Below are 144,179 nucleotides of genomic sequence, written 5' to 3' on the forward strand. Positions count from 1 at the left end.
GGTTCGAGAAAGTCTCTCACAAAATTGGTCAAAAGCATAAACACTGTGTGACTCACTTATGTGCTTTATGATGTCATAATAAGCGACTTGTGTTTAAACAGATAGAATTGGCCGTTTTATCACCTTGGCTAAAATACTAGTTTGCGTGTATCTAAGCAATTAGCGGATGCAGCATTTGATTCTTCAAAAGAATTCTAGATATAAAAGAAGCTTTATAGTACAATTATTGGAATTTGCTTGCACTGCAGGTTCCACATAGTTTAATAAAAGTTATCTGCGTTTCTTACAGATTAAAAGACAGTTACGGTAACTTAGACTTGTACCGTTAACCCTACTGGGCGATGGCCTAGTTTTATTATTACGTGGGGCTCCCCTTCATCAATCTTCAGCGTACTAGTTTGACTGCACTGATGAATATAGCATTGATCTAGCGATGCGAAACCCAGGATGCTTGAATCACTCAGACACTCACGATGGCTGACTACAGCTAATTGATAGAACCCTTAGAATATAGATAGGCTATGTCAGCGATAACAATCTGTATAAGAGACTGCAAGCATTGGTTATGTTCAGTATCCGGGTTTATGCTCCAATGTGGTTCGCAATAAAATCACACTCATCTTGCAAAGATGGAGCTAGACACATTCACCAAATGATAACCACATCACGATATCTTAGCCAGAAGCACAAGAAAATTATTGACCCAGTTATGCACCGCAACTCATACTCTGCTCATCCGAAAGATATAATTTTGGCTATGATAACTTACCATCGACCACATATTCGAGAAATAGGCCTGCGTAGAGTGATGAAAGCTAGAGCTGCAAAACCCAGCGGAAAAATAAGAAAATTTAAAGTTCCTGCAAAGCTTAATTTTCTTCTTCGTTGTATGAGACATTAGCTCTTGTTTGACAAGCTTCGTTTCGCATACGTACTTTGTATAATTTCGTATGTTACTGACGGGGGGGACCACGTGAAGGTGCTTAATTTTGATGCACTGAAATACTTCAAATTGATTAACCAGACAGAAATTCCTATCATGGAGCTTCCTGTAATTAAAACAATGACGGATGCTGAGCTCCGGCAATTCATCATGATAGATGCGACTCCCACTCTCATTTTTCCCAAACTTCCATGTCACACGCAGGCTGTTGAAAGGCTTGTGAAGCTGGTTACCAACGCATCTAAAGCAATTTGTGGATCAAAATATCGAGACGGCTTCATTCGTGCCCGAGTTGCCTGTCGTCAGTTAATGCCAACATTTGAGTCTAAAGTCTAAACGTGACTTTACTCACTTCAATTTGTAACTGTTTATTATATTGCTTGCAGTCTTTGTATGCATGTGCGCATAAATTAATAAGAAGTGACTTTGCGAGTAGGCCACCTGTTAATCCTATCATACAAATTTTAAGCTTGTGAGTCTATACTCGGCCGGCCATGTTATGGTGAATGGCGTTTACCTGTTGGTCGCTAGTGGTCCATCCGCCAAGTCACTTTAAAATTAATTTGCTGAAAGAGGGTAAAGTCAAAGCTCTTAATACACACATTTTCATTGCATTTGGTGTCATATTAGAACCTTTTGCCATGTCTTCATAGCGAGTTAAAATCGAAAAAAAAATTGCCATGCAGTTCTTGTGTGTAAAAGTGCCTAAATTTGTATGTCGCGGGGGGAGATCAAAAACTTGTTCAAACCTTCAATTTTTTACATTGTGTTTTGGTGATATATTGGCAACTTTTGCCATATCTAGCTAATTAAAATTGAGACAATTTTTTTTTTTGCAATTTTTGATCCAACCTACTCTACAGCATGTTTCACCCTAACAGAGTGAAAAGAGGATCATCAGAAGGTCTTTGTTCAAATAGAATAATAATAATTTTTTCAAATAAATAATTCAAATAAAATAGAATAATAATAATTTCTATTTGAATAGGGACCTTATGATTATCCCTCCTTTAGGGTGAAACAGGCTTTAGAAGTTTTAGACCAGTGGTTCTCAACCGGGGGTCCGCAAAAGTTTCCGAGTTTTCAACATGACGGATAAATTAAGAAATTTAAAAATTGTTTGTGCTTTGTTTATGTATTAGCCTACAGTGATTTTTAAACTGTAAGTCGCAACGCACTGGTGCGTCGTTTGAAATTGCAAAGGACATTGCACAAAGGTTTGGTTTCTTAACTAAAATATCATATAAATTACTTAAACTCTTTAATAAGGCTATGTTGGTTATGTTCAACTTAATTCTTTTGAGACAGCAGATTGTTGATCAATGATTAATTTAGAAATACAAACGTTAGTCAGCAGTCTATCACCACTCACAGGTTTGCAATGACTGTGATCATAACGAATTAATATTGATTTCAAATGAAAAAAGGGAGAAATTCTTTGTAACAGTCGCAAATATTCTATTAACTTTTAATAAAAGTTATAGAAAAACATCAAATGAGCATATAGCTTACCGATGTTTGATCCTGTGTGCCAACATATAGCTCATAAGTCATAACATAATTTCGTCAATCTCGTCAATCGTCAAGTGCGTTCCGAATTCAGCAAATTCTTTTAAGTGTGTTGCTTTGAAACTTATGTAACATATGATTCCATAAGGAAACGCGATATACCAAAATTTCAAATTTTTAGGGGTCCGTGACCGCTTCGAAGACACCAAAAGGGGTCCACTAAGACAAAAAGGTTGAGAACCACTGTTTTAGACAGTAGTAACTGTATTTTTTAACTATATTTAAAGTGCCCCTGACAGGTTGGACCCAAGTATAGTAACTTTTCTAAGTATTTGCTAGCGCAGAATTATGCTTAGCAAACTTTTTAATCTTAACCTCGAAGCTTGACTGGTTAGCGCAAAATTTATACAAAACGACTGCTTTGCAGCGCCACCACTGGCAAAACTCCATATTTCACTGCTCTGGGACGACTTTGGTGGTGTTACGTCATACTGGGTGGGCGTCGTTAGCGACGGATAAAACAAATGCTTTCTAGATGTAATTGATGGATCACAGTTTGGTCGGAGTTGGTACAATCGGTTGCTTTTTTCAAAGATTTATTGTTTTTGCAGTTTAATAAAACTGTACTGGATACATTCCTACAAAACCTAAAATATACTTGAAGTGAAACATGAAGAAACCGTGCGAATCATCATTCATATTTAATTCATCACTATTCATAAACAAATAAAAAAAATTTCTCATAATGTGCCTTCAGTTGGCCATTGAAATCCGGTGTAACAGCCATCTGGACTTGGAAAATTGTTTCGAATTTGCCAAACAGTGGATGACGGCAGCACAATCCGATTGTTGCTTCCGAGAGCATCATCTTGTAGTATCCACTCCAATACATGCCTGTAAGCGACTAATTACTGATACTGCCTGCAAGGAAATAAAATCACTTCTTTTAGTGTGCATTCTTTAGCGTTTAGAGAATTTTTAGCCTAATGTAACATCCTTACTCTTTTAATAGGTCTCCGTTTTCTCCTTTCGGTTTATTGCTTTTTCTCCAGTTCTTCCTGCTCCTCACAAAAAAAGTCCCCAGAACTGCAGGATGTAAGTGTGCCTCAAAATCGGTCAAATTGGTAACACAGCTAGATGCGTCTTTCTTCAAAAGTTCTTTTGTCTATGGCACTTCATGGCAACATACACATTCATTGGGCTGGGGCATAGACTCGCACTTGTGGCAAACGCACCACCTAGAGTTCCCAGCACACTACGCATTGCTGGGAAAATCCAAATTTGGTTGGTTGTGTTAACAAAATAATCTCCATTGAAGTGAAGAGAACATATACGACTAGTTTTGTATGGCCCATCCCACTTTCGAACATTTGAAGAAAACTTTGACTATTTTCTTCTCAGCACCTTGTTTTGTTTGAAAGCGCAAAAAAATAGCACACGTCTTTGTCACGACACTGTCACATAAACAGCAATTTGCCGGCATTACCTCAACCATAAATTAAGGGTACTATTTGTGAGATATTGCTGTTACACTGCAAATGGCTATAGCCAGGCCCAGATTAGGACAAATTAAAAATTATCAAAATTGTAGCCCTACAAGAGTTTAGAAAACCTGCAATTTTAATTGAATTGAGATCTTGTTTGATAAAAATAAACTCAATCTATTTGATCTAAACGTGATAGTAATAATAAGTTGACTTTGTTATTTCGGTAATTCTCATTTTGCACATTCTTTAGACCAACAGAGCCCCACACATTGACGTTTTCCAGTAGTTGTACCATACCTTACCAACTCACCTCAGAGAAAGAAAGTATCCTTCTCACCCATGGTGACGTCACAGCGGTGTTGCCGTTTTTATTTTCGCAATTGAATGAGTGCTGGATTTGCCGAAAGTGAACGAAAGTTTACAAGCGTGTAACTTAGTAACCTGTTGTGAAGAAAGGGGCGTTCTTCCCGGCTATCAGCACAAGGCTATCAGCCTCATGGGCGAAACACGTGTCTATCGCTGTCAATTTTTGCTACAAATTGGCTGCCAAGAAACACTTAGTAGCCTGTTGATATTTTTTACGATTTGCTGGTCAGGGAAGTTTGTTAGTGTCATCTCTTTGGTATCTTAGGTAAATTTAGCAAATTTATTTTCCTGTCAGAGGCACTTTAATGTAAGTTTTTATATGAATCCTTCATTACAAAAGCAAACCTTAGTGCCGTTTCAACGATGCACCAAGGGCGGCGCAATGCACAGTTTGAAAATCACTGTAATACACAAATACAATCAAAATCATTTTTTAAATGTTTTAGCCTAATTTAGCAATCATGCTGCAGTTTTAAAAAACTTTTGGACTCCTTGGCAATGCTACTCACTACTCAGACCCTTTGGCGGTCCATGGACCTCCGATTCAGAACCGATGCTCCACAAGTACATGAAATTGCCAGGAATAATTTGTAAAGCTTTCTCAGTCTGAGGATAACAATTCAAAGCCAAACATTTCATAAAATGTAGTTTGTAATATGTACATCCAAAAGTATTTTAACCAGAGAGAATTTTTATTAAAAAGGATATATTTACTGCAGGAATTTTTATAGAAATGCCATGGCTTTTTCAGGTTGTATTTCATTAATATTAACTAATAACAACAGTGATAATGTTTCAGGCAAGAATTATGATTATTTTTTTTAATCATTTGGCTTGGGACATTCTTGTTCATACATTATTAACAAATCATCTATCTGTCCCTTTTTAATAAATAAGACAAAGCTGAACAAGATGCTCACTTATTTACCAGGTTCAACAAATGTAAGTTGATTTGTTCTCTTGTTCAAGTTTGCACTTTATGATGGTATAGACTTGTATACATGACCTGAAGTTTGGCCTGAATGGTTCGTGATTGTGACATGATATCAGCACCACATTATTGCATTTAACAAGCACACTATAACATTTGCGATTGTTGCTTCTACCTTTTTGTAGACCTCAACTTTGTTTGACTTGCATTGTTTTTTGTTGTGATAGTAAGAAATAACTATATGAAGTGTTTTTCAAGCGATTCTATTGCTTTGAAATACATTAATTTTTCTATAAATTTTGCGGTAACATTATTTGTTAGAAAAATACTTGATTATTGTTAGTTTTGCTTAGAAATAAATGTATTAATGGGTGACAAAGTTATAACTTATCTGGTAACGTCGCCGTTAGATTACTTAACCTACTTAACTGTAAAAGATAAATTGCAGATAAAGTGGAGAAGAAGCATGTATTTTTCAGAAAAGCAAAGTAATTATCAGTTAATTGTTTGTTGATCAAAAACAAATCACAAAGATGACATAAAATAAAATTGCATAATATGCAATGGTAGTAGAGCGTAGTCTCGCACCTCATCTCCACACACACATTAACAAACGAACATATTTTCTGTTTAATATAACATTTTGTGTGAAAAGCATTGCCCTACCTGCCAAGCGGATACAATCTGCAGACTTTACTAGAAATAGCACCTAAATGAACGGGCGCCATTATATTATAATGTTTTAGTTTGGATTTTGAAGCACAATGAATAAGTTGCAGCTATGGTATGATACAGTTTTTTTTCTTTTGTTGGAAGATGCGAATCGTCATTTAATTTGATTGTTGCCTTCCTGGTCGGGTCTTACTGTCATAGGCTTTCTATCATAAATATCGGGTCTTACTATCGTAAATCGAATCATGGCACAAAGATCTATCAACAGTCATCATTTGCTAACGTTAAATCTTACTGGTTGGTTTTTGAACAAAATAAGCTTGTATAATAATTTCATTTCAATTACTTTTGCGCCGTTTAGGCTAGATACTCATACAGACAATGTAAAGTATAAAGAATATCAATTAAGAAGAAACATGTTTCTCTGCAGCCGACTTGAAGAAACATAACCAAAAGTAATAGGTTACTTCTGGAACATTTGAACGCAAACTAAAGGTACAGTACCGGTAATGTTTCCAAAGCTAACATGGCATGCCAAGAGAGAGAGAGAGAAACCTTTTATTTCGTCTGTTGCGACAATAGTAAGGTACAATTATAAACAATACGAATAAAATAGTATCATAGCTATCTAAATACCACAACAGACAGGAAGCAGCGAAAGACTATATCAGTCATCGAGTCAGCTGCTTCCCAGTTCTTAATGTGACAAATGTCAAGCATCGGCAAATTACGTTGAAACAAGATAGGCTGATGTTCAGTAGCCTAATATTAATGAAAGAAAAAAAAAATCATGTGCTGCTGCGATCCTTAAGTGAAGTCCTGTGGTTTTATTCAAATATAAACTTTATTCCGGGTGATTAAAAATAGGAAAAACTTTTGAAATCAATAAATTCTTGTAGCAAGGGCGTTTGAACTTCAGTGCAAAAAATACCTTTTTGGCATTATCAGAGCAACAAATCTAATGATTTTTGTTTTATTTTTTTGATAAAAAAAAGATTTTATGATTCAAACATTTAAAAAAATTGTTCTTGTGCAACTAAAAATTGATGCTATTTTTAAAGTTATGCAAACTTGTTTATCCTTTGAGCAGAATATTTAAGGTATTTTTTGTTGCTGATTGTTATAAAAAACTAGAATACCGTACTGAAACTTTGGTAGAGTATAAACTGTGTTTTACCCCCACCACAAAATTGTGTATATTTGATCCAAGGCTGTGAAGCTGCTAAAAAGAGGTTTGGTTCTGGAGCTGTCAGGCTTTACACATTATACACAAGTGGTTCCAGGGGAGCTGTCAGGTTTCATACTCATGGTTCCTGCTCCAGTTCAGTTTTTATTAGTTGGCGAATAAACGTAACTATACAAGATGCAGCAAAAGACCAAAAGCTAGCTGCCAGCCAAACATTTAAACAAAACACCAAAAAATAGGAACATTACTAACAATACTGGTAGATAAGAGGTAATGCGTAATACCGGTACTTAACATAATACATGCCGGTGACAGTGAAGTTACAAAACAAGACAACATAGAGACTATGTGCAAGAAGATAGGCAAATGATATGTTAGGGAACGTTCAAATATTACGTAACGCTTTTTTTCCGAATTTTTGACCTTTCCTCCCTCATGTAACGCCAACGTAACGCTTTTTTCAATCCCCCCCTCCCCCATGTAACGCTTTTTCACTACAAATTCAGCACAAAAAACTACCATTCCGTACTCGAAAGCGTTACGTAACGTTTTGCTTGAACCCCCTCGATGTGACGCTAACGTAACGCTTTGCATAACCCCCCCCCTCCCCCTCGAAGGCGTTACGTAATATTTGAACGTTCCATTATAGGAGTGATTGGTCGACAGGATGTATGGTCAAAGACATTTGGTTGACAGGACATTTGGGTTAGGTTAGGGTTACAGTTAGGGTTAGAGTTAGGTTACAGTCTCCTAAATTAGCATATATTTATTTTGGCAAAAACGTTGCCGAGGCCAAGCGACAAAAGGTGAAATTGCCTCGGCAATTGCTGTAACCGTTTATTGCGAAAAAATTGTACCAAAACATGTAAAACGAGAAGCGAAAAATATACTAGGTAGTCTATCACGGCTGCACTGTTTGATTTGCTGTGATGTAATAATACCAAAAGTAGTGATAAAGCCAGCAACGCGATACACACGCTGTTCCGGTAATTCACGTTAAATAACTCACGGGGGGGAGAGTTAATTTTGGGTTGATTCAACGTTCGAGTCAGCACAAATCGATTTAATTTTCCTGGCTGGTTATATTGCGTAACAACAATGCCCAATAAGAAATCTACATTTCTTTTACATTAATTCGACATCTAGCGACGTTGAATTATCATAAAATAGCGCTAATTGCTCAACCAGGTACCAGTAACAAATTAATAGCTCCCTGCGAGAAGATTGCCTCGATTTACGTATACACTAACATAATTTTGGCACAATTGGGATATTGCGAGCAACACAAAGTCTGTGGTGTTTGATAAAGAACTAGTTGTCAGAATCATCAGATGCTGTATCGGAAGATGAGGTTATATCGCGTTATCACTGGAATCGTTCGCAATGAAGCGTACACGTTTTGCGGCTTTCGTGCTTTGATACCCATCCACACGCCTCTTTCTCAGACCTCCATCAGGGTGTTGACTAAGGAACAAATTTATGGCTGTGGCATAACGACTGGGAGGAATGTCTAAACCTTAGCCGATGCTAATTCGCCATTCATGCATCTACATTGGCAATCACGGGTTTTTCCATTTCAGCCAAGTTCGTGTTACCATTTTATAGTAAACTTTTGCCCTGTGTTTGAGTTTTGGTTTGTGAAAATGATATATATTGACACGTCCTTGCAGTGTACTCATCAAGTACTCATCAAGGCCCGGTCACCGAGTTTGACAGAGTGAAGTTTCCGATTGTTGAAGTCTTGTTGCCGGGGAACTATTCCATCCATTAGATGCCGCTGAATGGAGAGCAGTCCTTAAAGTGCGTTGCTCAAGCGCACACCCCGAGAGTCGAACCAGCGCCGCTTGATCTTGAAGCTTCTTCGTTCCAGAAGTGACGCGCTAACCAATTGAGCTATCAGAATATTTAGCCGTACCGGTACTATGTGTTGTGAATTTGCAACATTGAGCAAAAAACGGTAAATCGAAAGTATTAAATTTTCATTTTCTTCACAAATATTTATGCTACTCTCCCAAAGTTGTGTATTTTTTCAAAAAATTTTGTTGCATACATGCAACATAGTGCGCGACGAGAATGGAAGATTGAAAACGGGATTAACAAACTCAATACAAAATTTTCAATAAATACAATTCTACATCGGGTGGACAGAAAACATTGCCGAATTTGAAATCTACTTCAAAGTTTACTCCTGAATGGATCCTTTCAAATGACCCTAAACATTGTTATAAGGCACCTTTTAGAGCGCTTGGTGAGAGTGGTATGTAACAACCACTCAGTTGTTACATTGATTGTATGAAGTAGACATTACAAAAAGCTGGCCAGAGTTGCAATTCTTTAGCCAAAACATTCTGCTTCTGGCTGAAATGTTGCCTCCGGTGCATCACTACATACAAATAGCGCATGCTACTTTTTGTCTGAGTAGCAATAGCCAGCGCATTACTTTTTATCAACTGTTAGCAGTAGCAACACTATTTTGGTATATTGTAGTGATTGTGCGTTTCTTTCAAAGTAGCGGTTGTCCACCTTTGCTTATTTGTAGAAAGATTTCTTAAAAATGTTGTTAATGGCCTTGATGTCAATTTAGCTCCATATTTTTAAAGTTTGCGAGGTAAAATGGTTTGAGAAACCTTTAAAAAGTTATTTTTTGTCAGGGATTAACAAGCATGTGGATTGGCTACTCAGTGCTTCTTTTAAATCCAACAGTTGCATACTTATCAGTTATTGTGTTTATAATATTGCTACAGTGCAGGGCTACTAAACTGGCAGACCGTGGTCCAAATCCGGTCTATCTGGGTGTTGATGGTAGACCTTAAGCTTTTGGAAGAATAACCTCATTGCCACGTTTCAGGGCTTCTTTAAGCAGATTTTTACTGGGAGAAAGCAATTTTTACTGTGATTATCCTAGTTGCTGCCCAGGGGCTTCAGCTCCCAGACTCCGCAATATCTCAGAAATCCAATTCGAGTTACATTTTACCTAAAAACGTGGTTTGGTAGTACTGATAAATTTACTTTCGTGGTTGCGTGGGAAATAACTTATTCTTACTGCTAAAAGTATTCAACTTGTCAAATCGAACCTTTGTTAACATTAGTTGAGTGACACTGCTATAGTGTAATCCATTAAAGTATTCCACTTTTAAAGCACTTGCAACACATATATAAAGTTTTAAATGGAAATTGGAAACACTTCCTTTTTGAATTACATTAAAAACCTTGTGGTTTTGTAAAAAAAAAAAAAAAACAATGCTTGTGTTGTTATGATTCCAAATTTTTGACTAATTGCAGAACTATCTAACAGCAAAATGATTTTCGAGATTTTGCTGTTATCCTGTTAAATTTGAGATTAAACCACTGAAGGGTGGTACTTTAATTAAGGTGTCAAATATTTTTCTTTTGTTTCAGGTCTTTTGAAATACTGTAAGTCTTTAAGTGTGTAGATGTTGTGCTTAGCTACTTTTTGTGTGGAGAATCATACAGAAAACTGACTATCAACATGACAGATAAACCTATGGCCAAAGTAAGTGAAAAATCTACTTATTGCTGTATATTGTATTGAATTCCTGATCAAGTGTCAGTACTTGTAGGAATGTATCTTCAGCAAAAAAGTTTTGAAATCAGTTTAGAGATTTAAGTTTTAAAAAAGGCACTGTAATTTGATCCCTATGACTTCAGCAACAGTTTTACCAGCACCCAATCTTTGTATGAGCCTTTTTTGCCACTCAAAGGGCTCTACCTTTTACCATTACCACCCTTGAGCATTGGCGGAATTTGTATCATTTCATTTCTTGAACTGATGAACTAGAAAACATTAGTTTTTAAAATGTTTGCTAACATTAGTTTAGTTTTTGCATTTCAGGATTGAATTTTTTGTTGAATGTTGATTTACCAGGACAATAAAGTTTATGATGTCTAGTGTCATGTCAATGTCACTATTATGTCACTAAAGACAAGTTGAGATATAGTATACTGTGAACCATAGGTGTCAATTACGCATTGGCAAGGGGTGACGCGACGCCCATGGGTCTGAAACAAACGGGGAAGAGAGATATGACTGGCCTCTTCAGCATTTTTTAAAGTTGTTAATGCTTTTTTAAACAATATTATCAAAAACCTGCGCTATTTGCACAAATGCGCATTGCGCAAGCTACCTTTGTTGAAGTCAGCTTTGCCAAAAACCTTGTAGCAAATGTGGCATCACTGCAAGGCTGATCGTGCTTCAAAAATGGCAAGTTTTGCTCATCTATTTAATCCTGAGGAAAGGGCTTGTCTGGAATGTCTGAATTATAGTGTTATATTAGCTCTTTTCAAGTGCCCTAACATGTGTATGGCCGAAAACGTTTGTGGTTTATAGTTTATGTTCACTTTGATGTACTGGATTATGATATGCTGTGTGGTTGCTTGGTTTTATCTCTCTTTATTATATTCGACCAACCTGGCATAATTGGTGATCCTTCTGGGAACAGTTAGCTCAGCCAATACAGCTCTAGAGGTCACTGAGCTATGCATAAACATTTTGTTTGTATTGTAATCTGAGTTTTCTTGTAAATGTCTTATTTTAAGCTTTTGTAAGGTTTTTAGTGCAGTGGTTGGTTACCTTCTTCAACAGATTGATAGAAGAAGAACAGATTGATCATGTTTAATCAGTTGTGATCTCCCATAATTTATGACCTTTCTCTATTCTGTTCTGTCTTGTTTTTGCTAATACTTCTGGCACACTTTTCATTTTCGTAATTCACTTGATATTATAAAAAATATTTTATTTTTGTTAGGCTTATGTTTGTTTGCCTTGCACTAATGCACTATCCCAGTCAGCATTAAATTTTCCATGGAGTTGCTTCTAGCTATATATGTGTTTGAAATATCTTCTTTTCTGAGGTTGATGTTGTTAACCAGACTCCATTTATTGTTTGCTTATCCAAACTTCACATCCATATGTGGCAATAGAAAATACGAGAGAATGCAGCACTCGTAATTTTCAACACCTGCTCTCCTGGGCCACATTGAAACGGGCTTTTGCCTGAGGATGGGTTTCTTTCTCCATCCTATTATTATTATTATGACTGCTCATCCACATCAATATTGGAACTGGCAAATTCAATCCACAACACTTTTCATTAGGCTGTCATTCATTACTACATGTCGTCTCTAATAAGCTGAACTATGTTTCTCGGCAGCCGATTTGTAGCAAGAATTGACAGCGATAGACACCGTGTTTCGCCCATGAGGCCGGGCTCGTCAGTATCGCACCACTAATTCTGCCACAAAGGTATTCGACCACCGCTTTACCAGTCAGTTTAACTCTTATCTTTGTGGAAAGAAAAGAGCCAATAAAAACCAGCAGGCGCCAGGGCAGAGGACATTGTGAAGAAAGAGTTGTGATTCGCTAACCATACGGTGTAGCTTCCACGCTAGCAATTCAGACCATCCAATCAACAATATGTTTCTCGGCAGCCGATTTGTAGCAAGAATTGACAGCGATAGACACCGTGTTTCGCCCATGAGGCTGGGCTCGTCAGTATCGCACCACTAATTCTGCCACAAAGGTATTCGACCACCGCTTTACCAGTCAGTTTAACTCTTATCTGCTCGCTGTACTAGTGAATGCTCAGCCTTGTACTGATAGCCGGGAAGAACGCCTCTTTCTTCACAATGTCCTCTGCCCTGGCGCCTGCTGGTTTTTGTTGGCTCTTTTCTTTCCACAAAGATAAGAGTTAAACTGACTGGTAAAGCGGTGGTCGAATACCTTTGTGGCAGAATTAGTGGTGCGATACTGACGAGCCTAGCTTCATGGGCGAAACACGGTTTCTATCGCTGTCAATTCTTGCTACAAATCGGCTGCCGAGAAACATATTGTTGATTGGATGGTCTGAATGGCTAGCGTGGAAGCTACACCGTTATGGTTAGCGAATCGCAACTGCTCGCTGTACTAGTGAGTGCTCAGCCTTGTGCTGATAGCCGGGAAGAACGCCTCTTTCTTCACAATGTCCTCTGCCCTGGCGCCTGCTGGTTTTTGTTGGCCCTTTTCTTTCCACAAAGATAAGAGTTAAACTGACTGGTAAAGCGGTGGTCGAATACCTTTGTGGCAGAATTAGTGGTGCGATACTGACGAGCCCAGCCTCATGGGCGAAACACGGTGTCTATCGCTGTCAATTCTTGCTACAAATCGGCTGCCGAGAAACATATTGTTGATTGGATGGTCTGAATGGCTGTCTTTAAATGTAGCAAACCTAGCAAACCTCGCAAACCTAGCAAATGTAGCAAACCTAGCAAACCTCGCAAACCTAGCAAACGTAGCAAACCTCGCAAACCACAAGGTTGCCAGATGGTATTTTTTATTGTATTCTTTTAAATTTCTTGGCTTTTTATTTATCGGGTGCATGTTTTTTAAAACCCTTTTGAACAAGTTACTTGTTTAGTGTTGATGTTGCAGAAGTTCTATTCTCATCTATAAAAAGATATCAAAATCTCTGCTTTGTTGGTTATGGTTAGTTTTGATATAAATACATTTAAAGCAATGCTTTTGCGATCAACATTTGTGAGATAGCCTATTGCAACTTAATATTAACGCAATATTTGGTAGTCAGACATTCAGGAATCAGTACTCCATTCCTTAGTTAGACCATGCTTGGGTGAGTTCACTAATTACTGGTTTTCTAAAAACCGGGCTGCAGACGATAAATAAAACTTAACTTTTGCAGACGACCGTAGTTCCAGCCCTGGGCTACGCAGTGTGACACAAAACGAATAAGTGCCTAATGACAAGTTTTTGTGTGTGTTTAGAAAGTAAAGGATATTTTGTGAACGAAACCGGTTTTTCCAAGGTTTGGTCATTTGAAGTGTGTTTAAAATACCTATATGCTTTGGCTCTTTTTTGGGCTACTTGCAAAAAAATGGTTTGTTTTTGGGATTGGTTTGAAACGTGTTTTGGTTGGGTAATTTTGTGGAATCTGGAAACTCTGCAAGGTTTGCTTCTTTAAATGTAGCAAACCTCACAAGGTTTGTACGTTTGTACAATTACAGGAAAATATTTTTTGTGTTATGAGGTTTTCTCAGCGGGCGTCGCAAACTCCGAATTCCTCGCAAAGCTTGAGAAGGTTTCTGCATTTGAAAGCCTACCGCAATAGGTTTTCATAGTCTCCCTAAAGAAGATAGATTTAGACTAGCAGCAAGTAATGATAAGGTTGTCTGTAGTCTAGGCCTATCTATTTGGTGCAAACTATGAACAGTTGAAAACCTCATCGGCCATCAATTGTAAAAACCTTTCTCAAGATTTGCGGGTTTGCTAGGTTTGCTATATTTAAAGAAGCAAACTTTGTAAAGTTGCCAGATTCCACAAAATTACCCAGCTAAAAACACATTTCAAACCAATTTTTTTTGCAAGTACCGTAGCCCAAAAAGGAGCCAAAGCATATAGGCATTTTAAACACACTTCAAATGACCAAAACTTTTGGAAAAACCGGTTTTGTTTACAAAATATTCCTTACATTCTAAACACACACAAAAAGTTGTCATTAGGAACTTCTTCCTTTTGTGTCACACGGCGTAGCCCAGGAACTACGGTCACCTGCAAAAGTTAAGTTTTATTTATCGTCTGCAGCCCGGTTTTTAGAGAACCACTGATTAGTGAACTCACCCAACCATGGTCTAAGGGATTAAGTACTGATTCTCGAATGTCTGACTACCAAATATAAATTGCGTTAATATTACCTTTCAAGTTTCAACATCTCACAAATGTTGATCGCAAAGGCATTGCTTTAAACGTATTTATATCAAAACTAACCATAACCAACAAAGCAGAGATTTTGATATCTTTTTACTGATAAAAATAAGACATCAACACTAAACAAATAACATAATCAGAAGGGTTTTAAAAAAAATGCACTCGATAAATAAAACGCCAAGAAATAAAAAAAAAAAAAAAAATTAAAAAAAATACCATCTGGCAACCTTGTGGTTTGCTACGTTTGCTAGGTTTGCTACATTTAAAGACAGCCGTCTGAATGGCTAGCGTGGAAGCTACACCGTTATGGTTAGCGAATCGCAACTGCTCGCTGTAGGCCTACTAGTGAGTGCTCAGCCTTGTGCTGATAGCCGGGAAGAACGCCTCTTTCTTCACAAAGCTGAACTATTGTAACTCCAAAAATGCAGTTTTGAGAAAATTGAATTCTAAAGTTCATGCTGTGTTTGCTGTAGCCTACATTCATTTACGATAGTTCATCGTTCTGTATCATCAAAACTAAAGTAGATAGAGTTACGATGCTTTAACAAAATAAACTGTAGTCTATAAAGATACCAAATCAATCAAAAACGCGATTTTGAAAAATTTGGACTTACGATAGTTCAGCTTATTAGAGACGATGTGTGCTTCTCTCTGTTTTTGTTTTATTTTTTGCTATTTGTTTTTTTGGGTTTTGTAGCCGTGCTAACTATTGATATATAGCCTACTACATGATTTTTCATTCAGGCACGTTTTAAACCTTGCAAGGTTTTGCCACCTTTTCCGTTCGTTAACGTGCTGGTAGGTTTGTATCGATTTTTGTAGTTAGTATCTTTTTCGTCCCGGACGCGTTAATTACGAAAAATAAAATGATTGAAAAAAAAAAGATTGATTTTGAGATTTTACCAATTGACCTGTTTCCACACTATTGTAAGTGGTGTGGTTACCTGGTTGAACTATAAGCACATAAAACAAAGCAACAATGCAACATTATCATGATGCAAAAAATTGTGAATGCCGTTGGCTGCATGTCTATTGTCTAGTCCTTGTCAAGAATCTGAAAATGGGTTTACATTTCACTGAAATAATTAATGCTGATAGTATGTTTTAATGTGCTTTATTTTGCAGTGTCGTACAATGTTTAGTGGGAGTGAGGAAGAAGTCATCAAGAAATTTTTACTTTCTTGTTGGTCCAAGAACTTAAGAGTACCTCAAGTTCTCTTTTACGATGCTTTAAAAAAGCATGCAGACCGATTTCCAAGAAAGAGCAGAGCAAAAGATAATCGACCTAGTCATTTTTGGTGAGTAGCAAAGGTGTAGCCAGCACAAAATTTCCGGGGGGGAGGCAAATTGTATTTTTACACATGAGTGTTTTCGATGACATCACAAATGAATAACAACATATGAATTATAAATAGAACGATTTGAGGTAGTTTTTTGTTGCAAGGCGTTTTACAAGCAAATGTAGACGGGCACTTCACAAAATATGTGAATTATGAACATTCAACTTCTTGACAAATGGATTGACACTTGTCAAAATAGGTTGGAAGTAGCTTGCATCACGAAGAGGTGAACTGAAAGTGTTCCATTCGATGAAGGTTTTATACAAATGGCATGCAATCTATTTTCTTGGAAAAGCAATGTCTAGCTGCAAGAGGACTCTGACAATGATGGGTTAAATGAATAAAGTGATAAAGATCTATAACATCCTAATGATTTAAGCAGCTCATATGATGAAGAAACGACTAAAGGTTTAGAGTAATTTTCAAGAAACGGAAAAAGTTATTTCTTCGGTTGTCGGCCATAGCTGTTTAAACATGGGGTCAATCAACTCTGCTCTTCAACCTAGGTCCTAGGATTGCTAAAAGTCCCTACAGATGCTGGGAATAGTCCAATGATAAATTCTGATAATGCAATGCTAAAAAATATACCGCACACTACAAGAGAAGCCAAAAAATTAAGCTAGACTTTTATTGTTTTTGGAAAAACTATAAGCATTCCTAGCTTTGCAGTATGCCAGAGAAGCCATCACCATGTGTCGTCACCGAGCCGAAGGTTGCCTGCCAATTGCTTCCACTTGTCACGTTTTTCCATTACTCTTTTTGTTTTTCCGATGCTTGACAATTCAGCCCACTGTTTTACACTATCTCCTCAAGTTTGTCTCCTTTTCCTGCACCTCTTTCCTTTCACCATATCTTCAATAACCAATTAATGTAGTTGCCTTGCCGATCCTCTAAAAATATGTTTCGCGAATTTCATCTTTTGTTTTGCTAAATCGTAGGAATATACAGAGAATAAAGTCAGGAACATACAGGCAAAAATCATCCGGTTGAGTTCTTGTGGGACAAGAAATATGATCCAAAAATATTTTCTGAGCAATAATAGCTCTCAAGACACTATCAACAAAACTAAAATTTTAGTTTTATGAACTTATAATTTGTTGACCTGACTTTATTTGAAATGCAACATGTCTGCTCAAACGTTTTACACGTGACTAATGTAGGTGTCGATTTCGACACCTTCCGTTGTTAACGGTATAGACTTTTTCTCATCATTCTTGTGTTAAAAGAAACGATGGTTTCTAGACCGGAAGTTCTTCCTGCAGTGTATGACTTTATTGACTACTCTACACATTTCGTGACTAATATTCAAATTGTACATTTAATTTTCAGGCGTTCAGCTTTTTTTCAAAGACACCCTAGTGTTCAACAAGCCTTTAATGCTTACAAATACCAATCCCCCAAAGATATGGAAGTGGTTTCAGATCATATTCTAAACAAATTTCTCTCTGTAAGAGTTTATTTATATTGCTAAAAGAAGTTAGCCTATTGTATTTAAAGCTAATGTTATAGCGATTCCGGATATTCAGAAGCATGCAAAATGTGCGAAATTGCACTGTTAAATTTATAAAAAGTGTGTATCCTGTATGTGATATACTCCCACAATCCAGATAAACGCACGTTGTGTGAATTACTTATCAACTTATTCATTAAAGATCGATTTTTTTAAGCTGTTTACTGTGCGGTTTAATGTTCTGAGTTTCTAAGATTATAAGGTTGTATGGTATGTCAAGTCGGTTCTAATGTTTTGGGCGGATTACGCTTCTCCATGCGCCACGATGGTGCGCAGTTGGGTGGTCGAGTCGCGACTCTTGAATTCATAATGTTTTATTGACTAAGTTTATGCTAGGTAGATACTATCTATCTTTCATGTGGTGTTCGGCTCACAGGATTTGGCTTGCGTCGACAAACCACCACCTCCAGCTGAGCAAAACGATCCTGAAGATGGCCAAAGCAGTCCAAGTTCTGCCAAGCTGAAAAGACGGACTTCATTACCTGAAAAAGGGCTTTCCGAAACTGCTGCCACTTCATCAAGAGAAGATAGTGTGGGTAATAATGAACAACCAAAAGCAATGAAGCATCATCGCTCCAAAACTTATGACATTTCTACAGGAAGTTTAACAAAAAAGACATCTTCATCATGGCTCTCAAGGAAAGGTGTCAGCCAAGATAAGTCACCATACAAAAAGCGTGGTCGACCATTGCTTAATACTTTCAAGCTTTCCTCAGCACTTTTCAAGCCAACTATCCCAGTCCGCAAGAAGTTCTCGATTGGTCAGCAATCCACAAGTCAAGTTGTGCCACTTTCTAGTGCGCCTGATACATCGGCTGTTCTGCCAAAAAATCTAAAAGACAAAGAAGTGTTAAAGAACGAAGTAGTAAGTGCAGTTGACAATGATAGCCTGATGGTATGCAGAATAAATTTATCAAATGTTTTTTGTGATGTATGGAAATTTTTATCCTCGTATTTCATCTTTTTAACAACACTAAATCATTCAAACAGTTAACCCACAGCGTATATCTTGTTGATAAATGTCATGCTGATATGCACGGTAGTTATTTAATATTATGTGTACAATGTACATGCAGTATGCTTTCTTATATTAATCTTTAATGAATCCAACTAGGATCCTCCATCGTTCCGAAGTAAGGATGAAGTTCCAGCAGAGACTATTCCGTTGAAGCCGATAAAGTTTGAAGTGGGTGCTAACATTGAAGCCATGGATGCCTTCAAGTGGTACAAAGCAAAGATTATTGAAGTAAATCGCTCTGCAGTTCAATGCTTTGGTCTGCTCTATCGACTTTGCTTGATAGTGTGGATCGGCACATTATTTTACGTTTTGTGCTCAAAGTTTATTTTGTGTGTAATACAGTGCTCATCGATATGAACTGCTGCTAATGATTCAAATACTCTACTTGACAAGTTGGCAAAACTTTGTGTTCTTTATTTAAAACATTAGATATTTATATACCGTTACTTAACCACTTTTTGCAATGAATGAAATCCGTAAGGTGGTACATAGGCATAGTTTAAGCTCTGCAAGCAAACTAAATAACTTGGCAATTGGCATGCTCAATATTCATTATATAAATGTCATTCTCTTGTGTTTCACGATACCTTACACTCAAGTTCTACTGTTGAAGAAGCTACTTTGCGTGTCGTGAATGGTGGTTAAAGTTTTCTTAAGAGAATTGTGACTTGACTAGGTGCAGTTTCCAATATTTGTTTTATTGTTTCATTCTTAGGTGTATGCTAACCGAAAAGAAGTTTTAGTACATTTCAATGGATGGAGGAAGCGCTTTGACACGATCTTCCCGATGTCAAGCGATCTTATTCGTGGGCCCACTCAATTGGATAAGAAAGCAAACCTTATAGTACGTTAATTAGAGTTGGATGCTCTCACAGTAGATTATTCACGGATTAAGCTAATCTACTGATCAAGTAACTTATTTTATTGGCAACTTTTTCTTCGTATCCCAGACAGCAAATCCGTCAATTTTACTTTGATTCAACGTCTGTAGACAAATCAAGGTAAAAATGATGGATTTGGTCGTCTGGGATGCCTCAACCTTAAACCGTTAATTAAAATTGTCTATAGTTAGTGCTAAACTTTGCTCAAACTGATTTTCGATCATCAAATTAGACGGTTGGCTTAATCGGCCGCTCAAAAGATGCGTTGTTGGTGCGTCTAACGTTTAAAGTTACGTTGTCGTAATTAGCCTACTTTCTACATGAGCGTTTGGTTTTGCATTTGCACGCTGAAAGTTTACCAGCTTGTACCGGATCACCTGATTATGACTATAATTCATTACAGTACACAACATTTTCTGTTTTGTAAGATAACCAATTGCTTCATATCCATGATTCCATGCTGGTTACTTGGGAAAGCTATTTTCGTCTGAATATTGAACGATTTTTAACAGAAGTTCAACGTTGGAGACGATGTTCTTTCCCAATGGACGGATGGCAGCTTCTACCCTGCCACTGTGATGAGTATCAGAAATACTGGATCGTACGTTGTTATGTTCTATGATGGCCTAAAGAAGTTGGTACGGCCTAATCTTCTCAAACCTATGACCGAAAAAGAAAAGGTAAGTGAGCGGTTTCGGTATTAATCAAACACGAGTGGAACGTGCTGGATTTTTGTGGCTAGCCATACAGTGCATCTTTTCAAGGTTCTTGTGGTATTCAAGGTTTGCTGCCAGTGGTTTGAACGCCTCTGCATTATGTACGTTGCATTTTCAAGTAAATCAAATTAGCCAGGTTCGGAAACTATTGTGTTTGTTCATTCAGTTGCATCGTAAATGAAGGATTCTTGTTGACTTTTCACGCCAAGTAACATTTAAAAACCCGAGCAGAAGAGATATCAGCGTCTACTTCTTCACGGAATGGCCCGTTTCGGCTAGTCCGTTTCAGCTAGTCCGATTCGGCTAGTCCGATTCGGCTAGTTCCCTATTCTGGTACAGTCTTTCTCGGCTAGTTTCCTATTCGGCAAATTTTTGAAAATCCAACCATAATCCTTCTGTAATCCAACAAAATCCTTAAGTAAATCCAACGAACCAGCCGAATCGGACTAGCCGAATCGGACCAGCCGAATCGGACTAGCCGAATAGTAGCAGACCCACTTCTTCACTGGTTAATTTGAATTGCATATAAGCAACTCGTACGTCGAGGAATCATTTTTCTCTCTCTTAGGATGCAGCTATGAAAGCGGCACAGGCTGCTTATCTTTCTTCTATCGACGTTGCTCAGGCAGGCTCATCGCAAGCCGTTGATGGTTCTACCGGCCAGAATTTCAGACGTTACAGAACTTCAGCGCACGACAGAGAACAAAGAATTGCTTCACGCCAAGGTTTGGCCACTCTACCTGTTTAAGTATCAAAAAATTTACTGGGAAGCAAAGTTGGATCACTTCTTATAAATCCTTGTGCAATAAATTATTGGCTGAATTCTGAGGGAGCCAGTACTGCTCTCGTCAGAACGGCTCTGCCACACTTGTGGGGATCACGGTTGCGCTGTAGCAAGATACTTGATTAATGATATGCTTGAAGGTACCTTAAGATAATTTTTTTTACATTCCCATCCTCTTAATCTAAACCTTCATCCGCCAGACATATGCATGGGCATGACAAAAATCATGTTGATAAAGTGGTGTAACATCTCCCAATTAAGATAAAAGGTTGATATCATTTAAAAAATGTTTTTATTTCGTAACCTTTCCAGCTTTTTGCTACTGTACTTTGAGCAACGATTTTGACGTATCTAAGCTATGCTTTTGTTATCCAGCTGACGATGGCGGGGTTCCGACTAGACGCAGAGCAAGAAAACGAAAATTCGACCAAGTTGAAAGCCCTCAGACCCCAGCGACCACTCAGTTGCAAATACCAAGCACGCCACCGCTTGCAGAAGGTGGAAAGTTTCAGGCTAAACAAGCCAGGCTGGACAAGATAACCCACACTCTTTTAGACAAAGCTGTCACTACATCGGAGACTCCTCCCATCCAAGTAAAAGCAGCTGTTTCTTCTCCTGCAATGAATTCAAGCAGCTCTCCAATGATGGTTGATGCAAGGTGAGTCGGTACTTAGCCACAATTTTACATTATTTTGAAATGATGAAGGAACAGCAACTTTTACTGTCTAGGTTAGCCAACAACGCTCAATACATGATTACTTTCCATATGTTTCGCAGTGGCCAAACCACCCGAGCACCCGGAGGTGGTGACGTAATTTATTCAACTGCCGATGAACACGCGTATTCCAGTGATGAATATGAAGCTCCTCTGGTCATCGACGGTACGAGTCCTATTTTCCAATCATCTGCAGTTAAAAGTTTAATCTTTTCAAACAATTGCTTTTACACTTTTTTGTCTTATTTGTTTCTCACTACGAAAAAATCAATGTCGTCCGCAAAGCGCAGCCGGTGCATATTTTAAAGCTTCTATTCATGAAATGATATCTTTCTGCAGAAGACGATGATGGAAAAACAGAGACAAAACAGACAAAATCTTCTGCTAAGAGGGCATCCCCTGGAGCAGCCATGTGTAAGTGAACATTCAATATAATGAAAGTCCATTTGTTTTCATATTCGCATGAATTTACGCTGAATTTTTTTTACTGATTTAATATTGAACATTGTAAAAGAACGATTAATTTTTTGGCTCAAAATATATGATTTTTATGATCTCTATAGTATATTGTGATAGTTACAGACATGTTATGCTTCTATCATCTTAATCACAGAATGCGATGGTCTATGCACAGTTCCCAGCATTGGCTTCGTTGGACCATCACAACTTAGTTGAGCTGTCCAGACAAACAGTCGTGCTTACCGTTGAAAACTTGCATCAATATTTTCTAATCTTTTAACGTTTCAGCTTCTTCGAAGTCAGACGCTGACACTGCTGCGTTCTCAAGGTAAGGTAGTTGTACAAACACATGCCTTGTGGAAAATAAATATTTCAAAGTAGATTTGTAAGGTGAAACGCAGAAGACAAATCATATGAACAAATCCTACTTAAAAATGCGAAGTGTGATATTTTTATGATGATATTTCTGTTACTGTACAATCATTCGATGTGATAATAACGATGTACTGCCTGAGTATTTTATTCTTGATTTATGCACTATGCGTTATAGATTTCTCTTTACTTTGTTTTTGCATGTACTACAATCCAATCAACAAATCAATCTACAAATTAATGTTGAATCAATATAAAATAAGACTCAAATTGCTGGGTGGAGAATACGTTTTCTAATAATGACACTTCACGAAATTGCATCATTTCTATTTTTATTTTGTCTTTGTCAGTTCTGGAAAAGAGATAACCAACAATGACAATCTTCATCAATTAGCGGATGCTGCTTTGTCTCATTCTTCTGGATTCTCGTCTTCCGAGCCACAGCAGGACTCGGGCAACGAGACTGGGTTTGTATTGCCTCCAGTTTTTTTTTTATTTTGTTCCTTTTCCCAAAAATTGCTAGCCAACGACCTTTCGCAAAGTAAACGCCAAGTAACAAAGCAGCGTCTTTACCTGCATATTATTACCGCCAAGGGCTACTTTTTCTGTCATAAATCACAAGGGGTAAGGCACTTGTAAAAGTATATAAATTGATAAAGGCAACTGTTTACGCATTTGTTCAAATAGAAATATGCGTCATGGTGAACTAGTGAATCACTAATGTGGCTGAATTATTAGGTGAAGAATAGCTTTCCAATATAAAACAAACGAAAACATTTCAATATTGCCTACTTTGGGCCATTTAAACCTGGGAAAGACAATACTAGACGTCAAGTTTGTTAGTTTAGAATGTGTGTGAAGCGTATATTTTAAACAATGTGTATGAACTGAGAGGTAGCTGCACTGACAATTAGCTGTTTGTCTCATCAGAGCGAAACGTCAAGAAGCAAGTGAGGCTCTGCTGCAACTTGCTCATTCAGCATCTGAAAGTGACCACAGTGTCGCCGAAAATACAAAATCTGTGGACAAAGTTGAAGGTATGGTTGACACACTTGTAGACAACAATGCACTCTGTATGAATTGCTCTGTTTCATGATCGCTCTTCAACTAATGACCTTTCTTTAATTTCATTATTATGAGACAAAGTAGCTGGTACAAAGTAGCCTTTCAGTGTAGTCAAAGAACACTTTCTCAACTCGAGGTGGTAAAAAGATAGACCCTGGATCCCAGAGGCTTCAACGACAAGGAGATGATACAATTTGTGTGTAAACTGAAGTGAACAATCTTTTAAATTTGATTTTAGCGATAGAGATGACAGTGATAGTGTTTGAAAGTTGTTGTAAGCCATGGTCTGGCTTTTACATTGAAATCTTGATACAAATCTTGTCCTCATTTCTGCAGAAGTTCAAGATCCAAACAACATGCCGCTGAAGCAAAAAATAACCATGGGCGTTGATGAAGTTCTTAAAGAAAATTCCACTATTGCCAAAGTAAGTGTAGACTACTTCTCGTTGCAAATCTGTAAAATTGTCCATGCGCATGTTGCTTTACAGTTGACTTGCAACTTTAACTAAATATGGTTTTTGGTTTTAAAACGTCTATTTTATGTACTTTCTTTAATCACTTGTTATGAGAAAAGAAATTTCTTCGAAAAGCATTGGCTTTGAAGGTAGACGTTGCAGACGTTGAATCAATGTAAAATACGGTTGATTTGCTGTCTGGGTAACCGCTTCTGTAACTTTTTCTTTCAAAGGTCGCAGCTGAGTTGGACCTCACTGTTGAAGATCTTACCACTGCTTTGTTTCTTCGTCCGGGAATCGTAAACGCATCAAATGATCCGCTCTTCCTGGACACCTACGAAGAGGACATGATTGTTAACTGGATTCACGACATCACTGATTTAGGATGGGGTATAAGCAACATCCACATCTCCAGCAAGATCAAGCAATTTCTAACCGAAGGCTCAAACTCAGTTGTATTCGATGAGTCATCTCCACTTAACTTTCCTTCAGAGAAATGGCTGAACGGTAAAACATTTGCAATATACTTTTTTAGCTTTCTCGTAAATGGTGTCAATGCTGTGTGTTGAACTGTTGCGTTGGAGTACCAGTCGAATCTAGAATTTTTTGTTTATTTGTTTCACGACTTCATTTCTACGGCTGGCTGAGTTTTGGCATATGAAGGATCATGATTGTATGCTTAAACATGATGCTGCAGTAGATACGACCACTTCCATTTTGTGTCATAACTCTGGCAATGAAGTGAGACCTCTTATTCTAATATTCCACAGTTGAGGTTCTCTGCTATTCTATGCAACTTTGCAAACGTGTAATTCTTTCAATGCAATATCACTCCTTTGGATCACAATATAGGTTACAGTCACTACTGCATCGATAGTGCGTTGATCAAGTTTAGTGGATTGTATTAACCAGGTCTGCTGTTGCTTCATTTTGCTTCAAAGAAGAAACATCAGAGTTGACTATTTGTCTCCAGTGACTCCTCCATTACTCTCGTTGTTTTCTCTGCTGTTGTTGATAAAATAAAGTGCTTTCTTGATCCGAAGAAATATTTTACTAAAAATCGCTAAAGAAATTATGAAGTGATTTCAATACTAAATCTTTTGTATCATATTGAAATAACTTTGTAATCCTCCAAACACACAAGTGCAGGTCGATCCCATTCTCTCAACAGACTTCCTGGAACGCCATCCTGAGATTTTTCCCGGCCGAGAAAAACCTCTCTCGCGGTTCCGCTTCGACAGGGACGGGTTCGAAGACTGGCTTGGTCGCTGGCTCGCTGTCGTCAGGCTCAACAATGTCCCCCCGAACGCGGTCTACTATTGTGACGAGACAGTGTGGGACGCGAACCCGAAACTCATGCACGACGTCAAGTTCGTCCACCAATCGATTTCGCTCACTGATTTCCCTCCTGGTGGAAACAAAATCACAACATTGTCGTGCGTCGGTGCAGATGGTCTGGCTTTTTCTCCTTTCCATATTTTCCCAGGTGAGGGCCAGGACTATGAATTCGGAATTAACATTAGGCGATTTTAAAAACTCTGACGACCCTGGAATACGAGTCCAATGTTTTTGTTGTTTGCATCCCCAACTGGGCAGAACTTTGCAGCTCTACAACAGACACCAACAACTCTCAGATATTTTCAACTGTGTCGGTCTGTTTTCACAACTTTATTTTAAGTAGCTTTTTACCAACGAAATACGAGAAGCTTGACTTCATCTCATTTCGTAAACTTTTCTCTTTTAATCAGACAATGAAGGAGAATCAAAGATCCCAGGAGGAAAACTGATCGAGAACATTGTCTTTTCCCACCACGGAGTTTTGTCATCTCGCTACTTCCTTCAATGGATGAAGAAAAACTTTCTGAGAGGAATTCCTTCTCGGAAGAAATCCAAGCCAATTGCGCTCCTAGTGGACATAAACCTCGAAAAGCTTGACTTTGAAGTCCTCAAGTTTGCTTACAAGAACAAGATACTTCTTTACAGGTTTGTAAGTGTTGAAGTGTATTTGCTGTTGCAGATGTTGTTTTATTGAACTTAAACATTTGGTGGTGAGTTTTAATCATTGCTATTTTGTAATATTGCGCTTGATGAAACGTGTCATGGCTGTCGTGATTTTATTGAAATTGACATTGTTGTGCCGTGTGTCAACTTTAAACGTGTACAAAAAAGATGTTGCTGTGTGCATCACCTAAGATCCATGTGCTCAGTATTACTCAGCCTCCACTAATCCTCCTCAACTTCTTCCTCCTCAACTTCTTCCTTAACTGCTGACAAATCGCTCAAATTAACTTCACGTTTTTCTTTAACTCTTGATTCTCAATGTCTGATCTATAGTTCTAGGTTCTTTCGTGATTATCAACGTTACTTGGATGTTAACTGTAACCTCTTTGGTCACTTCAGATTTCTCCCATCTGGAGCCCACTTCATTCAACATCCCGACCAGAAGTTGTTTGGCAGATTGCGTCTGCAATGGAAAAAGGCCCTGGTAAGTAAACAGACATTTCACATATCGAAATTATTAGCTGTCAAAAAAATCTTTGAAATTTAAATTACTGTCAAAATTGCTGATGAAGCGACTCAACAAAAACATATTTTACTGTATAATAAATTTGTTCTTTTGGGCTGTGGTTCTGTATGAATGTTGTTTCGCAAATGCCATTTTTTGATTCTTCATTTTATCTTTTTACGATAAATTAGATTACAGAATTATCGTGACAGATGAATCATTAAGTAAGCACTCAAATAGCAATAACTTTGTTATAGACTAACTGAAAGCTATGGCTTATGTTGTCTAATGCAGCTCCTGTGAGCTTTGCACTCGTCCGCTTTCACGTCCGCATAATTTCAACCTACGACACGCCACGTCCGCTACATTTAACAAACACAGTGGCCACAATAGCAGTGACCCCAGTCTTGATTCACATCAGTCACTTACAAATGACCAACTTCATAATCTGAGAATTTTATGTTGTTCATAAAGTGGCAAGATTGTAATTCAAGTTTTAAATTGTTTCAGTTCAACGAGTTCATGAAGAACAACGCAGGGAAGAAGATTACCACCCAGGCATTTGCATCCTACTTCAAGCAGGAATTCCAAGCAGTGGCCACTCCATCGACTATCAAAGTGAGCTTTCATTTTGCTAATGATTTAAATCGCGGTTTAACTGCATGAAGAAGTTATGAACTACCGCAGCGTCAGTGTATCCGCACTTACCCACAACTGCCAAAAAACATTTTGAAGCTGTCCAAAGCGACACACTGTAAAGCGTACAAACTTCGTGGGATGTTGCTATAGAGATAAAAAATACGCTTTTCGTCAAACCAGTAGGCTACAATGCATGTGAACACTTCATAAACATTACTCCTTACCATCAAGGGCTTGTAGTCATCTGTGTGATATCACTTTGTTGTTTCTAGACTTACGTTTGGTGGTTGAAGATTTAGATTAGGTGGATGGGAAAACAAGGAAGCCAACCTTCGTGTCCACATTCAAGCATGCTTTTAAGTATTCCGCCAAAGACACATGCTCTTGAGCGGTTTCGAACCGGCGTCATGTTGAGCGTCGTACCAGCGCTCTCACCACTCGGCTATGTAGCCGCGCATGATCTCACTTTATATTCAGAAACGCACTTCTGATTTAATGTAGAATATAATGTATTCGAAAATTATTTTTACGTGTTGTACTGTAGATGTGCTTCGAGCTGACCAAGTTGTATACGCCGGTGCCTGAGCCAATACATGTGTCACCTGCAGGTGAGTTGTGTGTGTTTCCGTTTAATTTTTGTTAAAATATATAAAATAAACCGAACATGTAGCATCCGTTGTATTAAGCTCAGGGATTGTATCTACGCCTGGCATGTTTTCAGTTGTTCAACATTCATCCTTGTCTTACTTTGCTCATCAACCGACCAGCAAAATTCATCTCTTTACATTGATTTCACAGATTCTCAATCCATATGAATAGAACGAATGTTGCTAATTGGGCACGCTATTTTTTTGTTGGATCGCTTTCAATCATATTGCTTCAACATACTTTTTTTAAACTTTAATTGGTTGATGATGAATTGATGACAATAATTTTTTTTTCAAACCTTGATTAAAAAATCTGCTATTACTTTGGTCTATCACAGTATTGCCGATAATTTGTTTAAGCTTGATTCCTTTCTATCGATTTAAATTTTTCAGCTGAAAAGAAAAATAAACGGAAAAGTACCAAACCAGTCCCTTGCGTTCCATCGCCTCCTGCCCCCAGCTCTTCTTTCAAGCCATCTAAAGGTAGAACTTACGTGTGGTGGTTAATTGAAAGTGCAAGAGTCAAACTCTGCCTTCACGTGAAGCCACTGTTCACAAGGCTTGGTACACTGCTTGAAAAGACAGAAGTTTGGTTAATGAGTCAAATACATAAGATTCTGTTACAAATTGCTTCATTTTTGCACCTTGGTGAATTTTTGTTTGAAATCCCCGCAGGACCCCGAAATTACCAAACGCTTGTTTGGAAATAGTTTTGTGTAATACTGGACTGGGCTAACTCAGGCAGCAAATCAACGGGTTTTTTTGCATTAATCCATCGTTTGTTGACGGCTGACGAAAAAACGGTTGATTTGCTGCTTGGGAAGGGATATGAACAAAGTTTGCACAAATATGCCGACTCTCTCAAAGTTATCAGGGAAGATTGTTTCAAATCAGTTTTTAAAACTGTGTTGATTTGCAGCAGTTTGGTGTTTCCTCGTTTCATCCATTTGAATCAGTTCTTTTTCTTGAAATAATGTGTGCAGACGTTGAATCAATGTAATAACGAGTGATTTGCTTCCACTGTCCAGGTATAAGTGCTACAGACGCAACGACAACAAAACCAGATCCAACCAAATCATCATCTGCTGCTTCTACCCCAACCAACTCAGCCACCGCTAAGGCACGTCGTGGCAGGCCACCATCTAAAAAGCTTGCCATTCGTAGGTCGTTGCCTTCTGACCTCACTCCAAAGCCAGATGGAAATGAAAGTGCTAAAGAAATCGACGTCACTGGTGGTGGAGGTAGGTTGCTTGGTCGGGGTAGCATATCGGTTTCGTGATAAGTTTCTACTCAATAGGGCTCCGGTTTTAATCTCGATTGGCTCACTAGCTAGATTATTTTACAATAATTCCGCATATGCCATAGCTTCAGTAACAAACCGATATCATTTATGGTGCAAAATTAACTAGGAAATGAGGTACAGTTTCTTAGAGAAAGAAAAACCGCAAGTAGATTATTATTTTGAAATAACCACAAAAGATCCTAAATTATAGCCTACCGTTTATTCTTTGATGATAAGTTAAAACTTTCAAAATACGTCGCAAAAGATAAAATGTTGTTTTGTGCACGTTCTGTACAAATTCTCTACAAATTCTACATATGTATACGATTAGGGAAGTCGGTGGAAGATTTCCCTGCTCCCACCCTTAAGAGCAACTACAAGAAGGGAGAGCTAGTGTTAGCCAAGTGGTCGGACTGTCGCTTATACTCCGCCACTGTGTTGAAGAAAATAGACGAAAGTAAGTTTCGTTGTCTAATTTGCATCGGTTAGATGTTGAACTTATAGGTTTTGATATTGAACCAATCGATAAAATATATGCGTACGACGTACGTTGTCTGCAGTCCTTTAATTAATGTTAAAAACGGTTGATTTGGTGTCTAGGTTAGGGTTACCATATTTGAAAAAGCAAAATTCCGGACAGTGCATGACTATTTTCATGAGACCATATATATGCGCTACCGAAATGCTAAAGCTGCAAACGTTGTACGATGCTCATGCTAAAGCGCCAGCTACCGAAATGAAAAGTATTGTCTTCTGTCACGAGCAGAATCTCACACCAGGCAGGGTAAGCACTCTCTAAATATAGCTACGGACCGTCACTGAAAAAAATCTCAACTTCAGAGTGAAAAATAATAATGAGAATTAGGTTGTGCCGAAAAAGGAAGAACAGCAATTACATGCTTAAAACAAATTAAAGACACGCTTGTAAGTCAAGTCACTACAAATTTACTCTTCTGACCATGCATATTTTTCTGAAGATCTAATTCTCTTCAATAAGGCCTTGTGTGATTTCAAAAATGAGAAAAATTCACTACAGCACATATCTTTGAAATTATATTGAAAAGTCAATATGCCTTTCATAGTCGCAACGCTCAACTTGTTTCTTTCTTTAGTCCACTGACTTTGTATCAGTGAAAAGAGTCTCTCTACATTGGCATTGTGGGATGTAACAGCAAAGAAAAACTATACAATCCTTAAAATTTCTGAGTGGCATGTGATGTTCGTAGACTGATCGAAATATTTGCACCATTTCTTATGCGTTGGCGATTTAATAAATTCTTCGTCTTGTAGGTAACTTTCCACAAACTGCTTCAAGTTACAGATTTGGTCAAAGTACTTTGCATCGTCCACATCAACCCCCTTACCAATCAGATATTCCAGGCAAGGCTCCACATCCTTCTAACTTGGTATCTCGTTCAAGGTCATCCATTTGAAACAAGCAAACTCTTCCATTGGTTTCATCCATTTGTACAGCACAGGTACTCCAAGCATCTCTCATAGAGGTTTGCAACTTCGGAAAGAAAATTGTTACATTCATCTTCATATCCCTCTTCTCTTTTTTCAACTAAAAGCCTTTTAACTTTCAAGGACATAAAGTTTTCATTCTTCCTTTCCACAAGCACCTTACGAACCAGCTCCAAATTTTCTAGCACTTCTGCAACGGAATTGTTTTCTCTCTCAACTACTTGAATACGTCCATGAAACACGGACATAGCAGAAATAACCTAAAAAATTTGTTCGAGTGAAATAATCACTGCAACGAACCGAATACCTGACGTAATGTATGTTAAAAAAACAAATTATAAACCAAAAAAAAAAACAGAAAAATAAAAAAAATAATAAACCAAATCGAAAAAAAAATAAACCAAACGGTTGCAAAATAAACCAGATTTGGTTTTAAAAAGACTAAAATGGTAACACTGACTTCTAAGTGGTAAACATCATTGATAAGGAAAACGCTCTGTTGCATCATAATTCCGTACAACCTCGTAGTAAAAAAAATGCACACGGTACGAAATAACAATGTTCTGGATTGGCAGTGTGCACAGTACGATTGCAGATGCAGTAAAATGAGCTGGCTGAGCGAATTTTCTAGGACACTCCTAATTTACAGGATTATTCCCGCAATTTTAATTCCCCAAAACGCCCATCATAAAATTCCGGACATTTGAGCATTTTTTAAAATTCCTCCCGGACGCAAAATTTAACCCTAAATTCCGGACATGTCCGGAATTTTCCGGACGGTATGGCAACCCTAGTCTAGGTACTTGTTCCCTTTTAACAATTTAATTTTTCAGTAAAGAATAGTTTGATCACTAACAGTGATGAACAAAATAAACTTTTATCACAACAAAGTAAAAATTATCGTTTTGGCATTGGTATAGTTTTTTTCCATAATACAGTATGCATAGCTGCAGGAACGACAGTGTTTTATTATTTTATTTTTTTTAATGTGTTTTAATGTCGAAAAAATAATTGCAAAAAAAGTTCTGTCCAAAACTTGATACCCTTTAATTAAAAGAAAAGCAGCACACATTGTGGAGCTATAAATGTGTCTCTATCAGACTAAGAAGCCTAATGGACATGGAAAAACAATTTGTGTGTTTAAATACGATTGAATTAATACCAGCAATAAATGTTATAACTACGTTCATATCTATAACAATCATTTTTTCTCAGACAATTACAAAATCCGTTACTTTGATGGATTCGTGAAGGTCGTCGGCACCGACTTCCTCAGAGCATGGAGCGGACTTGAAGCTGCTAAACTTCTCACAAAACTTCCTCAAACAGCAACATCCACTGCTCCTTCTGAACCTGTGTCCGGCAAAAGATCCAGAAGCGTTTCAGGGAAATCTGACGACTCCGTTTCCAAGTCATGTAGCAGCAGGACCACGCAACCGAGGAGCCTTTCTCTCGGAGTGAAACAAAGAAAAGAGACTCTCAGTCGCTTTCAAGTCGATCACCGCCGCCTTTCTCTGAACTTTGATTCGAAAATCAGGACTCGGCGAGGATCTGAGACTAACTCTGAGGGTAAGCAGCATTGACACGCCAAGATTGCAAATCGCCAGTGCCTCACATGCGCACCATTTTCTTTTTTACATTAATGCAAGAGCAATGTAAAAAAGAACTGATCAGATGTTGAATGTAAAAAGAAGTTATTTCTCAATTGGATTGCTAAACTAAATATATTTTATAAAGGTTTTCATTCAAAAACAGTAACTTGTATTTCTGACCTAATCGTGTTTGTGCTGATTTCACAGGAATAACAAGAAGCAGACGAAGTAATTCCGGTGCAGAGGGTAGGTGTTCGTTATGTGAAGTGTCTTATTTTCTAAAGTTTGGTCTCCTACAAATCTCTTTATTTCATTAATATGTTTCTGCACTGTGCCATTTGCTGCTGAACAAGTAGTTTTTATGTTTCAGCCCCCTTGATAAAGTCATCGAACTGACTGACAAAACGCCTTAAATAAAGCTGATTATCATTTCAATATCTTGTCGCAGCTTAGCCTGCAGTCACCAGAAGAAATTATTTTATAATTAAATGCCTGGTAAACACTAAACAGTCATTCTATATTTCTGGTTATAAAAAACTGGAATAGCCTAACATGAACTTAAACTCGCGTGTGATGAACGTTCGTTCAACCATCAGCTTAACCTGTTCGAATTGAATTCTGCCTTTGTTTTAATAACAATGAAATATCAAGTTAATTGTTGTATAAGTTTGTCGGCATCCGATTGTTGCAAGAATTGACAGCGATAGACACCTGTGTTGATTGGACTCATCAGTATTGCAACACTAATTGATGCCACACAACATCTATAAGTTATTTGTTGTTACTAAGTGTTGCATCTTGATGTAAAATTTTACTCAACCGACTAGATTTTTTTAAGTATCCAGTGTCGTGTATTTGTTTTCAGGAGTCGCTCTTGGGATTCCAGATCCCAAGCAACGGATTCATTACAAAGCTGGTGACTCCGTGCTCTGTAAGTGGACCGATCGAAGAATGTACCCGGCTACGGTCCTTGGACAGTTCAATCATGGTAGGATTTGTTTTCATGACTTTTCTCTATCTTGCGTTTTTCTTTTTTGTCTTGGAACGTTTAGTTGTTATCGAAGTGGGAAATGGTTCTTGACGTGTTGTTTTATTACAGATAGCTACTTTGTCAAGTATTTTGATAACCGAAAGAAGACTGTGCACCATACCTGGCTTATGCCTTGGAAACCACCCACCTCTTCCCCAACGAAACCCGTTGCTAAAACGCCCCACGTTTCGTCGCCTGATAAAGTCAAAAGCGAAATCTCGCCACCTACTGCCCTAGACAAAGTCACCACTCCACCGACCACTGCCCGATCAGAAGAAAATGCTGAAATAGATTCGCCGGTTTTGCCGAGCACTTTTCCCGCGGAAAATCACTCTCCAGAGCCGATGTCTGCCCCCGCAAAATCGACACCGACTCCAACCAGCGCTTCAGAATCCGTTCCTTCTGTTCATTCAATCAAAACAGAACCGTCGTCTGCTCATGACCAGGTGACTCCGGACATTCGACCAGAAACAGTTGAATCCCTTTCGAAAGAAACCGAAAATGAAACCCTATCAACAACGCAGCCAGACAGCAGTGTCATGTCTCGTCGCAGTTCCACCGATTCTCAAAAGGTCAGTTTTCTCTATTTTTAACCGGCTCTGTCTCTCTAACAAATAATTATAAATTGACGTATTTATCCAGAAAACATCTCGAAAGTCCAAGCTTTCTGAAGCTGAGAGCGATTTCAAAAAAGGAGACAGTGTATTGGCGAGGTGGGCCGACTGCAAAAGCTATCCTGCCACTGTTTTGAGAGTCACAGATGAAGGTACGCTGCCAGTGTTATGATAATCAAATGCTTTTTTTGTGTTTGGTGTATTTTTACATCTGCAACTAAGTGCAACGCAACAAATTTTTGTGCGCCTTCAATTGAAACAAAAAGCCTCTGAATCGGAAAACTTCTGTTTTTTCGGAAAGTTAGAGGCGAATTGATTTGGTAAGGAAACACATTTTATATTTCAAATGGTGCATCTATAATTTTATCTTTACGTGCATTTGTCTCCTTTCGCAGACTTGTGTGTTGTGCAATACTTCGACGGGATGGTGCGGAAACTCAGGAAGGATATGCTGAAAAGATGGGACCCAAATGTCGCCCCCGCCCCACGCAGGGTGTACGGAAGAAAGAAGAAGTAAATGCTCGAAGTCGATTACATTGGCGTCAATTTTTTACTGAACTGAGCTAATTCCAGGGGGAAGAGAATTCTCCACTAATTCTGCAAGCGATTTAAAGCTGCCAATTTTCAGCCTACATGACTCTAATACACTATTTGTGGACCCTCGTGTCAGTCTGTCGCGGTTATCGTGCAACAATTTGCGTACCCTTTAGTTTGGCTGAAATTGAGTAACGTTAATCGAACGCCCTGAAAGACACATGCGAAAACTCTCGCATGTTTATGTAGGACTTGGCTTAAATTGAATGTGGTGAATGTTGTTTGTTTAGAATTCAATTCGTTCTATAATCAAACTAGCAATATCACCACAAAACAAATAAATAATGAAAAACTTTCACAACAATAATATTTATTACTTATCTGAATATAGGTGTCAATTTTTGTTTCACACCCTCCTGATAAATAGCGTGGACAGAGTCGCGTTCTATCTGTGAAATGAATTCACAAACTTGATCCAAAGTTGTTGTGACGGGTTTGACTTTTGGAAGAAAATTTGTCTATTTCTTCGGTGAGATCAAGTGAGATCAAAAGCTTCCATGTGGTCTTGATGTGTATTCAAGATAGCCAGGTTATTTCAACGTTGCTGCGTGGACCGTAAATACGTTTTCAACTTACGCAACACAGAGAAAGATTGCCCTGCTTTGCATGCAGAGCTGGGAATAAGGATGAAAGTTTTCAATGGAAAAATAAAGTTTGGTACCATGTCTACTAAAGCGTAATTTCTTTCTTGATTTCGGCAATAGAGATAGAACGGTTCAGTCGACTAAACCGAACAAAAGTAGCTTACGTTCACGCATAAATTCTGTAAAATTCCATTCTCTATTGTCGTCGTCTGAGCCTCTAGGGCCGAAGGTCTATTCTTGTACCACCCCGGATTTACGATGTTCCCGGACTACACTGGAAGGCTACTAGAGCAGCCAACCTTTAGTTTCATCATCTAAGACACGCAGACCTTCCACTCCGTTAGGTGGTTTGAAGATGGGGCAATCGTTAATGATGCGGTCTGTTCCTTAGCACCACAAGAGCAAAAGCCCAATCTCCATTGGTGCACGTTTGAGTGGAAAGCCTGACTCCCGCACGACGACGGTTGAAGCGCACCCGTAGTGTGGAGTTTCTAAGCATGTGGTTTCATGTGACTCTGCGCACTTGGAAATCCATGTATCCTCCCTTGCATTGAACGCTATAAAGACCGAAGTTAGCAATAGCTTTATTGTCTTGGGACGTGGCCAAGTGGTTAAGAAAGGCATGCTGGACATCTCGGTACTATCTCGTCAGAGGTTCGATTCCCAAGTCAAGAACGTCCATATTTTTCATCATCGGAATTTCTATCAGTTTGGAAGTCCGATCCCACTCAAGACAATATGGATGTGCACCACTGATGATCTCAAACAAGGGTAAAACTGGAAGATGGCGTTTTCCATTTTCGTTCGATCGAAGTCTTAATGACTACAAATCCCATTTCTCCTTTTGTATTTGTTGTGTGTTATTGTGAAGCATAAACAATATGTGGTCAAGTTCGCTGGACTATTAGACTACATATTGCCAAAAGTTGTAACAGACATTCCAGACAATCCCGTGACTGGTCGTTAAATAGACGAGCTAAAATTGCCAAAGAACGATTCGACTCGCCGCGTTTGCCACATGACATTTGGCGAAGCTGACTTTTCGGACAAAGGTAGCTTGTGCATTCGCGTAAATAGTGCAAAACCGGCAGTTTTCTAAAAAAGCTTTCTTAAATAATTACAAAAAACCCAAGGGAGCGCAGACATACCTCGCCTCTCTCTGTCTCAAACCCGAGGGGCGCCCTGCCCCAGTGTAATCGACGTCTACGGTCGATTGTACAATTGTACTTACTATTTGTTTCCCTTTGTATTTTTAAACACTTTTGATTATAGTGTATATGAGATACAGGTCAAGTGGCTTTCGTTGGTGTTTTTGTTCACCGTACACCACAATACGTACAAATAGTGTAAAAGGTTTTTTTTCAGGGTTGCCAACCAGGAATCTTCTCAATCAAAGCTGGACACCGGTGCTAAGCAACAAACCAAAGATCAGGTAAAAATACATGCTGCGTTGTTCTTACGTACCATTTCCGTTATTGTAGCATTAAAAAGGTATTCGCTAAGATAGACACCTGCTTCCACTCACCTACATTTGATGGACGATCCCCCACTTGTTCATCCATGTAACAATGTTTTTAGACCAGTTCAGAAGCAGCAGTCACGAAACCCATCGGCAGCCAATCGGCGTTGAAACCGCGCAAAGTCGTGTACACATATGAAGCGTATTATGCCAAACTGACACAGGAATCCGAACTTAATAAATTCAAGGTATATTCAAGTGATAAATCGAGCTGTTTTATGATTTGCAACATTAAGTTGCAGCATTCTCTTTTGTACGCTTGCTGCGCGTCACAAATGTGTAGGAAAAGTACGCTATAGCTGACTGGTTACAAATTAACTACAATTTCGTATCCACAGAGGTTTGCAATAAAATGACAAAAAGCATTTAATTGTACGTTATCCAGAAACACATAGAAATTATGCAATTTAAATCAAAAATGTCTTTTGAAATATTCAACAGAAAAATTCTTTGACTGGAATTTTTTTTTTGCAAAATTTTAACTTTGTTTCTGGTGCACCTGGAACCTCCATAACAAGCAATTTACGTTCCAGTGCCGTGTTCCGGGATGTAACAAAGTGTTTCGTCGGGAATTGGTGTTGCGACAGCACCACAAGCACTACCACCTTCAACGCTACAAGCTCCGAGACCAAGAGGCCGCCCCGGCTCAGAAGCGAAAAGCTAGCAGAGAAGACCCAGGTAGGGATACAAAGCGAACACAGGGCAACGTGAAACCGGCTACTTTCACCCTCTTAATATATAAAAGTGTTCCTCGCCACGTCTTAATAATTTGTTGATTTTAATTTATACCCAGACAGAAAAACTGTCACGTTTTACATTGATTCAACGCCTGCACCGTTGAATCAATGTAAAAACGACTGTTTTGCTGTTTGGGTAGCATCGTTTGACGAATAAACTTACCGCTGTTGCACAGCTGTCTGCTCACGTAATTTTTAACGTCAAAAGATTTTTTGTTTCAGTCCAAGCAAAGCGACGTGTTTCTGCTGACTACCACCTTGCCAGGGCCTCCTCTGCCAAGTCACTGGCTCAAGGCAATCTGACTCATGGCAAGCTTACCCGCTCAAGAGGGGGCAAACCCCCCTTGGATGTCTACCGAATGCAACAGGGAGCCGATGACGTAATGTTGACGTCACCTTCGTCTGATAGCACGTCGAGCGCTGCTACGACGTCACTGCATTCACTTGATGACGCGAAACGTCGTGAGTATTCAGGCTTTTATTGTTTGATGGCGACTTTCCACTAGTTTGGTAATTTCTTCAGCAACGGCACTTTCATGTCAAGTGACGCTTGTTCCATCGGTTTTCCGTAAACTTATATTTTCGTTTTTGGCGGTAGCTTTTAATTACAATTTTGGTGAAGAGGTAGTTTTTTTTAGCGGCATTAATGCCGTTAACATTTTATTAATCTGTGCTTGTATAGTTTGTGAGCATCCCGTCTTTTAGAATGGTTTTCACAAACTTACTTTACTCACATTTTTAGTAATAGGCTTATCTTATACTTGAGAGGTGGATGTCCGATGTTGCAACCGAGTTTATTTTATTTATCAGGTAGCAGCCATGAGGAGTCTTCGCCAAGAAGGTAAGTCACTTGCACCAGATGTAACATCTTAAGTCACTGCACCAGATGTAACATCTTAGACAGCAAATCAGTCGCTTTTAAAAAACAACTAATTTGCTGTCTGGGATGGAGCTTGTAGTAAAAAGTACTACCATGATTTATCAAGCTCTTTAACATTGATTTAAAGAATCGGGTTGTCTTATTACCACTGACCTGACACTGACAGCTTACTTCAACCTCACCTAATTCATCAACTCGTGTGAGAATAAGTCCAACTGACTCGTGTGAGAATAAATTCCTTTGCATCACCTAATTCATTTGTCCTTTTTTAGAAAACGCATTTCCACCATTACATCAAGCGACGTGAATACATCAACCGATATGAAAGACACAGAGCAAGATGCGAAGGTAAATGTTTGATTGTCAGCTGGTTCGCTTTCTCATTGATTGCTCTTGTCCATTCACTTGTTGCTGTGGATGGACATTGAACAACTTCTTACAGGCCGCCGGCTCCAAGATTTTTTGTGTGTAGTTTTGATTTTTTCATCAGTCTGATCTTGACTTGATTCATAAGACTTTCTTTGTTAGTTTGTTGCCTGTCCAGAGTACCCGATCTCTCGGTAATACATTTGCTTGAAGTTGGATGTGAAGATTGTTGTTTTTTGCGGTCACCTTTAAACTCCTAATCCTGTATTTTCAGGATGTTTATCGTTAGACAAAGTGAAAAAATCATCCATAACATTTTTCAGCCTGCTTCATCTTCGGATGTTGCGGACACAAAGAGCCCGGAGGTTGTAAATGAAGACATCATCCGGTGTCTTTGTGGTGAAGAAGAAGAGGAAGGATTCATGCTTCAATGTGATTCCTGTCTAACCTGGCAGCATGCAAAGTGTGAAGGGATCGATTCTCCTGAATCAAGTCTCAAGAAAGCAGAAGAGAATCCTCCTGAATATATTTGTAAGATCTGTCGGGAGCCACCTGGAGTGAGAGAGTAAGATTCACCACATTTGTGTCTGTTTGTACACTGTAATGAAGGGCTTGCCTGCTACTTCTCATCTCTGACCTCGATTTTGTTCCAACATTGCGAAGTAAATTAATGGAACTGCTACGCAAACAAATTTTAAAAAGTAAAGAAAAACACTATGATATGATACGTTGTTGTTTTTGCTTGAGAAAGCTTAACCTGTCAATTTTTCAAACTATTTTTTTTACATTAAAATCCCATTTTTGCATTCTTAAAGCATTGGCAGCTACTACGCGACGTTAGACATGGGTATTCTCAATCTTTTATAGATCTCAAAAGTACCAGTACAACAACGACTTTTTAACCAAAGGATCGCTACCAGTCCTGGCCACGTCATCAGATAGCAAACCTGAAGATGTTGACAAAGAAGAGAAATTTCAAACCTTGATGTTGGTAAGAGAGTGAATTGGTTGTAAATTCTATTTGAAGTTGAAGCGAAATTTTCTACAATTTCTCACTTGACAGGTGCAGTGGTTTCTCAGCTACATGTTGGTTTGAAATGTTATGTTGAATACACTTCGAATGATGTTGTTGATATAACTAAACACGTCATGCAAACGCTCAGTACGTGTATTTTGTTGAGTGAAACCAAGCTTGTAGAGTCCCATCACAAATACTTGACTCTGGAGTTGTTTAAGGATCTTTTCTCCAGCGAAAAAAATCTTCCTCACTTCCCTGCTCCGATTCCGTAATCCCTAATTTAAAACACAAGATCTTCAAATTTCTGTAGTTATCATTTTTCTTGTTTGATCTTCATCTTCAGGCCACTCACCAGTTGATGGAGGAGCTGACAAGGATGCAAGAATCACTTCATGGAATGCGACTGAAAATTGATGTTGCTAATCCTGCTAGAAACCACCCTCTTCTTCATCTGTGGAAAGAAACTAATTTAATGGACGGATTTGCTCCTGACAACAAATCCACGAGTCTCATGACCGAATCCTCATCACCAAATTGTTCGGAAAATGATCAACAGAAACGAAATGGTGAGTGATCTTTGACTAATTCACGATAAGAACTGAAACAACGTTTCATGTGCCACTAAATATTTTTAAATAGAAAGATTGTATGTTATTACAAGTGATCTATATTGTTATGTAGTGAGGTAGTTACCGAACTAGGTAGAAAAGGTTGGTGAAACTAATTTATTTTCCAACTGTTTTCCTTTTTTCTAACCTTTTTAGGCGCTTGAATCAGAATTTATTTTTTGCGTGTAGTTGCAGAACACATATCATTCGCTGACCTTTGAATTTCTTCACAGAATCCGCTACTTCGTCGAGAACAGACGTTGTTTCAACTGTGAAACAACAAACAAACGAAGGTACGCCAAACGTTGTCCTATTATTTCTCATTCCCGCTTTTTCATGTTATCAGTTTTTCTGGTCGTATTGCATCTCAAACGTGTATGCTTAACTCAAATTAGGTGACAAAAATGAAGAAAAAGAAACAAAAAGCAAAGACGACGATGTGATTGCCATGGAAACAGAACCATCAGTGGTTGTTTCGGATGCTACCAAACCTGAAGGTACGTAAACAAACAAAAGATTGCGGCTCAGTTAATTGATAACGCAGTGATACCTAAAAACAGTAGGCTACTATCCTACAGCGTAAGTTTATCTCTTTAAGGCCAACGTCAAGAAACGTTGAAATAAAATGAGACCAGATAGAAAAGTATGTTTTTGTGTTGTGCAATTTGTTGCTGAACAGGTCGTGTTTACCTGTTTCAGCCCGAAACGTCGGTAATAAAAACCGGATATCATCCTTAACATCAGGAGGTAACCTAGTAGCCTATAGTCACTAGAAGAACGCAAGTCACTTTATTTAACCCTGCAGCAGTAATAATGCATGTTTAAGATAACTCTTATTGGTGTCCTTTTTTACTGCTTTCCTGATGTTCCTGATATGTTTCTTTCCATTTGTACGACCGTGAGCAAAAAGTAACATACGTTTAATCAAACATCATCATTTAGCCAAAGAAGCGGAAACCGAAGACACAGCATCCTTATCTGGAGTTCCATCCTATTATAAACCCTCCACTAACTCTCCAGGCGATCCAGGTAAAATTTTGACTGACAGATTCCAATATTTTCTGCAGCTTTTCATTTCGTTCAGTCGAAACAACACAAACATGGACTTTTTTTATTATCTAAAAAAAATTCTCGATCTTCTGGATGACGCAAGGAGAAATATCCAGAGTAAACGCCAGAGACTTACTCATTTTAACAACACTAACCTAATTGTTTGTGACTTTACTGGCGCCTGGTTAGCTATGCGTTTGCTTACATTTTTCAGTTGATGAGGGTGCTGGTTTTCGAAGAGGCTCCTCCATCTATCAGGTAATTCAGAATCTGGTCTTGGAGATGGTAGAATCTGTGTCCTCCTCACTTCTTCCTGGGAATGGGAGTCCACCTTCGCCCGTTAGCGCATCCAATGCGATGTCTTCCCGCGATGACGTCACAGATGGTGTCAACGCAAAAGCTGAAGTATCTAAAGATCAAACGAAAAAGTCGGATGCTGGTGAAAACACGGAAGAGTTAGATGCTGATAAAAATACGAAAAAGTCGGATGCTGATAAAAGTACGGAAGAGTCGGATGCTGGTGAAAATACGGAAGAGTTAGATGCTGATAAAAATACGAAAAAGTCGGATGCTGATAAAAGTACGGAAGAGTCGGATGCTTGTGAAAAAATGGAAGTGGATGAAAAATCGACAAGTAAAATCAAAAGCATGTTCTTCCTGTGTCTTTACGTTGATGTAATGTCATGTTAACGTGAAAATTGTGCTGTTAAAATTAAACCGACAATCCGACATTCTATCTTTCGCTTTCTCATGCTGCGTTTCTTACAGCGCTTGACAAGCCTACCGAAACCACCAACGAAAATTCGATGCGTGCCGAACTGTCATCAAATCAGATTGAAGCAACGGAGAAGACAACAGAAAGCTCTAAATCGGATCCGAATATCAAAAAAGAAAACGAGTTATGGACCCCGATTGAGGTATTTATACCAATTTTCAACGTTTTTTAACATTATAAAAAAAGATGAACCTCATACTCGGGTATTGTTTAGGGGGGAAAAATGATAAGGACCCTGTTTCAGGGTGAGGAAAAGGTCGAGTAACAGCAGCGTGGTCTGTTTCTTTTGCTCGCTTTCAGCAACTGCGCAGTGCAAAGAATCAGACCACTTTTCTGACCTGCCACTCCAGTGCTGTTTACCGTTGTATGATGCTATCAGTCATCATCATTGAAACGTTTATTCATTTTGTCAACGATGATTATGGGCTTCAATTATCTTCGTCGTTGGTTGCAGATGAAAAGAGAAGTTATCGCGTCCTCATCATCTGACGATCACTCCAATTCCGAAGATAATCAGGAGGAGATGGTGATTCGTTGCCGTAGGAACCTTCTCCAACATATTCATCACCTGGAAAACTGCCTTTCGGAGCGCTTGGTTCAACTGGAGGATTACGTCTGCACCATTGAAAATTCTTTTAACCATCACTCTCGGTCGTCCCCGACCTCTAGTGGCGATGGCGGGTATACTTATGATGGCCGCTTGGGGGAGTTGAAAACCGACCTTGGCCTGTTGCACGACGATATAAACGCTGTCCAACAGCTCTTCTCGTCGCCTCCAAACTTGTGACTGCCTCGGCGAGACGCCATTTCAAGATGAACTATAGAGCACTTTGCGCCAGTGTCGAAGGCACTGAAGTCAATGGGGAAAGTGCTGGGAAACGCTGTACTGGGAAGTTACCAACAAAAATTCTTTCTCTGCCTCTTCAAACGCTCTGTGCAATTGGAACTTTGACCGGTTTCGTTGCACGGTCGTTGACATTCCTTCAGTTTTAACAGCGTGGTTTGACCCGGTTCTCTTTCAACTGAGTATTTGAATGAATTCCTTTCGTTCTTCAATCAAAAGTAAATCGTAGCATTTTCTGATCAACCACACGTTTGTCCATCGACTGAAAGAAACACCCATTTTTACATTGATTTAATGTACAACCACGTCACGTGTAAGTAAAATGAAACGTGGGACATTTGTCATCGCCACTTGCCATCCGCACTGTATTGACAGTATTTCTTTTGCTCAATACATCAACTGCCTCAGGATTGAAATGTGAGCTGCGTTCTAATGATCGCGTGATCTCATCATGTCACCATTATCACGTGATCAGGACCGGATTCAGCTGATGGGGGGCACTTTTAGATCGGGGGGCCCGTGCAAAAACCACGTGCAAAAGCATTAATCCAGTATTGCACAGCATTTTGCAGAAACTTCAAAGGCTGAAAAAAAACGCAAAATCACATTTTTTCACGTCGGGGGGCCTTCAAAAGGGGGGCCCGGGGCACCTGTACCATCTGCCGCCCCCCCCCCCTAAATCCGAGCCTGCACGTGATATTGTTCTTCTGTCACAATTGCTGAATTAAAGATGAGATGAAAATGCGCGTTGAACGTGTTTTGACAGAAAGGTGGAATTGCTGCTTTTTAATGCCCAGTCATTAAATAAACACGGCTCTGGATGAATGACAGAGGGAATTTGTTCGGTTTTTTCGTCTGTCCCTTGGATGTCTGCTAATGTCATTTCTTTGTCTTAACAAACCAACCGTTTTGCTTCGTTGCAGAAACAGAAGAACGGTTTCCGATCAGTTGCATTTTGGTGATACAATGCCACAAGCACAAAATATTTTTTTTCAATCATCTTAATTGGATTTATTATTGATTAAATTGCGGTCCTAGATTTGCATCATGCAATGCTTTGCAATAAATGAAGTATAGAGGAAGGTAAACTCACTTGGCCTTTATTTCCCCTGATAGTTGCAACGGCTAAGTCGCATGCGCTGAGTCATTGAGTCGTTCGATCTCAGGAATCTGACACCAATCAAGAGATTGCTTCCAAAGGGACGTAATTTTCTTCGTAAACTTGTTTACGTTAGTAGCGTCGGCTTTGCAATTAGACGTCAACTTTTTTTAGCTCTAATAAATCTATCAGCTTAAGTTTTTGCAGCGTTTCAGCTTCTAGAGACGTTGAAACAACACTGCAACTTTTGCTGACTATTTGAGATCAGTTCGCCTCCAAATGACCTGTTTACTTCTCTATAGTTTCAAAAAAATACGATAATAAGTGCAAAGCGAGGTGGAACTGTTCATCACAGCTTCAGCGAGTGTGCTAAACTATATTTTAAAGTTGATTAAAGCATCATTAGATGACTTTATTACATGAATGTGTCGACTCTCTGGTGTATACGCAGAGATAAGTTTTCACATCACAGCAGTTAAAAAAAAACTACCGTGTGTACCACAACGCATTGAAGCGGAATGGGACAGCACCGCGTGTATCAGACTTTGGGCCACAATATTTTGCATTAGGCTACATTGCCGATCTGTAAAATGTCATAACTTCCGTTTTTAAAACAAACTAAACTTTTAAATACAGTAGTTTACAAACTTGTTCGACCCGGCAGCTCAAACATCTCGAAAGTAGTCACGTTTTTTTTTCAAGATCTAACTTCCTCTCTTGGAGTTTAAAAACAAAAGAAAAAGTTACCGATATCTTAATTGCATTAATAAGTATCATGGTTAGGTTTGTTTTTATTTTTGACCATCACAACGAAAAACAATATATGCTACACGTAGCAGAGGTCTAGAAAAAGGTAGAAGCGACAAAATGCGAACGTTATAACGTGCATGATGTCGAAATGGGACTGTCAGTTTCAAATAGGACACGGAGGACTGCGATCAACTTTTTAGAAGCAATAAAAAGTGCATTCTCCTAATAAGTGAAAAGTCTTCTGCAATTAGGCCTACTTCTCGAGGGAGGTTACCGTTGACATATCTAATCATCACGTCTTCACATGAACAGATTTTCTGGACAAGAACACAATGCTTGTATCAACTTCATTGATTGAATGGTTATCGATTTCATTGAGCTTATTTTGAACCGGCACTGCTGCCATGGTTGGACGCATTTCAAAAACTCATATCGATGTCTATATTTTTCAGGAGTGATCTAATGTTTATTTTGATATCATAGCTCAATTCTACAATTTACATCCGAGTGTTAAAGCGCAATCACCGATTGAGGGTGTTTAAAAAATACTTGTTTTATTCATCTCCTCACTTAACGTGATGCTTGTTTTCAACCGATATAATGTCAAAACTAAACTTTGCTGACCTTAGAGCGTCATAATAGTGGACCAGCTCTTGGGATCATTGGTAATCTACAACCCAGCCAGCAAACTAGTCCTTTGTACTTTGATTCAACGTTTGTTGACGTTAAATCAATGTAAAAAATGATTAATTTTTTAACTGAAAATGTTGCGAACACTATGTTTCCGTAATAGTAACCGTAGTCCTGCATTTGACCAGGAACAGGCCTTTGCTATGAAGCGTGCTCGGGTGCGTTCAAACTTGTAGTTCATCATTTTATCACTCCAGGAGATTTTTTTAGTGAGCAATTGATGTGTAGCAAACTATCTTGTATGAGGACGCAACAAGTAGGCCTACCTTTATAGTTTATACCAGTGGTTCTCAACGGGGGCGGTAGCGCCCCCCAGGGGGCATTTTGACTTTGCAGGGGGGCGGTATGATTATTTCAGATTAAGGGGGGCGTTTTGATTATTAGAGGCTTTCTGGTTTAACCTATCTACCGCCCAGCGTAACGATTTCTTCAAAGAGCTCGTATCATCGTGGTAGCATTTCCTACCTCATAGCCTACCTGGTGGAAAAGGGATTCAGCTGTGTTGTTCTGCTACATATCAAACAGCGAAACCCACTTGACATAAGTTATCCATAAAAGGTGATCTTCGAATGTTTCTCACTGGCTTTACACAGGATGTGAAGAAACTGGCACTTTCTCACCAAGCCCAAAGTTCAAACTGACTACCAGTAGGCCTGTAGCCTACTGTTTTCATGCTCGCAAATATATATTTGCTTTTTATCAAATATAGTTACTAGTCTCTAAAACCCTTACAGCCTGTTTCTTCTTAAAAGGGGGGTCATCAAAAGGTCCTTATAATAGAAATATAATTCTATTTGAATAAGGACCTTCTGATGATCCCCTTTTTAGGGTAAAACAGGGTGTAAGGGTTTTAGAGACTGGTAACTAGCCTATATTTGATGTAATTCGCTCTGCTTGGCTTTTTGCTGACATGGAGCACTTTTTGTATGTAGTATTAATACTATTTATTGTTTTATATTCGCTTTTCGTAATTAATCGTTTTTGTTGGGGGGCGTTAAAATTTTGCCAGTTCATGAAGGGGGCGTCGGGCCAAAAAAGGTTGAGAAACACTGGTTTATACCATGAAATAATATGAGCTTTGCTGCATTATGAATAGATACTGCTATGGCTGGGTTGTTAATTACCTTTTAAAAATTGCTAACAAGTTTTTAAATTAATTTTTTATGACCCAAGATGAAAATTCATCCTTCAAGAGATAATTTAAGTTTTGCAGTCTTTGCTCAGTGCAACCTTTGCTGTTGTTAGTTATCTTAACATTTTTGTTTAATATCAATCGACAATGCTAACAATACAATCGGCCAACGTGAAGACAAAAACTTGTCAGCAATTGTACGCAGGGTAACCTTGAAGTGGTTTAATGTAAACTGAGCTAACGGACTTTTATTTTGTTATCAACAGAGCATGACGGCGTTGCATATAGCACGTACCGTGTGCGTGAGATAATTGTCGCCTGAAAAAGCGATACGAAGCTACAGAAGGTAGTGAGAGGACTTCGAGAGGTTCTGAGAACTTGAACTGTTTGGCAGAAGAAAAAAAAATTAATGTGGTTGAAAAAACAATGATATAAAGTTTTCTAGTTTGTGTGCACAAAACCAGCAAGCTCGTGTGCAAATTTATAAGATTTGTTTGTGTTTTTTAAGTCAAGTGTTTTGTTACGAAAAAATATCATTTTTGAAACTGCAAGCTTAGTTGGGTTCATATTTGTACATAGGCTAACTTAGGTGGCCTACATTGGTCTATACAGAGCGAAAACTACATTATTACATAACTTGTTTACTGTCTACAGTATTTTGTGGTTTTCAATTTGTTTTATGTAGCCAGGTTAGCGGATGATACTTCTTAACGTTTTATAGACACAGTTTAAAGATGTTCAAACAGTTCAATGACCATCAATGGCCTTAAAATTTTCAGGTGTTTTAGCTAACTTGCAAAATAAACTGATGACATCACACTACGTATTCCAACTCTTTAATAAGGTTTTGTGAAAATCGTTGGCAGCTTTAAGCTTGCAATAGCAAGGCATCCCGTTTCATTTCGGATACCATTGCATAAAGACTATTGGAAACGAGTTTTTTAGATGAAGCAAAATTCTTCCTGCAGATTTTAAGTCGAAACAAAGTTAACATAACGAGTTTTGCATCAAAATGAAAAAAGACAGGTCGAAATCTTTCTGTGTTGATCCTTATTTGATTCCAAATATTTTTGCTAATTCATTTCGTTTTGAATTCACAACCAAATGAACCATGCTTTCATTCGAAAGAAACCACACCAAAATGTTTTGCGTAAAAGAGCACTACCGAAATATTAGTATTTCGGTAGTGACTTTTTTTTACAAAATACTGAAATATTAGCGTTTCGAACAATCCTATATTAGAAACGATAATTGTCCTGATGAACATTCAGACTTTTCAGTATTAGATCCTACATTGTATGCCGTCGAATTTTTTTAGCAAGCGTTTTGACAAAGTGAGGAACGGCTACCAAAGAAGAAAAAACGCTGAAAAGGTGGTCGTCAGAAAAAGGTAACAACAAAAAGATTCTAGCTCACACATTAATGGAAAATATTTTCTATCCGGTTTGGAAAGCAAGAAATTTTAGACTCATTGTAGATGCAGACCGAACTCTCAACACAATGTCACAAAAGGGCTACGCTGTCTAGTTCAATTTCTCATAGGCTACGTAGAAAAGGCAGTAGCAGCCAGAAAGATGTACGTCAAGTATGTCTCGTAAACTTAGGCTACAGTGAAGCTCCCTCGGGAAAGCAATAGTCTGGTCATTCTGTCCTGTGCAAGTGTGCACGTCTATTTTTAGCACAAACCATTGTGATGAAACAGTGAACAAAGTCTTAGCAGCAACGTTTCACAATAAAACCTATTCAGTTCAAAAAAGTTGTTTTAAGGCACAACTTCGTAAGACAGAACGTAAAAGCAGTTATAGGCTGATCTTTAATTGTCTTAATGTTTTTAATGCAAGACGTCCTAAAACAAAATGCTGAAAAATATACATTTCTATTGCTTTGTTGCCACAATGTTATTGTTGTTGTTGAATGCTTTTCAAGCCGATATATTCAGTTGGTTTCGAGCAGCTCAATGATTTTGTTAACTGAAAGTAACTGAGAGCCAATGATGTTAGTAAACCTACTCGGCCACTTTATTGTAAAAACTGTGAGCGACGCCCAAGTGAAAATTGACTCTAGTTTAAAAATAACGCCGCCTGAATTAAGGTATTGGGTAAATGGCCTGTATCGCTTAACAAGAATGAATGAGGAAGTACTATAGTTAAAGTCTAAACAATAGTGTAAGAAACTTAAAAATATAAAAAGTTATTCTAAACTGTTAGGCCAAAACATAATCTTAAGCTACCTCGTGAAAAATGCATTTCAAATTTAAACAAAATATATTTCTTTACCAGAAAAATATGCGAAACGAAATTAATATAAAAGAATTTCCTAAAGAAATATTGAGTATTTAAATCAAAACTATTTTTAAAGTTTCTTCGAAAAAAAAAAGTTTTTGTGCAAAGATTCATATGCTTTATTTCGAAGTATTTAGTGAAAAATTTCGTGTTATTTCAAACAAAAATAATTTGTTCCAATCAACCCCACGCAGTGTTGAGACAATTAGTCACACAATTAGTCACAATTTTACTTTCAGTTTTTGGATTTCGTTTTGTGTTTCAAAATCAGCTTAATTCCTTATTTTATAATGATATTACATGTACTTTCACTGTTATAGGCGACGTAATTTATTTGGTATGGAATAGGCCTCACTCATAATCATGATGTTTTTGCTTCAATACTTTTTGCGGCAAAGTGCAAATGTCCGGACATTGATTTTAGCAGTTGTTGGGTTTTTTTACATTTTTATTGGAAGTCCTATATTTATGCTACTTGAAAGAGAAAACGAAAGTGAACAGCAGATACTTCTCTTTTCCAAAGAAGACGAACTAGTGTAAGTAGTCTGAATTGTTCCTTTAGGTTAAAAATATACATTTTGTCAATTTTTTCAAATGTTGCCATGTTCTTGATGATTCGTTTACAAAATACCTCAAGGAGACACACAGCTGAATTTGTAATAAAAATAATCAACTACTGGGATGTGTTTTCTTGTTCAAATATTTTCAATGGGTACCAAAGCCTTAGAACAGATAGAAATAGCAGTGTTTCATAATTGGCTTTCTTTATCAGAGAAAGGTATCCCTTCATCTTTATAATGTGTGATTTTTTCAGTGTTTCATTTGTTTATATTTCATTTCACGATTATCAAAATCTTGCAATTTATACAATTTAAGAGTGCGCCTAGCTCGCTGCTGTTTTTACAAAATACTAATTTTAAAGGCTATTTTGGTACACTTTGTCTTGATCAACCTAAAAAACAATTAGCTGAATAGTTCAATGTTTCTTATTCTTCAGCGTTTCAAACTATTCAATTCAATTTTCTTTTTCATTGCTGGCGCGAACATGTATAGAAGATGATAACGCAAACACACGAGTTTGACACCAACAAAAGGGAAAGATGACAAAACCAAAAGGTTTAAAATAAGCATCGATAAAAAGTGTTTGAAAAACATCATCTTAAAAATGCGCAGGCACCAAACCTAGAAAAGAAAGTGAAAAAAGAAAACTTTTATTTCGTCGATTGAAAAATAGGCCCACAATTAACACTTGCAAGGGCAACAAGGGCAATTTAAACTTCATCTTTGTTTGAGCTTCTGGAGCTGGGGTTCATCCTTTTACCCGCCCAATATGACAAACCGCATGTCCAATACTTAACGTGTTGCAAGAAGAATAAATATCACGAACCGTTTTTTATTTAAACTTATTGAAGGCTGTTCTACATCGAATACCTGTATTTTAAAAGAGTTAATTTTTTACAAATTCTTTTAATTTCAAAATTTTGACAATGTAAGTAAAAACTCTATTTTCAATTCTAATTAATTGTTATAGTTTAAGACTTTAAAGTAGGGGTAAGACATTATTATCTACGACTACTATTTATCCCCAGCATCTTACTAGTTTATATGTTGTTATTGTTATTGTTATGTGACCCAAAGGTACACAACGTTAGCTCCGAAAATAAACAGGTTTTTAATCACAGCATCAACAATGAATCAAAATTGCATAAAATGTTTATGCAAGAGTGAAGTTTTTGGTTTCTAATTTTTCTAGTACTTCTTTTTGGGTTTTTGTTTGAAGAGTAACTTTATACTGGTGTGAATGCGGTTTACCCCATTGAGTAGGCTAAATAGTAAGCAGAAGGCAGCATTCCATTAATAAAACAAACAACAGTTACGTTTCGTCTGGCAGGTGGTTTATGTATCTTTAACAAATAGATTCATAAGAAAAAGGATGTTTTCTATTTTGCTTTTATAAACATAGAAGCGACATCAGGATATTTTGAAACAAAAATAGAATGCATCGATTCAATTCTAACAAGACTTTTCTTTGATTTCGATCTTAAATTACGATTTGTTATACAAATATAGAACTAGCTTTCATAAAATTCGGATGAGACAATATCTTCTGCTTGCTTGTACGCCTATTAGCGTATTTATTCACCCGATTCGTAATATTGTTTGTAAAATGGCAACACTGTTATCACATCAACTTAATAATAATTTAGGCCCGGTGCCCATGATAAGCCGAGAGTCTCCAAATAAGACACTTTCAAAGAAAAAAATGGGACTCCAAAGAATATGTGATGTTTGCTTTGTTTTTGTCTCTCCTGAAAAGACAATCCCTGCCCCTTAAACTATCCCGAGTCTTGGTGCAAAAGTAACCCCTGGGACTCCACTATTAAAATTACTGATAGCAAACCAGGAAGAGTTACCTATACCAACCAAACATGAGAATTCCAAAAAAGGTGAACAACACGATACACTTTTGATGTAATTTATATAAAGTTATAAAGATAAACTATTGGAATAACTATTTACAGACTAAATTTTAAAATGTAAGTTTATAAGAAGAGCCAAAACAGAGTTTCTTCTTCTTTATTAAAAAGATATAATTTAAACAATATTTACTTCTCCTACGTTTATGTTTATGGTTATTTCAAGGTTTCCTTTCGTGTCTCAATTGAGGTATCGCTTCTTTCTCATTTATAGCCTACTGCATATTGAAAGCCATGACTGTAAACAATGTTTAATTGTAATCTGACAGTTGATAATAACGTGCATAAACTCCATATATGAAATATTGATGCAAATCCACATTGTCGATGATCAATGATGAATTTCTGCCAGGTTTTGTTTCTTTTAGCAGATCTGCATTAAAAAGTTATAACCTTTTGATTATGTATTTACGTCGAATAGTCGTCAACGAATGTTAAATAATCACAGAGCAAAGCGCCACATCTAATTGCGCTCTGTCATCGACTATCAAGACGTTAGCTTTTAGATAACTTTATTCTGTTTCACTTTTGAAACTTTGTCATAAATTATGCATTCTTGAACTGTCAAAGCGAAAATTGGTCTCCCCAAGGTTTACAGAAACCAGTCAGATAAAACTTTATCTTATGATAAATTGCTATGCATAGGACCACTTATATGTGAACTTAAAAAATATTCTTTTAACATTCATTTTAAGCTATCAGCTTTGTTGAAAAAGAGTCCTGAGAAAAAGTAAGATGCACAGAAAAATTTCTGACTTTTTTGACAATAGCGGTTCTTGTCATAACGAACGATTCTATTTTGCAAATTATCCTTTTTTACATTGATTCAACATCTCTAGACGTAGAATCAATGTAAATAAGATTGACTTACTTGCGAAAATAGGTTTTCTTTCAAGGTTAGAACAAGTTTTATCTTGAAGTGTGATTTTAAAGTTTTATTTTTTGTCATTGAAATACGTCGAGTGTTAAACTAAAAAGGGTTCAGATAAGACGAATCAAAGGAAATTACCAGTAATACTTGATACAAGAAAACTACCGTTTACTGTCGTGTAAGCGGAGAAAACTTTTTCTCTCAACATTGAGAAAATTCCAAGTCGGGCTATTTAGATTGCTGGAAGATGAAGACTTCCGTTTCTTCGACTTGTTGTTTTTTTTTTAGCCATTGCAAACAAAGCGATGCCCCCCTGCCCTCAATATTTTTTGATGGGGGGACAGGGCGGCATTGGTGCCCTTTTAAGGTCATGTAAGCTACTGCACATTTTGCAATATAGCAATTTCTGCTATTCGCTTTTAGCCCAATTAAAATCTTTCATTTTTGCCTTAAAATAATATACATGACACAAAATTCTGTATCACAGTAGGTTACAGCATTGTAACATAATATGATGCCCTTACTTGCCATTGTTGTTTGTTTAACGGACACTTGTATCATTACTTGATAATAAGCTCATAGATGAGCATTATCGCTATATTCTATCTTAAAACTTAAAAAAAATGGCCAATAAAAGTGGCCTTTTTTCATAATCCTGCCCCCCCCCAGTCAAAAATCGTTCCGGTGCCCCTGCAAACAAACTGTATTTATTTAGAAATGTTTGCATATAAGCAGGCACTAACCGATTAATAGAATAAACAAAGAAAAACGAAATACGGTACATAATCAGACTCTGCTTCAAAGCGTGATGGAAACCTACAAAAAATTACCATCAGGCATTGCAGAGTGCAAAGCAATGTCGCATAACGCGTTTTCGAATAATAAATTCTCATCAGTGCGACTACGTTTGAACACGTAACAACAACGTTACAATTTAAAACTCATTACATATATTACAAAGATTATAAATTTTACATATTCTCAGTGTTCAATTGAATATTAATAAATCCAAAGACGTCAGAAAATCGGTGCTTGCTTATATGCAGATATTTCTAAATAAATACAGTTTGTTTGCAATGGCTTAAGAAAAACAACAAGTCGAAGAAACGGAAGTCTTCTTCTTCCAGCAATCTAACTAGTCAGACTTGAAATTTTCTCAATGTTGAGAGAAAAAGTTTTTTTCGCTTACACGACAATGAACGGTAGTTTTCTTATATCAAATAAAAAGGATTTGGTTACAACATAAAGAATGTCTACCTACTGCGCTAATGAGGCCATTTTAGGGATGAAACTGTGTTGCCACCGCCTTCAGTTAAAGAATGTTCCATATCGATTATCATGCATGCTATGTCGCAAGCAGTAGTTAGTAAGTTACCCATGCAAAGTGAGAAACAACATTTAAATGAGACAATTTTTTATGTTTGATTACCAAATGTAAAAATGATGAAAAGAAATAGCAACATAATAAATACTTTGGGAATTTTTCAGTACACGCTACAACATTAGTGGTGATGATTATCGTAACCTGACTCGGATCATTTTGGCTCTGGAGCCCCATAAGTCTGGTGTTCAATGGAGTTTTGTTGGGGCGCTCTATTTCTGCATCACCATTGTCACTACCATTGGTAAGTTTTAATTTGCAGGAGGCATGGCTGTTACATTTGAAATCACAAGATTTGTGGCACATTTGCTTTTGTATTACAATTTTGGTAAAGAGGTTACTTTCTTCAGCCACAGACATATACAACCAAGCAACCACACGGCATTTAACATAATGGATTAAAATTGAACATAAACTATAAGCTACAAACGTTTTCGGCCATACACACGTTAGCCCTTATCAAGTAACAAAAAATAACAGCTTATCATATTCATTTTGCATTTCGTTTTTCAATTCAGTGTTTAGATCAGTCATTCATTTTCATTGTAGATATGATAAGCAGTTATTTTTTGTTACTTGATAAGGGCTAACGTGTGTATGGCCGAAAACGTTTGTAGCTTATAGTTTATGTTCAATTTTAATCCATTATGTTAAATGCCGTGTGGTTGCTTGGTTGTATATGTCCATTTGCTTTTGTGAAACCAAAACAGGGTATAACCACCACCAAAATGTCTTCGCCTACACAAGAGTATACGGCAGGACAAGTGAATGACGAACTTTCCTCTTGGCATAAAAAATTTAAAACTTGGTGTCGGTTTTGCATAAATTTTGAGTAAAAAATGCGGCAATTGTGTTTGCAATATATTGACCAGCTCAGTAGCCGAGTGGTTATCGCCTTTGGCTCTAGTGCAGGTAGGTCTGAGATCGATTCCAGGTCGGGTTATACCAAAGACTTTAAAAACTGTACCAATTGTGTTCTTTCTTGAATAAAACAGTGAGGATAAGTCGGGTAATGATGTGGTAACATCGTAATTATGATACATAATTGAAAATGACCGCTGTTGCTAAAAGACCTTAGCAGTTGCAGAGCAACAATAAATGAAACTATAACATTGTCATTATCATATGATGATTAAGCTCTTTTGGCATTGTTGACTCACACCGGGATAAAGCTGAAGCTATACCCTGCTGTGCACATGCCGTGTAAGTTGCTACAACCATTAAGAATTTATGTTTAGTTAACAATTGTACGATGATACAGCGTGGCCCAGCGAAGCGTGGATTAAATTTCATATTAAATTTATACATATTTCCCGACTACTTAATCACTTGTATTTATTAAGGATTTGTAGTATAACCATCCTAGATTACTAATATTTTATAAATTTTCTGGACGATTAAAGTTACACCCATGGTAAAGAGTTTAAATGAGATCATTGAAACGCACTGTCATAAGGAGCTTTCACCTGATAAGATTTTCAAATTTCTAAAAAGGAGCTTGAGATTTTCTGGTGTATACAAGGTAGCAAAAAGGTTCAGACAGACTGGTAGCTGCTTACCAAAGGCCAAGAGCACCCCAAAGAGGTCAGTAACAGCCAAAAAACTCATTAAGAACATTAGAGAAAAGTTGCAACGGAATCCTGGAAGGAGCACCAGAATACTTGCTAAAGAGGCACATGTTAGCCGTTCAACCGTCCAGAGGGTGCTAGTAAGGAACCGGTTGAGCTATACAAAATTACCAAACGACAACTTCTTTCTGATGCTACAAAGAAAAGAAGGTTCGAAAGATCAAAGAGTCTTCTGAATAACCTCTTTGATGGTACGCAGCCACAAGTTCTCTGGACTGATGAGAAATTATTCACCATTCAAGCCATACACAACAGCCAAAATGATCGGATTTGGATTAAAATTAAAGATGTAGTGCTTCTTGAATGTCGAACTTCATTCAGGAGGAAAAAGTCAGCTTCGGTAATGGTGTCGGCGTGTGGGCAGGGATTACGTTCATAGTTCTCAAAAACCCTTTGATTTTGATCAAGGCTGGTGTCAAAATCAACCAACATGTTTGTCTAAAAATGTTAAATGATAAAGTTGTTGCTTGGGTGAAGAAAGTCACTAGAAATGAAGAAATTACAATTCAGCAAGATGGAGCAACCTCTCACACAGCCAGATTGTTCCAGGACTAGGGCAAAGACAATTTCAAGTCGTTTTGGTCCAAAGAACTATGGCCTCCATATGGTCTATCTTGGAGCAGAAGTCCTGCGCTGTATCTCACTCAAGCATTGAGGTTCTGAAACAAAAACTGACCAAATCTTGAGATGAAACTGCCACTGAAACTATGCGTGCTATGTGTGATCAAGTGATCTCTCGTCTCCGCCAGGTTATCAAGAAGAAAGGTGGATATGTTGAATAATTCTTGGATGTTATTAAAGAAAATACATTTCTCTTTTATTTAATAATGAGTTGGCCTTCATCCTTCATATAACCGAAAAAAACCTAACTTTTATTTGTCCACACATCGCTGGGGCACCCTGTAACTTGTCAATGAGTCATACTTCATTTTTGATTCTGTATTGTTACCGTACTTGATTTATTTGTGTGGAGCAGGTTGTAGGGCAGGCATTCGTAATTTACATGTTTTTTTTTGTGTAAAAGACGAATGGTGTAATTAACTAACAGCCATAGCTCTTGGCATTGAAAAAAATATTTCATGAAAAACAAACTTTCTAAAAATGTTCATCTCTATTATAGGCTACTAATGCTTTTGCAAAATCTAGATACTTCATTTATTATTTAACAATTCAGTCACTGGTTGTCAAGAAGTTATAAACAAGGTTATAAACAATTTCAAAAAATCTATCAAATGTCTACAAAGTCCATCAAAAGTTTCGCTTTAGAATTTACTTCAACCGCCATCAACATGTTTTATTAGCCGTATTTAGAAAGTAAATTTTTATTTAGAAATCGTTCGTTTACAATCCTATCTAACATAATCTGAGTAACGTTCAGTTCAGCATAGTTGCGATCTAAGTTGCCTGCAAACAAAGTGGATTTTTCTTTGCGTTTTTTTTTATACTCTTCCCTGCTCTTTACTCATAGATAAATTTGTGATTTACAGGTAATGATCAGTTTCAAAATTATTTTTACTCAACATTTGCAAAATCGAAATAGCGACAGGCTTACGCAAGAGTACTGAAAAGGAATTGTAGCTACGGGAAGACTTTAAAGTTGCTGTTTTAAAATGTATCTTTGTTATGCAATACCGCAGTCTCCAACCATTGTAAATTTGCGTGTAACATTACAAGTTTGATCTGCACAAAACCATCAAACCGTGTATAAATTGTTGCTAAATTGCTTATACAGACCACTATTAAAAAATATTCAGAAAGGTCGTCTAACGTAGCACAACTCCAGATACCCTACCATAGAGCTATTCAACCGAATATACAAATAAAAATACATTATTTAAGATTAGACAGCATCTAAAAATACATAAAAAGTCATTATTTTACGCTAATGTGATGACACATTCAATAAAGAAATAAATTGTTTCTTATCATGTGGAATTAAATTTTCACTTTCAAAACAGATTGTCGATTGTGCATTGACTGGCCCCAGCAGGACTTGTAAATAATTGATGAGCTCGCATTTGTTGGCGAAGGATAATAAGATATTATAATACGATGTCAAGAAGGTTACTGAAAGGTTTTATAAAACCACATCCTTCGATTCACAAGTTTCCTCGCACTGCTGCCTAATCTGTTTGGGAGTAGGAGCAAATTTACACCAACGCTAAATTCCTTTATGCTAGTTTTTGTATAGCTAAAAGAAAATATAGCTACAGTATCAAAAAAACATATACAGAAACGTCAAAAACGTGTGCTATACTGAACAATTACAATTACAAACATCTTTTCTCTTTTAAATACGTTATTGACTTGTCTTTTGTAGCCTATATACCAATTTCAACATTTTAATGAATGCAACGTATGCATAACCACAACACGACTGAATCACTTTTGGCTGACACTGACGTTTTTTATTGAAAAATTAATGCCAAATACCCTCTCTAGGATATGATTAACTGATGATGTGGATCAATGAAACGACCTGCCACTGACAGTTAAAATTAGCCTCTGTCGTATTTTAAAAAGCAAGAACATCAATGTTTTCAAAATACTTTTACAATGTTACGTTCTGCTCAAATTAGTTAGACTAAAATTAAATGATCAAAGTCCTTTGATGCCGAACACTCTAACAGTAACATGTAATTTATAAATAACAATACAAAGGTTGCTAAACTAAACTCTAAGGACAGCTTACCACTCTCATTTGTGACGTAAATATTATAATCACAGTAAAAATTGCTTCCTCCCAGTAGAAATCTGTTTAAAGAAGCCCTGAAACGTGGTAATGAAGTTATTCTTCCAAAAGCTCAAGGTCCATCATCAACGCCCAGAAAGTCCAGATTCGGACCGCGGTCCGCCAGTTGAGTAGCCCTGGCATAGAAAGTTTAGCATTCATGATTGGGTGTGAAATAACTTATTCACCGGACCGCTAAAAATATTTAATTTGTCAAACTGGACCTTTGTTAACATTAGTTGAGTAGCCTAACCCTGGAATACACTATCAAAAGTCAAGTCTAAGCAATTAAGAGTTTTGCTAGCGCCATGCAGTGTAAAAGTAAATAAAACAATAGGTTGCGTAGCCTAATACAAGGCACAATTATAGGATGGTTGAGAAAGACCATGAGCCGTCACTGAGTCAGTCACCAGCTTATCACAGCAATCAAAATACACACGCCTACATTAGTAACCCACCGGTGCAGAGACAGGCACATTACTTATGACTGAAAAAGTTTAGCAAGTGTTGCATCAGTTCAGCTCAGTTTGTTTTTTACTTCTGACCATCACAACGAAAACAATATACGCCAAACATGGCAGAGGTTTAGAAAAAGGTAGAAGCGATAAAACGCGAACGTTATAACATGCATGATACCGAAGCAGGACAATCATTTTAAAATATGGCAGGGCCGCAACACCTCTACAAAGATTTTTGAGTAGTAGGCTATATGAAGTTAGAGGAGTAGAATAAATAATGTGAATAAAATGAACCGACAATTGTTATTGTAGCTCAATGCTTAGTGGGAACATCTGTGAAAAATCTTCCCCTTGGTATGAACATAACTATTGAGACTTCGGGAATCTCAATCAATCTGTTGTGATTCTTTTACGTTTGTGCCTGTTGCTTTCCATTGTTGTTACGTGTATGTACAAACAAAAATGGACAAAATTAAGTTATGAAAGTGCAGTGCGAAGAGGTAATGGTCGATTGACCAACTTCAACCAACCCGCGGACGCTGACAAGTTTGGGGATCACTGGTCGAGCGATTACATTTTTTAGACTCAATTATCAATAGCTTACATCACATTTAACATTTCTACATTTGTTACAATTGAGAACGTCGAAAGACATTGAAACAATGTCATACAAGTTATGACTATTTGCCCAACTGAGATTTTTTAATTAACAAGAATCAATAAATTAAATAATATGAGATGTTCTACTGGTACAAATTAAGCTAAACTATCACAAGATGTATACATTGACAATTTGCTTTTATTCCGACGTTTCGTTAATCAGACACGACTGACTTCTTCAGGGGGCTAGACCAGGTAGTGACTAGTGACTACCTCATTCAATTTTCAGAATCAATAAATATGGCAGAACACTAATGTGCAGAGCTCCAGTGGCGCAATCGGTTAGCGCGCCGTACTTATAAACAGTATCGGAGTAATGCGGAGGTTGTGAGTTCGAGTCTCACCTGGAGCACAATTTTAATCAATGCCAAACCTATTTCTGCATGCACCAATGGGAAATGGCCTCTTCCTCCTCCTGTGAATGTGGTGCCGAGGAACAGACCGCAGATCACATCTTCAATGAATGCTCCATCTTCAAGCCACCTAACGGAGTGGAAGGTCTGCGTGTCATGGATGATGAAACCAAAGACTGGCACGACGACGACGAACATTTGATATTACTGTTGTGAAATCATATTTGCATCTCCATTTTGTTTGTGGTTAGTGATGTGATATCTGATATAAGATGTTCACAGTTTAAATTTACCGTACTTTTTGTAAACATAAGCAATGTTTTGCATGCAGGTTATGGACACTCCGTACCGCAAACGGATGGCGGAAAAATAGCATCTATGATCTATGCCGTCATTGGAGTCCCACTGGGTCTTATTATGTTCCAGGCCATGGGAGAGAGAATCAACACAGCCTCACAGCATGGGCTAAAAGCGATCGGCCGTAAAATGGGGTTCAAAATCGACAAGGTCAGAGAAATTAAAAATGTTTATTTTGTGTTGTCACGTAAGGCCTGGGAGTGGATGGTATAGTGGCATTTTGAATTTTAACAAACAAAATTTATTTCTTGTTCTAATCGTAACGTTCCTTGATGTTAAATTAATGTTTAAAATCGGAGGACTCACCGTCTTGTAAGAGCCAAGGCTGTTTCTTAACGAATATCTCTATAATTTATTCTAAGAAAACAATATTGACGCATCTATTTGTTAAGGAAAGTGTTTTTAAAATGACGAGAGTCGCAAACAAAGATAAGTCCACCGTTTGTCATCGAATGAAAAGAATTTTTGTCATTGGGCAACACCTAGTAAGCTAGATATTAAAACTGAATATTGATTTCCTATGACAATGTCTGATGCTCCCTTATGTTGCGATAGAAAGAGGTTATTCCGGTGACTCATTTGTGATAATGGTTCCCCATTATGCCATAACTGGTAAACAAATTTTTTCGACCCTTTATTTGTGTTCAAATATTACTTTTTACTACGAAAGCATGAAGAAGAAATTAAGATTTGACGCACAACGATGGCCATTACGACGACAGGTACAGGCACAACAGAAAGGCATTGTCCGATATACGCCTACGCCTTTTGAAATTACTCTTTCTTTCCTCAGTACTGTAGCAACAATTCAGAAAACCTTTTCATATTTTTTGCTCAAAAAGCTACAATTTTTGTTTTACGTAAGTTATTTTTTATATTTTCTCAACAACTTTACAACTGATTTTCTTATATTTGAACGAACAAAACGTAATTTTAAATTTATTGATGATCAACGAAGAAACTGTTGTAGGCTGATGGTATCCGAGATAATCCTCGCCGTATTGTCCTGGTAGCTATCTCTAGTCAGGGAAGGCAGAACCCTATCAGACCTATATTTGTTCCTATTGGATTAGAGTCCAGGGGTCACCAAACTTTTTTCTCTAAAGGCCAGATTGCTGTGAGATTAACAGCTGCGGGCCGGATGCAAATTACGAAAAGATATACAACTATTTAGAATCTCCATTGACTTGAATTGAGCACAATAAATAACAAAGTCAGCGGTGGAATAGTAAAGTTGTGATAAAAATCAAAAAGTTGCTGGAAAAGTAATCTCTGCCGGTTCCGGCCGCGGGCCGTAGTTTGGTGGCCCCTGGATTAGACCAATGAACTTTAAATGAACCAGAAACTTAAGAAATCTTTTAACATTTTTATTATGTACAAAAAAAGAAGTGCGAATAAATTGGTCAATCGATTGGTTGACAATCAAATGATCAATTTTCATTTTCTTAGAAAGATAACCGCACACTGAATGTCAGAACCCTGTCAGAACCTAATTGGAATCATTTTAATTTTGTGACTATTATTTTGTTGTTTGTTATGTACACTAGCTTTGTTATATCGCAGGTGTCCTATGCGTGTCTTGTTCCATTTGGCCTCTTCAGTTGCTGCTTGATTGTTCTGATTGGCACATTGGCATTCGCTAACTTCGAACAAGCCTGGTCATACATAGATAGTATTTACTACTGTGTCATGACTCTGACAACGATTGGTAAACATATGATGATCTACTGTAGGCTACAGTAGGCCTATATATAAATTGAACAGTCGAATGCCTAACAACAAGATATTATCCAACTGACAAATCCGTCTTTTTAGTCTGTGTTCCAACGTTGAATTAATGAAAAAAACAAATTTGCTGAAGATCTAAAAGTATGAGATTAAACTTACCGCCTATAAGCTACAGATTACAGTTTCACGTGGAAATACTGACCACAATGCAAAGCGAGAGAGAAGTCTAACATGATTTTTTCATACAGGATTTGGAGATTATGTGGCGTTGCAAGATAGCGAAGCATTGCATATGGATCCATTTTATGTTGTTTTCAGTTTTGTATACATTTTTGTTGGCTTGACTGTAATTGGAGCGTTTCTAAACCTGGTTGTTCTTCGGATAATTGTTGGCGTTCCGAATAATTCCGAATGCTCAACGGATGACGATCAAAATAAAAACCCATCGAATGATGACACAAACTTTGCTGATGCAGAAGCAAAATCAGATTTTAACGTTAGGCCCACGCAGGACCAAGAAAATTCAACTTTCAAAGAATGTAACAGCATTTCTTGCTTCGTAAGTTATTTTTTGTAGCTATTTATTTCAGATAACAAATCCTCCTTCGTAGATTACTACAACAACGTTCGTGTTTGGAATTTAGATGGTGGATAGTTGTTGTGACACTGCCTTTGAATATCCAAAGGAATTTACGAAAATTTCCACAGACAATACACACTGTGGAAATAGAAGAACTTTGCTAGCCATATGTGATTCACGTGTAGTTTCAAAATATAGAATGCTGTATGCAGCGGTCACCAACCTTTTTTTGCATCCGGGCCACTTTAGCACTAAGGAGACCTGTGGCGGGCCGCACTAATAAAATTGTAGGTAGGTTGACTCTTATGCTAGAAAAGAACGCATTTCGTACCCAGTATTCAGCGTTACATGTTGCTAATATTTATCTTGGAATACCGCAGCAATAAAATTAAACGCTACTGCCAGCAGGCCATGCTCCTTTAACAACATTTTGACTTCTTGAACAATGCCTAATAAACGAGGCCACTTGTTTTGCGCACTTGTAGCGAGGCGAGCGGTTTCATCAGAATGTTCATTGCCAAGCAAGAGTGGTGTCGTCACTTTGCTTCACAAAAGATATCTTGCAATTAACAGTTTCAGTAAACAATGAAATGTTTGACAGGAAATGTTTAAACAAGGAAATGTTTAACACATCGCATTACAAGCAACAATAGTAACCTGCAAACATATCAGTGAATAATAGGCTCCAATAATAGGGAGATAGAAACCAGGTACCATGAAATAAACGCTTGTGTGAAATCACCGAAAAAAACGTTTCTATCGTAACTCATGAACAGTGCTCCTTCTAAAAAAGCAATGAGTTGGTTTTTCATCCTTTCTGTAAGAGTCTATAAAACCATCTTTCTTTGATTTAGACAACTGTCACTTACAAAAATCGTTGATTAACAACATTTTGCAGTACTAAGCTAAATATTTTCGTATTATTACAATCAGAAAAAAGTCTTTAAATTTATATGTAATATTTTGCCAATTTATTATAAATTGAGTTGGCACACCGACCTATTTTGCCAACAAAAACTTGCATGAAGGAACACTGCTCGTGAAACACAATAACGGTGGAACGTGGAATGCACAATAGCGTTTATATGAAATTTAAAATTTAAAATAAGCAGCCCTATGCTCACACACAATTTCGAAATTCGAAAACAAACGTTTTTATCAACCACTGGGACAGTGTGGTTGGACATCGCATTGGAATAACTTTAAGCGACGCCCACCTAGAACTACAATCTGATTAGTCGGTCGGTGGAATCGTATGCAAAGCGAAAATATGCTTCCCTGAAAGTATTTTTGGTTATACTTGTACGCTGATACCTTCCGCGGGCCGCACTCAACAGCGTGGCGGGCCGCCAGTTCTTGACCCCTGCTGTGTGGCATTTTCCAGTTATTTTATCTTTATGTTATTGAGGCTTATCATGGTTATACTAAATTTAAGAGCAGTTGATAGGTGCAACGAAAGTTGAAGCAAAAACAATTCAACATATTTTGGTTGCAAAATTGCGTGTTTTTAGAAAAAGCAATGCTTTTGTAAAGCTATTAAAAGTTCAAGCTACGTATCAAAAATGCTTTGCTAACTGACTTGTATTTTTTTTACAGTTTAAAATCCCTTGCTTGCAGACAACAACCATGTTGTGTTCCTCGTGCATGAACAATAAAAATGAAAACAAAGTGTCGGCTTGGGTGATATCTTCCGCTCAAGAAAATGGCTTCAAAAGTGATAAAAACTTGAAACTATCGTCTCGTCAAATCCAAACGTGCAACAAGCCTCCCTGTGACAGTACAGTTAATGTTTGCTCTTATCAAGCAGACAAATCCCACGCAAAGTCTGCAGCTGGTAACAATGTGCCCCAAGTGACTGTCTCTAATGTCGACGAAGAAGACTTTGGAATGCATGAAAGCCGAGAAGACAATATCTTTCGTCAACATCATGTTCATCCTTCTTCAAATTTTTTGTCTCCGGAGTGCATGTATGAACACAAAGATTGGTGTTCATCTCGTGATAGCGGATATTCGGGAACGCAAAATTCCTTCTGTAACCTAACTCCTAGCATAAAGAACTTTGATGACGTTAACGAGGAAACAAGGAATTCTACTGAGCATTTCAACTCGATTGAAAAATTGGATGACAACTCGAAAACACCGCAACGTTTTCGCTCGTATTCCATGGATCTTGGAAAATCACATCTTTTCCGAGAGTATCCAATGCAACAAAAAAAGATTTGTAAAAAGCAAGAGTTGCTTTCAAATGATAATGTAGATTGGAATACATCAGAAACTTCTCACAAGAATTTTGAAAACAAACTTTTTGTTTTTGCTACAAACTGCTCGACACACGACTACAATAACGATTCAGAATACGTTACGAAGGAAAACACCATCCAGGAATTCAATTACTTGGAAAATGACCAACAAAACGAGAAAGCGCATAATAAAACAAAAAATAATAGTAAAATGCAGTATTGCGATGGAGAAAAGTTGTCACGCACTCTTGAACAAGCGACCCCATTGTCACAGTCGGAAAAACCCGACATATTTTCCTGTTTGTCACTTCCTCAAAAAAGTGATTGCCTTTCGGTGTCTCATCATACAAACAGGTAAGCCCTGATTGGTTTTCCAACTTATAACATTTTGCCAAAAACTTAAAGCAATTCATTTTTTGATGAGCACGTGCAGGCCCGTGGCCAGTCGGGGGCCTCGCTCCCTCTAGCTAAATCCCAGCATTCTCGAGCAACAGCTGCAATTATAATGATTCAATTTTTCCGCCCCCCCCCAAAAAAAAAGTTGCCCCCCCCCTTGCTCTGCGGTCTGGCTACGGCCCTGAGCACATGTCTAACTACCCCCCGAAACTGTGACGTGCCAATTACTCACTCGGGGCACCATATAGTCTACACTCTGTGCTTGCACCTTTACTCAAGGCTCGTGTCTGCTTTAAAAAAGGTAAAGTCAAATGCGTGAGGAGCTATTGCTCAGTGCTTTGGTTAAAATTGCAATAGTAAAAGCGAAAATTTAAGATTCTTCTTATGGGGAACTCAGTTTGTTGCGGTTGTGTCAAGCTAACGAAATAATGCCAATAATCTAAACACACTGATACTCAGTTATCTTAAGTATCTTAAGTGTTCCCACTTGTATTTTGAAAGGCCCTGGGTGCGGTTCAACCCAGTCAGCTCCACTGTTTTTTTTTGTGTGTTTAAATACAAGTAAACCCAGCAGACTATATGCTTGAAGTTTACTGAAAACGTAAACACCCCAAAAATGGTCACGCCACACCACTGGTATTAAGTCTGTGACGTCGGCAGTCGGCACTAAAGAGTTATCATTACATCAGATACTGCAGGTATTTTCAGAAACGAGTCACGTCTAAATCATAAATATTTAATATTGTGTATATAGCACTTGTCGTAATGCATAAACAAAGGTTTGAGTTGGAGTCAGACAATTTAAAAAGCACGTTTTTTCCTCTTTGTTAGTGTTGAGAACCAAAACATACCTCAGTTTAGGCTTACTACACTTGTCATATAAATTCTCGCACTCCGCATATTTTATTGTGTTCAAAATAAAGATCTCTTGTCACAATTTTGAAATTAAATACAAACGAAAAAATGGAACTTACATAACATTCGGAAACAAAGTCTACAACAGGTGAAAAAGCTCAGATAACACGTTATTTCAGCGTTTTCTTTTGCTCTCTCTTATTGTTGAGTGGTCGCTTGCCCAATGTGTATCGACATTCACAAGCCAGTAGGTTAATCTTGTAGCATAGAAGTATTGTTTCGTTGTTTTATTTCTTTTTGTGCTATTCATAACTAATAATTTTCGCCAAATAATATATGTTTATTGCTCTTTTTTACAGTGGATCCAAAAGGAATTTATTTTACAACGAAGAGTTAAAAGCAAATCATACACAATCTATCAGCAAAGGCAGCTGCCAAAGTCCAAGCAGATCTCAAACAATAGAATCTTCGTGCACGGCAAGCTCTAATTTGCAAAAACAAAATAAAAATAATGCGGAAAGCCATCAACCAATTGACAAGAGGTCTCAATCTTCAAACAGTTATAACCTCACCAAAGATAATGAGTGCTTTCTGCCTCCCGATGCTACTCACTCAGGGAAAGGAAAGCATTACAGTTGTTGTCACTGTTCAAACTCCTATAGTGGCCACCACGTTTGCAACGAATGCGTTTTAAATATTTTTAGTCGCTTACGGGAAAAACCAATTACGATATGCTCCTGCCTCGTTAAGTGTGACTTTTGTGGAGGAATAATTAAGTCCAACAAAGGAGATACACAGGCAAGCTTACAAGGAATACAAACCAGCAAAACGCTTTTAGACACACACAGGTCCCAGTCCGGAACATCTTTGAATACAAAATCTGAATTTAATAAAAGTTTAACTCCGGAGAAGAATCGTTTCTTTTTATGGTAAGATTGCTTTATTGTTTTTAACCATTTGTTGGTTGAATCAACGCTAACATATCAAACCGTTTTGCAAATTGTAAAACATCAAAGCTTTTTTCGACTGTTAAAGCGCATTGCTTTTATTTCATAACATAACTTATTTATTTTACTGCTAAAACTGGGTTCGTTTTAAATGCATTCCATAGTTTTGAGCAAAGCAATAGAATTATATTTGAAGATAAAGTTGGAGTTGGTTCTTTAGTTCTTAATATTTTACTTTGTTACTTTTACATCACCACCGATCCAAGCAGCCAGGTAACTTGGAATACTACGGTGTCCAGATGCAACCGTATGTGAAAAAATAACATCGGTCACATTTTGATGCAAGCCTATGCGTCTCATTCTTGTATCAAAGTATATGCAAGAGGAGTAGGCTTTATATTCAACTAACCAGAAGAGTGTTCTCCCAGTTTCCCCCTGTTGATAATAACCCGAGATATATATAATTATGTACAACGTTTTAATGACAGGTTAGCCTAAAATCCAACATTACTTTCATCTGAACTTTTCGATCAAAATTAGCACGCCGTGGTATTTTTCATGAATCCTCGCTGCTCTGCATCATCTAATGTATTTCTTCTCTTTTTAAAACCTTTTTTGATCATCGCTTCAGATGTATTAGCATTCAGAATGCTTAGCGTAGCCATTTTAATATCAGCTTACACAATAACTTCTTTTTGCGCAATTGTTTGCAGATCTTTAATCTTCCCAAAAAGCGATATGAAAGTTGTTGAGCATTTTCCTCCTCGCGATTGCACGAAGAAATGAAGAAAAATAATCTCAGCTTTCAGCAACAACCTTATCGCATCAAAGATTGCTACAATAGTTTCATTGCATCAAAGATCGCAGGAAGCGAATTCCTAGTTAAAAGGGTGTGACTTTCTACAAAGTTATAGGAAAAAGCCATTTGCAAAGCGCTAAAAATCTGAAATGTAATTCATTTCAAGCAAGGTGATATTTTGCACAACTCTGTCTATATTTTTTATGCATTGACACCAATCTATAAAAAAATCTCTTGGGATTTAGTTTTGTAGAAGTTTTTGTATGTCTTGGTGCTGATATATCACGCGTAACAATTGTGACATTGCTTTTGTTTGCAATTATAAAAAAAAAATATAAATTTTAATTGTGAATTTTTACGCTAAAGCGAGTTAGCTAAAGTAACAAGATAAAATAATCATGGTTCACAAAGCTAATGGGCCTACCTCCTATTGGATGAAATCAAGTTTTTCTTGTTTAAGCTTCAGGGCTGACGATCCTTTGCCATGGTTTGGTTGGTTGGTTTTGAATCTTTATCCTCGGACTGACAAAGCCTTGATTGGTTATTCCTGGTAGTTTCGCATACTTGTAGAGGCTCTTGACGCCTAGAAATGTTTTCCGACCCAGTCGCTTTAGTCGAAGTGCTAAGAGCATTCTCCGCTTATCAAAGCTGACAAACAAATGTTCTTTTCAACTAACCTAATTGGGTTGACCATAAATTGACAACAAAATGGAGATCGAATACAGCCAGGCTTTGTTCAGCTTGTCTCTGCTGAGACAGAAACGGATGCTTTGTAAACGTCTTTTCACAGGCATCGTGATTTTCCATTGAAGTATTCACTAATTATTTATGAAGAATAGCATCTTTCTTTTTCTACAAGCGACGACACTAAGAAGCACACTTTTGTCCATATCATTTACAATTGTTTAATCTTTCTTTCCCAAATGAAACAGAAGGGTGAGACCAAAAGCTGTCTTGGTTTGGTTTTGAATCTTTATCCTCGGACTGACAAAGCCTTGATGGGTTATTTATTACTGGTACTTTCGCATACTTGTAGAGGCGTTTGACGCAGGGCCGGTTCAGACTGGTTACCGAGATTGGCAGAGTGAAGTTTCCGATTGTTGAAATGTTGTTGCCGGAAAATTATTCCATCCATTAGATGCCGTTGAATGGAGAGCAGTCCTGAAATGCGTTGCTCAAGAGCACAACCCGAGAGCCGTGATCTTGACTCGAGCGCGTAACCACTGTCTCCTTTGTAGTAGCCTCTGGTGGAGAGGTGGGATTTAAAAACACCGCCAACGTTGGGTGGTCAACAGATAAACCCCCAAGCCGAATGTTCAAGCGTCGACGATGTTATGATTTTTAAAAATTTTTTAAATAAAACGTGGCAAAAAGACGCTAGAATAAAAGCTCGAAGAGTTGAGGCGATACGTCGGCTATATGAAGCTATAAATTTGAAATTTGCTACTTATATGCTTGCATTGTTTGTGAAAAGTTCAAACTGTGGCCGACGACATATAACATATATTTAACTGTTGAAATCGTCATCTTTGGACAGAACAAGATTTCGTATACTTGTAGACTAGAGGTTTTGAACCACTCACAAAGGCCCGGTCATTGGGATTGACAAAGCGACAGGGAGTCAGGTCGGGTGAGCACTGGGGCCATTTTAGCAGCACACTGTCATCATTACTGGCACGTCCAATCCGTCTTCCTGATAGATTCTCATTCAAGTAAGCTCGTAGGCCTACAAAGCTTCCAATGAGGTGGAGCACTGTCCTGCTAGAAAATGAAGTCCTCGGCTTCATTTTCAGTGAGTTCATCCATAAGCCAGGTAGCCTATGCAGCAATTGCAGCATGTGCTGATAATCATCGCCATTCACATTAGCCTCGAAGAAAAACGAGCCATGAACATGTTTCTTGGAAATTGCACAAAAAACATTCACTTTTGAAGAATCCTTCACATGCTCCACTGGGGTATGGGGGTTCTCTTCACCCCAAATTCGAACATTGTGCCTGTTCACTTTACCAGTTGTGTGAAGAGTCATCCCTGAAAACCAGTTCTTCATCAAACTTGTCTTCTTCCAGTTTTTGTTGCATGTCAATACAGAACTGCTTACGTTTTACCGTGTCGCCTGCTTTTAACGCTCGGACAAGTTGCAGCTTGTAGGGTCTCATGTTCAATCGTTTCCTTAGAACACGCCAAACTGTTGTTGCAGGAATTTGAACTTCAAAACTCGCTCTTCTTATGGACTTTGTTGGACTGTTCACAAGCTTTCTGCGAATTTTCTCTACCTTCTCTACTGGCGTTCTGCTTTCCATCTGGAGCTTTCTTCCAAATCGTTACGAAAATGCACGCTGCACAGTCTCATTCGACTGTGTTCTAGAATCTAGCATACTCTCGTACACAAAAGGCCTTTTTTACGCTTTTGTATGGCATTTCTACATCTAAAAAGAAAAACGCCTGACAATTAAAAGATAAAATTTTATGCTGTATCTGTACACATTGTTAAAATTTGAGATCGTATAACCGATAATTCGCAAAGTTACAAGACTGTACAATGACGTCAAATTTTTTGAAACATCCTGTACACAGTCACACAGTCTCCCCACATTAGCAATACATTTTATTTTACGGCGAGATGTCGCTAGAGAAAAAAATTTAAAGCAAATCTATCTGCAGCAAAGTAGCAGTCGCATTATTATCGTGAACTGAATTTTTGCTTGTGATTTAACATGCCCGAACTAAATTAGGACGCCACAACTTTTATAAAGCTTTTAGTTGCAATGACAACTCAGTCATTTTTAACGCAGTACAGTAGTAGTATAAATTCTCATACCCAGTCTAACCAAAGAGGGTCTGTCAAAAATATGTACGTATAATAAATGTTTACTTATTTACCCGCTTGCTACTTATCTGTACATTTTTACCATAATAAAATCAGAGTGGATTCAGTCTTAGGGGGAGGAGACGATATCAACAAAACACAATGATGTGCAGGTCTACTACAACAATCCGACCTTGCAAATAGAACGTGAATGAAGTTACTTTTCTGTGTTTTACGTAGCGATCGCTCCAATAGCTCCCTCCAGGGTCCGCTACTGAATAAAACTGAGTATTACATTATATTACAGTTGATGGCAATCTTTATCTCAAAAAAGTGACCACATTTGTGTAAAAATTGGCATATAGTCGCAGACAAAGCCGGGGTGATGCAATGAAATGTGAAGGTGGTGCAATGGCACAATTTTTGTGCTCTCACTAAAATAACAAATGCCTATAAATACTGAGGAAAAAATAGAAAATAATCGAAGCGGAAAGTCCTTGTTTTATCACGCTACGTAAGCAAGTATTAAGTTTGCCATGAAGCTGTTTGTGCTCAGAGTGGCGTAGCCTACGTAAAGATTACGTACAAGTGCTTTTGTACAGGTAGCCACTTTAACAAGAAAAAAATCTGCCACTGCCACTGAAACCTCGAAGCAATCAGAACATGTTATAAGAGGGGAAAGAGGCTACGTCCAATTGTGACCCTTCTAGCACTTAGCCAGAAAGTTAATCCTTGTTTTGAGCTTTATTTGGTAGTTAGCCTACAGAAGAAAAAAGGTAGCTTAACGGTAGGGGTGGTAATCGAACCCATGTCATGGAAATGACTACTTTCTAGCCCTAACCCCTAAGCCAACAAGCTGACGGAGAATCAATCACTTGATTTGCTTTGTATCATCTTCTTTTCGCCATTTTTCACGTCACGGAAAACGTATCTTATGATTGGTTGTTTGGTACGAGGTTTCAGATGCAGCAGCTCAGCAGGAACCCTCAGCAGATGCCCGACGCTCAGCAGGTACCCGGTTCGACACCCATTAAACACGATATTTGTTTTCACAAAAGTGGAATCGATATTAAAGTTTAAAAGAAATAATAAGTTTCTTGTTCCTTTGTTAATTGAATTTTTCATCATGAAGAGATCAACTGAACGCTTTACTCCTTCCTGCCATTGATGCTAATTTGCTATTGTCATCTCTTTGTTACTTTCATAAAAGTTTTTTATTGTTGTAGTCCAGAAAAAATGTCCCTCAAAAGAAAACTGGTAAGCTTAAAAAATTACCCACAACATTTGGGAGAATTGTGATCAGATTTCAAAATAAACATAACAAATGGCTGTTGATAAAAGAACCATTTTTCATTATAAGCTAAAACCTCCTCTACATAGACCAGTAACATTTTAATTTTATAGATAAAATCAGACAAACAGGTAAATTTTGGGATTATTCAAATCTTAGCAACACAATCTAAAATAAAGTGCGTTAAAAGAATTGTTTTGAAAGGTGATCTGCAATTCTTGAACCGAGAACAAAATAAAAACTTTACAAACGCCAACATTTAATCTACGTCTTTGAGCTTCTGTAATGACATTAATGTTTCTTCGAGTGCCTTTATTATCTTATCGCCCATTCAGGACAGTCTGTACACAATTTACACGAAGTAAGGATTCTTTTTTTAACTCTGTTCTGGATAATTTAAGATTTTGTAAGCTTTATAAGCTTTTTGTTACAAGACGATAAGGCTTTAGTTTTTTTGCTGAGATTGTGCGTAGCCGGTCGGTGGCTCCATATGGTGAAGCTGCAGTGATATGTTCACATGTTTACAGACTTAGCGTGATATCCCAGGCAGCGAATTAGCCGCTTTTTACTTGATTCAACGTCTCTCAGACGTTAAAACAATGTAAAAAGCGGCTGATGTGTTGTCTGGAATAGAAGGACAATTGATTGATTGAATCTTTATCCTCGGACTGGGAAAGCTTCTTGCAGAGCTTAAGCCTGGCTAGTTTTGGCACAAAACAAATAAAAAATTATTATTTTTCTTTTTATATGAATCAAACTAAACTGAGATAAAAATCATCCAGTGACTTTTACCTAATAAAAAATTCGAGTCCACGTAAAAATGGCATTTTACATTCGAATAAGATTTTCATTAAGTTATTGAACTTTAATGATGTGTGTAAAGTTTTAAACGCATTCCTAAAAGTCATTTTAACACCTGGCCATATTTAATAAAGAATTGCCATAATATTCTTCCCCAGTACAGTTTAATCGACGTTTTCCGATGTGAAGCTGACGATAGAGATAAATGGATGTCTTAACCACAACACCACACCACTTATCAGGTTACAAAGGGGGATGGCTTTAACACTGTGGAGGTGTGAACGACAATATTGGTTGTTACCAACAATGTAAGTCGTACGCGGTAGCCTGATGATGTCATAATGAAACAACCGAGATTAAATAGGTGTGAAAATCTATTGTTATAATTTTTATGCACAGTAAATACAAAAACATGAGTTTTTGAAAGTGAACAAAAACCGTAAGATTGCTTTTGAACACCCAAAAGAATTCATTCATTATCGAGATTTTTATTTCAATCGTGCTTCGTTTCATTCTAATAATTCTCTTGAATTAAGTGTTTAAAAGTGTCAATGATGCTGTACAAAGATTTTGATTGTTAGGAAAGGTGTGTTTTTAACTGTGATTTTATTTAACAGCTTCCGAAAGAGAAACTTCCTAAGCACTGCAGTTGGTCTATTACTCTATTTGCTCTGCGGATTAACATAGTCTTATATGACTAGCCAACAGCAAAATAACATTATTATAGGTTGACTTCAGGGTTAAGAAAATATTTGGCGCCGGGTCAAAGCGAGGTATTTTTATGATTGTAAGGTAGATTATTGTTTACTAAAAAAATAGAAGTGGAATTCGAAAGGAGTGTAGGCCTGCACCCAGTGCCGGATTAAGGGTCTGCTGGCCTGTAGGCACATTTTATAAGTGGCCCGAAAATCAGGGTTGCCAACTAAAAAATTAGAATTATCAGTGTTGCCAAATTATTGTCACAAAGATCGTTGTAGCAACTATAACACAGGGTACCGTGCAAAAACTTGGCCATATGCCTAACTAAATAACAACTTTGCGCGTTTTTGCGATTGAAAACGCGTTAACTAGTTTTTAGAGGTCAATCTTACAGAGTAGATCGCTTTCAATACACAAAAGTGCCAGTGTACTAAGACGTTCTTGACACATTGTTGATTGTTTAACGTCTTTAATTCGTTTCAGTTGTGCAAACGAGCGTTCCCCCGAACAATTCGTAGCCATTAGAGATAAGTACATTCTAAGTGCTACTTCAGTGTTCGGAAATGCATTATAAACACCAGTAGTGTGCAGCATTTTAAGCATCTTCTGGGCACTTCCTGTTGCTGTTGTTTCATCGTGTCTTTGCTCTTTATAGTCTTTATACCAGCACATAAACTGACGAAATTCTGATGGGAAGTCGGAAGAAAGGTCCTTTGAATACCAACCAGACCTGCAACAGCAACATCGATGTCTTTAACAGACATGGAGTCGTACTCTGTCAAAACTCCAAACCTCTGCAGCACGATGGACCATGCATCGATACGTTTCTGTAGTGCGCTCTTCAGTTGGTCGATGATCACATAAAACGTGTTGATTTTAAATTTTTGATGGCCCGACATTCCTTCCACATCATCTGTAGCAGCTCCATCACTGACATGCTTCTGCAGCTTTGGTGCTTGCCGACTATCAGATTTATATATGCTGCTGCCACAGCGATCACTTGCCTGCTGCTCATAACAGTCAAAATTCTCTCTGCACTCATCCAAGAATTCATCCAAGCTCTTCAGCCGACCAATGGCTGGTGTCAGTTCGATAGTGGAACTTTAAAGCAACTCGCTACTAGTATTGAAGCGCTGCAAAATATTGTTTTGAAGTGGCAACATGTTTCAATTCGTCTTTTTTGAACGATTTTTGCAACCTTTAATTCATCTGGAAAAACAGAGCTATTAAGATAAATACTTATTAGTTTAGAAAATAATTATTTTGAAAACATGACTAAATTTCTACTGATTTAAAAGTGGCCTGGATTTTTGACTGGCCTGTAGGCACGTGCCTACTTTGCCTAATGGTTAATCCGGCACTGCCTGCACCGTTTGTGGCTTCTTCTCTCTTGATGGCATCAACAGTAGTGATAGTTGGGCCTAAAGGTGAGTCTTACGCTTGATACAAGCCTCAGGGAATGAGTAGATAAGGTTTTCATTATACTAAGCCTTCTGCACTAACAAGAGTAGGATGGCCAGTTCCTTTCTCTCGGCCGCCTTTCCTTCAGCAACTACGCCCACGCAATTTATTACGCCCTGGGTAGAGGTAAGCGGTAGTTTAAGTAGTTCTAGTAAGCAATGTTTTTCAATATTCAGCTGAAGCCAGAAGTCGAACCAGGATTGCATAACTGGAAAGCGAACGCTTTATCCGCTACGCCATCCAGCAACAGTAATACGACCAACAAAGCTGAGGTTTGCAAGACTATTTGGACATTCACAAATTATACAATACTCACAAAACTCGAAAAAAAAAAAGTTTTCTTTGTTTGCAATGATTAAAACCATCATTTTCACTTTCTTTCAGAAATTTGTCCAGTTCACCCATGGCTTCACCAATACAGAACGCTGGACGTATGTTTATTTCTGAAACTGAAGCTAACAAGATGCACTTTGAACCACCAATAGGTTACTGTTCCATTGAGAAGCCAATTTTTCGAATTACATCATCTACAAAACACACACTTGTCCTACTATTGTCATGGCAGCATCAGTATTTTATAATACTTGCTTGTTCTAAGTAGACATTCCAGGCCGACAATGTCTGCCTCATAATCTGTATAAACTAGTGGGAATCACAATAAATCCGAGCTTATTGTTGCAATAGGAGTGGAGAAATGATAAGTCCTTTGTCCAAACGAATATGAATGTTTACATAAGTCTTTTCATAACCACAAATTCGCGTGAGTGACACTTTTGACTTTTATTCCGTGCATGGGACTTTGTGTGTGAAAGAGCCCAGACTGTGGCCTTTGCTGTCAGAAAGAATTAGTGAAACGTATAAAGCCAGAGCCCTCACAAATTCATCCTTCTTTTAAAATTCAGTAAGTGATGTTGTTAAGTCATTTTGATTCCATATCTGATCTGCAGAAAGTGGTAAAACAAGCTTTCAAACATTAAGTTATCAGGTCAAATGTCGTTAAGACTACCGTATGGTAGGCTAATAAAGTTTTTTCGCAATGCAGTTTCACTCTCATACCAAATCAAGTTTAGCTTTAGGTCACATAGTGGGCTGCGTGCATGTAACTCACATTTTGTTTAGATAAAAAGAATAACAGAGCAAACTTTGAAATAATTTCCGCAGTGCAATATTACAGCCTGTTGCATTTAAATAAACAACATTTGCTTGTCTAGCGATACAGCAACCATTCTATGTAAGCTTCAGGCTACTATGTAGAAAACTATAGGCAAACTTCAGATTTAGGCTACTATTATCATTTGAAAAAATAATCTTTTGACTTTCTACCCAGTGATGGAAGCAAAAAATCAGTATCATTACGCTTTATGCTTCTATCACCCTTGTTACAAGCATTTACTCGTACGCATGACAAGTAAAAGTTGGTTGTTTGTTGTGTGCGGTCCGACACGCACAGTAGGCTAGTAGCAGGTCTCAACATTTCGATTTGTTAAATTTCCATCTGTTAATATTTGAACCTTTCTTGAAAGTTGAAACATAATGGTTTTGTAACAAAAAAAACATTGGTCAGCACTCAAATCACAGCTTCGTTACAATATCACGGGCAGTCAAGGTTTTGGAAACTATTACAGTTTGTCTTAGTCGAACATGGCTCCTATAGTTTCGATGTGTTTGGATAGGCAAGAAGTTGAAATTTTAATGAAGTTTCAGCTCAGTTGAAGGAGAGTTTGCTTAATTGCGTAGACCTGCATTTGCCAAAACATCATCTCCAATTTTTTACTAAGATTTCAGTTTTTGTATTTTCTATGTTGGAGAAATGTTCAAATAACATCAAAAGAGCGTTTTTTATGAAACTGTTCTTATGAAAAATTGTAGGTTAGTGTTCCTGAAAATTTTTATATATAGACTACGTTGTATCATGGTTGTACATTTCTAGCCAGCTGTGAATGTCAAGTAGGCGAGTAAACGGCTTAAGTATTTTATTTCTTTGTTCATTTTCGTCAAAGAAATTGCAAATTTATCGATTTTCTTCAACAAAAGAAAGACTTTAAACGCATTATTGAGCTCTAAATCACAGGTTTGTTGCTTCCTGTTCACATCTTGAATAATTTTGAAAAATGCTCTATATTTAGTAGACTACATAATGACAGTCTTCAGCCAGCAGCCTAAGCGCTAAGAATGATTTCATTGCGCAAGCAATACTGTTGTAGCCTATATGAAAGGTGTTCTCAAAAAATTCAACTATTGCAAACGCCATCTGACAGGCTTTTTCGATGTGACGGCATTTGAATGTCATTTGCTGTGAAACTAGCGCACGAATAAAATTATGTACGAAGTATTTCTATGTGATTACTGATTAGGTTTAAATGTCACTTTTATCGCTAAAGCCATGGTTAGTAGTGAATTAAATTCTATGAAAAAAAAACTTGCCAAAAGCAATTGATTGGCAGCTTGAAAAAATGTTGATGGTCAATTCCGGGAAGAAATTTAAGGTCAGCAAAACATTTAAATAGAGCAAAGTTAAAACAGGTGCAATTTGACATTCCACCAAACAAATCAGAAAAGTTGCACGTTGCGCTGCATTTTGTAAGGATGCAGCCGTTATACAGTAAAAGGTTGAACGAGAATGTATGGCAGAGTTTTATGTACAAGAGGTAGGCTATTCTTTTGTTAGATTTGAGGAGGCAGTGACGTTAAGTTTCCAAAAATGTCAAAACAATTCTTAAAGTATGATTGTGCATTTTCAATAATAGAAAGCACTCTATAATATTTAGGAATTTTTTCTTTCTTTGGCTGTACATCTTATTTCAACATTAGCGCAATTAGTTTTCTTTAAATGAACCATTCGTCAAGAGAATTTCGCATGGAATGGAATTGTTGAAAGTCAACTCAAAAGCTTATAGATTATGGAACAAGACATGCAATTTTGTAAATGACAAAACTATTCAAAATTAAGCAATTATTGTTGTCTGTCGATTCAGTTCCACCGATCTTGCCCATGCTTGCAGTTGCAGCCAACGAAAACCTTTGTCATGCATGTGCACTTACTCTTACGGGGCTACTCTATCTATGTAAAACTTGAACCAACGGTTCTAAAGTTGAACTGAAAACAAACAAATCAAAATTGTTTTACAAGTACAGACTTAAGATCAGTTTAAATTTAAAGTATTTTTAAACTCTTCGTCTGCTGGTGCTATATTGATATGGTACTGATCGTTTAAAAACATTGCTATGTGAGAGGAGAGTTGTTTTTGAAACTTCTTTAGCTGCAACACAAAATTGTTATCAAAACATTTAAACTATACAAACAGGACTGTTTACCTCTATATGGCATAGATCAAAATTAATTAAAGAATTTTGAGATTTTTCGGAGGCATGTTTAAAATATTTTAGTTGGTACAAAATGGTATTTCGGGCTCTCTTGGTAGCGCGGGATTTTACAACAAATCCTTTCTTAGAACTTGAAGACGTTTGACTTGTATACGGTGTAACCCTGATAACGTTATTTGATAATAATTAATAACTACTTTATCTTCACTTTATATCAATGTTTTGTCTTCTATCTACATAGCAAAAATCTGGCAAGTTAGGAATTTACTTCGTTGATTTAACATTTAGGAATGTTCAATTGGAAGAAGATAATAAAATAATCATGTCTTACATTGTAAGCTGACCTATGCAGTACATTGAAGTTTTGATTTTTTTGTTTGCTGACAAAAAGTATATTTGATGTTACAGTGACATCTCGTATTAAAAATTTGTGACTTTGACAACATGTTGACGAAGATTGATTATCTGTTAGTGCATCAGCTATTTTCTATTATTCATCCTTGTCCAAACTGTGATTAAATTCTTTGTAGGTGTTAAAGCGTTAGTTGGTGTTTTGCGATGAATCATGGATATATTTTCGATGGTTTATATTGTGTTAGAAATGGTTCCTCAAGCGACAAGTGTTGTTTTTAAAGTGTTTTTTTTTAAATTCGGTTCGAACAAGAGGAAAAATCTTGAAATCTCGAATTTAACAAGGATGCTAGACTTTGCGTTTTCGGATATGAAAACCATCATTGCTTTTCCAATGAGCTAAATTTCTCTTTCTACATCGTTTCAACGTATCGTGACGTTAAAACAATGTAAAAACTTTATTTTTTGTCTCAACTCAACTGGTCTAACACAACGAAATATTGAAAGTACATAAAAATCATACCGCTTTGGCCTTGGTAGCAGCACAAATACATCTTTATAACTTTAGTTGAACAAACGATATGATTCATCAGCCATTAATATTGCAGCAAACTTATTTTTTACTTGGATTCATCTTTTAAACGTTTTGCCACAAACTAGAAAAAAAATTACTTTATTTTACTATGTAAGTGCATCTACATTAAACAACTAGATACATCTGTTTAATACAGACGAAACCTTTTTACAAATAAAATCCCCAAAAAAATTTTTAATTCGTAAAAACCACCATTATCTGCTTAGCAGGCTGTTTGTTTGGTCCTTATAATCCCGACTTTAGTCGCTAAAAGGTCGAGATGATTTTTTTTCTTCTCAATTTGTAGTTGTCTTGCAGACATTGCTGGCAATCTTTTTTCCCAGTTTAAAATGCAAAACGTGCTCTTTTTTCCACTTGTTTTTTGAAAAACATCATGTTAGGATTTGAATTAATCGCTGGTATTTTCTAATAGTGGTGTCGTGCAACATCGTAAAGCTTTTCAACAGGATCCATTAGTAAACTGGAACGTACAAAAATAGCCTACTTCTGTAACGGCAAAACAAAACCTTTACAACACACAATTTGAAAATAATTGACAGACCTTAAAGTTAGCCTACTCCTTAAAAAGTTGCTGAAAAGTTCCACGTGTTTTATTTTTTGCAGAATTGTTGTTGTTAGCAAAACTGTTAACAAAACTTTAAAAGTCTAAATGCTGCAACTTCAAGATAAAAACCCATTCAGGCAAATCGAGTTGACATGATTCCTAACTGTTGACAAGAACTTTCCAAACGATCTTTCAAATTTTAAACTAAAACTCGGCCAGCAGTAACAGTGGGCTACTACAAGTCCGTTTAGATCAGTGGTTCTCAGGCCATAGACTGCGACCCAAATTTGGGCCACAAAGTATTTGATTACAAAGTAACTGCTAGAATTTTAAGAACAAAGCGAGACCAGTAGACCACCACGGGCTGTGAAAGTCATTGCAGGAAAAAAAAGTGAATTTTTGGCCGCAGAAAATGAGGGCTTGAGAAAAGCTCGCTTGAATTTTCGAAAATCCTGCAAATTTATCAAACAATTTCTGGTCGATTAAACTAATTTCTTAGATTGCTTTTGTCCACACAGTTTGCGTTTGTGTTTAAAAATACTGTAACTAAGTTTAGTAGTTAATCTTCAATGTGTAAAGAAGTTACTGTCATAGCTTTCTTTGATGTTTTCAAGATCACAGTCAAAGAATCTTTCATATGCAGTAATTTAAAGCATTGTTAAGGTTGTAGTTATGGAGTAAGTTTGATTTTCGTGGCCAAAACAACATTTGTTCTTGTTTTGTGTATAAACAATATCAAGAGACTTTTAGTCTACCGCGCAAAAATAGTCGTTTAGAATTTCATCTACGATACAATAGATTTTTGTTTTTGACACAGTCATTACCGAAATAAATAGGTTTAATGATTTTCTTTTTCGGTTTAACTACGCACTACAGATAAGCTTACAACTAAAACAAAAACCCTAAAGTCTTCGGCGTCTAAACTTACCTTTATTAGCATTCAATCATTGTAATACACCTTTTAAGTTAGATAAAGATAAAGTTCAAGTTAAATTAAATTTTTTTTATTTGTAGTGACATTGTATGCGGTAACAGAACAATAAACATTTAGAGATTTGTTGAGTCATAAATGCACGTAAAGTTGCAATTTTTTTCTATTTTGTGATGTTAATTGTACGTCTTAGAACGTTGGACAAATGCAAAACTTTTCAAAATTGAACGTAAAGTACCTCTATAGAAAGTATGATGTTAACTGAAAATGTGAAACGCAAAAATAGCTTTGATCTTTAGAAAGATTTTGGGTGGTAGTTTCCCCAGTTTAAAATAATCTTTCAGAGCTACGCTTTGCGTGACGCATTTGATTTCAAAACGAGTTTTAAGATTTCTGTTTCTATCACTCGAAGGATTTGTAACTTCTACCTGTTCGTTCGATATTTCAAAGTAAACTATGATTGTATTGAAAGAGCTTTAAAGGTGTTGGTTGTAAAAAATCAATGCAATGTAATAAATCAATGGAGTATAAGAATTGTAAAATTGCAAAATACTGTAAAAAAATTGCCTCCAGCCTCATGGCCGAAGTACAGTTGCCAAGCAACGCTTTATCATAACGCTCAATCAGAAAAGGAAACAAATAGGCCATATAATCGACTCTCTATGAAGTTTTACCTACCAAAGTTGCAGGGCAAAAGTTTATGATAATGTTAGTAGTGCGCTCCCTGTACAATGTTTTCAAGGCGCAGTTAGTGAACCCAATCAAGTTTTCTGACCCCTAACCAAAAGGTATTTCGAAATCATTTAATGTGAACTCCTCTTCTCAATTTTATTGATTGTGCATAGTTTGAAGCAGTCCTTTCCACTTTCCAACAAAATTAGCCTATTTGTTGCATTGCATTTGCCACACTCAACTACTAAGCATATTGCGAATTATACCGTTGCTATGCTGTTTCCATTGTCAAATTGAAATAAAGTAAGAAGTTGGTGAAAAATTAGCTATATTATCATAGCAAACAGCAACAAAACCCTAAATAATGACACCTTCATGAACCCTCAAATAGTCCAGGTTCCCTTTTTTATCAAGTTAAAACAGACAGTTTGATGCAATTCAAGGTTTTACCTTTTTATGGTCCAGAGTAAAACCAACACGAGACAAACAATTTTTTTCACAATGGCCTCTTCATTTTTTTTTTCAAAAGAGGCTTGAAACTTCGTTTGTTTTTTGGTCATTTGTCATTTCATAACATGTCAGCTTGAAGTGGCTGGTATATAAGTCTTCAAACAAACTTAATTTCAACCACAATGATATAAATAGAGAAGTCTTTCGTAGAATTGTATTCTTATGTTGTTTTAACGATTGCAAAACTCTATGAATAAACTCATTCGTTCTGTTCTGAAGATTTGTATAGGTATTCTTAATGTGTCGAGTACGTGAAAAGCATTATTGACCTTAGATGTGTAGCCTATCGTTTTTTGAAGAACTTTAATAACTTCACTGTGGTTAGAAGATCTTAGATTGATACTACTTCTAGCTTAGCTACTGCAAATATTTTTAAAGATAATAATTTTAACTCAAAGATGGGAACTAATGCGCCTTTGGCAATCGACCGCAGACATAGAGTAAAGTCAAGAAACTAGCGATATTGGCAACCCTAACTTTTATGTTTTTTGAATGTTTTCGTAAATTTTCTCTGCAAGCAATACAGGGCTCTGAGTAAGATTTTCAATTAAGGAAGGAAGTGTTTGTGAGCAGTTCACACCTGCTGTACCTTTACTTGTAATAGAAAATTTAAGTTTTGCCTTGGATTTCAGTAGTTAATATCGATATTTTAAATTACACATATGATTAACGAAGATATATTTTCTAAGTTGTATTGTAAATGTGAATAAAGTTCTAACTTATAGTGCAATTTTTAATTGCTAATTACAGTAATTAGCCTACCAACACTTTCGACAAGTTGCCTAATCAACAATCCCAATAAACTAAACTTTCTGCTTGTCATGGAAGTTAGATAGTTTTTTACAAATTCTGCAAGGAAAGCGAATTGAAAACCAAAATTCACCTACCGGAAAAAGCCAACTCAATCAAAAAGTCGCTGAACTGATCTGTCATCGACTTTTTTTTCCTTCATCAGCAACTAGAACGAGCTGTGCAGTCTTGAAATTGCTATTTTTACATCATTTTAAAGCAATTAGACGTCAAAACGATGTAAAACGACAACTTTTTCTATCTTCCTGCATTAGCTAATCCAAAGGCATTAAACGTAAAGGCAGAAGCAGAGTTTGCATGACTGTGCAAGTTTTTTGTTTTGTTTAACAGCCACTATTTTGAAAACATTGCTGTGCTGCACTCGAGTCGCTGATATAACCATCAAAACCAGTTGTACTGTAAGTGTGTCAATTTTTCAACTTGTTTACTGCCATACTTTTGCATAAATTTGCTGTCACAATACGATGAAATTATATGAATTTGAGCAGGTGGTATATCTGAGTCCTGGTATGGGGTTGTGTCAACACTATTGCTTTTTAAATTATGGCTATGAAGTGCGCATTAACTTTCATAAATTGTCTAACATCAGCTACGTGCATATTTGTAGGGCCTGTCACTGTTGGTCACTCATCAAGCTTGCATTTATCAAAAAAAAAGTTTGCTTGTAGATTTTGAGTAAAGATTGAAAGTAGCCTACTACGTGTTTTTTTAGAAAATATGTTGTTGCTGTTGCCAGAGTGTAATGTCTGCAATTTGAGTGTCGAAGGGCTGTAATTGAAAGCGATTAAAGTTCTGCTGATTTTAGAGCTTGAGAAAGTTAGTAGCCAACCGCACTTGAAAAGTCTCCAAGGCTCTCAAAAACAATATCTAGGGAAAACAAAACCACAATATTTTTTGAATGCTGACGCCAAGCACTTGTGGAAGTGGTTTTACAACAACACAATGTCTGGTAGCGCTGTACCAAAGCGAAATCACACTCGTTCTCCAGGCGTTGCGTGAGTACGTGCAACCTTGCCCGCACTCACGTTTTGGCAACGTGAACAAGTAAAAAAGTGCGCAGCGGTTGGTAACAACTTAAAAGTCATTTACAAACAATTGTTAGTTCATTTTATGAATTTTTGCTTCCTGTTGTGGCACATGCCTAAATTAGCGGTGTTTGTAAACAGGATTCGTAGACAGTCAGGTTAACTGACTCAGTTTTAAGTATATAACTGTATTTTTCATATTGACGCTTAGACAGCATTCAGTTTAGCTGAAAGGAAAGTATTTATTAAATATGATAAACAAATAACCCTAAATGGAGAGCGTTTTGGATTCATTAGGGTAATGGGTAAAGTTTTACCATAATAGAACGTGCCAGTGCTATTTCACATTGTCTCGAAGGGTAGCCGATACGGTGTGTAGGCTTGACTGCAGCTTTGAGTTAATTAGTCAATAATGATGCAAACACAAGCACAGTACCTCCCCTTGTTCAGGCTTACTTTAGATAACTTAAACATTTTTTTTGCAATGACTGTGCCTACGTACCTCAGTTAATGTGTGAAATAGGAATATTATAACAAGCAGACGGGGGTAAATTGTATGGCTAGGTTTACTCATCAAAGTCAAGTAAGTTGCAAAGGTGCCAGAGTTTACTCTGGGACATTGATTGCGATTTCAAAAGCAATGCAGCAAATTGTTTTTTACAATCGTTTGTAATTGATGGAGTGAAACACATCTAATGGTTGAAAACAACCAGTCAGCAAAATTATTCATTTTCACAATGTTTTAACCTCACTGGACGTCGAAACGATATAAAACTAGAAAGTTTGACCAGGTGGAATAGTGCTCCCGCAGGCAACTCAACAATAGGATGAATGAAGTGGGTAGAAATGCACTTTTTCAGAATTTTTGTTTTTAGGAAAAACCATCACTTTCTGAAAAGCTGTTGTTGTGACAGTTTGTTGGCACCCCCAAGACAAAATATGCTGATTACGCTGCCACAAATCACCAACCAACTCCCATCATGAAAATCAATGCTGGTAAATAAAAAAGCTTAAACAAGGTTGAAGCGTGGCACCTTGCGTTGTTTTAACGGTTTTTGATGTCTAAATTGAGAAAAATTTTGAACATTTTGCAGATTTGGCAACATCAAAGGTAGGCGAAGGATAGTTTGTTATGAGAGTCAACGAGCTTGTTTTTTCAAGGCAATCACCAGTTAGAGCAGCTAAGCTTTTACTTGTCGACATTTTATGTTTTTTTACGTTAATTTAGTGCTTTGTGACATCACTCTAAGCATGTGTCTAAATCATCCATCAAAAACGCGTTTTTAAGACTAATATTTTTGAGCTTCTAAGCTGAAAAAGTAGTAAAAATTGCCAATTTTTTAACCTTTTCATGGTTGATCATTTTTGCTAAAGGGTGAATTATTTGCACTTTGAAAACAATCAAAAACTAATCTATCGCTGACCTTTTTTTAGCAGCTCGATTTAGCTGTGCTGTGGTTACGAGGAGAGCAAACAAAAGACCATGATTTATTTTATGAGTAATGCTTTTCATAATTCACCATTGTTATGAAAGGACTAAGATAAGCACAGATGAGCAAATACGGCACAGACGTGAAAATGAAAAGCACTGGAAGCAAAGGCGGAGGCGTTTAAAACGATGTGCATATTATATTGATTGATACTTATTGTTGTAGTTTGCTTTAGCCTATTTCGAATATTAATGCTTGTTTTCAACAGTATCCGAAAGATATTTGCTCACATACATTTGAAGACGTTGTGATAAAGTCAACTCAACGGCCGACATTTCTTAGTCGTTTTTTTGAAACTACGCTTGTCAGTTTCAATTTCCTTTTGTTTAATTTTAATGAGCAGCTTTGATATTGTACGTTTCAACTTCTTTAGATTTACAATATATTGACAATTGTCCTTTGACAATATTCCTATGTCGTTTGACAATATTCCTATTTTGGTACAACGTCAGATTTTTATCCTAATCTGATCTTTTCTGTTCAAGTTGCTGTTGGGAGCTGAACGGTGATTTTTAATGATCAATGCAGATTGAACTGAAAGTGACCCATAGTCGCTACACTTAATACAAACAACAGCTTCTCATTACCTGACCATAACAAGCCATACTTCATTCTTCATCTGTTTACAGTTGATACTTTTTGTGTAGATAAGTAAACTAATGAGCATGCTGCTTGTTAACTGCCTCACCTTGCTCGGGCAATCCCTACTAAAAATAAAATAAAAAATAAAAATATTTTAAATTCATACACGATTCTGTAATGAATGCTGCACTTTAATTTAAACAGAAGTGTAGGTTTGTTGTAGGAGCAGTTTGTAAGCTCGCAAAAGCTTATGACTGCTTTTTAATTGATTGCTTGGTTTTTCACTCAATTAATTAGACAAAATGGCATAAAAACAGCATGCTTAACAGTTCTAAAGCAAAAACTACATTAGCTCTAACATTTCGTGACATTAGATGTTTGTTTTTAAACAGCTGCTTTCACATACAAAACAGTTTAAAGGTCACGGATTTTGTTAACGGTTGTTTGTTTCCAAATCGAGGGCAAGTAGTTCTTAACAGAAACGTGTCTTGACAACGTGCCAACCGAAATTATCAGATCTGCATTGGCCATTGGCTGACAAACCTAAAAGCAGATAAGCTGTTTCTGTTTCGGCTCCACAAGTCAGTGAAAAACTTGCCAGATAGACACTTTCCATATACTGTACCTTGTTATGGTGGTTATGTTGAAGAATTTGCATACTGTGAGATTTTTGAAGACTTTTTGCGTGATCTCGCAACAAGTCTTTATTTGTATAAGTTTTGCAAATGATACATCAATTCAAACATAAGAGTGTTGCTTTGCGGTATGCAGTCTATTACTGTAAGTATCTGATTGTTTGTTTACACGATGCTGACGTCCTGAGACCAGAAGTGTGCGGTCTTAAATGAAACCAAGTTGTAACATTGATATTCATGATTTATGTTTTCGATAATAGTAGCGTACGTAAATGAACTTGTTTTTACCAATCTTAATTTCAGAGAGCATTAAACGCTTGAAGTTGCAATTAATTTTTAAATTCTAGGTTGTTTCAAGCGGATTTTGTAAAGAAGTTTAGTTTAAATTGTCAAATCTCAACTGCTTTTTCTAAATTTAACAAACCTCACGGTTCACATCATTTATTTGAACGAAGCAAAAGGAATGACAACTGTTGAGATATGTGAGGTGGTCAGAAGGCCCAGGAGTAGAGGAATGATGGCAAGAGCACTGGTGCTGTCAAACCAAGCTCCCCTTAATCCATCGAATTGTCGTGGGATAAGTGGGGATGATTTCGAGAAGGTACCCTCACCCACCAAACAAAGTAACTCTTTCAACGACGTTTTTATTGATGTGAAGAGCTCATATAGAGAAGAACCTTCTTCTAAAATATCAACTGATGAGATTCTGGTGCAAGGAAGGACAGAATCAAGCTCTAGTTTCAATTATTCCAGAGACAGTCTGAAGCTTCTTATTGCCAATAAAACAATATCAAGCTCCGATAAAACGTCATCCCCAACATCTGCTTACTCTGATTCATTAAAAAGACATCGGCTCTCTAGGCAATCATCGGTGGAAGGATCTCTCAAAACTATCCAAGAAAACGAACAGGAGGACGAAGGAATCTCATTGTCATCTACACAACATCTCCGGAGCGGATTTTTCCGCACCATCAAGAAGCAGTATCCTGCCGTTGCCTTTGACGGTTTGGGACTTGGAGATAACAGCGTAGACAGCGGAAGAGGCGAAAGTCCGGCCAGTGTTGATGGTTCAACTTCTTTTTATGACGATTCTTCTTGCCTTGCTGGTACGTGTTGTTTTGTTGACCAGCTGGTCACTTTTTTCATGTCTAGACAAACCTTTGATAAGTGGTTTCAGTAAGAAAATGGCAGTGAACCTCATTCCACTGTAAATTATTCAAAACTAACAGTTTCAAATGTTTTTAAGATGATGCATGCAGAATCTAACAGGGTATATTGAGTAAAAGAATATTTTAGGACTATTACATTATGCAATATGCAGTGTATATATTATTAATCTGTATCACCCTTTCATATTAATGAAATACCTATCATTGCATGAGACTTTTATGCCTAGGCCTATACAACATAGAAGGTGCCACGAAAAGTTTTTAAATTGTACGAATCTTCTAGAACCTCAAACCGAAGAAGAGTTGCCATACATGAGCAGCATGGCACGAAAGCGATTGCAGGATTTAAGAAAAGTGGATCCGAAGAAAGTTGATGTTGCAACAGGACTGCAATGGATAAGGCTAGAACTGGTTAGTTCAGTAACATTGATAATTTAATTGAAACAATGATGTTTTTATGAGGAAATCAATTTGAGAGTAAATTTAGATTAAATTTAATTAAAAGTAAGTTAAAATTAATTTAATTAACCTGCACAGACTTTTTAAAGAGGATACGGCTTGACTGATGCAATGTAGCCTCAGTGGCCTATTGTCATAATATTCTGTAAAAAATCGTTGGTAAACGGCAATTAAAAAGAAAAAGTCTGATTCAAGAATCAATCAATCAATTAATTAATCAATGGTTTATTTGCCAGAAACAGGAACAGTATATAGTCGAAACATGCAAGCTGTGTTCCCTATACACTGCAAAAGTAGCACAAGTTCCTATGCTGACAGGGAGACAACCAAACGACCGTAAGGTCTACTAGTCAATTGACACCCTACAGAAACGATAATTTTGTCACTTCAGACCCAAAAAAATGTAACAGAAAAATGCAATGTTATTCAATACAATACAAGAACGCAACATCAATAATGTACGATCTTCTTAAGTTAATAAAGAAAATTGAAAAGATATTCGAAATCTGGTTTATTCACATTATGATTTTTAAGAATTAATTTTGTAAGGCAAGGCCCTTGGCTTCGAAGTACGCTCGATGAATTTTACAGGCGTAAGAAGTCCTCAAATCGCAGCTGGGTGTTAAAAACGGCATATTGACGTAATAGACCCTTTTGTCTGTCATCTTGTGCACTTATGATGATTTAAGACTTTGGATTTTGTGTCATAATTGTTACTAAGACGTTTCTCCTTATACAAGTACTTTAACCACTGATGCTTGCTGCTTTTTCAATGACCTGGGTTAGGTACGGACTTTCGTATTCACAAATTCATGAAAAAGTTCATTTTCGAAAATCATAAAGAAGCTAAAGTATTATTTCTACAGCTTACATAAATATCGCCTTGATGAAATGTTGGGTTTCGCAATTGCGCTCAGTTGAGCTGTTCTTGACTTTGACCTAGCATATGACATTGTTTTGTGCATTGATGGAAAGTCCATTCTGGTCATCACTTTAGAGTTAGACCAATGGGACCCCTAGTTTCGAGAATGCAATAAAAATGGGAATTTTGAAGTGGGTGTTTTTGAGTATTTTTTAGAAATATTTTTTATATTTTATCGCTTGGCTCCTCTGAACATGAAGTTTAGTGTGATTTTTTCTAGTCAATGACTTGCAAATGTCATTTTGCCGAGGCATCGACGCATAATTTGCATGTTGTGACATGCGGAGTTTAAAGGCAATTAAAATCCGGAAGTCCAGATTTATTACACGTGATCACTTTCTTTTGTTATCCAACTTTTACTATTCTTCAGCATGAAATGAGAGAACAAGACAAAGCATTGTTTCTTCAACTGATCAAGTTGCATTCGACCATCAAAGAAATTCGAACAGAATTGAACGTGATCGAGAACGACTCAGATGACTGTTATGACGACATAAGTGACGCGGCATCTCTTTGGTGTAAGCATTAGAACAGGCCTGTAAACAATTCATAAGTTTATAAATAGCTAAGACTCTTAAAGAGTGCAACAAAAAGGGAACGTTAGGTTTAGATTTTCTTTCCTATCCATTATTTTGTGAAACTAAGTTTTATCCTACTGTGTGTAGCGTTGATTGGGGGGGTGCTTTTGGACCCGGGGTGATTTTAGAATCCCGGAATATTTTCCAGTAGCCTGAAAGCTTAATAAACACCACGTAATTTTAAGGGTTTTTTTTGGAGACAACTCATGGCATTGGGGGAGAACTAACAAAATTACCTATTTTCTCGTTGATTTTACAAGTAATTTTCCCTTTTGTTTTTATTTTTTGAAAAAATGGCTTTTTTAGATAGTGTTTGGATTTGGGGGCCAAGGATCTCATTGGTACAAATTATTCTCTCAACGCTCTTTGTATCTTTAAAGTTAAACTATGTAATACGCTAGATTTTCTTTCGTTAACCTGGAATGTTTCGTTTGCAGGGCCTCGATGTAATAGCGCTTCTGTTCTTCCTGATTTTTCCGCTTCGGACGGGGCCCAACTTCTAAAGCGACAAAACCGTCCTTACCTGCGACGTGGCGCGTCCTTGAACCAGCCAAGGCCTGCCAGGTTACCGGGCTTGCCATCGACCTTATCCCGCATTGGTTCGGGATCTTTCCGATCTTTTTCATCGTCATTTTCATCGCAAAGCACGACGGGGCTTTGATGGCAGCCTTCCTCAGCTGGCCAATTGAAATAGAAAATCACCAGATGTCGTCACCCAAGAGCTTGGTAAGAGCAGTGATGATGCGACTCAGTGAACCGTGACGCTGAGAAGATTGCCAGTGACATTTGCAAAAGCATTGATGTGCATGTTGCGTTAAAGGGAATAACTAAAACTATTTTTGATGTTGATTCAATAACTTTTTTGCTAAATCTCCTTTGAAATGAAAGATTGATAGCTTTTAACTTAAGAAAGAATTTACTGGTTTTATTGCTTGAATTGGTCTCAACTGCCATCGCTCAAACTCAATGCAGAAAGACATTGTCCGCACCAAATGGAAAGCTAACATTTGCTGAAAGTTGTATTAGATAGAACAATGCCCTTATTTTGTTGTCAACCACTTCTTTTTTTTAAATTGTTTGTTATATTTACAGTAGGTCTATATCAGCATTAAATTTATGAATAAATTACTGGTCACGGTCAAGGACTTATAGAGTTGTATGGACTTGAATCCAATTGACGTCACACTGTTGAAAGAAAAACGATAGTTACCTTTCACCATTTGCGCACAGATGGATTTTGTCGTCTGAATGAGTTTTGATACATTTAGCTCCATGCACTTCCTGGTGGCGGTACAATCGTTAGCCACCTAGCAACTTTTAAACGTTAAACCTTTATACATCACCATAGAATTAACAAGAAAGAAAATTTTACTTTCTCGTTTTTGAAACCCACACTTTTTTGTCCTTACACCTCATGCTTCCTTTTTTTCCTTGTTAATTGTGTAATGGTTTACCTTTTCATAATCCACATTTTTCCTCACAGCTCATGATTTTTTTGTTAATTCTATGGTCATGTATAATGACTTACTCATCTAAAGGGGTCGTGCTGACGTTGTGACTTCTTTAGTTGCTTTGTATTGTTTTGAAAGTCAGTTATGGCTTATAGCGTGGTCCAAGGCCAGTATAGCAACTGTGGACTTTTTGTTGTCGTAATTATGATTGATCATTGTGAATTAAACGTTTGAATGCATCATAACTCTTGTAACAGCTTGAAACAAATTTACTCGGTTGTTTCATCAAGTTCACTAAACCTCTTCACTAAAAAGACGTTAATCGAAATTAAACGAAACCAAGACAAAAAAGTTTTACGTCAAAATCAGATCACGTTTTGATGCGTTTTGCTATAAGCCGACAACTTCTCAAACAGTTTTGTATCCGTTAACCTTCATTTAAACGTATAGGCTACCGTAGTCAAAAATCAGTGTTTTTTTGTAACGTAGGCTACATATTAATAAAGTTTTCGATAAAATTAAAAGGAAAAGTTTATTGATAAAAAACAGATTCTTCTATCTTATTCAAATAAAATATTTTAATTCAGTTGCTGCATTCGAGTGGACTGCATTCTTCACTCATAGTAGGCTAATGTTCTCACACTAAAGCGTTTTTGGTTTAATCCCATTGTTGGTAAGCTATCGCTATAATGCATAGAATTGTTTAATCCATTTTCTTCTTCATTACGCAACAAATAACTTAAGAAATTGCAGTTTCTAATTCACACTAGACCTACTTAATGGAATAGATTTTATTTGATTTTAGTTATAATTATTACTTTAGTCCTGTCCAGAATTTCAGCTTTTCTGAGCAACCATGAATACTGACAATTTGCTTCAACCTACCTACATTCATTCTAATGATAGTCCGATACAGTTCATTTTTTCATTTGATTTTTGACTATTATTCTACAGGAAAAACAATGCATGTTATCAGGACACGGGGCTAGAAAAAGTTAGAAGCGTCAAAACGCGAACGGTAAAAAGTGTTTGAGATCAAAATAGGTCTGTAGCTTATCTAAGTTAAACAATTTTTTACGATTGCAACTCCTTTAGAAAACTTTAATTTTAAAATTACTCTATTGGACTGTTGGCCGTCGAGTCGTAGGCTTACAAACGACCTTCATCATAGCACTAATTTTCATTCTTTGGCATTCAACATTGAAGAAAAATTTCGGGTAGTGAGGTAAGCTACTCAACTGCGCCTCCAAATGGTTGCAATGATTGATTGGTTTTTATTCTTTATCTACACACATGACCTACTAGAACACGGCCAAATATGTTGCTATTTGAGGAAATTTCTAAGAGTCTGAATTGTTACAATCATAGCTATGACAAACCTGTCTTCCCATTTCCAAAAGTAAAAAAAATAAGCAATATTTGCACCTAGACATATTTTTGGCTTGTTTAACCGGAGATTAGGCATGTACGTTGAGCACAGTTCACACAATAATAATATAATATGTAAGACTTTCCAACTGCACCCTGGAGGTAGTATCCTTTGGTGTATCGCTTTAGGTGCAATTGCATGTTCCAAAATATCAAGAATTTTTTGTGGATTCTATGCTGTAAGCTGCTCATTTGATGTGCCAATTAAAATGTTAGTTCGTTTTGTTTTTTTGCCAAGTTTAATTTTGCAAGTAAAATATGGCTTTTGGCGAAAGATCCTGCTATACAAAAAACCTAACGACTGTATGATGAGACTACCGCCAGAATGCAGCTGGAAAGTCTCACATATTTTACATTTATTATTATTGCATAAATTGTGCTAAACATACATATCTAATCTCCGGCAAAACAAGTAAAAATATGTCTAGATGCAAATATTGCTTATTTTACATACTTCTTTAATTGGGAAAATGAAAGGTTTGTCATGGTTATGATTGTAACAATTAAGACTCTTAGAAATTTTCCCAAATAGCAGCATATTTGGCTGTGTTCTAGTAGGCCGTGTCTACACACAATTTTATTTTTTGCTGCTGGTGCAAATGATAGGCTCTTTCTGGCAGTTTGCCACTGACGCAGGCTCGGTCACCAAGATTGGCAAAGTAAAGTTTCAGATTTTTGAAGTGTCGTTGTTTGTGAATTATTCTACCCACTATAGGTGCTGCTGAATGATGCAGCACATCCAGAGAGCCGAACCAGCGCCGCTTGATCTTCGTGTACAAAGTGGGGCGCTTGACCAACTAAGTTATCGCGGAAGAACTGTAAAGCGCTGAGCACAACGCATATCCGCACTGGATACAGTCAAGACTAGAATAAATCCTTAATTTTTAGGGCTCAAGTATGGATATTTCCTGCAAATAGACTACTAAGCTAATAACAAAGTAGGTTTGGCTATTTTTTTCTATGTAAAATTGGGATGTGTTTTTTCTCAGTTGGAGTCAACATCAAATTTTATTCTAATCGTCAAGTAAGAGTCAGAGGTAAGCGGAGTCATATATTTGCCTCCTACTTCAATTTTGTTAGCTCAGTGGTTACGCTCTCTGTTAGCTCCGTGGCTAAGCGCTCGAATCAAGATCACGCGGCGCTGGTTCGACTCTGGGGTGTGCGCTTAAGCAACGCATTTCAGGACTGCTCGACATTCAGCGGCACTTATAGGATAGAATAGTTCCCCGGCAACAACGTTTCTTTCAACAATCGGAAACTTTACTTTGTCAATCTCGGTAATCCGCCCTGCGTCAAAAGCCTCTACAAGAGGTACCAGGAAGTAACTTATCAAAGTTTTGTCGGTCCTAGGATATAGATTTAAAACCAGAAAAAGAATCCGATCCGGTTCCGAAATTTTTACGATATACAAGTCCGACTTCTGTAAAAATACAAATAAGTTAAAGCGTTGACCAAATTTTATATGCGGTTTCCTGTCCGTGTATTTGTAATTGGTAGGTCGCTGTAATAAATGAGGTGTTTTGACCTGTAGCTGTAATTGTAATCTGCAGGTCATTGCAGCAGATGGGGTGTTTGGAATGGTAGACACAATGAACATACGCAATCGTCTCTATGAACCAGCTGACTGCAAACATTGTTACCCTTCTTAGCTAGAGAGTTGTAGCTAGCACTTAGCTAGAGAGTTGACTCGTGCTTTGAACTTTGTGTGATAACTGCAGAAGAAAAAATAGTAATGTAAAGAATGGGAATCGAACCCACGTCATCGAAACGACTACTCCAATAACCCTCAAACCGCTTGGCCACGCTACCGACGGGGAATTGTTCACTTAATTTTCATTTTGTCAGATATGTTTTGAGAAAAACGCTCATAATATCGGTAGGCACTTTAACATAGGACAGTTTTCCGTGCGAAATAGCTACCACCATTGCGCCGCGGCGCATGGTTAAGAAAGGTAGGACAATTTTCCTTATAAGCTCAATTGATTACAGTCATTAAAGGGCGGGGAAACCCAAATTAACTTTTTGCGAGTTTTTTGTTTCAGCGTGATGTCATTGTGTACAACATGCGTTTTAGCAAAAAAAAAATCCAAATTTTGTTGCCCTCGTCTCGCTAAGGCCGCTTTTGTTTGATACCCGTTTGCGAGGTTTCGCGCGCATCAAGATGTGATTTTGTTCGCTGTGACGTCACAAGGTACTTATAGTTGTGGCCAAAAGTTTAAGACCAGACTTGATTTATGACGATTTTTGCATTACTTCAAAATACTGCATCATATATTGTTTCAGTTGCATCATCTTTATGCATCATCTTATATCTGATGCAGTATTTTGCAGTAAGGCCAAATGGTTAGTAGTGCCCCAGTAGTAGCCAGTAGTGGCCAAAAGTTTAAGACCAGACTTGATTTATGACGATTTTTGCATTACTTCAAAATACTGCATCATATATTGTTTCAGTTGCATCATCTTTATGCATCATCTTATATCTGATGCAGTATTTTGAAGTAATGCAAAAATCGTCATAAATCAAGTCTGGTCTTAAACTTTTGGCCACAACTATATGTACCTTGTGACGTCACAGCGAACAGAATCACATCTTCATGCGCAACGAGACCTCGCAAACGGGTATCAAACAAAAGCGGCCTTAGTGAGACGAGGGCAACAAAATTTGGATTTTTTTTATTGCTAAAACGCATGTTATACACAATGACATCACGCTGAAACAAAAAACTCGTAAAGTTAATTTGGGTTTCCCCGCTCTTTAAGACCCTTCTTGCACTCAGTTCAGTTGCAGAAGAAAAAAGAACATTAGTAGAGAGCAGGAATCGAACTCAAGCAATCGAAATGACTATTCCCTTGCCCTAACCTTAACCCATTAGGCCACGCTGCTTGTGGCGATACATTCACTTAATTTTCTTTGTATCAAAAATCTTTCCAGTAAATCGGTCAGAATATCACGTGCTGAGTCGCATGACTGAAATCAGCTGATTCGCAAGGAAAACTGTCCTATGTCAAAGTGCCTACCCATAATATCAGGTGTGAGGTGCATGAGTCGCATGACATGACACGATTATTCATGCAATCAGTTCATTTGATTTTTATCCTCGGATTGGCGAAGTTTGAACTCCCGGTGTTGGGTTGCTTAGCGAAGGCAGGTCGACCCTTATGTTTTGTCAGAAACAGTGGCGTAAGGAAAGGATTTAGGAAGGGTTACCGCCCCCCCCATTGAGCTTGATATTTCACACATGCTAATTGATATTGCTACTTGATATTTCACACATTGGTCACAGCGGTAAACCATAATCTCTTCGTGGGAAAATTGTAAGATAAAGTTCCCGGATCCGTTCGTCTGCATGTAATGACCGAAAAATAAACACTCTTTTGAAACGTCTATTCAAAAGTGTATTCCTGTAAAATTAGCCCGCGGCTATCGAAAATGGGACGCAACACCGTACGCCTCTAAAACTGTCACTACAGAACAGATTACTTGGATAAAAGACGGAAAATTTGTCCAGCTAGCAAGCACCAAGCAAACAGTTAAATCTGCGACTAACTTCCAACAAACAATTTACGAATGACTAGAATAATTTGCGATATCTCAAATGCACGTACACAGTAACTGTGACGCAATAATGAAAGACAATTATGAAGTCATTCAAACAGGTGTTCAAAGCGGCTGACGCAATATTTCATAAGGTCTTACGAACGATGGTGCAATATTTGGACATTTTCTAGCAATTTCCATGACGTAAGATGCCAGCTAGGTTAAGTAGACCATAACGGTTTTTATATGACGTTTGATTTGGTGAAAATTGTCGGGAACACACATAAGCCTACTTTCACACAATAATCACTGATCTAACTGGTAAATCTTGCCTTTAGATTAGTGTTACGGACAATTTTCATATCAAGCGTCATATAAAACCGTTCAGGTCTACTGAATCTTGGCGTCTGACGTAATGTACTATTGCTAAAAATGAACAGATTGCAGAATCGTTTGGAAGACCTGTAAAACATTTGCAGCTGCAGCATAACCTTACATCATCGTTAAATCTTTAATTACTTGAACAAGTGTAAAAGCCAAACTTAAGCAGGTGTGAGCTAGACTTGAGCAAGTGTGGGCCAGGCTTGAACAGGTGCTTGAATAACTTATCATTGCCTATCATTATTAGAAAGCTAATAGACAAAAACTAATTCTATTACTGTATCATTATTACTGTATCATGTATTCATTATTACGTCACATAGCTGCTTACATGCGTTTGAGATATTGCAAATTATTCTCGTCATTCGTAAAATTGTTGCTTGAAAGTTAGTCGCATGTTTAAGTTTAACTGTTTTGCTTAGTGTTGCCAGCTGGACGAAATCTCCGTCTTTTATCTAAGTAGTTTGTATTGTAGTGACAAGTTTTTAGTGGTGTATTGCGTTGCACCCCATTTTCGACAGCTTTGAGGCTATTTTTACAGAAATACAATTCTTGAATAGACGTTTCAGAAGAGTGTTTCTTTCGGTCATTGCATACAGACGAACGGATCGGGAACTTTATGTTACAATTTTCCCACGAAGAGATTATGGTTTACCGCTGTGACCAATTAGTTTGCACTTTGCAGGCTACTTTTTCAAATAGCTGCTTCTGAAAGATTAGGTATATGTTAGTTTGTGATAAAATAATTAGCTTTTTATCCACAACCCATACGCCTGCAACAAACAAACGTTAGAAATGTGTCAATTGTTGCTTGCAGCTTAATAAATCACACCCACTCTGTTAAATCACCACCACAGGTTGCAGACTGCACTAATAAAAATGGTTATCGGCAGTGTTGTATTCGTAAAAAAGCACAGAGTATACTGTCAGATTCGTCAAAGTGATAAATAATACACAACTTTCAAAATACTATTCTTTATTCTACCATAACATGAATTATCAACATCAAAATTGGACAAGAGGTACAAAATTTAATTATTTTTGGAAAACCAGAGGGTATACTATTTGTTGCTCGAAAAAGCAGAGAGTATACTGCGTATACCGCCGTATACCCTCGAATACAGCACTGGTTATCGGGCCAAAGAAATTCTCTTCTGAGTTCTGACCCTTTCTCAAAATAGTCCGGCGGCCTCTGCAATAGACTAATAATGTCCTTTTGGATTAGGGGAAGTGTGGGACCTATGGAACACTTTTTTTGAAATGGTCATAACTTTTGTATTTTAACTTCAAACAACCTAAATTTTGGATTATATTTTGCTGGTGGGTGGTTTTAATTTATGATAAAGCAAAATAAAAATATGTTGATTGGTTAGCTTGTTACAAGAAAAAACAAAAATTTTGCGAAATGTTCCATTGGTCCCACCCTTATGGGACCAATGGAACACCCGATGGGACCTATGGAATGCTATTGCATTAGAGCTAAAAGCACTGCTCATTGTCAAGCAAAATCTAGATTTTTAACAAAGCACCACGGAAAACATTCAACACCAGTTGAAAAAAATGAATACACAGAAAAATAACAAAAAATGAAACCCACAAAAAAAAGTCACGTGGTAAAGTTGTTAGGCTACTAAAAATATTAAAAACCTAAAAACTCTACCCTTCCAAATTTAAACTTTCTTACTGAAGTGCAGGCATTTCCACGATATCACCTTTCAAAGTGAATTCCTTATTCCGAAGTTTTCAGTAGAAACACTATGCAACGAACATTATGTATTGAACAGTGTTGCCACTAAAATATTTTGGGTAATAAGGTTCACATTGAACAGTAACATTTTGGCAACGACTGCATGCAGAGCTTATTTAAAACCGCACAGGGATATCTAGAGAAGGGGATATGAAGGCTTGCAGCGATTGCCTTATTCTCATGACACTACCAGGGCGGTAGTTTGTAGTGCTTTAAACATGTGGTTCTTTTTAAAATCGTAGAAAGTTTTGTAGTGCAGCTGGTACAGTGATCTACAGAAGACAGTTAGCAAATGTTACGCAGAGCATATTTAAAGAATACTTGTTTACAAAGACAGTTGAAAAGTTACCAGTAAGCTGTTTTTTTAACAAAGCCTTTGCAGTAGGCGAGATGTAAAGCAAGTAAATGGGTAGTTGAATTAACAAGCAACCATGAGCATGCTATGAATACCCAGGCCTGATTCTAATAGCGCAATGCAAGTTATCATAACAAGATTTATTAAACTACTATCGGTGCCAATTGTCATTTTACGATAAACACAGATTATTTACGATAAACAAAAGCCCTTCTATTGTCAGACGTAATAAAAGCCTTCGTATCCCCTTCTTTAGATATCCCTGAAAACCGCAGTGTCTCTTTCTTAGTTTTTTACCATTTAAATGACAAATCCAGCCAGAATAATGATAGCGCCCCTTACCTATGGAACATCTATATGTGAAACAGTGTTCCATAGGTCCCACATAGCCATGATGTTTAGATAACTGGTTGTAAGTTTGAAATGATGCACTTCACTGTGCTGTATTCTTGTCTATATACTGTTTAAATAAATGGTTTCATCGGAGATTCTGCGCTAAGAGTCCTGCTTGCCCTAAACTCCTGAAGAATTCTTACAAAGTTAGACCTCAATAGTACATTTTCAAGCTCAAAAATATAAAAAAAGCGTTTGCGTCTTTCAAAACAGCCTTTTCCAGAATTTTCGAAGTTGATTTCTGCTTACATGTCAAAACGGTGTTTCCAAATATAAATATTTTTTAAAATCTACTTTTGGTTTGGGAGCAAATCTGGTATCCCATAGGTCCCGGCGTTCCATAGGTCCCACACTTCCCCTACTTAACAACCTTGTTTTGAAGCGACTGTGTCCGTGACTACTGTGAAGTGTCCTGGCAGCATCTGGCAACGTTGCTGTGTAAAAAATCCGCTTGTTGAAATGTCTGTTTCTGTTGTGTGAATGTGGTGAGTTTTGAGTGGGTGCTTGTCGCTTTAGTTTACTGATTATGGAAGTTTCTGCCCCTATAGCTCAGTTGGTTAGCTCGTGACGTCGTGAACAAAGAAGCTTCAAGATCTAGCGGCGTCGGTTCGACTCTCGGAGATGTGCGCTTGAGCAACGCATTTTAAGGACTGCTCTCCATTCAGCAGCACCAAATGAATGGAATAATTCCCCGGCAAGAAGACTTCAACAATCGGAAGTTTCACTTTGTCAATTTCGGTAACCGGCCCAGCGTCAAAAGCAGTGGCGTAGCCAAGGGGGGGGTTTTGGGGGTTACAACCCCCCCCTTTGGCACGCGTGTGACGTCACGATATTGAGAATGATGCTTTCAGTCTAAAAAAAAATTGCGTAATTTTAAACAAAATTGCATTAAAAGAGCGAGTTTTGCCAATACCAAACATTCAAACATCTCAGCCAGGAATTAGCAACAAGAAAACACAGAGACTTAGCTTTTTTTTCCGAAAAATGCCGAAGAAAACATGATCTTATCCTTTTGCTATGCTACCGTACAGCACCATTTTACAGAAATATTTGTACCCACATTTTTGTTGAAAATGCTCTCAGAATGCACCAAATTCAAAGTAATATTTCAAAATTTTCTGGGGGAGGCCCCCCAGACCCCCCTCCGTTGAGTGGTCAAAACCCCCCCCTTTCAAAATTCCTGGCTACGCTACTGGTCAAAAGCCTCTGCAAGTATGCGAAACTCCCAGGAATAACCTATCAAGGCTTTGACAGTCCGAGGATAAAGATTCAAAACCAAGTTGTGATCTTAAGCAGGTTTGCTTGCTAAATATTATAGTCACATATGCTTGCTAAATATAATTGTCAACCGCACAGTGTACGCGATGATGCAACTGTGCCGCACAGGCACCGCGCAGAATTTTGACTGCGTGAACCGCGCAGAATTTTGACTGCGTGAACCGTGCAGAAAAAATCTGAGGTTATGAACAAAACTGTAAAAAATATATTGTTTTTAAAATCACATATGCTCATCTGGCAATACCATATTTTTTAGATATTGTTGTTTCATCTGGCAACGCTGCTATTTCTGTCATGATGGGTAACAACTAGAACATCACACAACTCAGACAAAAGAGAAAATTGATAAAAGAAAACTAATCGGGGAAAAATGATGGTTTGCGAAAATGAGAGAATTGAAAGTAGTTACTTTTAGCGCCAAAAAACTCGAGAGTGCGATGTTTTAACTATTTCCCGATTAGTTTTCTTTTTTCAATTTTCTCTTTTGCCTTAGTTGTGTGATGTTCTAGTTGTTACCGTCATTATGAGGCAGTGGTGCCATGGTGCCACTCCTCAGGGTGGCCAGATTGGCCTTTTTAAGGCCAAATTCCTCGAATCTGGCCTTTTTTAAAGTCTGTTGGCCTTGGAAATTATACGTTTGGCCTTTTTCTAGATTTGGTCTTAAATTTGGCCTTTTTTTAAAATTTACTCTTCAAAATGCATAATAATCAATATTTCTCATATATCGTACCCTTGCCAGATGAAACCATATTCACCATTGTTCAAAACATGTTCTATGCTTGTTTAATAATCGTAATGTGACGCCGGCGCCGAGTCAGAATCATGGTCAGAATGCGTTCACCCGCTAAAGCAGCCAGTGCTGCCAGATATCACCACTGTAGCGGATTAAAAGTCATCTGCTACAGTCCTTTTATACTTGATACTTTTTGGGCTACTTTCAGAATTATTTTTGCTACAATTTATTAAAATCCGGTACAAGTCATAAAATATCGATAAATATAAATATTATAGACATTACAGTATTTTGGAATTATAACGTCAACGTTCAAAAGCAGGTAGCCTATACAGAAACGTAACGTGTTCACGTTTCGATCGATCGGTAGTCTAACATAACCGGCGGCTTGCCAGCCGAGTACTGTGTAATGTGCAAGGTGAATATATTGCCAAAGCTAAGCAACATTTCTACACATGAAAAAAACAAGAAACGTCTAAATAAAATACCACACTCCCCTCAAAGTTCTCTCACTAAATTTGTCCATGCAGTCATTAATTCAGAAAAAATAGCAGAAATTGATCTTAGTTTAACCATAACTTGCCATGCATTTATTCGCTCAATTGATCACATTGGTGATGTAGTGAAGTACCGTATCATGGTAATATTTTCACTAGTTACTTCTGTAAAAACAAAGCCTAGAAACAGAACACAAATTCAACTATTGGAAGCTATCATAAGAATTCGTTCCCACCTGTTGGACCAAAAAATGTTTTGCAAAGACTTCACGTGCACCCCAAATATGATTGAATTGCACAACAGTGAGAATTTGTATATTTCATCAGAAAATGAAGAAACCAACTATTTAGAAGAAAATTCTTCAATAATCCAATAAAATATAAGTAAATTTGTTAAATATATGTAATTATGTAAATTTTATTATTTTTAATATTGTCACAATCAAGGTGCAATGCCTCGCGATGGCTTGCTTTGTATCTTCAACGAGCGTGTTGTTTTGGTTGTAGAATTCTGGTGCGATGTGTTATTATCGGTTATGACCTGAAGTAACCTCTGATTACGAAATCTGTATTATGTAAAATGTGTTTTCTGGAATCATTTTCCCTACGTGACTTTCTAGAGACTTCTGTTGTTTACATTTAAATGCTGCTTGATAGAACAATGGTTCTTTATGATGTAACCTTACGTAACCTTCTCGAAGTTACTGGACTGAACAACCAACTATAAATAGTGGTGTAGCTTGTGTAATGTTTATTGTTATGAGTTGATTATGAGAGTTGTGCTATGAGTTGTGGATTGGTAGTTGATGCAGAAATTATTGGTGATTGAGACTTGAAGTAATTGAATACAAGTAGATGAGAATTGGTGCTGATATAAATTGTGTTCGAAATTAGAGTTATTTGAGAAGCCGTTCGTTAAAGTTCTTCAAGAAGTCAGATTATCATTTCACTAGTAGAATTATTCGACATTTAATTGACTGCTTTTCGGTTTGACCCATTAAACTACGTCATTGAATCTTTCCAAGTCTTTTTCCTGGTAAGAGATAGAAAGAAATCGTGACAAATATAAACAGGTAAATATCCATTTGGCCTTTTTATCTAATATTTTTCTTGTTTTGGCCTTTTTTGTATTATTTTGCATTAAGACCTTTTCATAGTCTGGCAACCACACTGGGGGTATTCCATGGGGAGCACAAGTTGCAAATGCGGACAGGAGCAAACGATGCAACATCTACTCGAATGCTCTGACCTAAAAGCAAGGTGCTCTGCACAGGATTTGGCCGAGTTCAACGATAGAGCAAGAGCTTGCGAGATGCTCTGGGCTACGGCCGTGTGACACACGATGAAGAAGAATACCGTGATTAGGCTACAATGGTTATTTTATCTTGTTTGAGTTTGGCCTATTTTTGGCCTTTTTTCTACCTATTTGGCTTTAAGTTGGCCTTTTTTCTACCTATTTGGCTTTAAGTTGGCCTTTTTTCTAGGTGAGTTTGGCCTTTTTTGCAAATTTCAGTCTGGCAACTCTGCCACTCCTAGTGTTTTTGGATTGCACCTAGTGTTCTAAAGTGTATTTTTTTGCTATCTAGTGTTTTTTAGCGATTTAGCGCTATGTTGGTGTGCATAAGTTTGGACAGTGTTCACAGTAGCCCCACCTATTTTTTGTTTGGCTGCATCAATGTGTTTGTAGTGCTTTTCAAAGTGGACAGCGAGTTTTTTGTCTGGTTACACCCAATGATGACCAAATTTGAGATATTTAGCATGAATACTTTAAAATTGTCTGGTTATACCCAATGATGACCAAATTTGAGATATTTAGCATGAATACTTTAAAGAATACACACAAATGAATGTGAAAAGTGTTCAAAATAGACTAAAGTAGGTAGCGTAGCCTTACCTTTTAGGCTTATGGTAGGCTACTTGGCTTACATTTTGTCGGTTACATTTGATGAGTGTGGAGTTCTTAGACTACACTACCTCAGAGATTGTAACATTGCGTTTTTGACAATATATTTGCAAAGGCCAAAATTGGGAAAAATTTGAAAAATTTTGGCAAATTTTGTTCCCCCCCCCCCCCCAAATGTTTTACTCTCCTACGACCTACGGCTATGACTTCAGGGCTCTCACTTTTAGGAAAATTCAGTTCTATTTTGAAATTTTAAGGACTTTTAACACTCACTTTTGTCGTTGGCTGTCATTTTTGTGCATCATGCATTTAAATGATCGTGTTTTTATGATACTAGTGTTTTTTTGTGAATCTAGTGTTTTTTTCGGTCAAATCTAGTACTTTTTCATGACAAGAGAGTTGCAACATTGTTATGAGGTAAAGTTTGCAACTTGCAAACGTTGCCCTTGCAATTGTGTTGGGTGAAAGGTTGCAGCAAGTAACAACATTGTTACATTCAAAGGCAAAGCTTTCATTATTTTTGGTGGTAATCAGGTTGACAAAAGGTTTTAGGGTAGGCTATTATAGGTTAGTGGGACGAATATGCATGCGGCTAGTTAAAAGAGTGATTTTTGTGTAGCCTGGTGATTGTGATTGCTATGTGAATAAACTTTTTATTTTATTTTAAGTATTCATTCAGTTAGGATAAGTCGCCATTGTTGCATTATTTGATTCTCCGGTTAGGTGAAATTAAAACAAAATTTTCTTACCAGAAAGTTATATTATTAAATGTTTATTTCAGACCTTCCAATTGTATTGATTGTAGGTACATTTTATTGATTGTAGTGGTAGTGTACAGAAACTCAGTAAATAGTGTTACTGTTTATAGGAAACTAGGCCTGGTCATGGATATTGTATATATAGTTGATTGAGATAAATTCTTCTAAAAATATTGGAAATATAAAGGTTATTTGATGTCATAACACATGTTATATGTTGGTACACTTATCAAAAATCTGCAATGTCTTCAGACTCTGACATTGCTATTGATGAAGACTTGTTGACATCTATTATTCCATCCAAAGAAAAATGTTATTATACAAGTTCTTATTGTGAGGAAAATGTTTGGCTGTTATGTGACTATGTCCGGAAATTCACACCACAACACTTGAAAAACATTTATGTGCTTTTTATATCAAATTCTAATCGGACTGTGCCCATTTGGAAACAAAAATCCGCTGACCAAGAAAATGCCCCTGTTGTGTGGGATTATCACGTTGTTCTATTGTTTTCTATTGATTCTGAAGATTCTCAAACAAAACATTTTGTATATGACTTGGACACTTTGTTACCATTTCCAACAAACTTATCTCATTACGTTGGCAAAGCTTTGAAATCAGATGCTGACTTAAAGAATATCTACAAGCGGTCTATTAAAGTCATCACTGGAGAAGATTATTTAAATTATTTTGCTTCGGATAGATCACATATGAAATCTGAGGATGGAAAATGGTTGGCGAAACCCCCCGCTTACCCCTGCATCACAACCGATGAGTGTGAGATGAATTTAGATGATTTCATTTGCATGGATAAAGACTGCTTCATAGGAACTGTTTATTCATTAGACTCTTTTATTGATAACTTTTGTTTATGATGTTGGGTGGAATGAAATGATTTCGCTTGGTAGCATGTGTGAAAATGTTTTTTTTACAATTTGATACCACTATGCCAATGGCTTAGTGCAGTGGTTCCCAGCCGAGGGGAAACTTTGCAATTTTTAGGGGGAATTTGGTTTTAGGATTGTAAACCTTTTTAAGCCTAGTAAGTTGGCTGAGGCTAGAGCGTTAAAGAAGATATTATTATTAAATTAACTCCCGATTATTTAAGCAACTGTGCACTGACATGGATGCAAACCATTACGTAGGCCCACTTCTTTTTTATGCAAATGCTCGATGGCTTTCAAGAGGAAACGTAACCAAGCGAGTGTTTGAGCTCAGAGACGAACTTAAATTATTTTTTGACCTTTAAATAAAATTGGAATTTGTTTCATTGCTGAATGATGACAGATGGATTAGATTCCTTGCTTGTTTGGTTGATAGGTTTGATCCATTGAATAAACTAAATCTGAAAATGCAAGGGAAAAACACCAATATACAGATAGTACCTATATGTTCAATCGCCATCTCCATTTAAAGCAGATTGCGCATCAACATGGGTTATCTGTATTCATGAGCCATCCCATTGACATATTGATACCATGTGAATTTACAAGCTGTAGCCTACTGCTTCCATGCTGCTCAAGGCAGGTTGGGAGAGAGTGATGGATTTAAGTCACTGTCATTAGGAGGTTGTCTTAAAGTACTAGAAGACTGTGATGTCCTGGTCGCGGGAGGACTACATTTTGTCTGGCCTCTACCTTTCGACCAGCCTGGCTTGGGTGGCCTTTCCAGAGCAAATGCCAGTAGGCCTACCGCTCAGAATTTAAAGATACTTTGGAAGCTTTCACCAGCAAGCTTGATATTTGAAAGAGAAAAGTTAGAATGAACAATTGAACATGTTTAAAGAATTATCATCGGTGCTGGTTGTTAACAACAAAGAACAAGTTCTTCCAGAGTTGGAAGAAGAAATGATTTTGCAACATCTCACAGCATTAGAACAGAAATTCATTTGATATTTTCCTGAAACTTATGACAATGAGCTTGATTTAATACGAAATTCATTCACATTGTTGATGGAAAAAATTCCCAATAAATTGCAGGATGAATTTTTAAAACTCAAAACGGATTCTTGCGCAAGAGACTTATTCAGAAAAAAATCAATGACTGGATTTTGGCCATTAATGTGTAATTCCTATCCCAAAGTGGCTGAGAAAGCTATTCGAAGTATCCTTCCATTTGCTTCCACTTATCCATGCGAATCAGGTTTTTCAACTCTTGCAAATGAAAACAAAACAGAGTAACAGATTAGACGTGGAGAATGATATTTGTTGTGCTCTTTCCAATACTCTTCCACCACTTTCATGAGTTGTCAAAACAAAAAAAAGTACAAGCCTCACACAGACTGTTAAATACATTGACTCGTTATATTTTGAATGTATTCTTGGAATAAAATACTTTTCAGCAACGTTCTTCATCAATTAAATTATTTTAGTATGAAAAGGAATATTATAGGCTAAAAAGCTTATTGGGCTGCTAGTAAAAGTTTAGTTTATCTTCCAAGACTTAGATTAAAATATTAATGTAAACGAGTTTTTAACAAACCAAATTTATAGGGGGGGAATTTGTTTTTTAAAATCGACTAAAAGGGTCCACCAGATAAAAAAGATTGGGAACCACTGGCTTAGTGTAAGAAAGTTTTTGACATGCATTGCTAGCAAGCCACCCTTTTCTTTCCATTGTATTTTTTAACCACTAAACTGCAAACCACGTTTTGTTGTTTTTATTATATTTCAGACAATTGTTGGTATTTTTCAGAATTGAGTTTGTTGCTTGCATGTGAGTTAGAGTTAGCACATCAATTTTGGCCTTTAGAAAAATGACAACGTACAAAATCGATTGATTACTTTTCTTTTAGTTTGTTTCCATTTTTCTTAAAACTCAGCACTTGGCGTAGCCTACTTCATAAGTAAGTTTCTGTGATGAGAGACTGTTCGACTATGATGTATTTGCCACTCGCCTCCTCATATTTGAACAGTCTTTCACTGGAATTTGCAAGATATATCAGGGATGTAGCCATGAGAGAGCAATCGCTCTTCTAAAATATGTTTTAATACCATTATATAATTCATGTTGAATAACGTTTGCCACCCCAAATAGTTGCTTTTTCCCCCTCCCCTAAAATTTTCTTTCTAGCTACATCACTGAGATATATTATTGCAAGTGAGCATATTTTGGTGTTAATCTGTAAAGTGCAAATAAACTCTTGTATATTTTTCATATCTCCACCCTTTATTTCTCGGACATTTTGCTTGTTTGTGTAGTGCAGAGGTTTTCATACTGTGCGTTTCAAATTTCATTTTTTTGGATGCGTGCAGATAACGTGCAGATAGGCTCGATAGCTACAACTGCAGCACATATCAAGAACAGCTCTTCATTCAGCGGGCACCTAATGGATGGAATTTCTCACAGACAATGATAGCCTACTTCAACAATCTGAAATTTCATTTTGTCAACCCCGGTGACCGGACCTGCGCATTGCGCAAGCGATTCATAGCCTCTACAACAGCGGTTCTCAACCGGGGGTCCGCAAAACGTTTTTGAGTGGTCTGTGGAAGTTTTCGAATTTGCAGCATAATTGATAAATTACAACATTTGAAAATTGGTAGTGCTTTATGTATTACAGTAATTCTCAAACTGTGGCGTTTGGAGACAGCAATTGTTGATCAATGCTTAATTTAGAAATGTAAACGTCAGTCAGCAGCCTATTAGCACTCACAGTTTTGCCATGACTGTGATTACAAAAGGAGAAATTCTTTGTAAAGGTCGCAAAAATTATATTAATTTTTGATAAAGTTTACAGCAAAATCCACAATTTTTACATTTATTCAATGTCTGCAGACGTTGAATCAATGTAAAAATGGCAGATTTTGCTGTCAGGGTAGAAAAGCATCAAATCCGCATATGGACTAGGCCAGGGCTTCCCAAACTTTTTTCTCGCTACCCCTTTTAATACCCTAAAAATTTTCGCGACTCTTTGCGATTAAAATGATAAACAGTGCAAAATATACATTTGTGATATTTATTTAAAAGCTTAGATCAAACGAAAACCAAAAACAGTTTACCGGCACTCAGTTCAGTTTTTTTTTTTTTACTCTGACCATCACAAGTCACAACGAAGCCTATTGGTAGCCTACTGAAAACAAAACAAAAAAGCAAACACATTTATCCGGTGTGTTCCAGACAATTGTTCACCAAATCAAACGTCATATGAAACCGTTCAGGTCTACTGAATCTTAGCGTATTACGTAATGGAATATTTCTAAAAAATGAGCAGATTGCACCATCATTTGCAAGACCTGTAAAACATTGCAGCTGCAGCATAACATTACATCATCGTTAAATCTTAAATTACGAGATATGGTGTAAGCCAAACTTAACAGGTGCTGAAATAGCTTCATAATGCCTTTCATTATTACGTCACAGAAACTGCTTACGTGCGTTTGAAATATTGCAATCTATTCTCATCATTTTTAAAATGGTTGCTTGAAGGTTGGTCGCATGTTTAACTGTTTTGCTTAGTGCTTACCAGCTGGACGAAATTTCCGTCTTTTATCTCAGTAATTTGTATTGTAGTGACAAGTTTAGTGATGTATCGCGTTGCACCGCAATTTCGACAGCCAGTGGGCTATTTTTTACAGAAATACAATTCTCGAATAGACGTTTTCAGAAGAGTGTTTCTTTCGGTCATTGCATACAGACGAACGGATCCGAGAATCTTATGTTACAATTTTCCCACAAAGAGATTATGGTTTACCGTTGTGACCACCGGTGTGACTGTTTTCTGCCACAAAGCAAGTCCAGGCGTGGCTCAGTTTTTATTAATGCAGGTCTCAATGTTGCTTAGGCTGGAACAGTAGGCGAAGTGAGAACATTTCAGATAAATCATTTTGAAATTTTAGTTTCCAGATGTTCAATTTTTTGATAAACACATCAATTTTAATTTCAATGCAAAATACTGATGCTTTCTCCTAGAAGGGACGAATTAAATTCGTTGTTTTTCAAGCAAATCTGACATTTGGCATAATTCCAAAAGCTAGATGCGACAATGGTGGACCAACACTGAATTTTATTCTGTTGGAAAAATCACGATTTCGGTTTTCAACGTTAATTGGCTAGCCATTTTGAAGCTTTGACTTTTCAAAGCCACCTCACTTCACAATGCAGTAAAAGAGTTTTTAACTCCAATTCCATTTCACCTCATAAATTTTCAAAAATACGAGCAGCCTATTGAGTGCGCGACTTAATAAAGTTAATAACTGTCACAGCATCTCGCACGGAAGTGTTAATATGCAGCCTACCTTGTGCAATATTGGTATACTTTCTGCGACCCCTGAAGTTCGTTGCGCGACCCCCAGTTTCATAGCATCTTTTCACAAATTGGGACTAGGAGGGCAAATTTTCAAAATAGGGCATTTTTAGCGCGCGAACTCTGTTAAAAAGGGCACTTTTCGTGCGTACATGATGGGAAAAGGGGCATTTTTTTCCGAGCGTAAAACAAGTGAAAATGTAGATTTTTCAGGAAAATTGTGCGTAAAAAGACATATTAGGCCTATACTGAGGCTAAACTTTTGAAACCTATAATTGATTCCTATATTCATCTCCGCCCACAATATTTTATAAATAGTAATGTAATAAGATTTAATCTAGCAGCATTTAGTTGCAGAGGTCTCTTGTACTAAAGTAAAAAGAAACAACTATGATAATAATCTATGAAACACAACTGCTAAGATATTATAAGGAGTTGAATCTTTGCAGATTTGATGATTCTATAGAGCTAGTACCGTATATCATTTTGATGAAAGTCAGGCAACAAACTTCAGTAATTCAGACTTTTAAAATCTCACACAAAATTTGAGGTAGCTTCACGATATTATAAGTAAGGTCAAGCTCATAAGTTCTAGATGTATGGTTGGTCACAGCGGTAAACCATAATCTCTTCGTGGGAAAATTGTAACATAAAGTTCCCGGATCCGTTCGTCTGTATGTAATGACCGAAAAAGAAACACTCCTTCGAAACGTCTATTCAAATTTGTATTTCTGTAAAATTAGCCACCTGGCTGTCGAAATTGGATGCAACGCCGTACACCACTAAAACTTGTCACTACAGAACAGATTACTTGGATAAAAGACGGAAAATTTGTCCAGCTGGCAAGCACCAAGCAAACAGTTAAATTTGCGACTAACTTCCAACAAACAATTTTAAGAATGACTAGAATAGATAGCAATATCTCAAATGCACGTACACAGTACTGTGACGCAATAATGAAAGACAATTATGAAGTCATTCAAACAGGTGTTCAAGCGGCTAATGCAATATTTCATCAGGTCTTACGACCGATGGTGCAATATTTGGACATTTTCTAGCAATTTCCATGACGTAAGATGCCAGCTAGGTTAAGTAGACCATAACGGTTTTTATATGACGTTTGATTTGGTGAACAAAATTGTCGGGAACAATGGTATGCTGACTCTTTCCATTTAGCTGTTCATTCCTCAACTGCCAAAGAAATATAATACCGTACTTCAAAATGTGAAGAGGATCAAAAACTTTACTTGATCACTTTTATAATCTAAAAAGTTCAATCGAAAAAAGCTGCAAAGTTTTCTCCCAACTGTTATGCCTAATAAAAATTATTTTTGAAAAGAAAAATAGTGCAGAACCTGTTATGCAGATTGTCCTATCACTTTTCTTGTTCTTTTGTCATTGATGACTAAGGTTTGGGTACTGGTCACAGCGGTAAACTATAATCTCTTCGTGGGAAAATTGTAACATAAGATTCTCGGATCCGTTCGTCTGTATGTAATGACCGAAAAGAAACACTTCTTTGAAACGTCTATTTAAAAAGTGTATTTCTGTAAAATTAGCCTGCGGCTATCGAAAATGAGGTGCAACGCGATACACCACTAAAAACTTGTCACTACAATCCAAACTACTCAGATAAAAGACGGAAATTTTGTCCAGCTAGCAAGCAATAAGCAAAACAGTTAAATATGCGACCAACTTCCAAGAAACAATTTTAAGAATGATCAGAATACATGGCAATATCTCAAACGTACATAAGCAGTTAATGTGACGCAATAATGAAAGGAATTGTGAAGCAATTCTCAACAGGTGTTCAAAGGCGATGATGCAATGTTTCATCAGGTCTTACGAACGATGGTGCAATCTTGCATTATTTTTTAGGAAAAATTCCGTGACGTAATATCCTAAGATTCAGTAAACCTGAACGGTTTTATATGACGTTTGATTTGAAAATTGTCCGCTACAGGTACCTGGCTGTTGTTTAGTCTTGCCAATCATTTTCCATGTCTTTTGAAAATTTAGAAGATCATGTTGCAGTTTTGTCAAACTTCAGAGCAGTCCGCACATATTATACAATAACAATAATGAATAACTAGCAGCGAGACATCAACAAGCTGATAAAACATTTTTGCTCAGTCCGACATAACCTGCTAATTCTAATGCATCATTACACATATAGACTACTTAAAAAGAACAAGAAAATTCAGTTGCTTCCGGAAAGAAGTAGCCTAAATGAACAGAGTTACAAAACAAAATCTACTTATAGGGAAACTGTACTTAATTTTAGCCCTAGCCAGTTAAAAATATAAAAATACGACGATTCCCATCGTACCAAAACATATTCCCTATCATTTTTCGTTGAGCTATGGTCAGGGCCGGATTTACCAATAGGCTAGGCAGGCTGAAGCCTAGGGCCTCAACGTCCAGGGGCCTCGAAATTCGATTTCAAAGTTTGTAAATCTTTTAAAAACTTGACAAGTTTAAACCCTACCTAAAGTACCTATATATATCAAGCTTTTCAGAGTAGAAAATTCTATACACAAGTTGCAAACAGTGGCGTAGCCAGAAAAAAAAATTTGGGGGGGCCAAATATTTGATGAATTGAAGAGGACGACAAAGTGTTTGATTTAAGCCATCGCCACCTGATGTGCAGTGACGTATCCTGGTGGGTTGAGCAAGGGAAGCAATAAAAGTGGTGGGGGTTAGAGCGCGCCGAAGGCACGCGTATTCTAGGGGAGTCCGGGGGCATGCTCTCCCGGAAAATTTTGCAAAATTACACTCAAATAATGGATTATATTGCTTTCTGGAAACACTTTTAGGGTAATATTTGTATGAAATTTATTAGCAGATAAACAGCTATTAACTTATTAAAGGTAGCTCTTACACACGAACGGACAAAAACTGCGGTTAAACTTAGAGAACACCAAAAACTCAGCTACACAAAAACTCAATAACTACACAAAAACCCAACAGAGTACGCCATTCTGAAATTGCTTTCACAAATTAGTTCAAAGAAACGTAAATCGCGTAAATTTTGCGCGATTTACGATTTGCAAAATTCATTGGAGTCTTTCTGTGTGTCTAAAACAAGTCCTTAGGGGTGTTATAGCCAGATGTCTTGGAAAACGTTATAAATTTCTACAAATTTTATTATATTTTCAACAAAGGGTTCAACTTCGAAATCCAAAGTTTGAAAATTTGGGGGGGGCATGGCCTCTTTTGTCCCCCCCTGGCTACGCCTATGGTTGCAAACAGTCATTATTACGTCGTTATTCGTTTGCATCATAATAAAGGCAATTATTGAGCGCTTTCTGCTGGAAGCTTCTATGTTAAAGTGCCGCAGTCTTCTCTGCAAAAAAAACAGTATGAAATAGTCTAGTGGTTTTCTTGGAGAATCTGTAGTGTTTTTTTTTTTAATTTTGAGAGTGGCAGCATCAACTTTTCTTCTGTTGTTAACAAAGAAGATTTAGATAATTTGCAAGAAGAAAAGGGAGCCTTGCCTCAAGCATGCAATGCTATGCATGATAGTGACAACCTTAGCCCACCAAAGTTTTGGCTAAAACTGAAAATTGACAACCAAGGTTTAAAACTTTTAAAGGAAGCGTATCCGGAAGATGTTGACCCGAGTCCCGAAACTTACTGATGAACTTCTATGCGCAAGGAAAAAATTAACACTGCCTTTTAATATATGGAAGCAATATTAAGACTGTTTCTAAGCTTAATGGTCACTAACTGCTCAGGAGAGAGATCTTTCTCAAGGCTCAAAAATGACTGAGATCGACAATGTCTCAAGTTGTATGATTTTGCTTTGGCGAAAGCTAGAAAAAAAATTTGGTAGCCTAGTCTTACTCTATTTGATGGCTGTAACTACTTCTTATGTCCTCGTAAACAGTGGCGTAGCCGGGGGGGAGGTTGGGGGTTTCAACCCCCCCTTTGGCACGCGTGTGACGTCACGATATTGAGTATGATGCTTTCAGTCTCTTTATATCTCTAAAACAGGGGTGGGGAACCTGCGGCCCGCGGGCCGAATGTGGCCCGCGTGACTGTTCCATGTGGCCCGCGTCAAAATTTCTTTACCCAAAATATATTGAAACAACAGCTCAAAAAAGAGTAGGCTCTGCATTCTCGGTATATTGCGAATGGCCGTCGATGAAGAAATGAAACGAAACGAAGTCGATCAGTTCATGAATAATCAGGGAAACCATGTCGTCGAACTCACTGATAGCCAATGGTTGTGTGACCTAGCGTTTATGGTTGACATTAGCGAGCACCTCTCCGAGCTCAACGTCAAGTTGCAGGGACCGAATCAGCTTTTGAACTCCTTGTTTGCAAAAGTGAAATCATTTGAAGCTAAACTACATCTGTGGAAAGTACAACTTGAAAACAATAAGATGTTCTTAATAATGATGTTCCTAATAACTTCCAACATGAAATAGTAGATCTCCAGAATGACGGTACGTTGAAAGCGATGTACCAAAACATTCCACAGCTCAACTTTTATCAAAGCTGCATAAATGCTGGTGATTTTCCAGTCATGCGGGAACATGCTTTGAAATATGTGTCTCTGTTTGGAAGCACCTACCGCTGCGAATCAGTTTTTTCTGTAAATAAAATTTCGAAATTTTTAGTGGCCCGCTTGTGTTATTTCTCATTTTATGTGGCCCGCAATACTGAAAAGGTTCCCCACCCCTGCTCTAAAACAAAGCTTGCCTAATTTTAAAAGAAACTGCATTAAAAGAGCGAGTTTTGCCAACACCAAACATTCAAATATCTCAGCCAGGAATTGGCAACAAGAAAACATAGAGACTTAGCTTTATTTTCGAAAAATGCCCAAGAAAACATTATCTTATCCTTTTACTATGCCACCGGACGGTACCACTTTACAGGAATATTCATACCCACATTTTTGTTGAAAATGCTCTCAGAATGCATCAAATTCAAAGTAATTTTTCAAAAATTTCTGGGGGTGGCCCCCCAGAACCCCGCTGCCGGGTTACGCCTTTAGGCGAATACGCCGTCAAACCCCCCCCCTATTTCAAAATTCCTGGCTACGCCACTGCTCGTAAATAAAGTTTACAATCATTGTAACGGTTGTTTGATCAGAGAAATTAAAATTAAAAGCAAAACTGCCTTAACTAAATTTTTATTCTTTTAATTAAAAATTTGCACCCATGAATGTGGAAAATGAAAAGAACGAAGAGTTTAATGCACTCATATTTTTAACATTAAGCAATGACATGTGATGTTGTTTAAAGAGAATTTCTGAGCTCAAAAATAGGGAGGGGCCTCACAAATGGAATAGCCTAGGGCCTCTCATGATCTAAATCCGGCCCTGGCTATGGTGAATCACTTTTATCAAAATTGGAAAGCACTATTTTTACTGAGGGTTACACTTTTAAGTCAGCTTCTTGGGTCTTCTTCTTCAACAGATTGATCATGTTTGATCAGCTGTGATCTCCTTTATGAACTGCCTCCATTTTGTTCTGTCTTTTGTTTTTATTAGTGTTTCCGGCATGCTTTTTAATCCTGTAATTTGCTTGATATTGTCAAAATATTTCATTTTTTGTCGTCCTTTTGTTCGTTTGCCTTGCACCATCCCAGTCAACATTGAATTTTCCAACGAGTTGCTTCTTGCTATGTGTCCAAAATATCTCAATTTTCTGAGGTTAATGTTGTTAATCAGACTCCATTTATCGTTTATTTGTTGGGAAACAAATTCATTTGTTTTTCTTTCCATCCAGCTGATGCGTAATAGTCTTCTGTGACACTACGTTTCAAAACTTTTTAACTTTTTAATGTCACGTTTTTTGCATGTCCAAATTTCACATCCATATGTGGCAATTGGGAAAACGAGAGTTCGCAGCAATCTTAATTTTGTGTTTTTACTAGGGACGGTACATTACGGGACGCGCAACTCCGTTGTTCCTTCAACATTAGAAGGGTCAATTGCCAATTTAACATTTTTTTTACGCTTTACTGCTGGCTTGCTTTCAACTAAAAACCTTAAATTACTTTAAAACCAACTTCACTCTTCTTATATAACCCATAAAAAGTAAAATATTTTGTAAATTACAAAAAAACGTAACCCTTCTAGTGTTGCGGATAAGCCAAAAGCGGATGAAGTTTCGCATCCCTATGATCTACAACCCTAGTTTTTACCAATTGACCTCTCTTGGGTTTATGAGTCATTAATGGTAAAAGCTGTGAGAATCGCGAAGTAGTTGCGTTGGCAGGCAGATTTCGTTTTTAAGAAATGATGTAGGTATCTAGTGATGCCACCCTATGTTGCTATAGCAAAAATATATAAAAATAACTGCAATGAAATAACTTACAACGAATTCCCACGTTCGGTAGCGCTGATAGATAGCAAAAGTAAAGTGTTCCATAAGAATGGACAAAAACTACAGATTTGCTGTTTTAAGATAAAACTAGGATCAAATTTAAACAAAAATTACTTTTTAAACATTGCCCACCTAGTTTCAAACTAGGGGGGCAAAGAAAGGGCTAGGAGGGCAAGCGAAGGGACTAGGTGGGCAATTGCCCACCTAGCTTATATGTGAAAAGATGCTATGCCCAGTTTGGGAAGCCCTGGACTAGGCTACTGATTTTTGATCCTTTATGCCAGGGGTTCTTAAACTTTTTTTTAACGCGGACCCTTTAAAATAAATTTTGGTTTGCGTGGACCCCCTTTGGGGTCTAATCCGAGAAACTTTTTGATCAGCATAAATTGGACATAAACGCAATAAAATTGAATTGGTAACAAAATTTATGTTTTAAATTTAAGAAATAGCGAATGCAGATTGTTTTTCAATATCTTTAATTTAGTTTCATTAATGTGAAGAATGCTGCTGTTTGTCTTCAAAAGAACATGAAATTGTGGCTTCGTGTTTGATAGGGCTGATAGGGTAGTTGTTTGAACTTAAAATATTTTTTCTTTTAAATAATTTATTCCATTTTTGAAATTATACAGTAAGATTTCCATTGGGCCTTCATGGACCCCCTAAAACTAGTCCGCGTACCCCTTGGGGGTCCATGGACCCCAGTTTAAGAACCCCTGCTTTATGCTGTATGTCAACATATAGGCTAACCTAACTTTGTGGGCAACAAAAGGAGTCCACCAAGACAAAAACGTTGAGAACCACTGCTCTACAAGTAAGTTTTGCGAAACTGCCTGGATTAAGTTCAAGCTCTCAAAGAATCTTTTTCAGTCTGAGGATAAAGGTTCAATCAATCACTACGCCCAAGTGCCCCCTGGATCCGATGCTAAATGACATCAGTCATATTCTTAACAATCTCTCAAGATGTTTTGTTCTTAATCACATAAAACCAAATGGTTCTAAACTTAACGTCAATTTTAAAACTCAATTTTGTAGAAATCTAATGTTGTTTTGATGATTATGGTCGAATACAAGCCTTGCGCGTTGTATGTTATAAAAAAAAAAAACGAAGTAAAATCTGTCTTTAGTTTTTCTAAGACAAAACCTTTGAGTCCTGCTGAACAACTTTCTTTTTCTGGCCTCATCATTTAAGTAAGCTACTCTTGGAAATTTTTCTTTATTGGAACTTTGGTGGCCCCTTATTTTATTTTTTTAGACCAGCCCTGTATAAAGAAGGTGTGGCGAACCAAGAAAGTAGCCTCCGCTACGCAAGGTCACACTGAGCTTTTATTGAAGGGACAAGCAACGATAATGACAATAAACTTGACATTGTCAAAATAGGCGCAGCTCTTTTATTAAAGTGTAATAACATTTTATCAGTTATGTTTACTTTGCTTTTGTTGAAAACCTGTGAAGTGGTTAGACTACTGAAAAAGGCTACTTACCAGCGGTGAGTAGAAGAGCTACAGCTTAACACCAGCACACATAGATTCGTTATACAAAAGATATCGTATGATAAATTTTGTATGATTTTTGTTGATTTAGATATTTCAAAGTAAGCGCTTGATTTGGTAGGGTAGAACCAGGAGTCTACCAGTAAGCCCCTACGTTTTGTTATGGCTCTTAAAAATAGGACAAGAAAGCGTTAGATTATGGCCTCAGCTCTTTCAAGATAGGAAAAAAAATTCACAGTAATCATTTCAGCAAAGAGTAAGCTAAACAACTCGAAGACTTTTCACAAAAAAGTAGTAGGCTAAACAATAAAACATGTCGAAAATGCAATAGTTGAGCTGGAAAAATTTGAAAAAGGATCAGAGTTTTAACAAAGCAAATTTTATACGATAAATGGACAATGCAAAACTTAATATCCAAAAATGCAAAGGAGGTGTGAGGGGGCTTGTCCCCCGCAAAATTTTGAGTAGCTTTGTAGGCTCTGGTAACCAAAATCATCAAGTCAAAGGTTTTGCAGTAGGTTTTGTAGTAAGGTTTTGTAGTACGGTAGGTAGTAGGTTTTGTTTAAAATTTAAGTTAGCTTAACATTTCAAAGCAAATTCGTTCATAACCACGGAAAAATTTCATAATTTATTTTTTGAAAATCTGTAGCCTATAGCCAGAGATGTACGTATACGCCGCAAATTTTACGCCGCATGCATGCGGCGTAGACTTTTTGTTTACGCTAACGCTTGCGGCCACATTTTTTTGGATAGTTTGCGCTTGAGGCTACACCGTAAAGTTTTCGCGGTTTTTTAGCGCATAGCGTCAACGCATACTTTTTAATGTATTTTTTTTCGCTACAACACGCCAATACCTTCCAGCGTTGCAGTTGAAAGAATGTTTCCAATGGGCAAAGACATATTGCAACCAAAACACAGCAAAATGTCAGATGAACACTTTCAGATGCTTGTGTTTCTTCGTGGAAATTCAAAATAAAACTTGTTTGTTTCAAGTGATTTTATACCGTGTGAATGTTTGGCACCTACCAAACAAAATTAGTTTACGCTAGTGTATGCGCTGACGCTGACGCCGCCAACTTTTTTTACAAGTTGCGTTGACGCATACGGCGTATGGTTTTTCGAACGTTTGCGTTTACGCTGATGGCGTCAATATTTTTTGTATGCGCGTACATCCCTGCCTATAGCCTAGTAGCCTAAGCTATGATGTAGCCTTTCAGCGATCAGCAATCAAATATCTGGAGAAGAGCTCTAGTAGTTGCGATCCCTAAGCCTCACAAGCCACCAGAGGACCCAAGGAGTTATCGTCCGATATCCCTCCTCTGCGTTCCTTTCAAAATCCTCGAAAGGCTAATCTATGCCCGCGTCAACCCAATCATCGATCCGCTCCTTCCAAAAGAGCAAGCTGGGTTTCGGCGCGGAAAATCCATTGTAGATCAGATCACACTGTTGACCAAAGACATCGAGGACTGCTTTGAGGCAAAAAAGAAGGCTGGCGCTGTCTTTTTAGATCTCACAGCTGCCTACGATACTGTATGGCATCGCGGCCTTACTTACAAGCTGCTTCGCCTGCTTCCTGACCGACATATGGTCCATATTATCAGGGCCTCCAAGAGCCCTGCCGGCCCCGGTGCAGATGTTGCTGCCGGGCCTCCCAGCGCGACATGTCGCGTGATATCTCACCAATCACAAGCAAAATTTGCAGTGCGTCTTCTTACAAAGGATAAATTAGGTTAAAGTATTAACACTCCATTATTTCACAAACAATGCACTATTATAAATATAACTTTAAATTCACAGATACACACTAGTTATACACAAAGATAAAATGCTGTAAAATGCTAAAACACTACATAGTGTACATATAGCCTCAATAGCGTTGTCAGATATGGAATTCTGCTCTAATTTGAGGATAAGTTTATAGCTATTGAAAACAAAAACTTGTATTTTGGAAATTTTTTTAGTCCTGGACAAAGATCAAAACCCTAACCTAACCTTGCCTAACTCTAACCCTTCCTAACTTTAATCCTAACTCTGGCACCTGATTGTAACCATGGCAACAAGTGGGTAAAATCATGGTAAAATCAGCCATTTCGAAGATAAAAATTGCAATACTATCCGACATGGCTGACATAGCATTGCATAATGCATATGTGTGCATACAGCTTTACACTAACATGCAATATCATTGCTGACCTTGAAATCTGCAGAGACTAGGGGAGAAAATTAGGATGAATGCATTGCTATTGTTCATGACATTAAGAAATATCAACTTCAAAAAAAAAAAAACATTTTATGCAAAAATGACCTTAACAAGCAAATTTAAACTTTTTATCGGCCCCCTGAACGCAAAAAAAATGAAAATTTTGTTGTTCTAAAAAAGGGCATACCCATGAGGGGCCCAATCAAAATACAAAACCAATATAAAAAAATATATTTTATGCAAAATCGACCTGAGCACGCAAATCTAAACATTTTGTCGGGCCCCCCTAAACTCAAAAAGTTGAAAATTCTGTAATTTTAAAAAAGGGCATAGCCTAGGCTCTAGGCTACCCTTAAAGGGGCCCCATTCGACATACGAAACTAGTATAAAAACAATATTTTATGCAAATCATTGAAATCTATCTTTTTATCGCGTGAATTTAGACATTTTGTTCGGCCCCCTTAAACTCACCGTGCCCCGGTGCAATACACCGGTTGTCCCCCCCCCCTCTTCTGGGCCCTGCATATGATTATGGAACTTGTCAGAAATCGAAGCTTCACCTTCACCACCGGCAATCCACGGCGAAGCAGACTGAGACGCCTGAAAAACGGCGTCCCACAGGGATCGGTCCTGGCTCCACTTCTTTTCAACATCTACACCCAAGACCTGCCAGTCACGGTCTCCACAAAATACGCTTATGCGGACGATCTGGCAATTCTCCACTCCACAAAGTCGTGGGAAAATCTAGAAGACACCTTGAGCCAGGACATGCAAACCATCTCAGCTTATCTCCAGAACTGGCGACTGAAACTTAGCGAAACCAAAACTGTGGCAACAGCTTTCCACCTACACAATCGGGAAGCTGATCGTGAGCTACATGTCCACAACAATGGAAAACCTCTGTCTTTCTGCCCCGAGCCAAGGTATCTTGGGGGTGACACTAGACAGATCGCTCACATACCGCCACCATTTGGTGTCACTGCGCAAGAAACTGACATCCCGCGCTGCACTACTGAAGCGCCTGGCAGGCTCTAGCTAGGGGGCGAGGGCTGACACTTTGCGAATAGCAGCCTTAGCCCTTGTCTACTCTTCAGCAGAGTACTGTGCACCTGTCTGGTGCCGCAGTGCTCACTGCCACAACATCGACACTGCCATAAACAGCGTCCTGCGCACAGTGACCGGATGCCTGCGTCCCACACCATTGGACAATCTCCCCATTCTCGCTGGCATCCAACCTGCTGAGCTTCGTCGCGAAGAAGTCAATCTGTCCCTCGGTCGACGGGCACTGGAGCCTAACCATCTTCTCCACCACAAAATCTCTGCCTTCCCAAACGGGCATCCCCGCCGACTGAAATCAAGACACCCATTCGTGCCAGCCGCTCGGCTTCTGATCAACGAAGCTGATGAACAAGACATCTTTGCGGCTACTTGGGCGGACCATAAATGGAATTCTGAATGGAGGTCAAGCACCACCAGACTCCATTCATTCATCCCCGACGCCGACACACGCCCCATCGGCCTGACACTACAGAGACAGGCATGGGTGCGCCTCAACCGTCTCCGTACGGGCGTCGGACTTTTCCGCTCAACCATGCACCAATGGGGAATGGCCTCTTCCTCCTCCTGTGAATGTGGTGCCGAGGAACAGACCGCAGACCACATCATCAATGACTGTACCATCTTCAAGCCACCTAACGGAGTGGAAGGTCTGCGCGTCATGAATGATGAAACTAAAGACTGGCTGCTCTCTAGCAGCCTTCCAGTGGAGTTCGGGAACATCGTGAATCTGGGGTGGTAAAAGGATAGACCCTCGGCCCCAGAAGCTCAGACGACTACGAGCAATCAGCAGGCTAAAAATTTACCTGAGGTGTCGTGACCTTCGCTTCACCCATAGTATTTTTGCCGCTCAGTTTATGTCCATTTAGTAGCGTAGCCAGGAATGTAAAACGGATTTTGTTTTGACGGCCGGTGAGCAAAGCCCGACGGCGTGTTCGCCTAAGATGACACGCAGCGGCGGGGGTCTACCACCCCAGAAAACTTTGAAAAATTACTTTGAATTTGGTGCATTCTGAGAGCATTTTCAACAAAAATGTGTGTATGAATATTCCTGTAAAATGGTGCTGTCCAGTGGCATAGCAAATGGATAAAATCATGTTTTCTTCGGCATTTTTCGGAAATGAAGCTAAGTCTCTATGTTTTCTTGTTGCTAATTCCTGGCTGAGATATTTAAATGTTTGGTATTGGTAAAACTCGCTCAAAAATTAGGCAAATTTTGTTTTAGAGACATAAAGAGACCGAAAGCATCATTCTCAATATCGTGACGTCACACGCGATGGGTAAAACCTCCACTCCCCCTTGACTACGCCCTTGTGTCCATTAATAACACTGTAATTTTTAATTAACTAAGCTATTAAACTGAGTAGTGTTTACCTCGGAATAGTAGCCTACATTATTTTGTTAGTTTTTTGTGGGACAATACTCCCTTAATCCACTTCTAAAACTGTGCCTGCCTATTGCCCAACATCGCTGATTAGGTAAATAAAATATGGTTGAGCGATCAAAGCGTACGAAAAAATCTTGCAAAATGAAAAAAAAATTCCATTTTGAATGTTACGGTAGTCAACATATGAAATTACAAGCCGAAAAATGCTGCACTAACTAAATATGCGTGAGCCCCTAGATGGAGGTGTAAATACGGCCTTGAGTGATTTAAGCTACTGTATCGAGCTTCTGTTGCTGTTTTTTTTCTATTTTACATAGTCAAAAAACATTTTAGGCTACAGATTAAAATGAATGGGCTCCTAATCAGCCCTCAAATTTGCCTCCCTGACCGGGGGCACGGGGGCGGTTAACACGGCCCTGGGTAGAGCTTTTGTAAAAACTGCTTGTCCAATTTGGAGAAACTGTGGTGAAAAACTGCTTTGACATGATATTAATTGTCATACAGTTACTAAAAACGGTTCTGGGTACAGCGATCACATTCTTATTTGATTAGATTAGTCAAAAACAAAGAAATTAAATTACAATCTCATAATTAGGCAAAGAAAGCTTTGCAGATGGTAGAGGTCAGTCTCTCACGTCTGTGAATTGTAGTGACTTGATTACTGGCTCATAGGCTAATTTGATTAGGAAGGTGACAAATATCGATATTGTAAACAAGCCGTTCTATTGTTTTCTTCTTGTACACCCACACCCTTGGCTGTCGGCATGTGCCGTCTTTATGTTTCAGATTTTTTTGACTGGATACACAAGTCACGTGTGTAAAGATCACTTAGGGTCAGCGCACAAGGCGGAGATTAACATTTTTTCTCATTGAAAACATTCGGTAAGTTTGGGTCAACAAAAGCAAGGACTTGAAAATGTAGTTTCGAAATGAATGATATTCAGTGGAAATGTTCAGTTAAATCGGAACGTATAGGGTAGGCCCACATCGCTGCAGCTCACAAGGATAAACGGAAAAGTTGTAAAGAAGTTTACAAAAAGGAGTTTACAAAAATGTGCTTTTTATAATGATACGAAAAGAAGTTTTTTTACTCAAAACTTCAGAAAAAATTCTAAGTAACCTAACGGTGCTGTGCTAAGGTATCTAACACTATTAAAATAAACTAGGCCTGCAGTAGGTTAACTAAAAAGTGAGTATTTTACTACATCACCGATCACAAAGTATCGACTTAACAAAGCAGGGATCGGAGTTTGACAGAGTGAGACAAGTCTGACGAGGTTATCACATCAACTATGAGTCTAAAACACTTTGCTATTCCTAGTGCTTGTTTCACCATTTTAATCAAATTAAAATACTTAGATTCCGACAACTTGAAGAAAGACCTTTCATTTTTCTAAATAGATTCGTGACATTACAAAGAGGTGTCTATATTGTTTTTATGCGGCAATATCCTTGAGTAAATACAAGGTTTACAAAACACAAAAATAACATAAAGCGCTAGATTAGGACATTGTTTTGTTAGCCCTAAAATATATTTGCCAACCTTGTCGTGAAAAGAGAGTAACACAATATGTTAAGCCATTGTGTTGACTAGACACAAATTGAAGGCGTGCGCCAAGCACAAATTTGCTCTTTCAACGTCAGGTTGTTGTCTTACAACGTTAAATCTACATAAAATAAAGAGTTAAAACAATTTACCAGCAAGTGAACAGCAGAGAGCAAAATGTGTTAGGCTTCACAGAAAATAGATATTTTGTGAGTGCAACGGATTGGTTTGGGTAAGGCGGGGATTGGAAGCGTGTTTACAATCCCACTGCCAGCCCTGTATGCCGCCAATGTTTCTTTCATTCTTCACATGAATACGTTAACATAAAAAAAAATTTTGACACTACATTGAAACAGTTTCGTGTTCTAACAAAACTTACAGTGTATATTTTTGACTGGCGAGGCAAGTACATGGCCGCAAGTATGGAGGAAGCCACGAATCAAAGCCACAACAGTCAGGATATACCAGGCAAACCTGATGAAAATCAAACCATAGAAGTTAAAAAGAAATTTCAGTCATCGCTCTCACCTGAATACAAGTCGTCTTGGAATGAAATTAATATTCAAGTAAGATATAGAAATTTATGTTTTCATTGTTGTCGATGTTTGCCTTTTCAGGTTACTACTGTAGCAGACTTAAAATCATTTCCGGCTGGGCATAATCAACAAAATTAAAGATGCTGTTAATTTTGTTGGAAGTTGTGTAAAATCGTTTTTAGTGGTAGGCCTACCAAATTTATTTTTTATACAATTTTCCAAATAACTATTCACACAGTTTAGATTTGTCTTTATGTGGTTCAATAAACCGGCGGTAACTATTATCTTTGTATGCATTAAGTAGACTATGTAAGCTTATAAGGTAGAATGATACAATTTTTAAATTACATTCCTTTTGTCATGTATTTTTACTTTATGTCATGCATTTGCGTGATAGGGAGACTACGACCAGTACGCTCGGTCTGCAGCTTCAAGCCGGTGGCAAAACGACAGCGTTTCATCAAAGAAAGAAAACTCGTTCAGTCCGAGGTTGAAAGAAATCGATCAAGCGGGAACCAGTCCTTCACCGAAACCAAAACCAAGCCGAGTAAAATTAAATAAAACAGCAAGTCGTCCTGTTTGCAGTAATCCTACTTTGTCACCTGCAGAAGTAGAGACTGGAGAAAAGATCAAAACGTTAAACACAAAAAACACTAGAAAAGGTGAATCTACAATTGATGAACTCACAAATCCAGTTTTGGCGGCAAGGAAGAAAACAGAACCGAGTCCCACACCGGACCTTTCCACAATGCTGAACGACACTTTGAAGTCGATTGAAAACAATCAAAGGGATTCAATGAAAGAGAATGAAAAATTTGAAGAGGAAAAATTGAAACAACAACCCAGCCATAATTGGTGAGTCGTTGCGTAAATGAAAGCATAACAATCAAAGCACTGTATTTTTCCAAGGCTATCCATTCTATTACCAGATGAAAAGCCTTGATACAAAGTTTACTAAACTGCATTGTGCCACAATAAAATGTATAAAGAAGAGAACAAGGAACCTCTGGCTTCACACCCAAGGTCATGATTTTAATTTAATTTTAACACAACAAATATTGGAATAAACCAAAATGAAAAAGCCAAAAATCTCTTTTTTTGTGTGTGAAATTAACCTCATGAAGCCTTATTGTGTTATAATGTGCCGGTAGTTTGAAACGTTTGTGGGTTGACAAACTAACTCGCAATGGCTTAGCGTCCGTCACATCTACTGTTCAAGTCCTCTTCAAAAAAGCGTTTAATTTCGAAAAATCAACCACATTAGTTTTCAAAAACGTGACCTTCTATTTTTGCATTGCAATAAATATAGCCTGTCGTTTGAATAGGTCTATATTGTGCAGGTCAAGAACCAAATTCAACAAAGAACTTTCGCCATCACTGGTGACTGCTGTAGATCTTCACGAACCAGGACTGTCTCAAGCAGTGAAGTTTGCAACAAGGTTTATTTTTAAAAACATAATTTAACTTATTAGTTATCTTACGTACCGTACGATAGCAATAGAAATGTTGCGAATATTTTTAAAATGGGCGTTTGTTTGCGGAAAGTGAAAGTAAAAAGATTGAAACTGCTGGACAAATGTCTTCCGGTTCTAATATATAATGACCAAGGCCGTTGAGAGAAAAATTTAAAACCGGTACCAAAGAGATTCTTTGGCCCAATATTACGACACTTTCAAGAAAAAAGGAACTACATCTATAGAATATGCAGTGTTTTTTTCATGTTCCCGGGCCCCTTGAAAAGGTTAGGTACCCCTAAAATCATCCCGGTTCCAAAAGTACCCCTTGGACCCCCCTGTCAACGCTACTGATAATGACTGTTGGAAAAATTGTAATGATATTAGAAAAGAAAGAAAATTTCCCCAAAGAAAATCGTTCCCAAACAATTTACATAAGTTGAAAAGGTAAAAGTCAGATTTAAAGTTTTTACCAGTGTTTGAAAAGAAAGTCGGAAGAATTTTGATGTAGCCTGCACAGTTGGTCCCTAAAAATAAAAATTGATATTTTGGTCTGACAATTTCAATCACACCACATTCCTCGATTAGCTACCGATGCAGAAAAGAAGTTTGGGGTGCACTAGTTTTATTGGAGTAGCGAACGCTGTTAGAAAAAATGGAATATTAGACGAAAGCACAAGCCTTAAATGTTAAGATTAAGGTAACAAAGCCCATAAGATATACTGACTAAATTTGATCTTTGCTGATGCATCTTTTTCACTATATATTCAAACATCATCATGGCATCAAGGCAAGGTTTTGTAAATCTCACCTTAAAAACTTTCATTTGAAACTTAAATCTGCAAGCTAAAAGTAACCTTAGCTCTTGGTTCTAATAGTTATCTGTGAATTCGAGCTGGCACAGGGGATGGTTTCTTTCTTTACCTGTTTCGCGCTTGCAGGTTTGTGATCTTGAAAACTATCTCACACTTGTTCAGTCCAAAAATAACATCCAGATGATCCAATAAAACGCTGCTTAGTTAGGCTACATCAGTTCATGTTATTATTGAAGTTTGTATTAGTTCAATTTATTCGCTCGTTGTTCAAAAAAAAATATGCTTGTCAAAAATTCAATTCTAAACTACATTTATGCAATAAAAAACGTTATATTTCTGTTTTAGAAATGGACTTTTGGTTGAAGGCTCAGAGCAAGGACACGAGAACAAAAGGACGCAGAACGGAAACGTTTCTCGCTTATCTACAATGTTTATGGCAAATTATTTAGGAGTGGGGTATGACCTGTCTCCTAATGTTGTCACATCAATTGTCGTGAAGCCTTTACTGCCCCCTCTCAATTTGAAAAAGCCAAGAGTAAGGCGACGATTGATGAGTAAAAAGTCTTCGCCTGAAGAGGTGGAATTTCAAATCTCGCCTGAAAAAAATCAAGTTGAGAGAGCTAGCAAAGAAACAGCTGAATCATCTCACCTTGCACCGTTGCGTGACGCACACTTGTACAAGTGGAAACACAGCGAATTTGCGTCCAAGGTAAATAACGACGAGCAACGCAGACGTAGTGACGCAAAACAAACTCCTTATCGTCTTCAACCTCGAGAGGAGGACACAGAAACAATATTTGAGCACATTGTAAGATGGCGGTCTAAAGTCAGACATTGCGGCAAGCCAGCCATGTACAGAAGAATCACATCTCCAACACTGGGAGAGGTTGCTCTTCGGAGGAAATTGACTGATCGTCTTCCAACACCTCAAGTAAGCTCTGATGTCAACTTTATGTTGCTAAACGTTGTCAAATAGAAGTCCCAACCTAAAACTAAGTTCAACTTGGGAAAGAGTTAGTTAATTTGGCACAAATTTGACGCACATTAGACAAAACACAGTGAAAATAAAATAACAAAAAATAAATTTAGCTGTTTTCCAAGTAGGCCTAATATGACAGTTTGCGAACATCTGTATAGGATACACCTGGTCAAGAGGCATCGGAAACACTGTAGGCCTACCGCTAGCTCAAATGTGCTTATTGCTCAAAACAAAAGGTCTTCGTTTCTAATAACCTGCAACAACTACTGTATAACAGTAGACTAATAGAATAGCTTAATATTCTTACTGTAGGCTATATAACTTTGTATTTATGGAAAACGTGTGTATTATTTATTAATCGTGTGTATTTCCTCAATGCTGAGCAGAAGCCGGTCAAAAAAACGTTTCTACAAAGTCTTTGGTAGAACCCGACAGGCAGGGTATGGGACGAAATGGATTGAAAGACGTTTTTTTTTCATCCTCCAACCTAAGATTTTCTTCTATCCCATCTTCTATTCCATCTCAAAACATTTCTTCCCTTTTCTATCTGCCAATTTTGTTATTCCTGTATTGTATATGTCACAAGTAAGACCATGAACTATATTGTAAATTTGAGCTAAACATTTAGCAACAGTATTTTTCTAAAGATTAAGCTACGTGCAGCAGGGCCGGATTTAGCTGATGGGGGGCCCGGGGGACTTTTAGATCGGGGGGCCCCCGTGCAAAAAATTTTTTCAAGCCTACGGCGCGTAAAAAACATCTCTACGTCTACAGTAGCATCAGTCCAGCACTGCACAGCATTTTGCAGAAACTTTAAAGGTCAAAAGGAATAAAGTAACACAAAATCAAATTTTTTTCCACATAGGGGGGCCCTTCAAAAGTCGGGGGGCCCGGGGCAACTGCCCCTTCTGCCCCCCCCCCCCCTAAATCCGGGCCTGACGTGCAGTCTGGTGTTGGTTTGGTTGGTTTTTGAATCTTTATCCTCGGACTAACAAAGCCATGACAGGTTATTCCTGGTAGTTCCGCATATAGCCTACTTGTAGAGGCTCTTGACACAGGGCTGTTATGTCCAGTGTGTGGTTGAAGTTTATTGCGGGGCAAGCTTACTACTTATTCTATCGTTTAAATTTTATTTGTATTGTGGTGGCACCTTATCGTAGATAAGCGCATGTTTTTTTCGGTGCCTCCAAGGTGTAGCTTCGATATGGATGAAATTTAAGCTATGTGTTTGATAGAGCCTACTATTTTTGTCTCGGACTTTTGTCAAATGTAGGTACCGCAATCATACCGGTATGCAAAGCTATACTAACAATAAACTTGATTGATTGCTTTATTAGTATTATCACAGTTTGAGCTTTGGTTTTCATAGTGACACATAGTGCTATTGTTTCTCAAACTATTTGATTGTTCACGTTTTCACACAAACAGAATGATTCAAGAGCGATTTAGTGCATTTAAATGACGGAAGTGAAAGTATCATACAGGAAACAGTCGCGTTGGTTCTATACGGACCGAAAATCGAATTAAGTTTAATTCAAGAAACGTAATCAAACGGAACTTTCAGCCTACTCAAGTTATTTTAACAACTTTTTTACGTCTTAAATCGTGTTAGGTTAAAAAGCTAATGATGAAATCGAGTTGGAATTATGTAAGACTGTCTTCCATCACATCATCCAAATCTTCCATCTTTAACATTTTCCATCTTCTATCACAAAATATGCCTTCCATCCCATTCCCTGCCGACAGAACATCTTTCCCATTCCTACCGAGTCAAAGGGAACACTTTATTCAAATACGTCAATATAAAATGTGAAATCTTTTTTCTAGTCTTCCAACAATCGTCCAAACGCCAAAGATCTTCAGCCTCAAGGAGGGATTGAAAGCTGGCGACGTCCACGCTCCCGGATCGATGCTGATCCAACCGTAAAGCAATTCATCAAGCAAAAACTCGGCAACCTCCAAAAGGATGGTACTTCTCCTAACGCCATTGAAGGGTTTTACGACGTTACAATGAGTATGAAACAAACTTCCTTGAGGCAAAGGCTCGATGGAAGAAACCATAAGAAAGAGATGATGAAAATTCCTTTGCCGGACCTGTCTCTTCGTAAAAGACAACCAGTGTGGCAAAGAATGAGATAGCTTCAGTAGCTTATATGTTAAACATATTTTATCAAACGTCTTTGACTTCAGCTTTTGTCGTCTTTTGTGTTATCACAGCTATAAACAATTGCCTACGATCACGCATGGGCTACTGTTGCTTGCTAAAATTCCTAAATGTGTTTGCTGTTTACATGTTAGGCAAGTCGCAAAAAAGAGATGGATATCTTCAACGATTGAGCGGCAAATTGTTTCTTATGGGAGAGAACAGTTTCGAAAAGTTGAAAACAAAAACCCGTTAAAATTTAGAATAGATTCTTATCGCAAATTTCTTCAATGTAAACTCTAAACTTTTGAATGATTTGTGCAGTCAGAGATTTTTCGTACGTTTTGGATAGCCTTTCACAAAACAAAACTGTTCGTATTTTGAGACGACAAAAGATACTCGATTTTATGTCAAAATCTAATACAGCTATTGCGAGCAGCCCATTTCTATTACACTATTTTTACAGAGCTAAAGACTCAAAACTTATATTTTTTTTTACACGAAAGGGGGCCAGGGGCTGTACTCTTTTGGTCTCACGCTGCATTCCAGTGGCATGCCGCGTTCACTTGAGATTACATTTCTCGATATGCAAACTTATTCTTTTCATGTTGATATTCGATTGTTTATTACAGAACCATGTCGTTAAGTTGCAAAGTAGATATGCGTGAGCAAAAATTTAATGGCAACCCTAAATTAGTCGCTAGCACGGTTTTATGAACAACAAGTTTAGCTACCAATTTCACAATCCGCTTCATTGACAAATAAGAGTTTTGGTAACTCCGAAGTGCATTTGTGCTTTAGTATGAACTTTCTGTGGCTTTTTACTAACTTTGCATAAGGTTAGCAAAGTCACGTCACGAGGTCCACGTTGAATGCTGAAACAGTTGCCATATTCTTATCTGACTGAGTTCCTTTGATAAATTCTAAGCTTTGTAACTCAAACTACTTGTGGTGTTGCCTACTGTATTTCAGTTTAACGAAAATCATCGTTTTAAGAATTTTATACGCGCTTTAAAGAGTGTGCTATTGGCAGGCCACAGACTTACAAAAATGATGTGCAGTATCGCAAAAAAAAAAGAAACATCTTCTCTTGTCGGAATGTACAAAACAAAAAAGTAGACCACTTGGATTTGAAGCAAATTTATAGCTTAGTTTCGATTTGATAGAAAAGCAATTTTGTTTCGCAGTGAACACCCAACGCTCATCAAGAGTTTACGTTTCTTTCACGCTTTTGATTACACAAATTGTTTCGTTTCAAAAGATTTTTTTGTAGTAAAACTTACGTTTAGACTGAAAAGATTCTTTCGAACAGTCTTTTCTTTTAAAACTGGCCTTCCTTGGTACCTATTTCTCCTTCATCGTTACGTTATCCTCGACTAATGACGTCATCGATGACATTACAACTGATGACACGCTAGACACAGTAATAGGCTATTCTGTTCGAATCATCAAGGCCGTATATGAAAAAACATATTGCACACGACTATAATAAGTAAACGTTGTATTTCTTTAAAAATGGCAGTTATACAACACAGTATTTACAAAGTGTATCGTTAGCAGCATTTTCATTACCACTGCTTCTGTAAATCAGCGATAAATTGAAACCAATCTCCCTGGACAAGTCAAAAAGCGAAGGCTCAAAATCGTCGTCCCCGAGCGAAGGTGCAGGCGGAGGGCTCTTCAAAGCTTTTTCGTAGTAGTGGATGGCAAAGTGGGAAAGTCCTAACTGTTGCATGGAGCGGCCAATGTTGTAATAGCACTCTTGTAAGAAACCTCGTATCTGTAAGGAGTTGGGTATATGTGACAGAGGTTTCGCAAAAAAAAATATGGCGGTGACAAATCAACAAAAAACGGTAGCGTAAGGGAACTGAAACAGTCTTGTCAATAGACGCAGAATGAACATTAGCTAGAACATGGTTGTTGAAATAGGTCACGTATGTTGGAACCAAAACGATGACTTGGTAAACGCTGTTTAAAACTGACATATGTAGCTTGCGCGGAACCATAAAAAATACCTCAACTTCTTCCACCGGATGAAAGGTGCTGGATAGTTTGAGGTTAAGACTTTAATGCAGATACTTCAAAAAATTATTTCCGTCAACCGCAGTGATTGAGCTTAGTGGTTCAAAGTCTCGTCCCTTCAGCGCTATTGCTTAAAACTACGCGAAAGTAGCACGATAAAACTTCAAGAAGTTCAAAATAAAAACAGCAGTTAATAAACAAAGCAAACCTGCAAATATTTTTCAAAGTAAGCGAGAGCTTGTGTCACGAAAGAATGCTTGAAATCGGTGAACTTCTGCGAAGTGAGGTTCGTAAAAGCGACAGCCAACATGAAAAGATACAGCGGCTCGCTGGGAACCTGAAGATATTGAAATAGCTTAAGCAAAACCACGAAATCGCTCAAGCTTGACTCTGATAGCCCGATTGATTGGCATGGTTCATAATTTTTCATGGATCCTTTGGACGAAGGGCTTAATTCGTTGATGGTTACTACACCTTTGAAACCAATAAAAAAACTGCTGTATCAGGGGAATACAATCATCATCTCAACAAATGTAATTCCACAGGGGACTATTATCGTAAAAACCTGTAGACTGTAGGCAGAAAAATTAAAAAAATTTTTTTAACGGCATTTCAAACCCTTGTGGCTGCGACTTACCTCCTTATGGGCGTGCAAGTACTCTCCCACCGCAGTCCTGTAAAAACCGGAAGCCATCCAGTTGTGACCGGTTAATATCACAAGTGCCAAGTTATTGGGATTCTGAGAAAAAATAGAAGGAATGATCATTAATAAGAAATGTAAACGCTTTTTGGATAGGAGCGAAATCCGGACCAATGTTTGGTACGAACAAGGTGGCATGTGCGACGTACATTTAAACATTGCCATATTGGAAGCACATCTAGCTTGCAAGTCTTTCTACATTTGATATCGTGTGGCCACCACTTCTCCACGTTGAAGAAATTGGATCAAAGTTAAAGTTTAGTATTTCTTCTCTAACCATAAAAAAATGAAGAAAAGATAAAGGTATTTAATGTAAGAAAAATACACTCACTTTAAGCAGCAAACGGAGGCAAAACTTCTGGTGTCTTTGGTCTTCAGTCTTTGCGACAAGTTGATTGAAAATGTTCCACCATTGATTGCATTTAGTGTCAGTGCGTAGCCAAGGACTGCAGGTAGATGAGCCAAAAACATGATACCATCATTAACACACCGCGATACGTAGCACAATAATGCACCGAAATGCTTAACAGGTGTTTTCAAAATTGGAGAGCTTTAATAGACACGTGCAAAGCTCTAGATAAGTTGCCATTCCACTCTCAACCGCGCAAGGTTTCCTACCTAATAATAGTATAGGCTCTTTTGTAGTCTTGACCCAGCACACAAGCACAGAAAGCAGTCTCCTCGAATCTCCTGCGGGTGGGGAGATGCTCGCACCACTTGTTATGCCACTGCATGCCCTCGGCCAGATTGGCGGCGTCGCGGAATCGCTCGCAAGAAATCAACAGAGAAATAACTTCCTGGAATGAAGGGATGGAAGAGTGTAGATGGAAGATTGGCGAAGGAGAATACTTCCTTTGTGCGTTCTTAAAACTAAAGTTTCAAAAATCATGAACAAAAAAACTCTTTGGTGTGAAACTATTTCATTTAGTTTGTTCAAACTCTACTTAACTCTGGTGGTAAAGACAATTGTTATGACTGGTTTAAAGTGCGAATGCAAGTGGCTTGCACCAAAGACATAACATACACGCTCTCGCTGAGTATCGAACCTATGACTCTTGAACTTCCAGTCACAGCTCACACAAACACTTAATCAATTAAATGAAAGGATAGATATTCGCGACAACACCATACGTATGGTGCAGATACAATCTGCTCGTGGTTGATCACTTACGTCGAAAAACTCGAGCCATTCGTCCTTGGTGAAAATGTCGAAGTCACCCTTCAGGTAGCTGTCCTGCATTTCATCGACGTCGTTGGACAAATGACCGAGCTTCTTACGAATCAGTTTGTAGTGGCCTGTAAAAAATGAAAGGGTGGAAGAGGAGTTATGCAAAAAATAACGCTTATTATCAGAATGGGTTAAGGCTACTTTAAAAACACTGCAATTATTATACAATAAACTACTGATAGAAGTAGCACGCTAGTAACAAAAGGGGCAGTTTGTCAAGCTAAAAATTTTGTCAAAAATGAAATACAGTTAACTTTTTTACAAAAGTGGTTTACTTTGAAAGCGCGAGAATATTTAGTCTGGTTGTTAAACTTTTAAGGAAATTGCAAGACAAGTTTATGAACGATACTTACCGGATTTCGGTGTTATTTTCTTATTACCAATCAAGAAAACCTAAAAAACACAAAAAATAGTTGGACCAGAATGCGATGATTAAGATCGGCGCCAAAACAACCGACCTAGCTCAAGCAATCGGGAATGATCAATCATTTCTCTTGGCATATTATTACTCAAAGGCGCGCTCAATTATTTTAAATCCAATACTAATTATAAGCATTTCTGTGATATGAGCTGCAAACTCAGCCGAGTTTTAGAGTCCAGGTTAGCAATGCACTTGTAAGTTTAAATTTTCAGTTTTAATTTTTACAACTTTAGTGATTTTCCATTGTGCAGTTTCCCGTATCAGTTTTGGGATCAAAAACACTTAGTAACAGCGAAGTTTTTACAAATTTTTTAGCTTGTTCCTTGCCAAAGACGGGTCCAGCAAAAACGAATGATTTCTTTTGGCTTTTCAGTCTCGCCTCCAAGTACTTACAGAGTAGAAGAAATATAATATTGCAGTGGACAATATCAAGAAATTAAAGCGTGACAGATACAACAATGATAGGGAATAAAAATGGTAAGCTGGAAACGTACACCATATGATATGTTTCTATGATTGCGATTCTTCAAGTTTGAAGCATGTTCGTGATTAGATTGAAGTGTCAATGCTTGGCAGTCAAACAAAACTACTTTTCTCAGTTAGGAAATCTTCTTTTTTACAATGATTGAACGTCTGCAGATGTTGAATCGATGTAAAGAGAACAGATTTTCCAGCTGTGACAAGTCCACTTACCCTAGCCTCTTTGAAAGCGATCGTACGAAACCTGTTGACGAACATGAACAGTGCGGCATCACACGCCAAGGTCAGTTTGGACTTCCTGTGAAAGAATAGCTGATCAATTCTTGGCCAACATCAGTAGCTTTTGAATTGCATAATATGTTAACAGCATTGAATTAAAGTTAAACTTTATCTTATATATGAGTATAAACTTAGCGCTGAAGCTTTCATACGAAAGCTAGCTATGATATATCATTATCAGGTTGATGTCGAATAAAATGAACGAAAGTTTTTAAGCTTTAAATCAGGGGAAAATATTTGAAATCCTTTTGAAAATCTTACTTTGTTTTTAACTTTTCTCCCCATTGCTTGTAAACCTTGTATCGTTCATGATAAAGCTTCATGTGGTCTTTGGGTTCTATCTCATAGTTCTCAACTGTTTCCAGTGTCTGCAACGTTACACTTGTGATTATTAGACATAACTCGCCTGCTTTTCACCAGTTGAAAATAAACAAAATAGATACATTTTCAATTTAGCATCCACATCCACATGAAAGACCAAAGCATTTTTCAACGCTAAATTAGACCATAAAACTTCGTTTTAGAATACTAGACGTACCTGACTAGCCGCTTTGCATTTGTCAACGCTTCTGAGAGCTTTGGCGTAAAGCAAGTGTGCCACCACGTGCCCTGGTGCCCTTTTGACACATTGTTTATAGCTTGCCAAGGCACTAAGTGTGTCATTCAAGGAGCGGTGGCACTCCGCGTGCCGCAACCACACAGCGGCCAGGGCGTATATTGGTGAGGTTACCAGCACGTTGAGTATCACCAAAGCTTCTGAGTAGTTTTCCATTGCCATGTAAGTTTCAGCCAGTTCAAACTGGATATCGCCTGTTTTGGTCACATATGAAATTAGTTTCGTTGTGAAGTGATCAGTTTGGGAAAAACTTCAAAAACAAACTAATTCAATAATCTATAATAGTATAAATGTACATTTTTATGCGTGGACTGAAAAAAGAAAACAGTGCAAGAAAATAGCGCAAGCTTGACAGAAAACAGAACTAATTGGTGTAAAATGTCGTCACATCTGACTAGAAGCAGACTTACCCAAGTCTTCAGGGCTGTGTGAGCAAATTCTTTCAACAAAGTGACGCACGAGATCATTTTTGTTCATTCGGATGCCTGCGATTGCCGCCTTGCATTGCAAGTCTACGTTCAGTGTGAGAGGGGCAGACACTTCAACAACCTCGTTCGCAGCTGAAGAAAAAAACAAATCCTGTCATTTAAAATTTAGGGTTAGATAAACAGGTAGGCGTAAAAAAGGAGTGAACATTTTTTCTACTTCTTTTGCCTTGAATAGAAAGCTAAAAATTTATTTAAATTATGAGTCAAAAAGCAATTGGACTTCTACTTTCGCGTGACATCATGGCATTTAAAAACTGAATTATTTAAAAAGTTAGTATGAAATGTCGCATGAAAGAATAACCGATGTGTTACTAGCTTACGTGTGCCGTCGTACTTGACTTCCAAGTCCGAACAATTTGACAGAATCTGAAAAAGATTATGCATTACTTATAATCCTATATGTGAGATGAAAGATGAAAAATACTTCAATACTATAACGCTGTAATAGCGACCTACTGTACAACAGCAATAAATCAAATCTTTTTGTAAAAAACGACTTGGGGTTCCATCGTAAGGCATTGGAAAACGATTGTGGTGAATTTTTTTTTTACTGAGTTAACATTTTCAAGTTCATTTTTACCATACCTCAAAAACGGATGAAAATTGTTTTTCCATTAAATATAACTCGCAAAGAAGATTGGCGTCTTCATCTTGAAATTGCGCGGGATGGCTTTGGAAAGCTTGTTCCAACAACTCTATCCCAAGTAAGTTGTGTTGGCTTTCATGGCATTTCCTGGAGAAAGATAAATGATGATCTTGAGCAAAAAGTTACGTTTCTTGCTTCCAATGCTATAACTCTTAATTTCAAAAAGCAAGATTTTGATTTCACTTCGCCAATGAGCTAATTTTAAAATCTCTTTTTTGTTTTATCACAATAGTGTTAGCTTTAGCAGACAACATAAATTGAATGTTAAAATACTAACTTTGACAGATCACGAACAATACGAATTGCCACATCCCCCTCTTCGGGTGGCATGCACGCTACAGCGAGCTTGTAGTGGTACATCGCTTTGGCAACCTTGTCCATCTGCAAGTTGACTTTGCCGCATTCGATTTGAATTTTGTGATCTTTTGGCGACATCTTGGCAGCTGAGTAAAACAGAAAAGCTTTAGGAATAGATGTGAAATACAAGTGCGAAGTTGGCATCTCAGGCTGTCTGATCAAAGCAACATTAGCTGAACAATCGACAGTGCTAAACTAAAGAGGCACAGCTGGGACATGTTCAAACCCAAAACCATGCAAAGTGGCAAAGCTAAAGCGATGGTCACTTCCACCTAAACGTGGAAAAACATCAAAAAAAGTCCAACTACGCCAAACCAAGAAGCCTGTAAGTTCTCCGAAGGTTGGTCCCACTGCGTGGTTCCAGAACAAAAAAAGTCATTCGTTTTGACCAACTTGTCAATTTTATTGGTTTCTCAGGGAGGGAACATTACAACAACCGAAACTGTTTTAAACATCTCGGTCATAATATCACTCCAAACAGATTCGTATTTACAGGCTTGTGAGTACCTTTAAGTAAAACAAGCCTCTTGTGGAGTTGAGAAACCGGCAATCTTGCTTAAACAGGTTTGAAAACACTAATTTCAGGCAAATTGGAAAACATCAGAGGCCCAACCAGCAAACCAACCGTTTTTTACATTGATTCAACGTCTTCAGACGTAAAAAACGGTTGGTTTGCAGTGGATAACCACCCGTGCCGTTTTGTATCTTTCGCCTTCGTATGAAAACTTTAACAGCTAAAGAACAGTACCTTTCATGTAGCAACCCAGCGCTTTGAGTTTGTCGTCTTGATTGAGGCACATCTCAGCAAGATGCATCCATTGAGAAGCACAGGTCTTGGACAGATGAGCAGCAAGGAGGCTGTACTGCAGTGAATACTCAGCCTCTCCCTTTTCATCGTAGATCATCGCCAAAGTTTCAAACGGTTCGCCGGCGTAAGGGGCTGTATGTGATAAGTAGGTTACAGTCGTTTCTTTTTCCCAAGTTGATAGACTTCTAAGACTAACTACACCGGTCAGCAGCAAATTTTAATCGAAAATGACAGTGCGTGTTCTCAAACAAATTTTTGACGTTGATTACAAAAAGAACTTCACTTTTTTTCTACTGCATGATGTTTTAAAGACATCTTTTCATTTGTTAAAGTTTTACGTCATATAAAAACTTGCGCAATACAGGACTTATCATCAGCTTTTCGTTTCCAAACATTGCTACAGTACGGTACACTGCAAGCGTTGTGAAGAGCATGAAATCAATTATAAATATTGTTTTTTTTAAACAATGTATATAAATTTTTAAACAATATATAACAAAGTTTGGTTAAATTAAAAATATTACACGAAAACTTGATGTACCACAGAAAAAACGCGCGCAGATTCGGAATCGGCGAGAAAATTTCAACTAGAAAAAGTTTACTTGTACCTCTGACTAACAACAGTTTGAAAATATAGAATAAAGTACAGTCAAAACAAAACAATTTTTGACTAAATTTTGAAAAATATTTATACTACCCAAACAAAGATAGAGGGGATTAACGTGAAAAAGGCAATTGAATGTGGGATCAATGGGTACAACGCCAATTGCAAATTTCTAGAAAAAATAAATTTTATCTGATAGACTTGTCTGCGTATTGTTGCCCAATCAGACGAGCCAATGTTTAAACAGCTTTTCTTTTTTAATTCGTAGAAACAGTAACCAAGTAAACGTTTCAATATGTGTATTGCCTTATAGCGCTGCACCAAACCGAGATATACCACTAACGACTAATCCCTCGTCGTTGACAACACGTGCAAGTGATATACCTATCCATCAAATCACACAAAAAACGTTTATCAGGCAAGTTTGTCTACTTATTTTCCGCTCCTCTCACCGAGTCTGATTATTTCCATGCACATTTTGATGGCCTCATCGTGGTCACCGCGAGCATAACATAAATTTGCTTCTCCCATCAAACCACGCAGCTCCCGAGGAAGCTTGCTCCCACCTCCCTAAACAGGTCAGAGCAAACGTGACATTTGCAGGAGCATCACCAGTGTGCAGCCCGGATGCAGAGCTTGTTATGTCACTACTACTGGTCCCGCACGGCCCACATATGGGGTTCAACAAGTCTCAATATACAAATAAAAATGCTAGATTTTCCAAGTTGACCAAACGGAGCATTCTACGTACTGCAATAAACGAAACCAAGTTTTGAACAATGATTTTTGATAACGTGAAAAAAAAAATTTAAAAGCATGAAAAGAAACCTGCATCCTATCAAACAATGAATAAAGAATATTAGATTACAAAAATTAAATAATAAACATTAAAAAAAAGAAGTTTGAAAACAGTTGAAAGCAAATAATCTTGAAATTTATGATCAACCATAAACTAATAAACGCGGCATCTCCATCTTTCGGGGATGCAAAAACAATACCATTTTAACTAAGCGTTACTCACCTTTTTTGCTCGCTTCTTGCTTTCTTTTATTATGTTCATGTCAATTCCAAGTGCTTTGGGCATTGCCGCACTGTCCTCAAAATCACTATCTTCTGGAAAATTTAATGAAACAAGTTATCTCCGCTGTTTGGAGGTGAATCCGGCCACCCTCGGTAACGGGGACATCACCGGATTAAAACTGGAGTACTACTACTTTGGCGCAACTGTAATAAAAACTTCCCAAACGAGCATCAAATCTGTTCAATATGCGGCCCCTGCATGGGGTCTGCTACTATTCGGTGAGTCCGATTCGGTGAGTTCCTAACCTCTAACCCTAACCCTAAAACGGCAATGATAATTAGGCTACGGTACCCGATAATTAAAAAAAAAAATTGAAAAAATCCCCGTTAAGGGATCGGACTCACCGAAACGGGCCATTCCGCCCTGCATGACATGTATAAGCCCATTCAAGGTGAATCGACTTCTCAGTGCGTATTCATTTGAAAACATTGTTTGGGAAATACGTTTTTGTGCAAGACTTCAAAACTAGGTGGAAGCTGCTTCAAAACTGCATCTTGAAAAACTAGGACTCAGTGGTTCTTAGCCTTTTGCTTTGTCGGCACCACCTTGAAATTACCAACCAGTTCTCGCACCCCCTCCTAGGATTGACTGAAAAGTAATAGTTGCCTACAGTTCGAAATTTTTGTTGAAACCTGATAAAAACAACTTTGCTTCTTACATCGTATTATAACAAACCTTAATAATTCAGCAATCAGCATCCCCGCACCGCCTAGGAACAAGTCTCGCACCCCTGAACTAGGTGGAATTTACATATATTTGTCGATAAACAATGTAAGACTACGATATCTATGATAAAAACTATAAATTGAAACACTTTCTAAAACTAACAAAACTAAGTTATAAAGAATAAAATTTGACCACAAAAGGAATTCCTTTTTGGCTTTACCGAAATAGATATTTTCAACATATTGAATTATCTGAATCTTTCTGCGACTACGAAGTCTGTATGAAACCACACGACATACCATCGTCATCTTCACCAGTGTCCACGGGAAAGATGGACGAACGTTTCACGTCATTTGATTGACAGGTAGAAGACGGCTGATCAGCTTCCTGCACAAATTAGAATTAGCAGAGTCTAGGAGCATCCGTCATCACAATGCATATATTCAGATTATTTCATTCCTGTTCACATTTGACCACAGTAGAAATCACAAACTTTTACAACTTTGTAATTGCTCGGCTAAAAACGACTGGAAAACTTTCTGGGACTGAATCCAAATCTATAAGATTTTTTCTGCCATGTTCACTGTTCAGTTTTTGAGAAACTGAATCTTGAAATGCTCAGTATCAAAACTACAGTATCTGTTTATAAGTTATGGCTATGAACCATGTGAGGAAAAAAGACTTAGAATTATCCATACAACAAAAGTTTCTAAATGTTTCGTGTAATGCCTCTAATACGGTAATAACTCACTTTGTGGGAAAAACCTCTGTCTACATATCAATCGAGTGCAAAACACATTGAGAATCACTAAAAAATGGTGTAAAACACATAACAAACCAAAATTACTTTTAAAGATGGTTCCAAATCCACGTTAAATGTTGTTGTGGTGGTTTCATCATTTGAAGAACTTTCTCCAATGACAATTTGAAACTGATTGAGTAATTCAGATGCATCTGATGACTGTGGAACAGGTGAACTGCAGCGCTGTTCTTGAAAGGACTCAGCATTTAAAGGCTTTAAAACACTCAAGGGAGAAACAAAGGGGGAAAGCTCTTCAGATGTAGTAGAAGTCTGGAGGAGTTTTTTAGCTATTAATAAAAAAAAGACTCTGATGAAAAGTTTTAACAGACTGAATTCCGAGACAAAATTATATCGTAACAAATTACCCACAAACCATAAAAAGTTCTTCAAAGATTAACCGAACTTTGTGTAATTGATCAGTAAGGGTCATTCGTTTTGTGTGATGAAGAATTGTATGCAATGAATCGTTAATACATCATGATGTACGAACTTATAATCCCAGTTGGGGAGTTCCTGATGCGACTTGGGGTAACTGTACTCAACTCCATTAAGGTTCCGGAATGGGAAGAAAATGGAGGAGACCTGTAACATTTTGTGATAAAGAGAATTACATTTAAATTGCCAGATACTTTATAATTTTTAGCATTCTATGGCAGACTATATGTACCTATATATAATAGTGAGAAAAGTTGTCAATAATATTTTATATAATCGTACACTCAATATTACATCAAAACTGTTTAATTTAAACACCATGACAAGCTAAAAAATTATATTTTATGATTGCACATCAATTTGGTTTGCTTTATAGCAGGCTAATTAGTTACCTAAACGGGACTTCCGCCTGAGATTTACTGGAAGTAATTTGAGTAGAATCAGTTAGTGGTAGCAGGGGAGTAGACGTTGTGGAGCCGGAAAGAATATCAGTGAATGATGAGTCCTCATAAGATGTTGTTGTGTAGAAGTGTGGAGTCTGTAGGCCTGTCCAAGATTCGCCGGTGGTTGATGGTTTATTTGAAAAAAAAAAGTTTAACAATGATTTCTCAAAGTGACTATGTTAGTCTGATTCTGAAACCTTGCAATGTCAATAAGCAATGAAACTTGACAGAATTAATTTTTTGCTATTTATGTATAATACACTTGATGTTTTAAAATGTAACCAAAGGTTAGAAAATGGCAAAAGTTTAAAATTAACGTACCTGTTGTTGTGGTCACATCTATTGGATGAGCAGCAGCTAATGACTCAACAGTAATTTCATTGTTCATGAACTGCTGCACTTGATTTTCATGGATATTTAAAGCAGCTGACATATCTGCTATTTGCTTCCTTGTCGCTTCGTCATCCTGTTCCCACATGCTACCTAGTGTGGTTAGTTTAAAGTCCAGCAATAGGAATGATAATATCTACACACAATTATGACAAAACGTAAAATAATTCATAATGAACCACAAGCTCTACATTAACCATCAGAATTTTTAAGAAAACATCTTTGAAGGCTGTTTGAATTATGACAAATATCAACAAGTAGGCAGGTTGAAAAAGAAATGTATAATCAAATATGTACAGTACTATGACACATTTCAGATATGGCAAGTTCAACTTAAAGGTGCATACATCAAAATAAAAAAACTGTTTCACTTTTGATAACATGCAACACAAACTGCATTTTCCTCAGTTGACAACTTATCAATTTGGCGCGGTGACATTCCCAACCGCAAAGCTATCAAATAGCATATAAAATATGCAAAAGAAGAAACAAAACATGCAAAGGTGGCTCCAACAGTGTTGTACAATGCAAACATAGCGCTTTATAACTGATGTTACTTTTTCAGAAATCCCAGTGGCTTTAACAAAGATGAACAAAGCAGTATTCACAAATGAAGAAAGCCCAGAAAAGAGTTTATTATTGATGTATAAGTGAACCAGTAAACTTAATTGCATAACCGCATAGCCAGACATGAAAACCAAGGAACTTTCAGGAAATTTAAAAACTCCCCAAGCTGATAAAACCGCACTGATGAAGCAAACATAGATAGGAGAAAATGCATAGAAACCATCTTTTCTTTGAATTAAACCTTCAGGTAAGTTTTCCTTTTTAGTCTTATCACTACAAAAATCATCCAGTTTTTCTTTTGTGTCAAAAACTGATTTTTCATCAGTTATCTGATTTAATGCATCAAATGCTGCAGGGGGTTTGACTGAACCTATGTCTTCAGAAGAACATGTTCTCTCTGGTATATTGTTTTCAACTGTTGGCTGATTTCCAGCATATGTTTCATCAGACAGAAAACCATTTTTGCTGAAAGAATCAGCATCAGTCACATTGCCTGGAAATTCTCCAACTAACTTTTTCATCCGAGATTCCGAATTTTTCAGCAACCTTTGTCGACGAGCCTCGGCTCTCAATTTAATCTTTTCAGACATTTTCTTGATAATGAGTCTAAATCACTGACTTAAATTCATGGACACTGACAGAGTTTGTAATGTTTTTCTTCCTCTTTTGATGTGATAGTCAATAGTTTCTTCACTGGTTTCACTTTTATGTTTCTTAAACTCGTCTCTTGCCCAATGAAGAAGGTATTTCTTGTCTGATTCTACTTCAACTTTACTGATAGTATGTATAATGTCTCGGTATAGTTTCAAAGCTTCTTGTCTTTTCAAAAATTGCTTCAATGTTAAGGTACCAATGGGAATTTTACTTGCCATACGCCTATGCTAAACATTTATAAATCAATTCCTTACTCATAGCCTTTAACCTAAAAGTGGTGGCAGTTTAAGAATTTTTGGTATATACCACCAGAATAAGCCTATAGTTAGAGGTAGGCAGTAGTGCACTACTTCTGCAGAGCCACTGCTAGCATGCTACATTTTTTTCAATGTAGCAAAGAGGCGTTACATTTCTTTCAGTTGCACTCCGGCTACATTTCAATTTAAAGTAAAAAGATCAACGCGTTTTTGGAGATTTTTTATGGAAACAGTGCATGAAAAAATCAAGGCAGAAATCATTCGACTATTGCAGGAAACATCAAGCCACGTTGATGCAGACACTGACATCAGTGAAGCAATAAACCAACCTGTTTATTATTGAAAGCTAAAACCTCAATTGCTAAGGTAACAGGGATCAGTTGTCAGTAGATGTTACAGAAAATATACTTCGCACTTATTCAGTGCATCGTCAGTTCAGCTCAGCATCAGCCAAGAGCAGTTAGCTACTGTTTATTATTGCTTTTACTTTCACTTTGATCAGATGAAAGTTGCAACTGGTGCTAGAAACGATAATTGTCCTGATGAACACCCAAAATTTTAAGTATTCTCAGGCCTTGAAACTCGTATTTTTTTCCAGCAGCCATCGTGGCCTACCGGGAGCTCCTTCTCGGCGGCCAAATCTGCGTGCTTGGAGGCCAAAATACAAATAGCTAACGATAGCACAAGTAAATAGAATTAAACTTGCTACAATGCTAAAATGATCACTTAGCGTCTGTTGAAGTCTGGGTGACGTCCTGCAATAGAATCGTTGTACCACGCAATAACTGCTTTATCGGGATTGTAATCCGGTATTGCGAAACCATCTAATTTGTTTCCGCTGCTCAGTAAATTGTTTCAACTGCATTACCGAATACCGCCTTTCATAAAATCTGATCACTTATACCGTTATGATGTCACCACTCACCATTGAGGGACGAGGGTGTGTGTCTGTGTGAAGTCACTAACCCATAGCGGGAACATTTCTCAACTATGAAGACACATGTTTCCCCCTCGGATGTCAACTAACCTAGTTCTCTTTTTTTAATAACGATTCAATGTCCGACAACATCAAATCGACATAAAAACGACAATATTGCCGATGTAAATTAGCACTTCGAATTAACACTTTGTTAAAATAAACTTCGGGAATTACAAACAAGACTTAGTCAAACAGGCAAATGCGCAAAGTTTTTTATTTTATTCTAGATCATTTAATAAGCGGAAAATTCGTCTTGTTTTTGTTCAATTATGTTCGTCTAGTACTGCTCTATAATCGTGCAAAAAATCGCACAATAAAATCGCACAACAACTTGAACGCTATTACTCATGCACAATGGATGAATGCGCGTCGCGCGTTGGCCTAATGCGCTCACGCATTTGCAAATGCGCGGGTACAGCTGGTGATCGCAGCTGGATATATTCCATAGCAAATGTTCCCAGACAATAGCCTACAACAGTGGTGATTATAACGCGCTGACCAAATTTTGCGTCACTCTTTGATACTACATATTTTCGACAGTTAAATGCTCATTCTATTGCAAAATTAAATAATTGGCAAGAAGAAACCGGCGGCCAAACATGGCCGACTGAGAAGGTAGAACCGGCGGTCATTGAAGCACTACTAAGCGGCCATGGCGGC

General features: G+C 37.5%; 6 protein-coding genes and 1 non-coding gene across 8 annotated transcripts; 6 read left to right on the forward strand and 1 right to left on the reverse strand.

Moving 5' to 3' along the window:
• The first annotated feature begins 10,500 nt into the window (after positions 1-10,500).
• LOC145786404 (uncharacterized) lies at positions 10,501-43,948 on the forward strand. 2 transcript variants are annotated; one of them, XM_082598051.1, is made up of 45 exons: positions 10,501-10,608; positions 15,937-16,109; positions 17,481-17,598; positions 18,038-18,526; positions 18,776-18,907; positions 19,395-19,523; positions 20,073-20,240; positions 20,845-21,001; positions 21,436-21,718; positions 21,838-21,941; positions 22,115-22,189; positions 22,523-22,562; positions 22,957-23,073; positions 23,537-23,643; positions 24,008-24,096; positions 24,360-24,633; positions 25,298-25,612; positions 25,875-26,109; positions 26,527-26,611; positions 27,143-27,250; positions 27,816-27,879; positions 28,312-28,401; positions 28,947-29,159; positions 29,532-29,657; positions 31,880-32,233; positions 32,464-32,502; positions 33,122-33,244; positions 33,356-33,858; positions 33,929-34,052; positions 34,296-34,413; positions 36,444-36,510; positions 36,657-36,785; positions 37,131-37,275; positions 37,557-37,796; positions 38,145-38,175; positions 38,487-38,562; positions 38,904-39,145; positions 39,448-39,571; positions 39,942-40,164; positions 40,440-40,499; positions 40,602-40,703; positions 41,149-41,235; positions 41,471-41,890; positions 42,025-42,173; positions 42,486-43,948. In XM_082598051.1, exons 1-45 carry the CDS (start codon positions 10,585-10,587, stop codon positions 42,816-42,818), a joined length of 7,404 nt encoding a protein of 2,467 aa, XP_082454177.1. In that variant the 5' UTR covers positions 10,501-10,584; the 3' UTR covers positions 42,819-43,948. The 2 variants fall into 2 exon arrangements, with proteins under 2 accessions (XP_082454177.1, XP_082454178.1); XM_082598052.1 differs by having other exon boundaries at positions 31,994-32,233.
• A 5,277-nt stretch (positions 43,949-49,225) lies between these two features.
• LOC145786757 (uncharacterized) lies at positions 49,226-67,567 on the forward strand. Its single transcript, XM_082598491.1, has 8 exons — positions 49,226-49,364; positions 53,665-53,801; positions 59,719-59,894; positions 61,308-61,452; positions 61,721-62,031; positions 63,649-64,646; positions 65,903-66,472; positions 67,204-67,567. Coding segments are annotated over exons 1-8 (2,406 nt in total). The 5' UTR covers positions 49,226-49,296; the 3' UTR covers positions 67,205-67,567.
• Trnai-uau (transfer RNA isoleucine (anticodon UAU)) lies at positions 59,298-59,386 on the forward strand. The gene is given in 2 exon segments: positions 59,298-59,335; positions 59,351-59,386. It is a non-coding gene; the product is annotated as a tRNA-Ile (tRNA).
• An 18,559-nt stretch (positions 67,568-86,126) lies between the features above and the next one.
• Positions 86,127-90,879, forward strand: LOC145786660 (uncharacterized). The gene is made up of 4 exons (XM_082598366.1): positions 86,127-86,923; positions 87,270-87,397; positions 88,738-88,885; positions 89,383-90,879. The coding sequence occupies exons 1-4, from the start codon at positions 86,281-86,283 to the stop codon at positions 89,604-89,606; spliced, it is 1,143 nt and encodes a 380-aa protein (XP_082454492.1). The 5' UTR covers positions 86,127-86,280; the 3' UTR covers positions 89,607-90,879.
• Positions 90,880-103,522: 12,643 nt separating this feature from the next.
• LOC145786496 (protein N-terminal glutamine amidohydrolase-like) lies at positions 103,523-107,994 on the forward strand. Its single transcript, XM_082598162.1, has one exon. The coding sequence runs from the start codon at positions 103,650-103,652 to the stop codon at positions 104,280-104,282; it is 633 nt and encodes a 210-aa protein (XP_082454288.1). The 5' UTR covers positions 103,523-103,649; the 3' UTR covers positions 104,283-107,994.
• A 15,069-nt stretch (positions 107,995-123,063) lies between these two features.
• Positions 123,064-129,818, forward strand: LOC145786749 (uncharacterized). The gene is made up of 5 exons (XM_082598480.1): positions 123,064-123,235; positions 123,603-124,060; positions 124,546-124,644; positions 125,820-126,405; positions 128,281-129,818. Exons 1-5 carry the CDS (start codon positions 123,080-123,082, stop codon positions 128,590-128,592), a joined length of 1,611 nt encoding a protein of 536 aa, XP_082454606.1. The 5' UTR covers positions 123,064-123,079; the 3' UTR covers positions 128,593-129,818.
• A 270-nt stretch (positions 129,819-130,088) lies between these two features.
• On the reverse strand, positions 130,089-142,228 carry LOC145786380 (general transcription factor 3C polypeptide 3-like). Its single transcript, XM_082598024.1, has 22 exons — positions 140,994-142,228; positions 140,622-140,775; positions 140,285-140,376; positions 139,840-140,081; positions 139,292-139,379; positions 138,267-138,358; positions 137,698-137,815; positions 136,582-136,773; positions 135,754-135,919; positions 135,416-135,563; positions 135,151-135,196; positions 134,753-134,902; positions 134,265-134,536; positions 133,988-134,094; positions 133,661-133,745; positions 132,900-132,939; positions 132,490-132,614; positions 131,937-132,115; positions 131,650-131,764; positions 131,256-131,357; positions 130,827-130,955; positions 130,089-130,376 (listed from the first exon to the last, which is right to left on the reverse strand). Exons 1-22 carry the CDS (start codon positions 141,148-141,150, stop codon positions 130,119-130,121), a joined length of 3,057 nt encoding a protein of 1,018 aa, XP_082454150.1. The 5' UTR covers positions 141,151-142,228; the 3' UTR covers positions 130,089-130,118.
• Between the last annotated feature and the right edge of the window lie 1,951 nt (positions 142,229-144,179).

This window comes from Aplidium turbinatum, chromosome 17, assembly GCF_918807975.1.
Source record: "Aplidium turbinatum chromosome 17, kaAplTurb1.1, whole genome shotgun sequence".
Classification (NCBI taxonomy): domain Eukaryota; kingdom Metazoa; phylum Chordata; class Ascidiacea; order Aplousobranchia; family Polyclinidae; genus Aplidium; species Aplidium turbinatum.

Bases quoted from the DNA above. Each gene is read 5' to 3' on its own strand.
- LOC145786404 (XM_082598051.1), top strand. From the start codon at position 10,585: ATGACAGATAAACCTATGGCCAAA. The intron at 19,524-20,072 runs GTACGTTAATTA...GATTTTTAACAG, and splicing joins ATAAGAAAGCAAACCTTATA to AAGTTCAACGTTGGAGACGA. The intron at 21,002-21,435 runs GTTTGGCCACTC...TTTGTTATCCAG, and splicing joins AAGAATTGCTTCACGCCAAG to CTGACGATGGCGGGGTTCCG.
- LOC145786757 (XM_082598491.1), top strand. From the start codon at position 49,297: ATGCTACTTGAAAGAGAAAACGAAAGTGAACAGCAGATACTTCTCTTT. The intron at 59,895-61,307 runs GTCAGAGAAATT...GTTATATCGCAG, and splicing joins TGGGGTTCAAAATCGACAAG to GTGTCCTATGCGTGTCTTGT. The intron at 61,453-61,720 runs GTAAACATATGA...TTTTTCATACAG, and splicing joins CATGACTCTGACAACGATTG to GATTTGGAGATTATGTGGCG.
- LOC145786660 (XM_082598366.1), top strand. From the start codon at position 86,281: ATGACAACTGTTGAGATATGTGAGGTGGTCAGAAGGCCCAGGAGTAGA. The intron at 86,924-87,269 runs GTACGTGTTGTT...CGAATCTTCTAG, and splicing joins CGATTCTTCTTGCCTTGCTG to AACCTCAAACCGAAGAAGAG. The intron at 87,398-88,737 runs GTTAGTTCAGTA...ACTATTCTTCAG, and splicing joins AATGGATAAGGCTAGAACTG to CATGAAATGAGAGAACAAGA.
- LOC145786496 (XM_082598162.1), top strand. From the start codon at position 103,650: ATGTCTTCAGACTCTGACATTGCTATTGATGAAGACTTGTTGACATCT.
- LOC145786749 (XM_082598480.1), top strand. From the start codon at position 123,080: ATGGCCGCAAGTATGGAGGAAGCCACGAATCAAAGCCACAACAGTCAG. The intron at 124,645-125,819 runs GTTTATTTTTAA...TTTCTGTTTTAG, and splicing joins GCAGTGAAGTTTGCAACAAG to AAATGGACTTTTGGTTGAAG. The intron at 126,406-128,280 runs GTAAGCTCTGAT...TCTTTTTTCTAG, and splicing joins ATCGTCTTCCAACACCTCAA to TCTTCCAACAATCGTCCAAA.
- LOC145786380 (XM_082598024.1), bottom strand. From the start codon at position 141,150: ATGTGGGAACAGGATGACGAAGCGACAAGGAAGCAAATAGCAGATATG. The intron at 135,197-135,415 runs GTATGGTAAAAA...AATCTTTTTCAG, and splicing joins AATTTTCATCCGTTTTTGAG to ATTCTGTCAAATTGTTCGGA. The intron at 134,903-135,150 runs GTAAGCTAGTAA...TTTTTTCTTCAG, and splicing joins AGTCAAGTACGACGGCACAC to CTGCGAACGAGGTTGTTGAA.